Genomic DNA, 123,268 nt, shown 5'->3' with positions numbered 1-123,268 from the left:
AGCTAAGAAGAGTCTGAGGCTACATTTGAAGTCAACTCTTTCTGACTCCATTCCCAGCACTTTATTCCCCTGGGGCACCTAACTGCCTCTATGGTTGAATGATTGTACTCATTTAAACTCTAGTTATCTGCATTACATGTGATACTGACCTAGTTTTATTAAATACTGTAAGTCATGTAAAGGAAATTTTTAAAAAGCCTTTTTTGTGATATTTTTGCTATCCTCTTATTAAAATAGTAATATGTTTATAGTTTTCCTCATTTTGAGTCAACCTTGCATTCCTGATATAAATCCAACCTGATATTATCTTTGACCATACAATCTTTTAGATATATTACTGGAGCCTTTCTGCTAATATTTGATTTTTAAATTTTCTGTCAGTGTTCATTTGGGGACACACTAGCATATTAAGGATATTTGTTTTTGCTTTGTTTCTCCTGTTTTGACTCCCACTGATTTTTAATAGTATCATACAAAGAATTTATAATTCCTTCCCCTCTTTCCCACCTGACACCCATTTTTACCTTAAGTTTGTGACATTGGAATACTTTTTAAAAAATATTTGAGAGAATGATTTATCTATTTTTATTAAAAATAAGTCTACCTTCTAGTTTTAAATATTTTTTGTCTTTTAAATCTTATTAATCTTTTGGAATTTGTTGGCTTTCTAGCTTTTTAGTTACATGCCCAATTCATTAATCTGTTCTTTTATTGATATAACTATTTAGATGGAAATTTTTCCTATAGCACAAGATTTGTAGCATTTTCATGTGATGTGTTCCTTCTTAGAACAATGTTTTTAAATATATAAAATAAAATACATGAATAAACTCCTTAGACTGATATTCCAAAAATCTTGCTATCTTTTTTGTCACTATTTTTCATGGTAATTATAATAAAAAATTTTATATAGCACTTTAAAGATTTGCAAATTATATTACCTATGATTTCTATAATTTGTTCTTTGAATCCATCTGTATTTTAGATTAATTTTTAAACATTTCTTCATTGATCTTTTAATATAATTTTATTGCATTGTAGAATATGTTAAATATTCTTTTCTGCATAAGTTATCCATATTTCTTAACCTTAGTCATCCTTGACTCTCTTCTCCCTCACATGCCACATGTAATGTTACCTTTTCATCAAATTTATCTTCTCAGTAGTTTTTTTTTCAATTCACAATAAATTACTTTTATTTCTTGAATCCATCCCTTTCTCATTATGGCCACCAGTCAACTGGGAACTCAGATTGAAGGCTGGAAAAAAGATCATTATCTATAACAATTGAGTAAGAAAATGGAGATAAAATGACTCTCAGTGAAAAGAGGCAGAAATAGCTGAAAGGGAGAATAGGGATAAAGAATGAGAGACTTAGATTTGTTTGATGGCAGAAGGAATGGAACTAGTAAAGATTGAAAATCAGAGATGACAGAAGAGAGTTCCTAAAAAGGAGAGAGGAGGAACTCAAAGATACAAGTAAATGGGATTAGCCTTGAAGTATCATCTCTGCATTCCAGAAAGACAAATGGTATAGGGTTGGTTGAACGGTTGGATGGACTGATACAAGAGTTTTGAGGTATGAACTCAAAATAAGGAATATGAGGGAGCTCATACTTAGTTCATAACTTCAGACTTAACCTAAGAAATACACAATTGATTTGTCAAAATGCTATTCCAAATGTCAACTATGTATGGAGCATTTTATTAGGCAGTTGTATAATAGAAAATCTAAATGACTTGGGACCACTGAATTGGTGGACGAAAGTGACAAAAAGCAGTAGGCAGCTTTTTTAGAAGAAAATTTGACAAGGTAGTTTATCCTAATAGGAAGATCTAATTCCATTTGTGGGGCTCTAAAGATTAATTTATGAAAGCATAGGAAAAACAATTTAATATAGTATAAACATATATAAGGTAATTTGTTATGTGAAAAAATCTTATCTTCAAAAAAAAGAGAAACAATATAGAAATAATTGCACTATGAGGAATTGTGGAAGCTCTGGATAAAAAAAGGTAAAAATGTCATTGGCCTCAAAAGACTAAAAAAGGGACTATCTTGTTATTTGCAGGCAATAGGTTATAGATTATACAAAAGAATAGCTGCTCCTTTCATACTTAAGACTTGTAAAGGAAAAAAAATGGTTAGGATGAAAGTGAGAAGTAAAAAAGCTTCTAACCTAACCTAGTTAAGTGATAACTTTAGGCATATAAACAAAATTAATTTTAAGCAAGGGGTTCAAAACTGAGTAAAACTAAGATAGTACTTATTATAGTAGCAAGAGTCTTCTAGTCTAAGAAGGGTTTTTTGTTTAAATTGCAATAAAATTTTTAAAAAGATAATACACGTATGATCATGTTAAACTTATTTCCACATTAGTCATGTTGTGAAAGAAAAATCAGAAAAGGTAAAAACCATGAGAAAGAAAAAACAAACAAAAAAAAAGTGAAAATTGTATACTTTGATCTGCTTTCAGACTCCACAGTTCTTACTCTGGATGTGTATGGCATTTTCCATCGAGTCTTTTGAAATTGTCTTCCATCATTGTATTGCTGAAAAGAGCTGTCATAGTGGATCATCACACAATGTTGTCATTGTATATAATACTCTCTTCATTCCTAAGCAATTATTTTTGTATTTTTGAATATTTTAATATAACTTGGTAATAAAGCAAGATGTCTTAACTCTGAATTCTATGAGATGGGAAGAAAAGCCCAACAAACTGTAAATATTTGGAACCCTGAATACTGGATATGGAGGCTGAGAATGTCAATTCAAATTTGCTTGCTATCTATGGATCTTGGGCAAATCACTTCCTTTCTCTGGACATTAGTTTCCTTTTCTGCAAAATGAAGAGAGTAGACTAAGGATAACCAAGGTCCCTTCTAGCTCTCTATCTTAGGTTGTCATTTATAGTATGTAACTCTATTACTGGAATGTTGAGTAATTATATCACATTTCTTGACATAAAATACACTACTAATGTGTGGCTATTTATTACAAACAATGGTTACATTAGTTGTGTTTACGAAAGTGATGGGGAGAATGCAGGGTTTACAATCTCTCAAATCATGTCTCAAAATTGTCATCTAAATGAAAATTGTTATTAAGATTACTATGGGAGATTTGCAGCTCATTGATATATCACTGATATCCTTGAAGTCATTATCGATATATTTGAGCTAATATTACTAGAGCTATTGTTCATAAATTTAAGATTAAATGGCATGAGTATATTATAATTGCTTATCATATAGACTGGTCTATACAAAGGTAGCATGCTGGCTAGTCTTGGAATATGATCTAGAGAATCTATGATTCTAGAACTAGAAAGCCATGTTAATCTCTCTTGAGCCTTAGCTTTTTCAACTATATAAAAATATGAAAAACAAGGCTCAGCTTAGGATTCCATTTCATTTGTAAATGTAAATTGTAAAAACTGGAAGGAATAATGGTCAATTAAATATTAAATTGACCATTATTCCTTCCAGTTTTTAGGATTTGCAAAATGCTTTGCCTAATTTTTTTTTTTTCATTTGAAAGTGTTCTCCAAATTACCTTGTATTTTAACTTATGTGTTTTCCTTCCCAATGAAAACCAAAGGTAAGGTCCTAGAGGATGGAGCCTATTTCATTTTTGTGTTTGTGTATCAAGAATTTAAGAAGTGTTTCATACATGGTAGGCTCTTAATGTTCAGTGACACGGATTGCAAAAGATGACAAAAATAACTTTTAATTATGAATTATGAAGGAGGCAATACAAAGAACTCTTGGAATTTTTTTAAATACATTTGCCACTTTTTTATTTGGATTTTATGGTGTTCAATGTTTTCCTCAGTATTTTCAAAGCATTCTAAAAAATGTAAGTAATATCATTATAATCATGAAAATAAGACTTCTTTCTGAGGACCAGCCCAATTAAGTGTGGATAAATTCCTCACCAATAGATTAGACACATGGTAATGAATTCTTTGGTTATAGCAGCTCCCTTCAGGCCCAGTTGGAAATAACCTAGGATTCAGTCTAGGAATCCAAGAATAGCAGCACCCCATAGACTTCCTGCTCTACTCCTAGCTCATTCCAACAACCATCACCCTGGGAGTCAACTCTGGTTAACGATATGACCTGGCAACACTTCAGCAATCACAATTGCTGGAAACTTAGGAAAGAAAATTTTTTACACCAAAGCTCTTGGCACTGATAAATGGTTCAGATTCAGAAATGCATAGTTTTTATTAGTAGAAAATACATTAAAGAAGTTGGATTAGTCTATTTTGCTGCTATACCTTTAGGACCACGGGGCTTTTCTGGAATGTGAGCTCTTTGAGAGCAGGGAACTATCTATTTGTAACCCTAGTGCTTAAGAATATAGTAAACAGCAATGTGTTTTCTTATATTCATTAAGCAAAGAATACAAAATAACCCAAGAAAGGCAAAGAATGTTAAGAACTAGTTTTAGATTGTTAGACGTTGGTAAACGAAATGTTAGATTCTTGTCCACTGCATGGAAATACAACTGAACTATCAATTTCGATTTTTTCATAATATGGAACTATTGGTCTTAACATTCTCACACTAAAAACAAAATTAGGAAACAGAAAAACATTGTACATGAGTGGAAGGATAGCTTCTAAGTTCTTAGCAGAGAAGCAAATTAAAAGGAGTTGGTTCTATTACATCTCCAAAGGCAACAAGAAAAATCATTTCATAGGACATCTGATTAACTCTGCATTATAGTGCTCATGAGGAATTATTTGCAAAAAGTGAACCACTGAAAATAATTGTCAATTGTTACAAAAACTTGATGCAGAGGATGAAGAGGTAAAGAAATTCTAAGAAGTTCTATGAATAATTTAAGACCAAAAAAATTAACTTAAAAAAATGTGGTTCAAGAGTAAGGAATGGGAAAGACAAAAGACAGCATATACCAAAAACCTCATGTTGCTATTACATAAAATATTTAAAACAAGTGAAAAAGCATTGTACTTGTCAACCACTGAAATACTGGTTTAGATTATGAAATACAGTTGTAGGGATAATCTATTAAGTTCATTTATCAGCACATATGTATATATAAAATATACTGCTGATAGAAAATATTCTTTTATTCATTAATTTTAGATAGACAATGAACATGGCTGAAGAATTGGACCTAAAAAGGAAAAGGAGGAAAGATATGGGCCAGATTACTATTAAGAAGCTGCAATTTCTTTTTATGACCGCAAGCTCTTCCCCATAACAAAAGGTTCACGTTTTTTAATGTTTGTTTATGCCAAGTCATGGAAACTGGAAATCTTCAAAGAATTGAAATTGACAATCACTGGAAGAGCTATTGAGAAATGCAATGTGAGAATGAGCAGTGTGCAACATAATACAAATTAAGGAAATTACAAAGGAAAAGTGACAGTCACTAGCTAAAGGATGTTATATTGGGGGGGGGGGGAATGGGCATGAAAGGAGGGAAGAGAAAAACAATAGGCTAGCTACTTGGCAAGAATATGTAAAAAAGGCCCCCTCGCTATGTTGGATGTCCTGTAGTGAAATTTATGCGATGCTATGGGTAAGAGATGCAAATCACATCACTGGAAGAAAGAGCCAAATCAATGAAATCAGAGATCCAATTGTATGATTATTAATAAACTTATTACAATTTTTTAAAAATTAAGGAAAAATAGTAAGAAATAAACAGGGAATTCTAATAATATAATCACTGGTAAATCCAAATAGTTAAAGCATTGTTAAAAAGTGACTATATATATATATATATATATATATATATATATATATATATATATATATATATATATATATATATATATATATATAATTTTGTTATAGCTGCTTTTTATTTACAAAACATATGCATGGGTAATTTTTCAACATTGACCTTTGCAAAATTTTCTGTTCCAAAATTTCCCCTCCTTCCCCCATCTCCTCCCCTAGATGGCAGGTAGTCCAATACATGTTAAATATGTTAAAACATGTTAAGTCCAATATATATTTATATAGTTATTTTGCTGCACAAGAAAAATCTAGATCTAGAAAGATCTAGAAAGAAAAAAAAATCTGAGAAGGAAAAGAAAAATGCATGCAAACAATAACAGAAAGAGTGAAAATGCTATGTTATGGTCCACACTCAATTCCCATAGTCCTTTCTCTGGGTGTAGATGGCACTCTTCATGAACATGAACTTCATGAACTGAACAACTGGAACTGGTTTGAACCATCTCATTGTTGAGGAGAGTCATGTCCATCAGAATTGATCAAGTGATTATATTTTTAAGGATACTTTTGTCAACATTGAAAGACTTGCCAATGCAAGCATCTAATTATGACATGATGAAACATGCCTGTTGGCAGAAAGATGACAAACTATGACTATAGAGTGAAACACAAATGGCCAATGAGTTGACTTGGTTTTCTTAATTGTACTTATTTGTTTTAAGTAGAAGTTTTAATGGAGTAAGGGGGAAGATAGTCATTAGGAAAAAATAATGGCAAAAAAGAAAAATGTATTGATATTTTTAAAAACCCATATTTTTCTTAAAGTATTCCACAGAAAAAGGCTTTATATGAAAAACAATAATAGTATCTCTATAAATTTAGACGATAGTAAATGATTGTAATTGGTCACCTGAAACACTATTAAAATAACTTCATATAATTTTCATCATTTCTATTATTTAAGCATACACACACACACACACACACACACAGCGCCAAATAGGTATTAATGTATTTTACTTTTAGAATATACTATTTAATTCCTCATAGGCAGAAAGTAGTTACTGTATAAAAATGTTTTATTTTTCTCACTTTGTCCTACATAACACACACACACACACACACACACAGGAATATCTGTGGAGAAATAATGATGAAAAATTAACTATGTGACTAGACTGAGAGAGAAATACTAAGTTTTAAAGTTATGATTAAATCTGGCAATAACTAACAAGTTCTTCAGTTCCAAGTAATGCAAAAGGTTTTAAATAAAATAAATTCAAAATGCCTTTTATTTTAAAAAACTCTTTTATATTCATGGAATTTTTATTAGAAAAAGAATTTGAACAGCAACAGTTGCATTCAAGGAGAACTTTTATTTTCAAGTGTATCCACAAAAACAAGTCAATATTACAATATTTTATAAAAATATTAAGTTTCAGGCTACCATTATTCAGTTTTAAAAAGTGTTTGTGCTAGAAGCTTTTTTTTTTTCTGTCAACTTTCATTTTTGGTTAGGGTAAATTCCACATTAAGATTTTCAAGATGAAAAGTTGTTGGAAAAAAAAAAATCTTTAATGTATAAAGTTGATTTTCTCAACAAGTTTAAAAATACATAACCATTTAAAATGAATACATATTAAGTTAGTGTTTAATTTCTTTACTATACAAATGTTATTACAAGGAACTGTTCCATTCAGTTAAAACCTAATGAATACCAGCCTCATTTTCTGGCTTTTCTTTTTCTTTAACAACATTAGTACATAAACATATAATTGTGTTACCCTTTTTAAATGCTTAGAAAAATTACAATTTCATAGTTTACATAAAAGCCCTTTAAAAATCTGATATCACAGGTTTATATAGAAGATAAGGGAAAATATGATGGCACTATTCTTAGAAAGATTCATTTGGTAGAGGGATTCAATACTAAGTAGGTAATGTAAACATGAAAAATCATAATTTTTAGTACCAGAATTCTACTGCCCATTTGCATTAAGATTTTTTTAATCATTTAAAAAAATTGAAATTTTAGCCAATACCATAGCAAAAAATTAAAATTTTTATGATTTATTCAGGTAACAAAGTTATACACTTTATTCCCAAATTATAGAGACATGATGCTATTGCTTAATTCAAGGTATGGCTGCAAAGAAATTTTTTTTTAATATAACGTAAATGAGGTCCTTCAAAGATATTTCCTTTGAAAAATGCATTTGTTTTACAAGGGGAACTTCTTTTGTGGAATTACCTTCAAAGCTAGCCTGTTAAGTCACACAAGAAAACTAGTTTCATTTACTTAACAGTTAAATCTCTCTTTTAAACCTATGTAACCCTTAAGAGTTGTCATCCAACTTGATCATCTACCATATACACCATACCTAATTCTGAACTTTGAGCTATTTCCAAAAAGAAAATTCATCTAACAAATGACTAAGAATTGTCATCATTGGGAACATTCAAAAGAAAAGATGTTTTGAAGGCAATTCCAAACCAAAGGGTTCCAAAAATGTTTTGGACAATGACAGCATTGTTGTAATAAAGGGTATATATAACTTTCCATAATTTGAAGGGGCCAACACAGAGTTGAGATTTATATTTTAAAAAATAAAGCCACAGAGCCTTATTCCCTTAGTCATATTACCTATCTCTGAAAACACAGAAAAGTTACAATGTGGGATGTTTTGAATGCCAGAAAAGCCATATTGTCACTATTAATAAGCCAACATTAAACACTCTATCCCTCTACCTATAATTTTTCCAAATTTTCTTTTCCCATTTTTCTTCTTAAATACATCTTCCTGTCAAACGTTATATTCAAGAAAAGCAAAAGTGCAATCATTCAAATAAATCCCTGAACTAGTGACATTTTACATTTGTGGCACTCATCACCATGAGTACATAGTTAAATCTCACAGTACCAAATTCATTTTTTAAAAAATGCACTGTCTAAAGATTGGCCTTTTTTTTCTTTCTTCTTACAACTAAAGATTAACAACTCCCCTCAGATCGTAGGGTATGGTTTCAAGTCACAAATTGTCAACTTTTATCATAAACCTTATAAAATATTAGCATATTTCCTAGATACCTCATTATTCTAATTTGAGCTAATCAAAACATAATTAAAAAGAAAAATCTCTCATGCTATTTTTCCAGTTACATTAAAATAAGTATTAACAGTGCATTATGCTTTCCAATTCCATTGCCTGACATCTAACATTTAATCAAGCTATACGCTATTTAGATTAATTTTTCTTCTCTTCCAAAAAAAAAAAAAAAAAAAAAAAAAAAAAAATTAAATCAATGTTTTGAGTTCATCAAAAATGATAAATTTTCTTAAAATTATGAATGGATAAAATTTTCTAGAACTGGAATGGAAGTGTTTGGTCCCATACCAAAAAGTTCCTTGGCTTAAAATTATACTTTAGTGTCATTTTACATTGGTGTTTATCTCCCAGGTTTACACATAATTGCTAAACAGTTTTCCCATAAGGTTGAAATTTTTGAGTTTGAGGGAAATAAAGGAAAGGATTTACAAATAGTAGCCTTGTTGCTATTCATTATCATGCCAACACTCATACTGTCATTAGTATCTTAAACTTCCTTTGGACCCTGAAATAAATTGAAAAATTGCATCATTGGTTCTTTAGAGTTTAACACTTAGAAAGTGGTTTTGTGCAACCATATCTGGAATTCCAGTTTGCCATGAAAAGCATGCAGAGTGGAGATCTTCTTCTTTAGATTCCTTTATATAAGTGAGGAACTCTACACAAGTTCTTTACATTTTGGCAAATTTGTGCATATAAGTATAGGCTTGTGACTTATAAATTGTCACCTGGCTGGTATTGTGGTTCTGTAGCAGTAAAGTAGTCTTCTAAGAAGGACTGAATATATTCAAATGTTGGTCTTTCATCAGGGTCCTTCTTCCAACAAAGGTTCATCAGCTCGTGGAGCGATTCTGGACAGCCTTGAGGACAAGGCATTCTATATCCCCGTTCTACCTGTTCCAGTACTTCACGATTTACCATCCCTGGTACAAAAATATTTAAAGCAGCAAATAGTAGGATTAGGTTTGAGGGACAGATAGAGTGTATAGTCAAATATATTTATTTGAGGGAAAGACTAAGTTTAAAAATCCAACAAAAGTGAAATGGGCAATTTAACATCTTTTAAATAAGAATACTTCAATATTATCAAAATGTACCAAAATGACACATTTTTTTTTTTTAATACTACTAAAATTCACTATGAATTTAATATAAACAGTTTCAAAGATCTGAGGCTATAAGTATCAATTTAGTTTATTTCTTGAGGATAATATTATCTTCAGTTAAGTTAAAAATCTAACACTTACTGGTACCTCAAACTTGAAACAGAGTAGTAGAGACAGTGTGGTATAACAAACAGAGCATTAGGACAAATCATAAAGGTAATTTATATTTCTGGTTCTGCCATTTCTGAATTTTGTGATTTTAGAGAAATTAACTGAGCTCAGTTATTTCCTTATCAGAAACATGATTTAAAAAAAAAAAAAAAAATTTTGTCTACATCATAGATGATTACCATGAAGATAAAAAGAAACAGTAATATATATGAAAATAATTTGAAACTATCATTGATATCCAAAATGTTGCTTATTAATAAGAAAATAAATATAATAAATCATTTTATGAAGAGCCTGATTATTGTTCTGAGAAAAAGCATTTAATATCTTAAGATCCTATGACTTCTTGACAATCATGATATAAGAACAAGTGATTCTAATTCTAGGATCCTACTATGACTGAATGATACTACCACTTGTAAATAAACATGAAAATTAGATATACTTAATGAAATTCTGCAGTATCTCTTAAATAATAAAAGCTTAAGAAATGATTATTAATATCCTAATTTTTGTGCTAACTTAAATTTAAAGCATCACATTAAATTGGAGCTGGTATGAAATTGCTAATTTTTTTAGAAAGACAATCTCAAAGGTTCATACAGGGGCACTTTACAAAGTTTCTTCAGGTAGTATCTTGGATTTAAGGGTATATTTATCTTTTTTTTTTCTTCCCTATTTATTCTATTATTTCTTTTTTAAATTGGGCTAATTAACTCCTCCCCCCCTTGTGGTTTCATTTATGATTTCAAAGCCTGGAAAACCAGGCTTTGACAAAATCTATAAAAAATCAAATGAAGTGATCTGATCAAACCTCAAGTCCAAATCACTACAGCTCTTACTGCTAGGCCAATAATAGGTCCCAGCCCTAACCTCTCACTTGGCCATTGTCTGGGTTCTGATCAGAAACCCCAAGGTTTTCCTCTTAGTTAGATTTGGTTTTGTTTTTTGAGTAGACCGTTTTTAGGGGCAGCTAACTGACGCAGTGGATAGAGCACCAGCCCTGAAGTCAGGAGGACTTGAGTTCAAATCTGGTCTCAGACATGTAACACTTCCTTCCTAGCTGTGTGACCCTGGGCAAGTCACTTAATCCCAATTGCCTCAGCAAAACAAACAAACAAAAAAAAAAAAAACAAACCCAAAACTGTTTTTATATATAATTGAGGAGAAAATAAAATATTAAATTAAAAAATATATACAGAAGGAATTCAAAGGATGTTCAGAGAGACAATGATAGCCTTGAAACTAACATGTTGAATTTATGATTTTTTAAAAGCCAACTATATATATAGCTAGATAATTTATAATTTTATATATGACCCTCTATTTTTGTGCTTTTGTATAGAAATATACATGTTAATTGGTGTTTATGAAATTGAGAATAACAAAAAAATAAAAATTCTTTTACAAAGGTACTAGGGTTCGATAAGCATATGAACCCCGACTTTAAAATATTTTATGGGTATTAAGTTAATGGCTCTTCTTTACATATTTAAAGGATTTCTAGGATGTTAAACCACAAAGAAAAAGTATTTATTCAAGTTTTGTTACTAAAGATAATTTATTACAGTGTAAGTCCTTGAAAACTGGTAACCCATAAAACAGGCATGAATAGTAACTAGCAATTACATTATCTGACTTGGAGCAAATGTCCCAAATGTTTAACCATATTACTTATTATACTCTGTGTGTGTGTGTGTGTGTGTGTGTGTGTGTGTGTGTGTGAGTGTTGAAGGTTTTTAACAGGTACTTCAAAAATTTATGATTTTGCTGATGTTGGTATTCCTTCTACAGAAAAAGATCCCACCCCTTTATAAATTGGTTTATTTATAGCTGTTGTAGTTAAAATTTGCTATTCTAATGACCAACAGATCCAGATTAAAATAAGATTCTATTGCAGTGCAAATGAACCTGCAAAAGTATATCTTTGAGAAACCAGATCATGTTAGGCTGTTTTGAAAAATAACAAATGTTATTTGAAATCTTGGTAAAATTTTATAGTGTTTTTCATTTCATGGAAGGATGTGGTAGATTAGTGAATAGATAAATTTTATATAAATCCAATGATAGAGTGTTGAGAGTAAAGTCACATAGTTGGTGATTTATAAAACCATAGAGTTTATATATGCATGCTTATGCCTTTCTTCCTTCTTTTCCTTTCCTTTTCATCTTGTTAGATGGAGCATAGAAAGTATATCAGTTTAGAAACTTATCTATAAAACATGTAAAATTAAATAAAAGCAATTTTGGGATGGGAGGCATAACTGGGATGATGAATTACAAGTTCTGATGTTGTGTTTGACTAGTGTTGTGAAGGGAACCAATATGTGAAGGAAATATAAATGAAAAAGGGACTGCATTCCAGATACAGAAGACAGTATGATCAAAAGTATGGAGATCGAAGAAAAAATGTTTTGTGTGAATAACAAGGAGGGCAAGTTTGAGTGGATCATAGAGTATGTGAAGGAGAGTAATATATAAGAATGAAAAGGTAGGTTGAGGCCAGATTTTAAAGGGTCTTAACTGTCAAACAGAGGACTTAAAGACTGATTAATCTCATCTAATGTTTTGTTTAGTCCTAGGATTTCACTGATGTGGGAAAATTCTATAAAGGGATATAGCATGTAATAAAAATATAATACCTAAATTTAATATACACACAGCACTAATTGATGAAACAACCAAAACTTTAAAACCATACTTACCTGGATATGGCACTCTACCCTTTGTAACAAGCTCTGTCTGCAGAATTCCAAATGACCAAACATCAGATTTAATTGTAAAACGGCCATATAATGCAGCCTCAGGAGCTGTCCACTTGATTGGAAATTTGGCACCTAAAATGAATGATATATTATTTAAAATCAATAAAAATTTTTAAAATAAATTTGTATAAAACATAGAAATTAATTCAACAATATTAACTACTGTTATATGTAATACAATGTATTATATGCTCAAAAGGATATAATGACAGAATCCTTGCCCTAGATTATAATCTAGCCTGAGAAATAAGAAATGCACACAAATAACTATCATACAAAGTAACATGATCAAACCCATAAGTATGCTTGCCATAAATGCTTCCATAATTTTTTCTTTTCAATAGTTTTTTCTGAATACATGTAAAAAGACACATGTAAATAAATACATGTAAAGTTTTTTGTAAGTTTTTTTGTTCCAAAATTTTCCTCTCCTTCCCTCAACTCCCCACTCCCCAAGACAGCAAGCAATATGATATAGATTAAGTATGTGCAATTCTTTTAAACATATTTTCATATTTGCCTTTTTGTGCAAGAAAAATCAGACCAAAAGGAAAAAAAAATAAAACCACAAGAAAGAAAAGCAAAAAAACAAAGTAAGGTTGGGTAGGCAAATAAAGTGGTTAATTCCATAAATAAAAGAGGTTGGAAGGGTCAAGATTTGTTTTGGGAAATATAAGCGGTGCTGATGCACAAGATACACTGATAGGATTAGGGAAAGAGGAAGCCTAGAAAAACTGTTTGGGACCATGTGGAGCGGCCTCACATGCCACACTAAGGAGTACATAAAAGGTAATAGCCACAAGAAACTTACATTCTAATGAGGAAGATAAAATATGCAAGGAAGCTGAAAAGAAAGGGAAAGAAGGGAATAATGGAGAAATACAGAGAGATTGACTAGTTGTGTACTGTATTTAAAAGAAATTTCTGGAAAGCAATTTGGAACTAAGCCCAGAAGATTATCATATACACCAGACATTAAATACAGAGGAAATGGATCTTAACAACAAAAAATATAATTCTCTTTGTTGTGACAATATAGCTAAATACATTTTAGTATATGAATGAAACATAATAATACTGTTAACGTAAGAAATTATGATTGGTAAATTTTCAGAGGAACTTGGAAACTTATATAAATAGAAAGAATAATTTAGAGTAATAACAATGTAAAGAAAAAATTTAAAAAACATAATGAGCACCAAGATTCCAGAGGATTCAAGATGAAACATGCTACCTATCTCCTGATAAGAGGTGATAGATATGAGAAGCAGATTGAATCACACATATTTTATGAAATACATGTATACAGAAAGACATGGTCATTGCATGAAATGTTTTCTTTGACTAAGCATATTTGTTACAAGGAGTTTGGTTTTTTTTTCAAAGGGAGATAAAACAGACTTCCGTTCATTTTGAAAAATGGAATCAAATGAAAAACATTTTAAAAAAAATTCTGAATATGCAGGGGTTGAGTAGGAGGAGATAGAGAAAATAACCAGCATTATTGCCTGGTTCTCTGAATCAAGTCTGAGCCCCTCCCCCCTGCATTACATGCTTTTAAGAAGTAAGCTTATTTAAAAAAAAAAAAAAAAAAAAAAAATTTTTTTTTCAATACCTCTATATTACCAAGCGAATAAAGTTGAAGACATTTACTTGGACATTTAAGGGCATATACAATCAGTCACCACTTTATTTTTCATTCAGTGGGTCATTTTCTAATTCCAATACACATTCCATGTCATCCTACCTCCAATTTCTTCTGATGTTGCTTCCTAATTCTGGAATGCCTTTCTCTAAAATTACCAGCTGAAATCCCATCAATTCATTACAATCAGTTTCAATGCCATCTCCACTGTACATTCTTTCCTAATTCTCCCTGTCAATAACAATTCCCTTTCTTCCTAAGGAGTCTCCAGTAGCATTTGTTATTAACCTTTCTCCTATGCTTAGTATCAGAAATCCCTCTCCTATTAGATACAAGTTACACGAGGATACCTCCAATAACTAACACTGGGCACTGCAAATGCTAACAATAATAATTCAAACATTTACATAAAGTTTTAAGGATTGAAAAGCACTTAACATTGTCTTGTTTCATTTGGTGCTTCTAAACCTTTGAGGTAAGTACTTATCATCATCCCCATTTTAAATGAGGTGGGGATAAATAAGGAAATAGACGCTAAGATTTACACAGGATCACACATTAGTGACAAAAGCAAGATTCAAACTAGGGTCTACTACTTGATCCATAACACAATTTCCTCTAAGAAATATTATATAATTAAAACAATATGGTAAAAATTAAAAAGCTTATTCTATCCTAACCTTCTCTAACAGACTGCTCCCTCTATCATCATCACTTTCTTACTTATCTTCAATCTTTTCCTGTCTACTGATTCTTTCCTGCTGCCTAAACATATATGTTCTATCCTCAAAAATTTTGGCTTCTGAATTCATTATTCAACCAAAACTGTTCTCTCCAAAGTTACTAATGACTTATTAATTATCACATCTAATGACCTTTTCCTACCTCTCTGAAGCCTCTAATACTCCTAATTCTTTTCTTATTAAGGTTTCTCTTAAGTTTTCCTCCTCACAATACTAATCCCTTCTTCTCAGTCTCCTATGTTGGACTTCATCCAGGTGACATATACCAATAATGGGTATCCTACAGGGTTCTTCTCTCTAGTCTCTTCTTTTATGACAGGCGCCAACAAACTATATAGATTAAGAGCCAAATCTGGTCAGATCTGCCTGGCAAACTAATAATTAATTCTGCATTGAATTAAGTACAATAAAATCTTGTTCAAAAGTATAAAAACCTCTCTCAGCTCTTTGAAGTTTTAAAAACAGTTGGGCCAATGGTCCTCAGGCTATAATCTGCCTGTCATTACTCCATATTATTTTATTCTGTGATTTCATCAGGTCAGATGTATTCAATTTATCGTCTAAATTATGATCTCCAGATTTCCACCTGCCTTTTAGATATTTTCCTTCTGAACCCTACCCTTTTCTGAACTTCCCTATTATTTTTAAATATACTACCAGTCTTCTAGCTACACAGTTTTAAAATCTAGTGTCAATCTTGACCCTTCACTTTCTCTCCCTCCCTCCCTTCCCCATCTAATATCAATGTTCTTTGATTTTATCTCCATAACATCTCTCACACATGACCCTTCCTCTCTTGACACTGCCATCATTAGGGTACAGGCTTTTATCATTTCATGCCTAGACTATTGCAATAGTCTGGAGTTGGGTCTGCCTGCCATGTCTCCCCACTCTAGGCCATTTTTCACTCAGATGCTAGTTATGTACTTCCCCTAATTAACAAATCTGATCAACATAAAACGCAAACACACACACACACACACACACACACACACACACACACACACACACACACACACACACACTTCAATGTCTCCCTATTACCTCCAGAATCAAATATAAATTCCGTTATTTGGCATTGCAACTCCTTCATAAATTCCCTTTCTACCTTCCCCCAAATCATATTACACCTTACACCATCAATGTAGTCTGTGATCCAATGAAACTGACTTCCTTGCTTTCCCTTGAACAACTCAGCTGTCAGCTCCCAGCGTTTTCACTGACTATTCTGCCTGCTTGGAATGCTCTCCCTCATCTTTGCCTCCTGGCTTCCATAGCTTCCTTCAAGTCCTTCCTAAAATCCTATCTTCTAGATGAAGCCTTTCTTAATGATCTTAATGCTAGTGTCTTCCCTCTGCTGATTACTTCCAATTTATGCCATATGGAGCTTGTATAAAAACAATTGTTTAAATGTCATGTGACCCCTTTGAGAGGAGACTGAAATCCTTAAAGAGAAAAAAAATGTCTTTTGCTTCTTTTATTATTCTAGTGCTTAGCACAGTACTTGAAACACAGTAGGTACTTTATGTTGATAAATTGGCAACCTACTGAAACTTGACTAATAAAAGATCAGACACAAATAAAAATCACCTTTGTCAAATTTCATGCGCTACATATATAGTGTTTTACTATAATTATACTTTGCTAAAAGAAATAGTTAGGAAAAATCACTTCATTAATGTACTGTCCCTTAAAAAGAACAAATAATTAGAAGCTGCTTTAGTTATACAAGTTTTTGGAATGGAAGACTAATCGGGAACTTTATCTTGTAAAACATTCCTTTATTCTTCTGGAGTCAGGAACTTTTTGTTTTTGTTTTGCTTGGGATTAGATCAGATTTTAAAGAGGGGAAAGTATAAGGGTCCAAATGTGTGTTTTTTAACAGACAAAATAAACATAAAGAACCCTATTCTTACTACCTCTATTGAAAACATACAATTATATTCTTTCTTAGAAAAACTAGTGAACCAAAGCAAACACTTACAGGGCAGGATTATTTGCTGTATAGAAAAATTTCCATGGCAGATATATAGGCTGCACGGGACACAATAAATAGAGCATTGGCCCTGAAGTCAAGAGGACCTGAGTTCAAATTCAGTTTCATGATAGCTGTGTGGCCTTGGACAAGTCACTGAGCCAACTACCTTACCAAAAAAACCTAAAATATTTTAAAAATCAGACAATTATCTCAATTGATGAATAAAAAGCATACAGCACTTATTTGTGGTAAAAATAAAACAACAACAAAAAGCCCAGCAAAGCATAAGCACAAAGAAACTTTTTTAATGTCATAAAAAATATCTAATCTAAAACCCAAAGCAAGATTATTTGCAATGGAAAATACACTAGAATCTTTGCCAATAAATATAGGAGTGAAACCAAGAATCCCTAGTCTCCTTACTATTCTTTGATATAGTTTTGAAAATACTATTAATAGCAATCAAATTAGTCAAAAATGGATGTTACAAAATTAAAAATGTCAATCACTGAACTAAAGAGATTTATAGGATGATATTCCCATCTTCATACCTTTGTAGAGATGTTTGTTGTGACTTCTGAAATTTACAAATTTTATTGATTTTTTTTTTCTTATCTTTCAAAATTTCATTTTTTAAAATATGGGGTTGCTTTACCATTAAGGGATATTAAAAAAATATTGGTGATGTTTAAAAAAGGCAAATATATACATATATACATATATATTTTTTTTCCTGAAAGAAGAAAAGGAGGAGAAGGAGGAAGTGAAAAATAATGTTGCAAGGTTGCAAAGAGCATGGTCCCAAAAAAAAGATATGAAAAAGGAACCTTGAATATATATTTCTATGTTTTTGTAATGTTTTGATTAGTTTGGGTTACTTTTTTTCTCTTTTTCCCCTTTAAAAAAAATCTTTATGATTTCTGGAAGAGGAAGGAAGAAAAAATATAGGAGAAATTTAAGCAATGTAGAAACAAACAAACAAACAAAAATCTAAAACTTTATTTTAAAAAACCCCCAAAATGAAGAATTTGATAGAGAAAAAAAGTTACAAAACATTTACTAAATATTAGTTTCACCTTGAGGCAGCTGGATGGCTCAGTGAATGAGTGCTGGGCCTGGAGTCAGAAAGACCTGAATCTTTAAACTCAGAAAGACTGAGTTCAAATGTGGCCTTAGACACTTATTTGTGTGAACTTGGGCAAGTCACTTAATCCCATTTATCTCAGTTTCCTCCTCTGTAAAATGAGGAAATGCAGGAAATGGCAAACTATTCCATTATCTTTGTCAAGAAAACTCCATATGGGGTCATGAAGGGTCTGATATGACCAAGTAACAACAGAAATAGTTTTACCTTGCCTTGCAGTGTATTCATTGTCTTCAATTAGCCTTGCTAATCCAAAATCTGCTATTTTACAAACAAGATTATCTCCCACAAGGATGTTAGCTGCTCGAAGATCTCTATGAATATAGTTCATTCTTTCAATATATGCCATACCATCAGCAATCTTGAGAAGAAACCGAAACAGTAACAATTTAGAGACAAGTTTGATGACTGTCAAAATGTGTTTTTAACAAACAATGAGAGAAATGTCAATTTAATGATAATAAAATTAGGTTAAAATTGGGATTTTTAGAAATGGGCTAGATCTGGCACAGTGAGTTCTTGCTCACCTCTCAACTTATATTCATAAGGACACAGATTCTAATACTAGCATTTAGAGTAATCATTTGACTATCCCAGCATTAATCCAAAGAAAGAATGGATAATACAAATTTGAAAGAAGAAGGGTAAGGATACCCATCGTACATTCCAGGCTAAGAACCTGGAAGTAAACTAATATATCTAGTTATTATATACATTCATAAGGACAGCCAATTAAGATAAACTATTACTACCACTATGAATTCATAGAAGGGGCATACCAAGCACATGCTCTAATGTGCCCTGGGAATATGTGTATGAAAAATTGGTTCATACATCTTCCAACTAGTAAGGATTACAAGAGTATTGGAATGACTCCAGAATGCATACAGGCGTGGCTATTATGTCAGAAACCTAACACACCCAGCAATGAATATCAAATTCCTTGAATTATAATACTATATAGTCAGATGAGGGATATAGATGAGGGATATAGAGCTCAATTTTTGTCCATATAAATTAAAAAATCAGAAACATCCCTAAGTGCATATTAGCTACGTAATTCATTTTAACTTAAAAATTATTACTATTGTTCTCTAGAATAAAGCCTTACAAACACAAAGTCATTTTTGTTGAGCCAAAAGACAGGTAAATGAAAATACATGCTAAACTACAGAATAATTCTCTATTATAAAGTTCTGCTCTGTTCCATTATCATGAAGTGACTGTCAATAGATTTTTGAAGGAGTTGTCAATAGAATGCAAGCTTTAACAGGTTCTATACCAAGTTGGAAAAATTTTCAATAAGGATCTAGTAAAATACTGTCTATTTATTATTCAAAGACAAGTCTGGATAAGTTTAGAGGTGCTCAATACTAATTTGGTCACAGGGTGATTTTGGCTACAAGAATTCTCAGGGACCACCTCAGTCTATTTTTGTATCCCTAAAGCTCACCATAGTGCTTAGAGCTTAGTGCTTAGTGCTTAGTGCTTAGTGCTTAGTGTGTGTGTGTGTGTGTGTGTGTGTGTGTGTGTGTGTGTGTGTGTGTGTGTGTGTGTAGCTGGTGTTTAATAACCACTTTCTAATTGATTGAACAGAAAAATTCATACCTGTAAAGGGAAAGGCCACATTGACAAAAATCACAGATCAGTGAAGTATATAAGATGCTACAAATTAGGCTTGTCATATGGCATTATAGTTTGAAATTGCTTTGGAAGCAGTAAAGGAGAACTAAGTTCTAAGTGAAATTTTCTTTCACATGCATAATCTCATCTGAACTTCACAGAAACCCTCAATAGCAGGCACTATCATTTCCATTCTAAATAAGAATCCCAGAATCAAAGAGATTAAGTTTATAAAGTTATTAGATTGCAAAACTTGGCCTTGAACTCAAGTCTTCCAACTTCAAAACCAGTGTTCATTTCCATTATACTACACTGTCATCTTTAATGACTCATTAAATTACTATTTTACACTGGTACTGCAGAGTCAAATGTCCAAATAATTTATATATTGTCTATGATAAATAAGGCAATTACTGATTTCTTACTTTTTATAATTTATCTGATGAAATTATACATTTCAAAATAGGAAAATTTTATGTCCATGGGTTTCATGAATAAGCAAAGAAAGTATATATATATAAAACTACCAACAGGTAAATAAATTCAATATGAAGATGTAATGGGTCTGATAAACTACAATATTAGGACCACATTGACAAAGCTGAAGGGCATGTCTTTTCTTTCTTTTAATAACTGATAATCAAACTATCTTCTCTGGGAATGAATTTTATAAATGTTTGTTGTTTGGGTGTTTGTTAGGAAGTTATATTTCTTGTATCGAAACAAAATGTATCAAAACATTTAGGAATTTTTCTTTACAAGTACAGCGGTGCCCCAAATATAATCCTAAAACTTTCCTTGTTATTTAGTTTAGTTTAATTTTTAAGTAGATAGTGATGTAGTGTAAAGCACAAAAGAATAGGAAAGAGAACACTTAGGATTTCTAATCCCAGTTCTGACATTAGTCAGCTATAAGACCTCAAATAAATCATTTAACCTCTCAAGGCTTTAGTTTTCTCTCTAAAAGGCAAAGGGGAGTTGGATTAAGTGATATCTAGGGTCTCCTTGGCTCAATTCTATGACTAGTCGTCCTCTACACTATATTTTCTTAACTTTTAGATATCTTTTCAAGCCATGGATAGATATATACATAAAGAAGTACCTGTGCAGCCATATCAACCAGCTGTGGTAGCTTCAAATACTTTCCATCTCCTTCTTTAAGGAAATCTAATAAGCTTCCTGTAACAGAAAAATTTTATAAAAGAAAAGCAAAACAAAAATAAATTATAAAACAAGTAACATTTTTGAGCTTTAACATCCTACTTCTTTATACCATTTTAGTCTCAAAAAAATTTTTTTTGGGGCGTAGGGAGGTTGCAGGGCCATTATCTTGAAATATTTCCAAGAAGGTTCCTGAAACCTTCAAGATAAATAGGGTTATCTTTCTCCACTTTCTTTCCTGGTTACCTCCATCTTGTCCCAATTCCTAATTCTCCACCCCTACTTCCCTAAAGTAAAGAAGTCGGAAGAAAGAAGAAACAAATATTACTTAGCAGACTTTCAATCAAAGTCAGTGTTTCCCAGCATTCCTGTAGTAATATCCTAGTTATTACATTATTCCACCCAAACTCCTTCTAAAAGTTCTGATACTTTTAAAACATTTTAAAAAGTAATTTTATTGATATATTTTATTTTTATATCATCTTCATTTACCAATAAACATTTCCCACACTTAAAGAACGTTTTATAACAACCAAAGGAAAGACATTTAGCAAAACTAACATCAACTGGGTCTGAATATATGAAACATTCCACAGTTCTGCAAAGGAGGAAAGGTCTTGGTATTTACTGAAATTAAAATGAATCAAAATTTACTTTAGACAGTCCTATGACAGTCCTTGGGATAACTAAAAACATCTAGGGGCAGAACTATAATCAGGAATTTTGACACTAGAACAAGAAACAGGAAAAACATCTTTGGTTAAGATTAAGAAAAACAGAAACTGCAGGACAGAAAGAAAAGGAATGGAAATAGAAAAAGTTCAGGGATCATATAAGTATTTTATTTGGAAGTTTCCAATTCAATTCAACTCAATATAACAAGGGTTTATTAAGTTACTTGTAAGGCATGCAACTACAAAAGACAAAAACAATCCCTGACCTCAAGGAAGTATATTGGTGAGGCATATAATATATAAACAGTTAAGCAGAGATGATCATGTGAAGAAGGAAAGAACTCTGACAATTCAAGAGATCACGAAAGGCTGGGAAATTTAGGTTTAGAGTTATACATTTTGTAAATACATATGGCTACATCATAGAAGAGGGCAAGCAATAAAAGGCATGCAGCATCCTAGGAAAAAGAAGAGAAGGGGAAGGGCTTAGGATAAGATTGCCCAACTGAAATAAGGATGTCTCAGAGAAAATTATTCATGTTTGGGAGATAGTATCTCATTTCTTCAGAAAACTATAGGAACTCAAAAAAGATGTAGTCGGTGACTTTCATATTTCAATAAATCAATCAATATTTATTAAGCATCTACTTAGTACCTTGCACTGTGTTCACTGGGAATACAAAAAGAGGCAAAAGACAATCCTTGCCCTCAAAGAACTTACAATTTAATAGAGGAGACAAAAAATATACAAGATAGCATTTTAACAAATAGTACCTAATTTGACCTTTACAACAATCGTGCAGGTTAGGTCCAGTTAGGCCCCTTCACAGCTGAGAAAACTAAGGCAAACAAGTTAAAAAACTTGCCCAGAGCCACACAGTTGGTAGGAGTCTCAGACAAAATTTGAACCCTTAAATCTTAACTCTAGACACCCTGTACTCACTGCCTTATAGGTCTTTTCTTGTTTCTAATACAGGATATACCTTTGCTCATTGAGCAAGGTTATGCTCAGCATATAGACTATAAAGCGGTAAAATGAGAAAGCAAATAGTTTTTAGGTTTTTCTGCTATAGAAAGACGAGATCAAACAAAGATCCTGGAATATGCTACCTCTCTGAAAGCTAAGTACACCCAGAAAGAACATGTAGAGGGAAGATGGCCCATAATATAGGACTGAGACAACATAAAGAATCAGAGATAGCATACAGACAAAGAACAATAAGAGAGAGTGAGAAGTAGTCAGTAAGGTGATAAATCAAGAGAAAACAGCATCTCAAAAGCTGAGAATAGCACAGAACTTAAAACTCCTTAAAGGCAGGTTCTACTTTCTAATCTAGCACTCACCCTAGAAGCTGGTATATAATAGAAAGTTATCCCTTCCACACTGCAGGGGTTAAGAGCACAGTGTTCCCTTGATCTGGAAAACTGAAGTAAAATATTTTGGCTCTCTCTTTGTACCAGAGAAGATATCTGAATTTTTCTTTTTCTTTTATAGGGTTTTTACAGTACCTTATTGTAAAATTTAGGTTACATATTTTAATCTCTGTGTTGTCTGTGGCTCTGAAAATCCTCCCCCCTCCCCCCAATTCCATTTAATTTTTGATTCCAGCCTAACTGTGATGGGGAAAATTGCAATGTGGGAAGAAACAAAATTAAATTCTTGTTGAATTAAACTGAATTTAGAAAATATCTACAAATGGATAATTAACAGTATCAAAAAATAAGGTTATCTAGAAAGATGACAATGAAAAAGGTATCAAATTTTGCACTGTTGGTTTTAATAGTACTTAATTATTCTCAAAGGCTTAACTATATTCTAAAGGAGCCTATTCAATAGATGTGCAGTTAGGTAACCCAGTGGATACAGCACCAGATTTGAGCCTTACATACTAGGCATCAGGAAGACTCCTCTCTTTTTTAATTCAAATCTGACACTATACATTAACTGTCACCCTGGTAAAGTCACTTAACTCCATTTGCCTTAGGTTCCTCCATTTCTTAAGTGAGTTGGAAAAGGACATGGCAAATCACCCCAGTATCTTTGCCAAGAAAACCTTAAATAGGGTCACTAAGACTGAAAACACCTAAACATTCATAAGCATTAAAACTTCTCCCTGAAATACTGAGGTAATGATTAGACAAATAAGGAAAAATAATTTGACTAAATTTGGTTAATAGAAGTATCTCTAGAGTTAATGTTTGACCATGTAGAAAGAAGAATACTGAGAAAGGATAATTAGAGAGAATGAATGATTTTTAGGAAAGATGTGTAGGCATTTAAAGGGACTGCACTTTTATTTGATACAGCAAAACATTACCTGAACTTCTCTATGTTTTCTCTTTATTATCTTTATTATCTATTATTTATCATTCTCTTTATTATTTGGAATCAAAATTAAGGTCATTGGGATAATATTTACTGAATTCTAACTCTAGGACATCTCTGTCACCTTCAATGACCTTTCAGAAATCATTTACACTCCATATTACTTCTTTTGTGTTCCTTAGGGTATATTTCAGGTTGGGCAACAAACTCATCACTGGCAGCTAAGTGCTTACCTCCTATCTTGGATCTGCTTATATTGGTATCTGGGTAGGTCAATGTATAGAGTGCTAGGTCTGGCTATAGAAAGACTGGGATTCAAGATATCCCAGAGCTATGGAACCCTGACTTAGTCACCTACTAACTTCTCTCTGCTTCAGTTTCCTCATCTATAAAATGGGGAGTAGTGATAGCACCACTTACTGCCCCCACTAGATAAATAGCCAAAATATAAGATCAGGCAGTTTTCAAAAAAAGAAATCCAATCTATCAACAAGCATATGAAAGATAATCTAAATCACTAAAAAATGCAGAAAAAAATGCAAACAAACAACTTTTGAAATTCTCTCTCATAAAACTGGGAAAAAAAAAAAGACAAAAGAAGAAAACACTGGAGAGACCATGGGGAATCATATGGTCTAGCAATTCTGGAAAGAAATTTGCAACTATGTCCAGAAAGTTATAAACTCTATATATTCTTTCATCCAATATATTCCTATTAGGCCTATATCCCAAAGAAATCAAAGAAAGAGGTCTAAGGATTGATAATACGTAAAAATATTTATAGCAGTTCTTTTCACTGCAACATAACCCTTAATCTTGCTGGCAAAGTGATTTTCCTAAAGCCCAAGTCCAATCCTCCTACTCTACCAAATAAAACTCCAAATCTCCCTATTGCCTCCAAGATCAAATACAAAATGTTCTCGTTGGCACTCAAAGCCCTCTACACTTCCCTGATTTCCCTTCCAGTGTTTTACCTTACTACCCAACCCCCACTCCTAGATTCAGTGATACACTGCCTTCCTGGCTGATCCACGAAGATACTCCACCTCTCAACTCCAGTCATTTTCTCTGGATGTCCCCCATGCCTTAGAATGCTTTTCCTCTTCAATTCTAACTACTCACTGATTTTACTTTTAAGTCCCAATTAAAATCCCACCTCCTACATGAAGTCTTAACCAACCTCTCTTAATTCCAGTGCTTTCTCTCTATTAATTATTTATCCTGGATCTGGTTTGTTGGAGGTCTCAATCATTAGATTGAGAGCTCTTTTAAAGACAGGGGCTATCTTTTGCCTCTTATCACCAGAGCATAGCACAGTGTCTTGTCATATAATAGGTTCTTAACAAATATTTTGATTAACAAATATCAACAATTGGTTGATTCATAGTAATCAATCAGTCAAAACTAAGGAGGGGAGACCTCCTATAAACAAATTATAGTAAAATATTATAAAAATTATAGTAAAAGAATAAAGAAACGTGCCACATACCTGACAGAGATGTGATGAAATTTAAAATGCAAAAACTGCATATTTTTGTACATGGAAATTTGTTTTGCCACACTACATACTGAATTATATATTTTTTGTTTTAATTTGTATAGGAGTGAGGGGGGAAAAGAGGAGCAGGTTGTGGATGGGCAGATTCATTTAAAAAAAATACATATTTGAAAAATAAAAACAAACAACTTAAAAAACCACCATCCACAAAATCAGATTTTGTTTTTCAGTTTTTGTTGATGCATTCCCACTTCTATCTTTACTCCCTCTTCCTTTCCTCCAAAAATCTTAGTTTGGACATCTCATTCACAGAAATCTAGGGCAGTCTAACATAAATTACTCTGGGATTAATGAAGATGTTCTGGGAAGAACAAGAGAGAAAGAGGGTAGTGAATTTACTCAACTTTTTTCTGTAACTATCTGTTCTTCTTATTAAAGACTTTTCTCCAGATTTATGTTATGTCGTCTGAATTAGATATGGGTAGGAGGAAGTGTTGCATATGATGGTGAAATGGGGTTCCAATTGTCATATGGATGAGGTAGTTATTTGTATTTTGAGATGTCTGCAAGTACTTAAATCAGGGACCATCCACATATTTTACCAAAGTTCTTTCCCTGGTTTGTTTGAGATCCAATTTGCATTTGCTTTAGGCTCTAAAGACAAGAGCTTTTTTCCCTTGATGCTTTAGTTTTTCATTCTTATAGTATTATTATTCTAATTACCTTTCTTTTTATCATATTTTTCTATTCATTCCATTTCTATAGTCATATATATCCCTTCACCTTTTCAGTCTGTTTTCCCACTCGAAACTTTTACTTTTCTTCCAAACTTTTCCAAATGACTGGTAAAAATCTCTTTCCCATTAGAAAAACCACCAAATTTCATATGCCTATATAAAAAAAAAATCTGCTTTGTTGAAAACATTTTTTTAGAAACATTAACAGGAAAAAATTTTACATATATAAATAACATAACCCCAAAATAGTTTTTAAAAAACATTTTAAATGTCACAAAAATACCTTCATTTCTACTCATCATGGACACATACCTTTTGACATAAATTCAGTAACAATATAAATTGGCTCCTCAGAAACAACAGCATATAGGGGAACAAGTTTATCATGTCTTAGTTTCTTCATGATCTGAGCTTCCTGAAGAAAAGCTTCTGGCATCATTGTACCAGGCTTCAGTGTTTTGATTGCTACTTTTGTGGTTCCATTCCATGTTCCTAAAGAAACAATAACTTGTTATTTTCTCTCGTATAATGGTGAAAACAGTAGCAAAAGTCAAATTGAGTAGCAGATAAAACAAATAACAGCTACAAATTTTATATGACATGAGTCTTATTGAGAAAAAGATAAGGGGATGTTACTAATTATACAAAAAACAGTTATCACATAACAGACTGATTATCCTAACTTACAGGCTGCTGAAATGGAAAAAAAAAAAAAAAAAAAAAGCCCCTAAACCATATTATTAAAAATATTCCTTCACTTAAATACTGCTCCAATGCCTCATCTTGGATGTTCTGAGAAAGACCTTGGGTTCTTAAAGATCATGATAGCAGAGCACAAACTCTACCAAACTAGAAAAGGCTCAAGAACAATCCCACTAAAGGATGCTTGTTATCTGAGGACACTAAGTTCTCAAAAAATTTTATCATTTAGTTGGCTTTCATATAATAAATCTTGGTCACAGGAATGATTAACGAACATCTACTAAGTTACAGAGGGATGGTAATCTGTGTCAGTGGAAGAGATACACTGACAAAATTATAGCACCCCAACAAACTTGATTCATTTCAAATAACATCTGTATTTTTCACAGGACTCTGAACTTGAAAATGCTGATTCTATGTTGCAATACATTACTATTCCATCAATGTTAGTCTTATTTTCTTCATTAGACAATATTTCATACTAGAGGCTGCTGTTGAAACAGTGGATGAGTAGAGGGCCTAGACTCAGGAAGACCTGAGTTCAAATATAGTTTTATATACTTGCTAACTTTGTGGCCCTGGACTTAACCACTGCTTGCCTCATTTTCTCATCTGTAAAAGGGATGCGCACCTTTTACCTTCCAGGGTTCTTGTTGAAGGTCAAATGAGAATTACCATAAAGCACTTAGTACAGTGCCCAGTATGCTGCTAAGTGCTATACAAATGTTAGCTACTGTTATCAGCTATGACTAGCTAGAGAATTTTATACCTTTTTCTCTCTCTCCTTGTCCTGAGAGAAAATTCTTCTCCTGATGTAAGCAGTGCTGACATTCACTAAAGCTCTTAATTTAGATGTGCCGAATTGCTACAAATCAGTATTTTTAGTTCACTTATTATTTTGCTATGCTATATGTTATATATTGCTAATACATCAGCCAGAAGGGTCAGTTTTCAATATTAATGTTATAATTATCTTTCAATTATAACATTTTAACTCATCTTTAAATATCCCAAATAAAATAAAACAATTGGGTGGTTTACTGTTTAGTGGCAAGAGATTCCATTTGGAGGAATTGCCCTCACCAAGGTTTAAAGCAAAAGATTTTTAAAAAGCCACTGCTTCTTACCCATCCACACTTCACCAAAACATCCTTGGCCCAACTTAACTTCTAGACGTAAAGATTCTCGAGGAATTTCCCAAGCGTCTTTTGCCAAACCTTGTGTCTGAGGTTTCACAGTTGGACACACACTTGTTAACTTATGGCATAAGCCGTCAGCATGTTCTGAAGAATTAAATATAAGTTCATTTGAAATTTCATTACTTAGGAAATTTGAGCTTATACAGTAGATGAATATTCTTTATCAGATAAGGTAATATTTGTAAAGGCAATGAACAGAGTTTAGGACATAGTATTCATGAAAAAAAGCTTATTTCCTCTTTTAATTAAAATTTTAAATGACAAACTTCATATAAACATATAAGCAATACAATACTAACCTTACTCAGAAACATCTATATAAAAATATGGGTCAAATGATCAACAAGTATTAAGTACATGCATAAACTTTGTGCTAGGCATTGAGCATGTTATTGAAAAGAATGAAACAGTATCTACTCATAGTCTATATTCTAAAAAGTAAGACAACTACATAAGAAAACATAAACAACACAACATAAAGTGAATAAAAATAAATCCTCAAAAGTAGTTAAATACCTAAGAGGAAACAAAGGAACTAGCAGTTGAAGAAATCAGGAAAAATTTCACTCAAATAATGTTTGAGCTATACCTTAAGGGAAGAGAGAAAGAATCTATGAGGCTGAAAGTTAAAGAGGTAGTATATTCCCAACATGGGAGATAACCAGTAGTAATTATAGCCAGATGTAGTTGTGTATAAGGAACAGAAAGATGATCAATGTGGCTGATCTCAAAGTGACGAATAGAATAGAGACGAATAGAAAAATCTAATAAAGCTCAAAAAAGGCTGGGGTCAGATTATGCAGCTTTCAAAAGCTAAACAGAGGAGTTTATATTTCTTAGTCTCTTTTGTGTAATGGATACCTTTGGCAAATCTAGCGAAGCTAATAGATCACTTCTCAGAATATTTTTAAATGCATAAAGTACACAAGATTACAAAGGTAAAAAATTACACTGAATATAGTCAGCATAAAAAATATATAGTTAGCAAAGTATTAAAAGAAAAAATCCAACAAAATCTAACTTCATAGATTTTGGGTTAAGAACCCTATCCTAGAGGTAAAACAAAGTAGCTGAAGTTGAATGAGGAGAGTCACATGGTCAGATATGTGATGAAGGCTGCACATGTAAGGAGGAGTTAAATTCAAGAGATGGAGAGGAGTCTATCTGTATCTGTATCTGTATCCAAGATTAAAAATTTGGAAGAGTGGAAGGATACTGATATCTTCAACAGAAATTGTTAAATTTATAAGAGTGAATGCTTTAGAGGAAAAGATGAGTTTGATATTAGACATATAAGTGTCAGATGTACATCTGGGATTCATTTGTAGAGACATGATAAACTAGGAGCTGATGAGGTCATCATGAGAGTAGAAGTCCTAGGACAGAGTTCTAGGGAATATCTACAGTTAAAAGATATGATGTAAATGATGAGGTAGCAAAGGAAAATGAGAAGAAAGTGCCAGACAAATAAGGTAGTGAATCAGCAGAGAGAAGTGAGAAGAGACCATATGTAAAAGAACATAGCACAAACACTGTCAAATGCAGAAGAAAAAGAGTGAAAAAAGACCATTAAACTTGACAATATGAAGACATTGTTAGTAATTGTGAAGAAAACATTTAATTACATGATACTACTGGAAGTGAGACTGTAAAGAGAGAAGAAATGAGTAACAAAATAGGGAAGCAAACCCCCCAAATAGGCAAGTTTTTTCAAGAACATTGCTGAGCAATGAAGAGAGCTAAATGATGAGAGGATTGGTAGGGCTGACTGAGATTTTTTGAGATTGGAGATTTAATGTATGAGATTGCCTGTCATCTAGGAGAGGGAGTAGAGGGAGGGAGGGGAAAATCTGGAAAAATGAATACAAGAGATAATGTTATAAAAAATTACTCATGCATATATACTATCAAAAAATTGTATAATTATAAAATTAATAATAATAATATATATATATATAAAGAGAGATTGGAGGAGATTCAGGCTTGTTTAAAGACAGTAAGAAAGGAACCACTTGATAAGGAGAAGCTGAAGATCTGAAAAGGGATGTAACTGAATATATAATCTGTTGGAATAGACACAAAGGATTAAGTGGCCAAGAGAAGGGTTAGTTCTCTTTTGCAGACATCAGGAAAAAAGGGGAGAGAATGAGAGAATTATGAGATAAAGAGAATGGTAGCTAAGAGCAAATGGCATCGATTTTTTCGGTGAAAAGGAACAGTGATGGAAGAAAAAATTTATAATAGTTTCTGTGGAGAACAAAGTTGGGACTAATAAAAGGACTGCCTTCCTTCAGTGAGGGTCCAGTTGAAGAAGCATAATGAAAGTACATTACTAAGCTTATATTTTAAAATTTAAAGTTAGTTTAAGTATTCGCCTACCTGTGTAGTGTTTGACTAGTTTCTGCAAAGTATCAAACGGTGCTCTGGTTGTGATATAATATCCACCATTGTCAAGTTTCCTAATTTTGTAGTGTTTCACATTGTCACCCCTTATCTCATCCCAATCACGAATAGAAAGGGAAAAAGCACCTTTAAAAAAAAAAAAAAAAAAAGAATCCTTTTATTATATCTTTCTTAAAATGCCATTATATAAAACACTATTTTAACTATGGAAATGTCAATTTAGTGAGGACTATACCTTTGGTGGTTTCACTTTCTCTTACTAAAAAGATACCTCGCTGGTTCCCAGGATTTAAAAGTAGTCTCTCAGCATCTTTTCTGCCCATTTTGCCAAAATACCATCTGAGGAAAAAAATGATGTGTTAGAATATTAAAAATAAGAATCAAAGATAGGAAAATTACAACAAAACAACAGAGGGAAAAAAAAAATCAATGATGGATAGCTACCACTTTATTTTTCAGCCACATTAAGTGGGTTAAGACATTAAGTGTCTGTTTTGGAAAAAAAAAAAAAAAAAAAAAGAATTTCAGGTGACTGAAAATATAAGTAAGGCTAAAACAGTTAAATACAGAAGTTATTTTAAATTTTTTTCATGTTAATTTTTGGCATAGGTGAAAATACTTTAAAATTATCTTAAATACTTTTTTTGACCCCATTTGAGATTTTCCTGGCAAAGTTACTGGGAGTGATTTGCCATTTCCTTCTCTAGTTCATTTGACAGATGAAGAAACTGAGGTAAACAGGGTTCAGTGACTCACTCAGCATTCACACAGCTATTAAGTATGTGTAGCCAAATTTGAATTCAGGTCTTCCTGCCTCCAAACCTGGTACTCTATCTACACTGCCTCACCTAGCTGCTATTGACTCTACATATAGTAATATTTAAAGGATATATTGAAGGGTGGTTAGCAAAGTGTGCTGCAAATTTTGTGGAACTTATACCCCCAAATACAGGTATAGCTCTGACTCTCTCATCAATGCTGTAATTAATGACAGCAAAAAATACTGTATCATGAAGAAAAAAAAAACTTTTGAGATCAATGTCATACAAAAATCTTTAAACAAATAATAACATTATAAGTAGAATTCAATTTATAAAAATATCCATAGTATACCAGTGAACAGTGATGGCAGAGAATGAATAACTTTGGAATCACCTGTGTCAACAGCAACACCAAATGAGAACAGTGAAAATGTGACAGGAGATATTACAATGGCATCAATGGCAGTAACATACATGCTCTATGTCCTAGATACGTATCTAATTATCTAATATGCAATCAGTATCAGTAATATTATATCTAAATTATTGAAAATTTTTTATTAGGAAGGATCTTGATTACTAAGATATTATTCCAACCTACTTATAGACATACGCATTAATGAAATTAATTAACGACAATCATACTATGTAAATAGAAAAATTATATATAAGATAATTTACTCCTGTGAATTTTCCTAAGAGTAAACTGATCATTACTGACAGATACAAATAGCAAAATTTGTCACCCTTCCTGTACTAAGAAGAAATATAAAACTAAAGGAATTTGTGTTCTTTTTTGAAAAACAGATTATATAATGGCTAAAATGAAAAGCATGTCTAAGAGTACAAATATAGTTGAAATTTATACCACATTTCAAAGTTTACAAAGAATTTTATATGCTTGATCTCATTTGCTTTTTACAACAACTCTATGTGATAAGTATTTGGTATATTACTCCCATTTTATAAATGAATAAACTCAGATTCAGGGAAATTATGTAACTGGCCTGTATTCTCATAACTAGTAACATAGGATTAGCTTACAGTCTAGCATTGTATCCACTGCATTGTAATGCCTTCCATAAAATGTACACATTATTTATAAATGTGCATGTGTACACATGAGAAAATGTGTACACACATGTGCATAATGGATATGCACACATATGTTTGCATGTATATGTGTGTGTATAGGTATTTAATTATTTAATAAAATCAGAACTTTAAGAATTATTATAAATGTAGAACTGGAAAGGATCTTTGAGTCCATGCAATGCAATCCTTCTTATTGTACACAGAAAAAAAAAAAAAAAGTGAGAGAGAGAAATTAAATGGTTTGCTAAAATTTCTTTTCTATTATTTTATAAGAAAGAAATCATAAGATACGCAGTTTATGTGATAAGCTCAGTTTAAGTTAATACTGCCAATAACTACCTGGGATATAATGTAAAGTTTTAAATATGATTAAAACTGCAGAACATAAAAATGGCTCCTAAATGTAGGGGAGAGGGATGTGCTACTATTGGATTGTCAAAGGATCCCTGACTTCTTGTAAGTTTTAAAATAAATTTTCACTGAATATCATTTTTTATGATCTTATTTTAAGTGTTTATCACTGAATTATTGAATTTCATATAACATCTTGTATTAATAGGATACATTAGTAGTATTAATATTGGCATAAAATTTTGTGGTCATTACATCATTGTAGAATGCATGTTGAAACACTTTTGAAAAAGTATAAATAAAATATGAGATTGTGTCTTACTCTTCTGCCTGAATGGAGTCGGCAGGAGCTACATAATTGCTAGGGATATATCCAGTCTTTCCTGTAGCTATGGATCTTGCTTCCCACCAGTCTCCTTCCCTGTAACAAACACAACAGCAATTACTACAAAGTAGATATGTTAATAACGAAGTATAATACATCCAATGTTATTTTACATTTCAAGTTTTAGGAAGAGGTACATTTCAATTTTTGCTGTTCTTCTGTTAACCTGATTAGTATTCATACTTAGATATACTAAAATAACTTCCACAAATCAAAGGAATTCAGACATAAAAGGGATCTTTATATTCTAGCAATATTATTATAAACTAGCAATATTATTTTTTATTTCAGTTGTAGTGTAATAAAATAATCAAGGTTCAGATCAGGAGCCAGCTTCTCTGATTACTTCAGTTGTTATTATTTATTATCTTGTATTTTTTTCCTTCTTTGCATATTCTCTTTCTTAAAAAGAATATAAACTTCACCAAGTCAAGACATGACTTATTAATTTGACAGCTACTGTGATGTCCTAAAGAATTGGTTAATAAAGGCTGAATGAACTGATTTGACTTCTAAAAAGGAATTGTAAAAATAGTTTTTAGGATTCCTTGAGAGATCAAATCAGTTCATTCAGCCAACTTCTCAATAAAAAAAAAAATAGTGAAGACAATTAATACATCCTTTCCTGAAAATTTTTTTTGGTTGTTATGCTTGAATCACGTTTATGACTTACAGCATTCACTATGAAAAACTTTCATTAACTTAAAAAAAAAAAAAGTCAGGTAACTGAAAAGAAGAGAGAACAAATAAAGGCCACCCTCAGGAAAACCATTTAGATGGTATTGAATATTTGATTTTAAGGAAAATTAAACTTTTTAAAATAAGTATTTTAAAATATATTTCAAATGTATATTATGGCTTAATGGTAAGAAAGAGAAGAAGAATTAAGGAATGAGAGGGTGAAAGAAAAAAAAACAAGCACATCTAAAATTTACATGATGAATTTTATTTAAAGTAAAACAAATACAAATCATACAAAGGAGGTTTGACCAGAGGCTATCAGTATGAAATACTAGGGTAATTGGGGATATGACCTGTTCGCATCAAACCTTATAGTGTCCTGGAGCTATAGACTTTAATATTATTAGCCATATTACTTCTGAAATTATCATCTTATTAACTAACTAATATTAAAGGATTTATACTATTACTTTATCCTTAAATATTTTGAGTGATTACAGGTCCCTTACCACTATAAGTACAATTGATACTGATTATCAGAAGCTGACTTTATAGTATTTCCCAGCAAAACATTATAATACTCACGTATTGTTAATTATTTGAAATCTTTCACCCTTCTTAAAAGAAAGATCTTCTGTAGTTCTAGCTTCATAATCATATAAGGCCACAAATATAGTAACACCACCTAAAAGAGAAAAAAAATGATACATAGGCAAATTGTGTAGGGAAGCAGAATATTCTCAACAACAACAAAAAAAGTTCAAAGTTTGATTCTTGCCCCAATCTATTTTTTGAAAATGAGATTGTATGTTTATTTTTGGTTGATTAAGAGCAAGCAAACAAACAAAAACATTTAAGTTTGGCAAAAAACACAGGCTTGCCTTTATAAGTATTTACCAGAAGTATTTTAACATCATACAAAATTATTTGAGATAGTTTTGTTCAATGATTATTTCAGTGAACATTATTATTATTATTATTTTTTTGCTGAGACAGTTGGGATTAAGTGACTTGCCCAGAGTCACACAGCTAGGAAATGTCTGAGGCTGGATTTGAACTCAGGTCCTCTTGACTTCAGGGCCAGCACTCTATCCATTGAACCATCTAGCTGCCCCTTTAGTCAATATTAAATGGACAAAACCAGGTAAATGTTCTTAAGAGCTTGAAGAATCCTTAGAACAATGTCTAGCTCAATCTCCTCATTTTACAGATGAGGGAACTAAGACCAATAGAAGTTAAATGTAATATAGATAGATCAGGTTCTTTATCTAAATCAATTTTTACTTTAAACAGAACCAAAGTGAACCTCATGTCCTACAATAGTGTAAATAGAAAAGGGATTCTCTATATAAATTCTGAAGTTTTCTATATGTTTGTTAAAGTCTTCAATTAAAATGCTAGTGCTCTTTTCTGGTAGGGATAATTTCATTCTTTGTATTTCTATCCCCAGTACTTAGCCTATCACACCATCCATTCCAATTAGATTGATGGCCCACAGTATACAACATTCTATTTTCTACCCCTGAAAATGATCCCCCTCCCCCAGTCTGAAAAGTATTTCTTCCCCAATTTCCCATTTTGGAACTTTTAGCTTCTTCAGGATGCTCAAAAGCTCCTTCCCAGTAGAAGTCAGAAACAGGGCAGATTGGTCTTAAATTAAGGAAAAATTGAGTTCAAATACAGCTTCATATTTATTAGATATCTGGAGCTATCAAATTCTCAGACCACTGTAAATGAGGCCCCTTCCAGCTTTCAATCTATGATCCTATGGCTTTCCTGAAACCATTATTTGTTAATGCTCAAAATTAGTTTGTATTTATTATATATATTTTAAATTTTTACTTAATCACATACCTAAGTATATTAAGAGTAGGGAATGCTTTGTTTTTGTTTCAAGCACCTAGTATAGCATCTAGCAAAGAGCAGACTCTTAAGAAATGCTTGCTGAAGTCTACTGTTAAACTAAGAGCTTAAAAAAATACTATCCAGATTATAAATTGCAGTTTCATTAGTATGTATATTTTAGACCTATGGATCCAGAATTGAATTGGAGGAAGAGCATAGCCTAAGATGTTTGTGGGAAACTATATATAATATTTTCAATAATCCCAGGCTGTTCCCATTTTAAAATATCAATATTCTCCTATTGAATCTATATAGATGCCTACCACTGTAAATACCATGATTTCCAAAAAAATAAAAATTACAGGGAACTCAAAGGGCAATGGAGAGATGCATAATGATGGTAAATAATTGATCTTCAGTGTATTATTAAATGTTGACTAAGAATTGACTACATATGAAAGATATTATCCAGGAAATAGATGGTTATAAAAGGATGTGGAATAGTCATATAAAGGGAAGGAGAGAGAAGGAAGGGCCCAGGAGAAAAGCTGGAAAGTCTGAGTGCTGCAATAATACCCAAGACCTATATAACTTCCAGTATTTTGGGGAGATCTTAATAGAACAAGGATCAATCTCACCAAGATAAGGATGTTGAGGGTTGCAGTTTGCACAAGGGCTAAGAGTACTCATAATGATTTATCAGATTCAACAAAGCTAAGGTTATAGGGGGAATAAAAGGAGTATTCTGTAAAACTACAGGAATTAAATCCTATGAAATCAGAAAACCAGATTAAAAACTGATAGAGGTCACTAGTCAATATAAAATTTCAATCTTGAGAAGAGGGCAAGTTTTCCTCCAAATACTATGGACATGAAAACCCAATCAGGAATTTTATTTACCAATGATGCTTTATCTTCCTATTTTTGTAACTTTATTTTTATTTTCATAAATTCCACGGCTTGATGTTTTCGTACCAAGAATTCTTATTTTAGCAACACATGTAATTAATAAGATTATTTAAGGCATACCATTTACCTATGAGAAGATATGATATGCTTAAAAAATAAAATGAATACATTTTAATATGCAAGTTAACAATTTATGATTATAAAATAAAATTTCATTTTAGCATTCTGTCTTTAAAAATTAACTGTCACAAATGAATTAAGAAGGGGCAGCTAGGTAGCACAGTAGATAGAGCACCAACCTTGAATTCAGGAGGACTCGAGTTCAAATCTGATCTCAGACACTTAACACTTCCTAGCTGTGTGACCCTGGGCAAGTCACTTAACCCCAGACTCAGGGGGAAAAAAATGAATTAAGAAAACATTAAAACAATGGAGAAATAGAACACATTTATACAAGAGATAAACTACTTCTATGTCAAAACATTAATTGAAGACAGGAATTCTGAAGCTTTCAGACAAGGCTACCTAAATAAGATGATCTCCCTCCTAGATACCTAATTCTAGCAAAAATCTGAAGTTTGAACATTTCTTGAATGATCAAGAAATCCAATGAGAAACTACTGAAATAAAAGCATAAGAATCAAGGAAAACCTAAAATTTAGGCAAATTTGAGCAATTGGAAGGAGCTAAAACATAACATTATAATAGAGGGAGAAGAAACATGTATCTTTTCAGAATTTTAATGTCTTCAAAGGGAGTGAAAAGAATTAACTCAAAAAACGAAACAAAACAAAACAAAAAAACACACAAGGATGTGGGGGATGACGACATATAAGACTGGCTCTATTAAAATCTCTGTTTTGAGATTTGAAGCATAAAAATGAAGCGTATATAGTAGGGCAGAAAGTATGACGGAGGTAGATAGAGCCTGCTATTTTTCCTAACAAGTACATGATAAAAAGAATATATAATCATGAAGAAAAGGGGAGGGAATGAGATCAATTATTCTTATTTAAAATGACAAAGGAGGGTTGAACACACACACACACACACACACACAGAGTACAGAAATGTAGAAATACATCAGACTCTACATGGGGGAAAAAAAGGGAAATGGAAGAGAGAGTGATTAAAAGGAAGGATAATCCTGTAAATAGAAGTTACCAGCAAAACAAAGCTTCTGTTTACAAAGAGGGGATTAAAAAGACAAACAAACAAACAAACAAACAAAAAAAAAAAAAAAAAAAAAAAGGAAAGATATAGAGACAGAAAAGAACAATTAGAAACTAATTATCCACAAACTGTAGGAATGGTTGAACAACACAAGTCAATTTCACAGAATCCAAGAGAACATGACCTGATGCAAAATGAAGTGAGTAAAACCAAGAAAATAATTTATACAAATTCAACACATTGTAAAGAAAAACAAACTCTGAAAGACTTAAGAATTCTAATTAACTGAATGATCAACCATGTCCATAGAAAACTTAAGATAAAAGCAAGTTTTATCTACCTTCTATCCCAGAGGGGATGAATTCTAGATGTAGAAACATTCATTTTTGGGCATGGCTACTATGTGAGATTTTTCTTAAATATGCTTATTTTTCCCCCTTTTCCTTCTTTTGGCTTTTAATTGGGAAGTGCAATTGGAAAGTATAATCAGCAATAGTGACAGCAACTCAATGAAATATATATAAATTTTTTTAATACACAGAAAAGGAAGAAGTTCACAAGAAAGCACAGAAAAAGCAAAACAGTTTTTAAAGTAACCTGCAGAATTTTTAATACACTTTTTTTAAAGGCAAGGAAACTTTGGTACTATGCTCAAAAGGCTACAAAAACCATGCATAACCCTTCTGACACAGCAATACTACTACTACTAGGTCTGCATTCCAAAGAGATAAAAAAAAAAAAAGAACTATATTTTCAAAAATATTTATAGCAGCTCTTTTCTGATAGCAATGAGATGCCTATCAATTGGGGAATAGCTGAACAAGCTGTGGTATATGATTGTGAAAGAAAATTATTTTGCTATAAGAAATGACAAGTAGAATGATTTTGGAAATACATGAAATGATGCAAAGTGAAATGAATTAGGAGAACGTTGTATATAGTAACAGCCAATTGTGACTTAGTTATTCTTAGCAATACAATAATAATCCTAGGCAATTCTGAAGGAATTATGTTGAAAAATGCTAGCTATGATGAAAATGTCAGAGAAAGAACTGATGAAAGAATGTAGATCAAAATTTTCTTTATTGTTCTTGGGATTTTTTTTTTTTTTTTGGTTTGTTTTTTTCACTTGTCTAATGTGAAAATACTTATTTTACAGGAATATACATGCGCAACCTATATATAACTGTTTGCCTTTTAAATGAAAGGGGAGGGATGGGAGGGAGAATTTAGAACTCAAATATTTTTTTAAATGCCAAAAATTGTTTTTACATGTAATTGGAGAATAAAAAACTATTTTTTTTTAAAAGGCAAGGAAAATGAAATAGGGATACAACATTTCATTCAGAACCCTTTTTTGTTTTTTTTCTAAATATTATGGAAAAGTTATATGTTGAATGTTTTAAGTACAAAATAAAACTTTTATTTAAATCTGGAATTTTCAATCTATCAAATATTTATTATTTTTTACTATGCTTTAATAAGCATGCTAATAGTTTAATTAGTTTGCTGGTATTCTACTGTATATTTTTAAAAATATAAAAAGCAATGGTTGCAACATAGAAGAAAGAATAACTATCAGTTCATAAAAATACTATAAAAGATAAAAACAAGACTTTAGAAGCAGAATGAGTTTCAAGTACACTTTTGCTTTTCTCTTCCTATTTGGTTCCTGCTCCCTGTTCCTAAAACAAAAATGTGCAAAGTTGAGATAGAAAAATAAATATCCAGCAATACATTTATCTTTCAATATAAGGGAATCGTATGTTCCACTTAAAGTGAATTTTTCCAGCCCAAAAGATTCTCAGCCTATTAGATTGTCATTGTCTTTATTTTTCTGTGAGTATGGCATGATCAGAGCCAAATTTTATTATAAAACAATTGTTGTGTCCTGTTTTCTAGAGCCCCCCAAGTTGGGGTGACAAAATGTACTGTGCTTTCTAAAGCCCCCAAACCAGGGGGGAAAAACATACTCTCTTAGTGGAAGAGTGATGAGGTGAGACTCCCGAGGATGGTGGAAATATGGAGTCTGTTTATTCCAAATTCTCTCACCTTTATATACCCTCATACCCTTATATAACCAAAGCAACACCTGTGCATGTGCTAAGTATATACTGTGCACATAAACAACTTGCTATTGTATGTAGATTGCCACCTGGTATCACTCTCTTTCAATCACAACACTGGTTGTCAAAGCCCCCTGACTTCTCAGGAAGGCTGAGAGCCCATAAGGGAGATGGATAGCTGAACCAGACATTGTTAGCAGGTTCCCTCTGGGCTGAAGGATCTTATACCTCACCCAGAGTTCCCCCACTGTCTGTGGTCCTCTACATACTCCTTATTTGAGATTTCCAGTAATACAAAGAAAGAATGAAATTATTCCAACTTTCCCATATATCACTCTTATTAAATGAAAATAGGAGGTTCTCTTTATTCGCCTGTTTTCCCCAAGAAAAGCAACCTATACTAAGTAAAGTGTTAGGAAACAGTTTATATGGTACCATCTAGAGATGTAACTCAAAAATGCCACAAGTCTATTCTGAGTATATTTTCCTTCTGGCTTCTCCAATTTTTAAGCTCAAAAGTCTATAAGGACACTAATGACAAACTGAAGGACAAATAATGATATGGCTATACATTTTTTAAAGATCAAAATTATCATACATATTCTCACTATTGTGTTCTGACTTCCTATATATCTCATAACTAAAGTATTCTTAATTATAAGGTACTCTAAAATTCTGTGGGTTCAGGTTTTGTTAAAGGAGTTTAAAGTTATAAAAAGCTCTTTTAGCTGAGAAAATTCTGAACTGTATTTCATCATCACTCATAGTCTTCATATATGCATATAGACAAGAGGACTGACTTACTGAAATGAATTAATTCATTTCACATTAACAAAATATACTTAAAAAGGCAAATTATCTAGATTCAATAGTTTGCCTAAATTTCACGTCTAATGAACCATTTAAGCCATCAAACCATTTTTTAATAATCAAATATATCTGGCACATCAAATTAGGCAAACATTTACTTATGACAATTCAGGGCTATATCACTTATATAATGCTATAAAATAGGTTTTATTTAGTAAAGAGTTAATGCAAAGCAACAATTTGAAAAATATGTACACATATTAACACTGACAAACCTCTACAAATGTAGAAATAAATGAGAATATAGTGCTATTATTTCTTAAAAGACAGGGTCAAAAAAGTGAAAAATGAAGAGTTCATTTACAACTTACCTGTTAAACCAGCAGAATGTGAAGTTGGCATAGATGTAAAGGCAGAAGTAGCACCTCCAAAAGGAGTCATCCCTGCTGAACCTCCAAATGGTGTCACGGAATGACTGGTAAAATTAACAGTTGATCCCTTTACTGAAGATGACTGGCACACTGGGGTAAGTTCTGATCCAAAATGACTGACATTTATACTAATAGGCTCTGGACTGCTTTCAGTTCCATATTTCATAGTTGGACCTTTGTTCTTACTTTTAATGCACCCCATTGTTGATTCTACAAAGACGAAGAAAAAAAAAAGCAATTATACATGGATGCTAGCTTTGGAGTCAGGACACTTATTAGACGTATGACGACTTTGGGCAAATCATTTTACTAGTGTGACCTCAGTTTCCTCATTTATAATACAAAAAGAATACTAGTACCTACTTTACATCATTATAATGAAGATCAAATGAGAATGTATATAATTCTCTCTGCAAACTTTAAAATGCTAAAAGAAAGTTATGATCACTCAAAAAAGATATTTAATATATAATTCCACTTCAATGAATAAACTGAAGCTAAAAAATAAAAAGAATTAAATCAATAGCATTTCCATATAATCACTAATAAAACTCACAAGCAGATTCTTAATTTGCATTTCTGTGATCAGTAATGATTTGGAACACTCTTTCAAATGAGTGGATATAGTTTCAATTTCATCATCTGAAAATTGTTCAATTGGAGAATGGTTTGATTTCTTATAAATTAGAGTCAGTTCTCTATATATTTTGGAAATGAGGCCTTTATCAGAACCTTTAACTATAAAAAATATTTTCTCAATTTGTTACTTCCATTATAATCTTGTTTGCATTAGTTTTGTTTGTACAAAAGCTTTTTAATTTGATGTAATCAAAATCTTCTATTTTGTGATCAATTATGATCTCTAGTTCTCCTTTGGTCATAAATTCCTTCTTCCTCCACAGGTCTGAGAGGTAGACTATCCTCTGTTCCTCTAATCTATTTATGATCTCATTCTTTATGCCTAAATCATAGACCCATCTCAATCTTATCTTGGTATATGGTGTTAAGTGTGGATCCATATCTAATTTCTGCCATAAGAATTTCCAGATTTCCCAACAGTTTTTTAAAATAATGAATTCTTATCCCAAATGTTAGTATCTTTGGGTTTGTCAAACACTAGATTGCTGTAGTTGTACCCTATTTTGTCCTGTGTACCTAATCTGTTCCACTGATCCACTATGTCTATTTTTTAGCCAATACCAAATGGTTTTGGTGATTGCTGCTTTATAAGATAGCTTTAGATCAGGTACACCTAGACCACCTTCATCTGACTTTTTTTTCATAATTCCCTTGAAATTCTCGACCTTTTATTCTTCCATATGAATTTTGTTGTTATTTTTTCTACGTCATTAAAATAGTTTTTGGGGAGTCTGATTGGTAGAGCACTAAATAAATAGATTAGTTTGGGGAGTATTGTTATCTTTATAATACTCGCTTGGGCTATCCAAGAGCACTTAATATCTTTCCAATTATTTAAATCTGACTATTTTTGTGGAAAGTGTTTTGTAATTTTGCTCATATAATTCCTGACTTTTCTTTGGTAGATGGATTCCCAAATATTTTATCCTCTCGACAGTTGTTTTAAATGGAATTTCTCTTTGTATCTGTTGCATTTTGTTGGTGATGTATAAAAATGCTGAGGATTTATGTGGATTTATTTTGTATCCAGCAACTTTGCTAAAGTTGTGAATTATTTCTAATAACTTTTTATTAGAATCTCTGGGGTTCTCTAAGTATACCATCATATCATCTGCAAAGAGCGATAGTTTGATTTCCTCCTTACCTACTCTTATTTCTTTAATCTCTTTCTCGACTCTTTATTTCCGAGGCTAGCATTTCTAATACAATATTGAATAGTAATGGTGAATGTGGGCAACCTTGTTTCACTCCTGATCTTACCTTTTTCCAGTTTATCTCCATTACATATTATGCTTACTGACGGTTTTAAATATATGCTCCTTATTATTTTAAGGAATAGTCCATTTATTCCTATACTCTCAAACGTTTTTAGTAGGAATGGATATTGGATTTTATCAAATGCTTTTTCTGCACCTATTGAGATGATCATATAGTTTTCATTAATCTGATTATTAATATGGTCAATTATACTAATAGTTTTCCTAATATTGAACCAGCCCTGCATTCCTGGTATAAATCCCACTTGGTCATAGTGTATTATCCTGGGGATGATTTTCTGAAGTCTATTTGCTAATATCTTATTTAAGATTTTAGCATCAATATTCATTAAGGAACTTGGTCTATAGTTTTCTTTCTCAGTTTTTGATTTACCTGGTTTAGGTATCAATACCATGTCTGTGTCATAAAAGGAATTTTGTAGGACTCCTTCAATCCCTATTTTTTCAAATAGTTTATATAACATTGGGGCTAATTGTTCTTTAAATGTTTGGTAGAATTCACATGTAAATCCATTTGGTCCTGGGGATTTTTTCCTGGGGAGTTGATCAATAGCCTGTTCTATTTCTTTTTCTAAAATGGGACTATTTAAGCAGTTTACCTCCTCCTCTGTTAATCTAGGAAGCCTTTATTTTTGGAGGTAGTCATCCATTTGACTTAAGCTATCAAATTTATTGGCATAATGTTGGGCAAAGTTAACTCATTATTTCTCTAATTTCCTCTTCATTTGTTGAAAGATCCCCCTTTTCATTTTTAAGACTAACAATTTGATTTTCCTCTTTCCTTTTTCTGATCAGATTTACCAAAGGTTTATCTATTATATTGGCTTTTTCACACAACCAACTCTTGGTTTTATTTATTAATTCAAGAGTTTTTTTACTTTCAAATATAAAATTTCCCCTTATTACCGCTTTAGCTGCATCCCACAAATTTTGGTATGATGTCTCATTGTTGTCATTATCTTGGGTGAAATTATTGTTTTTCTAATTTGCTGTTTCACCTAGTCATTCTTTAAGATGAGATTATTCAGTTTCCAATTACTTTTTGGTCTATTTACCCCTAACTTCTTATTGAATGTAGTTTTTATTGCATTGTGATCTGAGAAAAGGCATTTACTATTTCTGCCTTCTTGCATTTAATTTTGAGATCTTTATGTGCTAATATATGGTCAATTTTTGTATTGGTTCCATGAACTGCTGAAAAGAAAGTATACTCCTTTCTATCACCATTCAGTTTCTCCAAAGATCTATTATACCTAGTTTTTCTAATGTTCTATTTACCTCTTTAATTTCTTTCTTATTTGTTTTGTGGTTTGATTTATCTAATTCTGAGAGTGCAAGGTTAAGATCTCCCACTATTATAGTTTTGCTGTCTATTTCTTCTTGCAACTCTCTTAACTTCTCCTTTAGGAAGTTAGATGCTATACCATTTGGTGCATATATGCTTAGTGTTGATATGGCTTCATTGTCTAAGCTACCTTTTAGCAGGATATAGTTTCCTTCCTTATCTCTTTTAATTAGATCAATTTCTGCTTTTGCTTGATCCTGATAACGATGGCTACCCCTGCTTTTTTGGCTTCACCTGAAGCATAATAGATTCTGCTCTAACCTTTTACCTTTACTCAATATGTATCTCTCTGCTTTAAATGTATTTCCTATAAACAACATATTGTAGGGTTCTGACTTTTGGTCCAGTCTGCTATCCGCCTCTGTTTAATGGGAGAGTTCATCCCATTCACATTTACAGTTAAAATTACTAGTTCTGTATTTCCTGCCATCATATTATCCCCTGATTATGCTTATTTTCCCTTGTACCCCTGAACCCCTTCCCCGGTATTTAATTTACGAACCCCACTTGTGATGTGCAGCCCTCCCTTTTTAGTATCCCCCCTCCTTTTAAGTCCCTTCCCCTTTCTTGTACCCTTCTGTTATTCCCCTTTTCCTTTTCCTCTCCCCCCTTATAATGAGGTGAGAGAGAATTCTCTGAAAAATAAATATGTCAATTATTTGCTCTTTGAGCCTACTCTGATGAGAGTAAGATTCACACAATATTTCTCCCCCTCTCTAAATTCCCTCACATGTGATAAATATTCTATGCCTCTTCCTGGGATGTAATTTTCCTCTTTTTATCTCTCCTTTCCCGTTTTCTGATACTATTGCCTTCCCTTTACTACTTCCCTTTTTTTCATGTTATATCAGTAAAATCAAATCATCCATGTGGACTTTCTGTATATCCACAACACAGATACAGTTCTCCAGAGTTCTTTTTACCTTTTTCTGATTCTCTTGAGTCTTGTAGATGTAGATCAAATTTTTTGTTTAAGTCTGGTTTTTTTCTTAGAAACAAATGGAATTCTTCTGTTTCATTAAATGTCCATCTTCTTCCATGGAAGAAAATGTTAAACTTAGCTGGGTAGTGTATTCTTGGTTGCAATCCTAGTTCTTTTGCCTTTCGGAATATTAGGTTCCAGGCGCGTTTGATCCTTTAATGTGGAGGCAGCCAGATCTTGAGTGACCCTTATTGTGGCACCTTTATATTTGAATTGTTTTTTCCTAGATGCTTGTAATATTTTTTCCTTAGTTTGGTAGTTCTGCAGCTTAGCCACAATGTTCCGTGGAGTTTTTTTTTTTTTTTTAGGGTCTTTTTCAGAAGACGTTCAATGAATTCTTTCAATGCCTATTTTCCTTTCTATTTCTATTATCTCTGGACAGTTCTCTTTGATGATTTCCTGTAAAATAGAATCTAGGCTCTTTTTTCATCATAATTTTTGGGAAGTCCAATGATCCTCAGATTATCTCTCCTAGATCTATTTTCCAGGTCTATAGATTTTCCCAGTAAATATTTGACATTATTCTCCAGCTTTTCATTTTTTTGGTTTTGTTTTGACTGATTCTTGGTTTCTCAATGAATCATTCATTTCTCTTTGTTCAGTCCTGATTTTTAATGAGTTATTTTCTTCATTCACATTTTTTAGTTCTTTTTATTGAGTTTTTAAATGAATATTTTGCTCTGTTGAATTTTTTTCCATTTCACTATTTTTTTTTTTTTTTTTTAGTGAGTTATTTTCTTTTTCCAAATCATAAATTCTACTTTCTTGGGAATTTTTTATCTTTTTCAATTTAGAAATCCTACTTTCCTGTGATTTTTCTAATTGACAAATTTTGTTTCCCTGTACCTCCTGTGAATTCTTTATTTTTTCCAACTCAAATTTCAGGACATTGTTATTCTCTAGCATAGCTTCTCTTTCCTTTCCCCATTTTCCTTCAAACTCTCTTAATTTTTTAATAGTCTCTTCTGGGAAAGAGTTATGTGATATGGGGCAGTTATCATTCCCCTTTAGGGTATTATCTGGATACTTTCTGCTGTTAGCCTCTTCGGGGTTGGATACCCGCTTTTTCTCTGTATAGAAGGTGTCAATCATTCTCTTCAGTTTCTTACTCATTGTTAAAACTCTGTGGAGGGTCTGGGCTTGCGTAGGAAATTTACTGGCTTCCTCCTAGACCGGGGAAAGGATGCAGCAATCCTGTGACTGGGCTAAGAGAGAGCTCTGGGATAGAGTTCCCCTCCCCCCTCCAAAAATGACTCAGAGGTGGTTAGCACAGCTCTTGCGAGGAGTGCCCAGTAAAGGACTCTTGCTGTGTGGCCTAGCAACTGCCCTGAGGCTAGAGGCTGAACAGTGAAAGCATCACAAACCCCCGCCAAAGCCTCCTGTAGGGCCATGGATATTAGCAGCTGACACAAAAAGCCCCTGTGCTCAAACTGGAAGTTTCTGCCCAGGAAGCACCGTACCTACTGTGGGGGTTCTGCTGCTGCTGGAGTTTCATTACTGTGAGAATTTCACTGCCTCAGGCCGAGCCCCACACTATGTGGATTAGAGGCTGCCCTGGGTTGTGTCCCCCGCTGTTTAGGTTCTTAACTGCCCCTAGGAAAAGCCCCAGACAGCAGAAGGCAGCTGCACAGAGCCAAGATTGGTGTTAGGTCACTTCCAGTTTGGGGTGGTTATATATATATATATATATATATATATATATATATTTTATTTTAAAATGGCTTTGATTTCTCTTCTGATCTGCTGTTTTACAAGCAAAGTAGAGCTATCAGCCTATGCCAGATTCCTCTATCTCAGTGGCTTCTCTGATCCCAGAGTTCTCCCCAGCCCGTTTGGCACAATGTGCCAGCCCTTAGTCCAACCCTCTCTGTGCTGGTCTTTTTTTTCTTCCCCTCAGAACCGACCTTTTCTGTCGAAATTCCAGATTCTCTTCGGCTGGTAAGTTGTGCTTCTAATCCTTGTGGTTTTTATCAGTCCAGCGTTATTTCTGAGGCTGATTTAACTACTTGGTACTGCGGGTAGAAAGGAGCTTAGAAATGTGTGTGTATCTTCTCCGCCATCTTGGCTCCGCCCCCAAAACTTTTATAGTAAAGAAGCACTTTTATATATATTATATATATTTAAAAAAAAAAAAAAAAAAAAAAAAGCCCTTTTACAGAGTGGATAATAAAAGAGAAATTGGCCATTACTTTAGCTGGCATTACAGAAAAAAAATTTTCAGTAACAGTGATTTAATTATTTTACAACAATACAAATATACTTCCTTTTCTTAAAGGAACTGAATAAAATCGTGGACAAGCATTTATCAATAGTGATAAGAAATTATATTCCAACTCACAAAAAACAATTGATTTGAAAAGGAAAGTCCTGATCTGGGAATAAAGCTTAATATCTCACATGATCATAAAAAATTTTATTTGACATTAGACTACTTCAGGTGTTACCACATGATCATTACTCTATTGTGAGCAGAAAATATTTTTGTCTATTAGAGAAATGAAGGACTGGATGGTTTTTTTAGCCCAAAGGAAAATGGAGTAGAAATTTTGATCTCAGAAAAACAACAGTAATAAGAAGTTGAAAGATAAGAATATGACATATATTAAACTAAAAGCACCATAATTAAATATCAGCATTATATATAGATATATGCACCAAATTGCTTACCAACTAAGTACCTTAAAGAAAGTAATTAAATTAAAGGAAAATCTAAACTATAGTCATACAGTATACCTCCTCAGACTTAGACAAAAACAAGAAAAAATAAAGAAAATGAAAAAAAAAATTAGAAGTGAGAGGCCTGTAAAAAACTTCTGAATAGCAATCTTGAAAACCCATTTTTTCAGGATTGCATGGCACATGCACAAAAACTAGGGCATAAAGAACTTCTAAAGAAATGTACAAAAGCAGAAGAGAAATTTTTTTTAACAGACTATAATACAATAAAAATATAAACATATAAGAGCTTCCAACAAAATAGAATCAGACTAGAATAGTACATAAAGAGGCCCCACCTCAAAGTCAAGTGGATTTGAGTTAAATTTTGCTTCATACATATTGACTTTGTTTCCCTAGGGATACATCATGTAACCTTTCAGTGACTATAAAAACAAAGAATTAAAACTTAACTGGAAATTAAATAATGACCTACTAAGAAATGAAGTTTTAAAGAACCATAAAAACAACAAAAAACATGTCAAAAATTAAAATAAGACACACACTAAAATGTATGGTTGCAACTATATAGTAATCCTTTTTGAACAAATTTTTTTGGTTGTTATTTTAAATTCCTTCCCTCCTCACCTCACATAAGACATGGTCATCATTTGACATAGATGTATAGAAAAAAAAAACTTTCATACTGTGCAGTTCTTTTTATCAGTTTTCTCTGGAGGTAGGTGTCATCTTCCTCCACAGGACCTTTGCAATTGATTTATTTTACAATACTTAGAAGAACTTGGTTATTCCTAGCTGTTCTTTGAACTATACTGCTGTTACTGTATAATATTATGTTCTCTTGGTTTTGCTCATTTCGCTCTTCACTGTTTCATGCCAGTCTTTCCATATTTTTCTAAAATCAACCAGCTCTTTAAAAAACAAAAACAAAGAAAAACACAATAGTATTCCATCACAATAACACACCACATTTGTTTAGCCATTCTCCAATTGATGGACATTCCTATATATTCAACCTGATTCAGGTTGAACTTAGAGAAAAGTATGTGGCTGGTATTAGCCAAACTAATTTTTGGCTTCATTTAAATTGTTGTCAGCAATGGCCATGAAATCTGTCAATTAACCAAATAGAAGAAACCAAATTATGCCAATTAAGAAACAAAATTATGGCCATGAAATCTATCAATTAACCAAATAGAAGAAACCAAATAGAAGAAAACACTTGATTCTTCTATCTTTAAAAGTTAAAGACATCAAGTCTTTAATCTTTTTTGGACCGTGCATAAATACTTTAATAATCTTCACTTATTAGAACTATACTGTGGGCTCCATGTATCTGTAAAAGCATGAAATTTACTATTTTTACTATGACAAATCCTTTAAAGTTGTAAATTTTGTAGATTACACAGGGCTTAAATCTTGGCCATAATAGCATTAAGCTTTAATCAATTCTACACTTCCCTTCCTTCCAGCCTTGTTTTTGGGCTTCTTATCAGATCTATTGTTATCAAGTATCTACCTATGTACACAGCTGAAAAAAGAAAAGAAAAAAAAAAAAAAAAAAAGGGAAGGCCATCCAGGGAAAATTTATCAGCTAACTAGACAAAATTCATTTCCCCTGAATAACTCACAAAGGACCAACTTTCTTTTTCATTCTCTGAAGACATCATGAATGAGGAAAGAATATGGAAGGAGAAAAAAACAAAACAAAACAAAACAAAAAAAAAACCACCTAAAGGTTTCATAAGAGATGAAAGAGAAAAAGTAAAACTAGGCAGAGGTATCTTGTATATAATGAGTTCCACATACTTTGCTAAATTACCACATCCAGTAGCTATGAATGTCTATAGGTGCTGTTGATACAACTGAAATATTTTGTAAACCACAAAATTTATCTTAAGTTAATCATGACAGATCCAATACTGCACTATTTGAGGAAAGTAGAGTCTCTTCAAGCTGAAAAATATAATTCAGAATATATCCATTCTCTTTTTTTCCTTATTGTTTTATCGTTGTGTACCTTGGCAATCTCCTCCATTCTCTAGGAATATTATTCCTAAATCTCTATGATTTCTTATTTTCCATTAATGACACCTCTATTCTCCCAATCAACTAGATTAGAAACTTCTAAATTGTCTCTGACTTCTTCCTTGTATGATTTTCTAAAGTCCAATCTTAGGAGCTATTGATTCTACCTTTTGCAATTTCTCTGCCCTTTTCTCCATGGTTATCACCATGTCAAAAAAGTCAAAAAAAAAAAATTTTATGAAGTATTTGCTTTATGTACTATGCTAAGGCAAAAGCAGTCCCTGTTCTCATTACTACTCATTGCTCTTCTAAATGCTACTCTTAAGCATTCACATAGTATTTTAACAATTGTAAAGCATTTTACATATCTAATTTGGTCCTCACAACAACTCAGTGAGTTAGAGATTATCCCCTTTTTGCACATGAGGAAATTGAATAAAAGAAGTGAATCGATTTGCATAGGGTCACAAAGCTAGGAAAGGTCTGAGACAGAATATGAACCCAGGACTTCCAGAAGCCAAGTCCAGGACTTCATTTGTGACAAATACATGATCACATATGATACATACAAAGTAGAAGAAAACTTCTAAGAGTAAGGCTATAGCAGCTATAGGGGTAGTGCAAAAAGTCTTTTTATATAAAATGGCTTTTGAGCTAAATCTTAAAGGAAGAAAAAGGAGATTCTAAAAAGGCAAAGGAGAGAAAAGGGAACATTCCAGGAACTGAAGAGAACCAAGGGAAAGATTCTACAATGATAGGATGGAGTATCCTGTATGAGGAACAACAAGGCAGACAAGTATGGTTATACTGTAAAAATGGGGGTTATGAAAAAAACTTAAATGTTGAATGAGACCATAAGACCATATAGTTGATCTGGAAGGCAACAGACACTGAGGAATTTGTGAATTGAGAGTAATATGGGTAGACCTTCAATTTAGGAAAACAGCTCTGGGAATCATGTAGAGGACAAAATGGAGTCTGGAGAGATTTAAAGAAGGATGCCCAATTTGAAAGTAAGAACAATAATTCAGGAGGAGGAGATGAAAGCCTGAACCAATGTAGTAATCATAATGAGTGGAGGAAGACATATATAAAAGATGTTAAGTAGGAATAATAAGATTTAAATAGATTAGATGTGAGTCAACTAGAAAGGAACATTTAAGAAAAACACTGCAAAATAACACTAGCTTGAATAAGCTTTTCTGTGCTATTTGGGTATATAATCATAATCTATAATATTGCAATTCATGAGACTCTTTCCAGTAGAAACAATCTATATACAGAAAAATGTTAGAACAAAACTCATTCGTAATTTGGGGATTACCTGTTCAATGTTAGAATTTAAAGAACACGTCTTAAATTGAACTGTCAAGAAAATTTCCTGAAGAAAACTGAAAGGAAGCAATATGGTGGTGTGACAAACACTTAACTACAAGTTAAAATGAGAGGGAGAGGGAAAAGAAGATAAATAGTTTAAGCAAGTTATACAATTAGAATACTCTATGTAATCTTAATGAAAAATTTTGAAACAATTTCTACCTTAGATTTTAAATTAAAGCTGCTATGGGGTCTTAAAAAAAGGAGAGAAAGCTTAGGAAAGAAACCATCTAGAAATTCACCTTGAAGGTATTTATAAATAGGTTATTCTTATTAAATTTTCATTATTCATATTTTGAAACAAAAATCAATGAACATGGGTATTTCCACATAAAAATCACAGAAAAAAAGACTGCATAAGGAACTCCTTATTTCTATTATGTACAGCTTGAATTTCTTTCCAAAATTATATGATAAATTCTACCTGTTACTTTCAAAGAGGTTTTATTTATCGATGTCTGGTTACCTTCTATTCTAATATATATTTAACGGCTACAATATTTCCTTTTATTGCATCACTATGGTCATTACTATTTCTTTCTCTCCAAAATCCTCAGATAAAAAATAAATAAAAAACCTTTGAAACAAACATAGTCAAACAAAAAATTAAAAAACCACATACTGGCCATCTAACTTTGTACCCTGAGTTCTCCATATTTCTCTCAGACAATAGGTAGGGGGATTCTTCATCAATTCTCCATGGCTGGTCACTGCATAGACCAGTTGTCAAGTCTTTCAAACTTACTTTTCCTCATTATAATGTTTTAGTTACTGTATAAGTTGTTCTCCCGGTTCTGTTTACTTCAGTTAATGTAACTATTCCTATTCTTTGAAGCAAACTCTTTATTGACAAAGGGTTATTCAAGCATATATAGTCTCTTAAATCACTAAGGAATATTTGAAAAAAAAAAAAAAAAAAAAAAAAAAAAATGACCAGACACATAGAGTGTGTGAAGGGTTTTCCAATGACTCTTACGTATATATATATATATATATATATATATATATATATATATATATATATATATATATATATAGAGAGAGAGAGAGAGAGAGAGAGAGAGAGAGAGAGAGAGAGAGAGAGAGAGAGAGAGAGAGAGAGAGACAGACACCCTGAACTGGGTTTGTAACAAGATCTTTATTAGCAACCACAAAATTTCATTTCTTTGGTATATTTTTACCTCTAGTAGTTGACATATAGTACACTTAAAAATGTTGTTGACTATAAAAATTTTTTTCATTTCTGGCACATGTCACTATTGATATCGTTATCTCAGTTGGGGTTTTCTTGGCAAAGATACTGGAGTGATTTGCTATTTCCTCGTCTAACTCATTTTACAAATGAGGAAATTGAAAGAAACAGGATTAAGTGACTTATCCAGGGTCACACTCTTAGTATGTGTGTCCAAAGGCCAGATCTGAACTCAGGAAGATGAGTCTTCTTGACTCTAGGCTGGTATTCCCTCCACTATGACCCAATTGTCAGAATGTATGTTTTCTCTACTCCATCTTCTTTATTGTCCCTTGGGTCACTATAATTTTGATTCTTCAGAGACTGTGGTATTCCAAGAATAATATAGCACCATTGCTAGAATGTTTATAAAAAGATGACATTTTGTTTCAGGGAGAAGCGTGAGATGGTTGAAAGTGTTCTACTTCTCAGTTTGGAGTCCAAGCTCTATAATAATAACCTTTAAAGGCTTCTCAAGATATGAAATAATAGACCAATTCAAAAGGCTGTCCATCAAATTGCATTTTTTTTTTTTCCCAGTGTGGATCATTAGTTCAGAATCTTTTAAAAGGATCACTGTTAGGATTATTAGTAGGTGCTAAGTCGGTTTGTCCGTGAGTCAGTGGGAGAGTTAAAGTCTGGAGTGAGTCAAGGGGAAAACTTCAGGGAAGCTTGAGGAGATTCAGAGAGCCAGATTTCAGTGGATTCGCAAGTCCAGGAGATTCACAAGTCTAAAGGAAAAGCCTGCTCATGGACTTCCGGGAGATTTACAACTAGGATTGAATTCTGGGAAGCCCACAATCCCACACTCTTGGAGGCAGAGTCTGATTCATTCCCACATCTACCTTCATGCTGGCTGAAGACTTTGGATTCCAAGGGAGCTGGAGAGAAGATTTGGAAAGAGACAGTAAAGGACTTTTAACTCCTGGCTGTATTTTGGGATTACTGAAATGAACTGAAACTAAGGCTTCCTCCAGAGGCTCCCCAAGAGATCTGCTCCCAGAGAATGATTGCAATTTAGAGACAATAGGACTTTACATTTTGGCGCCCAACATGGGGCGAGGACTTTTGCTTATCCTGACTCTGGCTGATTCTGAGCCCTTCAGGGAGTTAGCCCGGACTTTACAGATCACTGAACTCACTGCAGAGGCTCTGTAAGAATTAATTCAATCAGCAGGAGCATTTGGAAGGCTTCATGATATAGAGAGAATTCAATCTCTCAGAACTTTCAATGGACAGTCTTTTTAACAGTGGCAAACACCTACGTCCCACATTTGATACTGATAAAACTTCAATGCAAATACCACCCTGAATATGAAGCTGATTTACTCCCAGTGCAGTGTAGCTATGGCATTCAAATATAAAATTATTGAAACTCTCAGATCCTACTGGAAATTCTTTGCTTAAAAAATGACAGTGGTTAATTCCTAGAAAGTGTATTTCTTGGTTTTTAAAACCATATGGAAGCCCAGATGGTATCAATTTATAAAATATAGTAATTAGTATGGCTGAAAAGTCTGTTAGCCACCTACAAATAAATTAAGCTATATTCTAAATGCTAGGGGGAATTCACTATTAAAAGAAAATAGGCAGTCAATGTTTTAAAAATAGAAAATTATCATGTATCATGATAATCATCCAGTGATTTATGTTTGTTAAAAACAAATGTAGATTTTGTACAACAGTATTTAATATGTGGCACATCTGCAGATGTACAGAATAAATATATATCAAAAAAATTTGCTGGGAAAAGAAATTCTGAAAAGCAAAGCCATTTCTCCATGATGAACACCAAGTGGATGAATTCCATCCAAGCTACCTACTAAATTTTGTCAAAAAGGGAAAAAAGTCTTGATAAGGGATACTTGTTTGAATCCTTAACTATGTCCAAGTTACTTGCTTATATTGACTGACCTCATAATAATTTTCATAGCTAGGAAAAAAGCACGATGCTATAAAAAAGAAAATACTGTAACTGAGGCAAGTAGATAAAGATTCTACTTAAGAAATACAAATCTGTAGTTGCAGCTAACCCAGAAAAAAAAAGTATGACCAAAAAAAAAAAAAAAGTTAATCTTAAAGAATTGATAAAACAGGAAACTCAAAATTATTTAAGTCTCTAAAGACAAAGATGTCCCTTTCTCTCCTCTTTTCCAAAATTAAGCCCTCTAATTGTAGTTTCAATCATGCACCTAGCCTGAGCAATCTTGGTTTCTACAATTACCCCTTCTTTCTCTAGGTATCTCTAGTTTTTCCTTCACTACTAGATTTGGATTCTCTTACAGTAAAAACAACAAAGCTTTTACCTGACCTTCCTGTTTCTCCTGATTATGACCCAATGACTCCTCAATATGGCTGTTAAATTGCTTGAATGAGTCCTTTCCCTTTTACTTCTACTTCAATTCCTTTCATTCTTTTAAATCAGTCTGGCTTTTTTCACAAGATTTTCTAGGGTCACTAATGACTTTCTTCTTGACAAATCCAAAAGGAATTTTTTTTTTGTTTGTTGTTAAAACTCTCTTTCCTCAAGTTCCATTAACTGTAATATACATACTTAGTTCCCCTTTTCATTCCCTATGTATTATGCCATTTCCCCACCTCTATACTTAAGAGTTCATTCTCTCACATGATTCCAGTCAATACCTTAACTCACTATAAACATATAGAATCTATATGTTTTATCTCTTAACTTTGGAGCTTATAAGCTCCAAAATTTTTTACTTGGAAAATCTATTATTTCAAATTCAATAAGCCCACATCGGCAAACATCTGATCATATCTCTGAATTAGGTTCCTTTCTCAATTTCATTTTCATTTTAAATTTACAATTATAGACTAAGCATTAGACGAACAAAAAGTTTGCAATTGCTAATATTAAGTAAATTAATTTCTACATGTGAAATGTCTCCATACAATGTCAGTCATTTTAAGTCTCCATTACCTTTTTTGCTTATTTATTCCCATTCACTTAGTATTTGATACAGTCAGTGAGCAGCCTGTTCTTCTGGTTCAGTTCTTATTCCTCTTCACTCCCACGCCCACCCTCCATTTTTATTTTTAAAAAAAAATTAAAAAAAAAAAATATATATATATATATATATTTATATATGACAATGCAACCATTATCAAAGTAATGCAGAGTAAGAAGAACCTTCAAATCACCTTTTGTCTCTTCATAAATGGGGAACAGAACACCCAGCAGTTGCAGGCCTTTCCTATTGCTTTGACTATTTAATGTTTTTCCTTTCACAATCAAACTAGAAAAGTTATTCATTCTCCTCTTTGCCCTCATTTCCCCTTTTCTTATTACTTCTCAACCCCTTGAAATTTGATTTTTGATACTGTTCAACTGAAATCCTCTCTCCAAAGTTACCAATAAACTTTTGATCATCAAAATTCATTTCCTTAGTTCTCATCATTCTAGAGAACTCCTTGCAACATGACACTGCTGATCTTCCTCCTCTCCTGCATACTCTTTGCCCTAAGACCCTTAGACTCTGTGCTCTCCCTATTATTTTCTCTTGATGACCTCATCAAGTCCCAAGGATTCAATTATTATCACTTTTCAGTTGATTCCTAGATTTATATATCCAGCTCAAGTTTTTCCTGAGTTCTAGTCCCACTGATCTCCAACTGTCTAGTCATCATTTCACAGTGGGTTATCTCTTAAAAATATCTCAAACTCAGCATGGCCAAAATAAACTCATCCTCACAAATTCATCTTTCTCCCAAATTTCTCTTTTTGTTATGATCCCGTTTTCCCTTGCTTCATAAATTGAATCAGTTGCCAAGTCCTACTGATTTTCCTTCTATGTTTCTCCCATCTAAATTCCTCTTCATTCATACTTTACAGAGGCACTATTATAAAAGTTTCCTAATTGGTTTCCCAACCTCAAGATTCTCTTCCCTTCTCCAGTCTACCATCTATAAAGTTATAAAAGTTAGATTTTCCTCAAACACAGGTCTTACTACACTACTGTCCCGATCAAGAAAATCTTGTGGTTCCTGATTACTTCTACAATCAATTACAGATTCCTCCGTGACATTTAAAGTCCTCACAACCTTAAGTGCAACTCCCCCCTCCCCCTCCTCCCCACACTTCCCCCCCCTGCAAATACACATTATTTGTTTTTAACAAATTCTGCAATTCAAAAAAGTGACTTTTTTTTTTTTTTTGGCTATTTCTCACACATATTCCTTTTCCCATCTCCATTCTCTTACACAGGTGGTTCACCATGCTTCAGTCTCTTTTCATTTCAACTCTTTTGAATCCCAGTTTTCCGAAACTCAACTTTTTCGAAAGGGCATTCCTCATCTTCTAAGCTATCTCCCCCAAAACTAATTTAGACAAGGGTATGCAGATTACCTGAAACAAGGAATATTTTTAATATGATTCCGTAGCTGATAGAAATATCTCATTGTTCTAAATTCTTTCCAATCTGGCTTCCAACCTTATCATTTTCAACTGAAACTACTCCCTCCAAATTTACCCAAACTAATGGGCCTTTTCTCAGTCCTCAAACTTTTTGATCTTTCTGCTTTTTCTAACCACCTATTGCTTTGTAGATTTTCATGACTCCGTTCTCTCTTGCTACCTGTCTGATTTCCCTTTTCTTTGCTTCTCTGAGTTCTCCTTTCAGTCATGTTCTAGTGCTTCTTTTTTCTATGATCTCTCAATGGATTTATTTATCATCTCTATGCAAAGATTCACAAATCTGCTTATCTTGACCTAATCTCTCAGGTGACCTTCCATGATGTTGTTTCTCTAGATTGTAACTGTTTTCTGGGAGGAGGTCTTTTGGGGAGCTTCTGGAGATAGTCTTGGCTTTCAGTTCCAGTTTAGTAATTCCAAAATGCAGCCAGGAGTTAAAGTCTTTTCCTGTCTCTTTCCAAATCTTGTCTTCAGATCCTTTATTTTCTCCTTCAAGTCTTGTCTCCTTCACTTGGGTCTCAGCTAGCTTTCTGGAGGCCTTCCTCTCTCTTTGGTTCCCGAGAGCTCTTGTCCAAATGTCTCCAGCCTCTTGTCTTCTCCAATGTCTCCAGCCAGCTCGAAAGTAGACATGGGAATGAAATCTTGACTCTGACTCCAAGAGTGTGGGATTGTGGGTTTCCCAGAATTCAATCCTAGTTGTAAATCTCCCGGAAGTCCATGAGCAGGCTATTCCTTTAGACTTGTGAATCTGCTGGACTTGCGAATCCACTGAATCCTGCCTCTCAATCTCCTCAAGCTTCCCTGAAGTTCTCCGGGGAAGTCCTCTCCTTGACCAATCCACACTCAGACTCTTTTCCCACTGAATCTTGGCTCCTTATATCCTTCCAGAGAATGGGCTTGTGGGTACTCCCTGGGAGCTCCTTAAAGGACCAATGAGGGAGCCCCTTTTAAAGTGTAAACTAATCACAATCCTTGTCTCAAATTCTGGTCCATAACATCTGCAAGAATCCTAACAATCTTCACTCTTTAACTGTAACTGACAATTAGATATCTCAAAAAATTTCCAGTAGAGCCATCTTAAACATGTACAAAATTGAACTCATCAAATTTCTCCTGAAAATCTCATTTCCTAACTTCCCCATTACTGTTGAGGTTACCCCCATTTCCAAGTCACCCAGACTTGCAACTTAGGTGTAAGCCTCAACTTCTCACTCTTAGCTTCTATACCCAATCAGTTGCTATAGTATGCTGATTTTACCTCCATAACTTTTCTTCAATATGCCTCCTTCTATCCTTTAATACTGTAACCACCCTGGTACAAGAACTCATCATCATGCTTGGACTATTGATAAACTATTAAAAAAGTGAATCAATTTAGCTTGTATTGAGAGACAGAGAGACAAAGACAGATAGAGAAAATGAATGAGAATATGTAAACAGGTAGCTCACCACTTAACTGCAACCAATTCATATTTACCCACAATAACCCCCTCATCTCCTTTCCCTCCTTACTGGCACAAAAGAACACTGTTGACCACTTAACCACATCTTTTTTTGTTTGTTTGTTTGTTTATTTAATTTTTATTTTATAATTATAACTTTTTTTTTTGACAGTACATATGCATGGGAAATTTTTTTACAACATTATCCCTTGCACTTACTTCTGTTCAGATTTTTTCCCTTTCTTCCCCAACCCCCTCCCCCAGATGGCAGGCAGTCTTATACATGTTAAATATATTACACTATATTCTAGATACAATATATGTGTGTAGAACCGAATTTCTTGTTGCACAGGAAGAATTGGATTCAGAAGGTAAAAATAACAGTTTACACTCATTTCCCAGTGTTCCTTTTCTGGATGTAGCTGATTCTGTCCATCATTAATCAATTGGAATTGGATTAGCTCTTCTCTATGTTGAAGATATCCACTTCCATCAGAATACATCCTCATACAGTATCATTGTTGAAGTGTATAATGATCTCCTGGTTCTGCTCGTTTCACTTAGCATCAGTTGATGTAAGTCTCTCCAAGCCTCTCTGTATTTCTCCTGTTGGTCATTTCTTACAGAACAATAATATTCCATAACATTCATATACCATAATTTACCCAACCATTCTCCAATTGATAGACATCCATTCATCTTCCAGCTTCTAGCCACTATGAAAAGGGCTGCCACAAACATTTTGGCACATATAGGTCCCTTTCCCTTCTTTAGTATTTCCTTGGGATATAAGCCCAGTAGTAGTATGGCTGGGTCAAAGGGTATGCACATTTTGATAACTTTTTGGGCATAATTCCAGATTGCTCTCCAGAATGGTTGGATTCTTTCACAACTCCACCAACAATGCATCAGTGTCCCAGTTTTCCCACAGCCCCTCCAACATTCATCGTTATTTGTTCCTGTCATCTTAGCCAATCTGACAGGTGTGTAATGACATCTCAGAGTTGTCTTAATTTGCATTTCTCTGATCAATAGTGATTTGGAACATTCTTTCATATGAGTGGAAATAGTTTTAATTTCATCATCTGAAAATTGTCTGTTCATATCCTTTGACCATTTATCAATTGGAGAATGGCTTGATTTCTTATAAATTAAAGTCAATTCTCTGTATATTTTGGAAATGAGGCCTTTATCAGAACCTTTAACTGTAAAAATGTTTTCCCAATTTGTGACTTCCCTTCTAATCTTATTTGCATTAGTTTTGTTTGTGCAGAAACTTTTTAATTTGGTGTAATCAAAATTTTCTATTTTGTGATCAATAATGGTCTCTAGTTCTCCCTTGGACACAAACTCCTTCCTCCTCCACAAGTCTGAGAGGTAAACCATCCCATGTTCCTCCAATTTATTTATGATTTCGTTCTTTATGCCTAAATCTTGGACCCATTTTGATCTAATCTTAGTATGTGGTGTTAAATGTGGGTCCATGCCTAGTTTCTGCCATACTAATTTCCAGTTTTCCCAGAAGTTTTTGTCAAATAATGAATTCTTATCGGTTTGTCAAACACTAGATTGCTATTTTTATTCACTATCTTGCCCTGTGAACCTAACCTATGCCACTGATCAACTAGTCTATTTCTTAGCCAATACCAAATGGTTTTGGTGACTGTTGCTTTATAATACAGTTCTAGATCAGGTACAGCTAGACCACCTTCACTTAATTTTTTTTTCATTACTTCCCTTGAAATTCTCGACCTTTTGTTGTTCCATATGAATTCTGTTGTTATTTTTTCTAGGTTATTAAAATAGTTTCTTGGAAGTCTGATTGGTATAGCACTAAATAAATAGATTAGTCTAGGGAGTATTGTCATCTTAATTATATTCGCTGGGCCTATCCAAGGGCACTGAATGTCTTTCCAATTACTTAAATCTGACTTTATTTTTGTGGCAAGTGTTTTGTAATTTTGCTCATATAATTCCTGACTCTTCTTTGGTAGATATATTCCCAAATATTTTATACTATCGATCATTATTTTGAATGGAATTTCTCTTTGTATCTCTTGCTGTTGGATTGTGTTGGTAATGTATAAAAATGCTGAGGATTTATGTGGATTTATTTTGTATCCTGCAACTTTGCTAAAATTCTGAATTATTTCTAACACTTAACCACATCTTGATATTTTTTCCTTTTTATCTTTCCAGACACTCCAGAGAGCACTCTTCTAATTCTTTTCCTGTAACAATCCACACTGTCTCTCATTGATTCCCACCATCATCTTAATTTGTAAATATGGGTGTCTTTGAATGCTCTGTCCTAAGTAGACTTCTCTGCAATTTCTCCACTGACAACTTAACTGTAATCCAAGTCTTCAATGATTCATAATGACTTACAAATTTCTACATTCAGCTGTAATTCCTTCCCCAAATTTTGTCCCATGTTTCCAACTACCTTACTTGCTGAAACAACACCTGAATGTCCTACCAATAACTGAAAAGCAACAGGTTCAGGATGAACCCGAACTCAATATTTTTTCCTAAAATTTGCTGATCTTGTTGATTTCTCAGTTTCTATTGATACCATTATCTTTCTACATCTAATCTGTTGCTACATTCGTTGATTCTACTTCAATAGTACTTTAAAAAATATTTTCTCTGTCCCATTTCTCAAGTTTGCAGTTTTTCAGGCTTTAGAACTGAGGTAGAAAAATCTTTGCTCACTAACCAGCAGAAAACAGATGCTTCCTTAAAAAGAAAATCAAGGGGATTATAAAGAATGGCATCAATTATTCAACAAGTATTTATTTAGGCACTTTCTAATTACTAGGTACTCTTCTGAGTAGCAAGAATGAAACAACTTCTAATCAAAATAAATTTAAAATTTATAAGAGGGGGAAAAAACACCAAGTAAATGAGAATATGTGCAGTATAAATTTAAAGTTACTAAGTCAAGGCAAGTGAAGCCAACAGAATTTACTAAAAGATTATTGGTTATGGAGATATATAGTTAAAATGATGGTACATATTACAACCTATATCAGATTACTTGCTGTCTTGGAGAGGAAGGAAGAAAAGTTTGGAACTCAAAATCTTACAAAAATGAATGTTGAAAACTACTTCTACGTGTAATTGGAAAAATAAAATACAATTGAGAAAAAAATAAAAGACTATTGGTGTTCCAGGTATTGTGAAAAGATACAAATAAAAGCTAATAATAGCCTCTACTCTTAAGGACCGTTTAATGGGGGAGATGAAACACAAAAACTTAAGTAGATGTAGAAAATGAATGGAACTGAATGCAATTCACATTCACCCATGATCATCCCTCATCTCCTTTCTCTCCTTACTGGCACAAAACATAACTTTTTAATCTATCAAGCTATATAAAGGTTAAATCAGAGACTATTTCAGAAGGAACACAACTGCATTTGGGAGATTACAAGACTCTTGCAGGAAGTGGGATTTTAGCTGAGATTTAAAGAAAGTCAGGAGGCAAACATGAGGAGGGAAGAGTTCCAAGGTATACTAGGTATGTTCATGGGAACATCAATAAATATGCTCAGGAGGTGAAGTATCGGGCAAGAAACAGCAAGATGGTTGATGTCACTGGATCAGAGCACGTGAAGGTATAAGGAGGAGCAAAAGTATAAGTATAAGTAAAAGTATAAGGCCACTGGAAATATGAGGAGGGGTGAGGGCAACTTATGGAAGAAAGCAAGATAAGAGAATGTTACAATTCAACAAAAAAGATATTGCTATATTTGGGAAGATCAATTTGACAGCTGGGTGGAGGATTGGACTGGAATAGGGAGAAACTTGAGACAAATAGACAGCCTGTATGCTACTGCAATAACCCAAGTATGAAATAACGAGTGCCTGCAACAAGATAGTTTCAATTCCAAGAAGAGAGAAAGAGGCATATATAAGAGACATTAAAAATGGCAGATTATGGCAAAAGACTGGCTATAGAGGATGAGAGTAAGGAGTGAATAATGACAACTAGGTTGTGAGCCCGAGTTTTGGGAAGATAATGGTGCCCTTGACATTACCAGAGGAATTAGAAAAAAAAGGGAAAATTTCAGAGAAAAGATAGAGTTCTGTTTTCAGCATGCTGCGTTTAAGATGTTCTGTAAGACATCCAATTAGAGATGTCTAATAAGCACCTGGAGATTTGTCAGGAGAAAAGCTGGGTTGGGATAAGTTGGAATCTGAGAATTATCTCCATAGAGTTGAAGATTGAAACCTTAGGAGTTGATAAAAACATTAAGCAAAAAGTGGGGAAGAGGGAGTCCAGCATAGTTTTGGCAGACACTCATGGTGAGCAAGAACAATCTGGATGATGAGTCAGTAAAGGGGATTAAAATGTAGTCTGCCACTACACAGAGGAAAAACAGGACAAAGTGTCACAAAAACCTGGGGGTAAAAGAGTATACAAAAGAGAAAGGAATAACCCAAGGCTGCAAGGGAAATTAAAATGGAATCATTAGAGTATGTAATTAAAAATCTGTAGCACCTTTGGAGACAGCATATTCAATTGAATAATGAAGTTAAAAGCCAGACTGAGAGCTAAGAAAAGAGGAGAGGAAGTAGATGACCTTTTCAAGGAGTTCAGCTTCAGAAGTAAGCAGAGAGGGAGGATGACGTCTACCAGGGATGGACAGACTAAGTGAGAGTGTTTTTGATAATGGGGGAAACATGGGCACATTTGTAAGCAACAAGGACCAGAGTAGACAAGAAGAAATAAAGATTAGTGAGGAGAAAATCTGCAGAAAAAAGAGGGATGGAATGAGTTTACTTGTGCAAGGACAAGAAGGGCTACCAAGGAAGATTCTTAGCTGAGTAGATGAGGTTATAGGGAGCAATAGGAGATTTGAGAAGGGATGAAAAGGTCTGGAAAAATCACTTGGTGAAAAGGACAATGAAGTCCATTAGAATGGCATAAAATGATCTCCTTCCCAAAAAGAGGACCCTATTAAATTATGTAACAATTTTGTAATGGTCAGCACAATTTGGTGATTTTTCTCAACCCATCACACTAGAAGAGAATTAGGGCAGTGGATAATGAATAATCCAAGGGTAGGTCTAGGGAGGTCAGGATTGGCAGTAAAATAAGGGGACATAGAACTAGACAGAAGAGGAGAGTAGTTTACCAAGGGTTAAAATGAGGAAAGGGAGAAAATGCAGTCACTACAAGGGTGTTAGCTTGGGAAAAAATTAAGTAGAGGAATTGGAAATCATGGTAAGGAGAAAGAATGAGGTTATGGATTGCAGGGGAAAGAACTGAATGACGGGATGACATAAAGGAAATTCAGAGATCAGGTACAGAGAAGTAGAACACTTACGGATGATGACAAGATAAAGGGCATAACTATCTCTGTGTGCAGCTAAAATGGAATGGAGGAATAAATCCAAGAGAAATGACTGAAGTTGAGGAAGTGTTTGAGGGAGTAACCGTATATATGTTCAAGTCCCCTAGTAGAGAAGCTGGAATTAATTAGGGCAGGAGTTAACAAGACTGTGAGTTAAGCCCAGAACTCACTGCCTTGAATTGGTTTAAACCTTTGATGAAGTATGTATTCTCAGTGACTGAGGATATTCCTCTCTAAACAGAATCAAAAAAAGAAATGATTATTTTTCTTTTGTATTAATAGCTAATTATTTAATTTTATACTTAGCCAGGATCAGATCTAATCAAAGACAATAAAAAAAAAATTCTAAGTTTAGGCAAATGGGTAGATTGTAATTCACAGTGTTTACTCTGGGAAAATGTGGATTATCCTTTTTGTCAGACCAGTGATATGGAAAACGATTAAATCTCTTTGACCAAGACTTGAGTGATCCCAGTCACATACTCTCAGACCCTGATTAGAATAAAGACCACATAATATTCATTTTCTCATTGTTTGTTAACCAATCAGAGTCAATTGCCACATCCACCTTTCTAAGGGCATATAAGTTTTGAGTGGGTCCTAATGAAGGATAGTTTTTGAGAGTGTCACTGCTTTTATTTTCTTTACATGTTTAAAAAAATTTGTTATGCATGTGCATTCATTTTATATATTTCCACATGAATCATTTGTATAGAACAAAACAGAAAAAAATACAAGAAAAAAACTAGAAAAAAAATCAATGATTTCTTTTATTAACAACAAACATTATGAATAAAATGACTATACCCAGAACCTTTGTTCCAAACTTTTTTAATGTCATAGAACTGTTTCAAATCTATGATAGCCATTCCCCAACTGATAAATGATCAAAGAATATGAAGTTTTCTGATGAAAAAATCAAAACTGAAAAAATTCTCCAAGTTATTATGGACTAGAAAAATGCAAATAAAAAGAAACTTGAGATACCATTTACACCTATCAAAAGGCTAAAATGATTGGAAAGGAACAACGAATGTTGGAGAGGGTATACAAAAACTGGGACACTAAATCACTATTGGTGGAACTGTGAACTGATACATCCATTTTGGAGAACAATATGTAATTATGTCTAAAGAGTTATTAAACTGTCTCTACCCTTTGATCCAGAAATACCACTACTAGGTTTTTCCCCAAGATGTTTAAGAAAAAAGGAAGAGAACCTATATGTTCAAAAATACTTATAGTAGCTCTTTGTTGTGGTGGAACTGGAAATTGTGGGGATAAACTGGGGAATGGTTCAATAAGTTGTGATACATGATTATGATGGAACACTACAATGTTTATGATAATTATTTATTATAATGAAGAAAATGAGCAGAGCCAAGAAAATGTATATAGTAAGAGCAATATTTTACTTACACTTACACACACACACACACACACACACACACACACACACACACACACACACACACAAACTCCTAATGGTGACCATCTTTAGGGAGAGAAAAAAGGAAAAAAGAGAAGTTATATGCTAACTTTAATAGATTTTCAGTTTCATGTGCAATCGCCTATTTTTCTATTCTAGTATGTTATGGAAAGGTTTATTTCTTCAATTTAGAATAAACAGATAAAATTTTAAAAACATTATTAAGTATCTACTATGTATAAGGCACTATGCTAAGCACTGGAAATACAAATATCCTTAAGAGGGTTATGGTGTAATGGGGATGATAGGCAAATGAATATGTACAAGCAAGCTATATACAGGATAATACTAAAATTAAGGTAGGTTGGGAAAGGCTTTCTGTAGAAGATGGTATTTTAGATAGGATTTAAAGAAAACCATGAAGGGATAGCTAGATGGCACAGTGGATAGAGCACTGGAACAGAAGTCAGGAAGACCTGAATTCAAATTTGACCTCAGACACTTAACATTTACTAGCTGTGTGACCCTGGGTAGGTCACTTAAACCCAATTGCCTCAGCAAAATGAAGTTATGAGGCAGAGATAAGGGAGAAACAACATTCTTGGCATGGGGACAGCCATAGAAAAAGTACAGAGCTAAAAGATGGAGTGTCTTATTTGTGGAACAGGCAGGTGAATCAGTGCAAGAAGGGAAGAAAAGAAAGGAGAAGAGTAGGTTATGAAGACCTCTGAATGTCAAAAACAATTACCCATCTTTGTATTTGATTTTGAAAGATATGGGAAGTCACAGGAGTTTAGAGTGGGAGGCTGACATGGCTGGACCTTCGTTTTAGGAAAACTTTGGTAACTGAATGGAGGATGAATTGGAGTAGGGAGAGACTTGCAAGGGTCAATGTTGAAAAATTACTTATGCATATGTTTTGTCAATAAAAAGTTGTAATAAAAAAAGAAAAAATTTGAATAAATAATGAAACATTGTAGATGAGGAAATAATACAACTGGTTAAAGAACTGGTGACATGGAGTTAAAAATGTGGGGTGAGACAAGGGGAACAAATAAATGATCGGTTAGAAGTTGGGAATGAGGGGCTAGCAACAAACACTTTCTTTCTGTGACTAAGAAAAGTTAACTTCTTGAGTCTCTTTAGAAGGTTAGAGATAGTGGTCTAGATTTCTTTGGATGGTAACCTTGAAGGATTGTTTGATGTCAAGACCAGATTCCCTGGTCCACCTGCATTCTCCAAAGATAGCAGAGTTCCTTGAAGCAAGAATAGAAAAGTTATTAGAAGAACTGAGTTTCTAAAATGAACTTTACAGGTGAGCTGAATTTCTGAATTGAGTTGAGAGACAAGGAACCATAACTTAAGCAGTTACTGGATAACATCCACTAACTGTAAATAGGATCAGTAAAAGATTATACAGAGTCAATTTAACCTTTTCTTGATTCCTCCCCGCATTTTTTCCTCTCATCTCTTCTAGAAAGCCATCCCTCATAAAAAAAGAATTTAAAACAAAAACTCAAAATTCTTCCAAGGATTATATGAATTTTAGCAGATTATATGAATTCTTAGTAGATTCAACAATATACTAGAGAAACATAAATTGTTCATGGGCATATATAATTGATATATAAAAATATATATATATAAAATGGTCAAGCCAACATAATAAAAATGTCATAATTACCTAAATCACTTTATTTAGGAATATAGTAATCAATTCCCTAAAGAATAAATTACAGTAAAAGTTAAGAATCTCAAGGATAATAATGGAAGAAAAGTATAAAGGAAAGGGATCTGATCTATAAGTACCAGATCTCAAACAGTATAACAGAATAGTAATCCCCAAAATGACTTGTATTGGTCCAAAGAAGGGGAAAGTAGATCAATGGAACAAATCAGGTACACAACACAATATAAACAGTGAAAAGTGTTTCATAAAGCTATAGACTCCAGAATTTCTGGGAAAATTGAACAGCAGTATGGCAGAAATTTGCCAATATTTTCCCAAAGGCTATATGATGAACAGATATAGTTTCTGGTTTTGTTTATATAGATTTCAAAAAATATATCAAATCCTCCCCTCTTAACTTTCCTGTATCAAAACTTATCACCCTAAACTATTCTCTCACACTCTCATATTTAATCTGTTGCCATGGTCTGTCATTTATATTCTTAAAATTTCTCATATATGCCATCTCTTTGGACACTGTAACCACATGATGCAAGCATCTACATACACAGTAAGTGGCAGAATCCAAACTCTACTTCAGGTCTTTTGATTTCAAGATCATCACACTATAATTAAGTTTTCTTTTCTTAATAAGCTGAAGCACCTTAAGGATAATCTTATTTTTATCTCTACTCCCATTTTCAAAAGGAAAAGACAAAGAAAATAAAATGTACAATTGCATAGATGGGTGCCAATATAAAAGAAGGTATATAGTTTGACTTTTTTTTTTTTCTCTTCAAAGGAGAAAAATGCTGATTGCATGGCAGAAAGGGTAAGCAATGTTTCTTTAGCAATGTGTAAAAGAACAACATTTTCAATTTAAAAAAAAAAACACAATTTATGAAACTGAATACTTCTAAACTCTACTAAAACAATAAGAAATAAAATCTTTTAACTTTTTGCAGAAAAAATTACATTTATCAATATTTATTCTAAAATGAGTTAACTAACCATAGTTACTTTGCTCTGCTTGCTATATTTTCCAATACTTAAGTCTAATAGAATTAGACTTAAATTGCACTTAATTTGATAAATATTACACATGTTTAATAATAACAATATGTAGGTGACACTTAAGTCTTTTGCATTTGTAATTTAAAAATAACTTCATTTTGGAGACAAAAATTTTAAAGATGTCATCATTATATAATGGTTTTTATATTCTAGATTTTTTGTAATGATCAATTAAGTTTATTTCAAAATTTGGCAAAGATTTTCTTTAAGAAACAAGAATTTTAGCTTTCTTTAGGAAAAGCTTCTTAATAGCTATACTTTTTATAACTGTAGATAAGTAGGAGTTCACTAAAGAAAGGGTGATAATTGATTCTTCCATCTTATTTATTTTTATGTCCACATGAAATTATTTGGAAATGAAAAACAATTTTCACCAAAAAATGAAGCAACAGAATAAACATTCATTATTATTTTGTTATTTTGAATGTATTAGTTCGTCGTCGAGACACAGAATTTTGACTGTTTATCCTTCACTTCTAGAAAACAAGAACTTATTTTTTATGTATCCTTTGATATTAATAAGATGGCAACAAAATAAATTGGTTCTCTTTAAAAAAAAAAAAAACTATCTAAAATAATAACAAAAGTATTGCTATTTAGATGAACTGAAAAAATTACAGCCAGCCACAATCAACAGTCTTCTCCCTTTTAAAGCTAAAATGTTTGATGCAGCTAAGTGGCCCAATAGATAGAGCATCAGTTGTGAAGTCAGAACACTTATTAGCTGTGTGTCGGGGGCAAGTCACTTATCCCTAATTGCCTCAGAACAAAAAATATCAAAAAAATAAAAATACAGCTAAAATGTTTAAATTTTTTTTTTTCAAATAAACTGATCTATTGTCAGAATTTTAATGTAGTTTGCTTTCTGTAATTATTTATCTTGGGAATTGAATGAATAAATGAAAAAATATTTTAAAAGCATTTACTACTGCCAAATACTGCTAAGCACTTAAGACATAAAGAGAAAAAAACAAGATACTCTCCTGCTTATAAGGAGCTCACAGTCCAATTGGGGATAATGACATAGAAAACAAAGTTCAGCTTCAAGGTAAGTGGAAAGGCCCAGAATCTTAAAAAATACAGAAGTGAGATGAACATGTCTTGAGATGGGAGTGTTCCTTGTTCCAGGAACAAGCAAGGCAGCCAATGTTACTGAAATGAAGGGAGAAATAAGGACAAGTAGGTTTAGAAAGGTTTTGAATGCCAAAAGATTTTAGATTTCATCCTGAAAAGTAATAAGAAGCCAAAGAAGTGGATTGAATAGGGCAAGAGGATAAGTTCAATCTTGTGCTTTAGGAAGTTCAATTTGAAAGCTAAGCTGAAGATGGGCTGGAGCAGGGAGAGACATGGCAGTGAGCTTAACCAGTAGGCTATACATATATAATAATATAATAAAATATATAAATTATCATAATTTATTATAATAGTGTCTCAGACAAAATAATTTATTACTAAACATTTGGCATTCTAACCACAATTACAGTAACATCCTAGATCCCACCCTGGTACTTCAATTATCAAATGAGGTAATATCAGTAAAAACTGAGTATTTGAAACAGACTAGGCACCATATAAATTATATTTATTTCCTTCCTTCCTTTTAGTGAAGAAAGGAGTGAGGAGATGAAGAGAGAGAGAGAGAGAGAGAGAGAGAGAGAGAGAGAGAGAGAGAGAGAGAGAGAGAGAGAGAGAGAGAGAGAGAGAGAGAGAGAGAGAGAGAGAGAGGAGAGAGGGAAAGGGAGAGGGAGAGGGAGAGGGAGGGAGGGAGGGAGAGAGGGAAAGGGAGAGGGAGAGGGAGAGGGAGAGGGAGAGGGAGAGGGAGGGAGGGAGGGAGAGAGAGAGAGAGAGAGAGAGAGAGAGAGAGAGAGAGAGAGAGAGAGAGAAGGGGGAATTGAAGAAAAGGGAAAGGGAGGAAAAAAGAAAGGGAAGAAAAGGTGGGGGAGGGGGAAGAAGGGGAAAAGAGTACAACAAGCAATGAAAACTCTGCCATTGAACCAGGCAGGCTGGAAAATTGTGTACATAGTTGTCCTCCAAAATCAATTCTGCCACCAGGAGGGTGAATTACTTGAAATTCCCCTGACTGGAAAATATCTAAATATATGTAGTAAATCTCTATAAAAGGAAAGCTAAATTCTTAGGGTTATAAAAAGTCAATAAACTTAGTAATAGTTTTATGCTGTTGGCAAAATATATAGAAAGAAAAGTCTATGACATACAAATCCAAACATAAATTGATGGCAACAAAATGGTTCAGGGAAAAAAAAACATTGCATTAGAGTCTGATTCAACTTTCACTACCTGTAGAACTACCCTACCTGTAGAACTACCCTACACTGGGCAATTTGCTTCACACCTCACTGAGCCTCAACCTCATTTCTCAAAACAAGGGGCTAAAATTAGATGGATCTCTTCAGTTCCTTCCAACTCTAAATCTAGAACACTATTTGAATCAATAATTCAAATTAACAAACTATTAAATTTCTACTGCCAGAAAAGCTCTGTGTTAGGAATAGTAGCTAAACAAAAGTAAATCAGAAAAGTTACCTGATTCTGAAGTTTATAATTTGTAAAATTTACTTATTTCCCCAGAGAACACAATTAAAACCCTACCTTGAATTCATCTTAAAGAAAGTGCACACCAAAATATCTTCCAATGAAACTACACTATTAGTTGATTCCCTAAACTCAAAATTTTATCTCCTCTTATAGTGAATTCCTTAGGTGTGGAATGTGCTCCTTTCTCAAATGGATCTATCAAATACATCTCCTTAGTAAAAGTTCAGTTTAAATTTCATCTCTTCCATGAAGTATTCCCAGCTGTCAACTAACTGCTCATATTACAGCTCAGATTATACTTATCAGTAGGCATGCTCTATGTGTCACCTCACCCATGAAATGTAAGCTCCCTAAGGACAAGTATTCTTTGTGTGTGTGTATGTATGTGTCTTTAAATAATCTATACAAAGTAATCCACCTTGCAAAGAGTAACTGTTTACAAATGTTTCTTATAATTTCCTTTAGATAGGGGAGGATTTGGATTCCAATTCACTTTACTTTCCATTTGAAGCTCTGGTTGGTTTCAGCTTCACTAATAAAATGCCTCTGTGAGGGGATCCTAGCTAGTGTCCCTGAATCCCCGGCAGCCCCCTTAGCTTCCCTTTGTGTGTTGGTCTTTTCCAGTAAGTTCCTAAAAGGCAGAAATTGTCTTTTTTTAATTTATATTACTAGGGCTTGGCACAGTATCTTACATACAGTAAAATGGTTTAAAAGTACTTATTGAAGGAGAGGATTCTGGGAATATGCGGAATAGGTCAGTAAATTTCAAGCTTTCCAGACTTCCCCCACAAATAAAACAAATTTGTGCCTCAGGAGAAACAGACTGGTGAAAAATTAGACTTGGGACAAAACGGGTCTGGTACAACCCAAAAAGAGCCAAAGAGCCTAAGCCGGAGATACTGTAAAGTGCAAAAACCTCCAGGCTAGCTCCATAGAAACACCAAGTGAGGAGTTCTGGAGCTGGCTGGGCTTGAGAGGAACCTCAGCAAGAACCAGAGATTTTCATCTCCTGGACAGTGCATCGAGTCTGGATTCTGAGTTTGGGAAGAGTGGGTGAACCTCAACTGAATAGGAACACCACATGGAGTGAATGCAGAGGAGCAGAGGAGCAGAGGAGCAGAGGTAGTGAGGCATGCTGGCTGTGGGAAGCTCTTGGTTTCGAGTTCCAAGTCAGAGTGCAGAGCTAAAGTTAGAGGTTACACACACACACACACACACACACACACACACACACACACACACACACACACACACACACACACGATTAGAGGTACTTACACTAATACTTCTCTAATTCTTCATTAAAAAAAGAAATAAAGAAATGTATTAGCAAAGAAGAACACAACCATAGAAACTTACCAAGGGAAAAAGAGAATTTATAGAAGAACTCAAAAAAAGAATTTAAAAACCAAATGAGAGACATTGAGGAAAATCTAAAACTAAAACTAAAAATCATACAAGAAAAACAAGATGATGAAAAAGTTATCCAACTAGACAAGGAGATACAGAATCTTAAGAGACAAAAATAAACTCTCTGAAAATTAGAACTGGAAAAGGGGAAGCCAGTGAAGCTGTAAAAGGCCAAGAAATAACAAAACAGAATATAAAGAATGGAAAATAGAATAGAATATGAAACATGTTTATTTTTTATCTTAAGTGACTTGCCCAGGGTCACATAGCTAGAAAGTGTTAAATGAGGCTGCGTTTGAACTGGAATCTACCACTATGCCTTCTAGCTGTTCTACGTGACATCTAAGAAAAATGAACAGATCTGGAGAGACAATATAAGAATAATTGGACTACTTGAAAGAACCTTGACACAATAATGCAAGAAATAATACAAGAAAAATGCCCTGGATTGATAGAACATGTGAGGAAAGTAGAAAACAAATACACACATCAAAGAGATCCTTTGTGGAAAACACACAGGAATATTATTTACAAACTTCAAAACCCCCAGATCAAAGAGAAAAATTTGCAAGAAACAAGAAAAAAAAATTCAAATATGCTGGATGGAAGCTACGATTAGAATTATACAGGATTTATCATACCAGCCACAATTAAAAAAAAAAAAAAAAACCCACAGAACCTAGAATTATATATAGTGTCAATCAAAAGAACTAGGTCCGCAGAAAAAAAATATCATGTCTAGCAAAATTGTCTATAATATTGAATGAAAAAAAAAGAACATTCAATGAATTTGCCTAATTTTAGAACTTTCAATCAAACCTGAACTCAATAGAAAATATAATATTTAAGAGCCAATATCAAAGATCACTTTCATAGAATTTAACATGGAATTTTAAATTGTTTATATGTTTCTTACATGGCAATGTATACTATAGGCTTAAAATGACATCAGCAATTGGGTAACTCAACAAAAAGATTGGGGCAGAATAAAGAAAAATAATAATGTTATACAAATAATGTGCAGAGAAAAATTAAGACACAGACATTAAAGGAAAGAGGAGGGCCCATAGTTCTGAAAACCCTAATGGGCTATTGGGCACATGACAACGTTCTCTTTTGTTTTGCTTTTCTTTTTTTTTTTTTTTTTAATTCTTTTTTTTTCCCAGTAAAATATAAAATGTGTAAAGTGTTTATTGAATTGAACTTAAGCTTCCTAACTTATTCAGCACATACCTAAAAGTGTTTTGTGCATAGAAGATACCTAGAAGAATTCAAGAAATTCTTGAATTATTTGAATAATTTACTAGGTAAATTAAAATACTTCACCCACGGACCTGATAAAAATAATAAAAATAGTGATGTCAAAACTCAAATAGAAACCAGGCCACTAAATAGTACATAAGGATCCCTATAGGCTGAATATTGACTTAGAAAATATTAACATTGTTTCCCCATACTTTTACTTGTAAAACATTTCCCAATTATAACCTGATTCAGGCCCCAGAATATTGCAGATTATGTTCGATAACTCAGTTTTAAACAATTAAAGCTTACAAAACTTCTAATAATTTAAGAAAGCCAGGCATAGAATTTAAGCACTGGGGATAAAAAAATACAAAAGTACTGGCTCTCAAGGATTTTACCTTCTCATGGAAAAACAACATGTAAACTATGTAGATGTGAATTACCTAAGAATAAATAAAAGACACACTGAAAAGGGAAGATATTAATAGTTTGAGGGAATGAGGGAAGAGGGAAATATGGGAACAAGAACTGCCTAACCTTGCCTTTCTTCATTCCAGCCCTGCTCTCTCCCCCCCCCCACCTCTAGTTGGGATCTCAGCAAAGTCTTGAAGGAAGCTTGGGTGATTAAGAGAAGAATGTATATCCCAAAAAGATCATAAAAAAGGGAAAAGGACCCACATGTGCAAAAAAATGTTTATGGCAGTCCTTTTTACAGTGGCAAGATACTGGAAACTGAGTGGATGCCACCAGTTGGGGAATGGTTGAATAAGCTATTATATGAATGTTATGGAATTATCTAAGAAACGATCAGCAGGATGATTTTACAGAAGACTGGGTGCTAAGTGAAGTGAGTAGAACCAGGATCATTGTCCATGGCAGCAGCAAGATTATACGAAGATAAATTCTGATGAATGTAGCTCTTTTCAACAGATGATTCAAGATCAGTTCCAATGATCTTATGATGAAGAGAGACATCTATACCCAGAGAGAGGATTGTGGATACTGAGTGTGGATCATAACATAATATTTTGCTTTCTTTCTAATTTTTTTTTCTTTTTTGATCTGATATTTCTTGTGCAGCACGATAATTGTAGAAATATGAATTGAAGAATTGTACATATTTATCATATATTGAATTACTTGCCATCTAGGGGACAAGGTTGGGAGAAGGAAGAGAAAAAATTTGGAACACAAGATTTTGCAAGGGTGAATGTTGAAAATTATCTATGCATATGTTTCAAAAATAAAAAGCTTAAATAAATAAATAAAAGAATAAGGATATTATACCCAAAATACTTTTCTTAAAAATGTTGAACATCTGGAAAATCTAACCTTCTGTAAATTCATGTAAAAATTCTGACATTTGTCAGGAAACATTTGTCATTCAATAAATATTTACCAAGCAGCAGATGTTAGCCTGTTCTCAAGGAGCTTACAGATTACAGGGGAGACAACATGCAAACAACTCTACACAGACAAGACATACACAAGATAATTAGAGATAATCAATAGAAGGAAGGCACTAGAATTAAAGAGGATTGAGAAAGGCTTCTAGAAAAGTGTGAACTTTGGCCCTTGAAGGAAACTATGAGGTAAATAAAAGGAAGAACATGGAGGCATTGAGGACAACCAATGAAAATGCTCAGTCACAAGATGACAAGAATATTTTGTGTGGTGAACAACAAGGAAACCAGCTGACACTAGATGACAAGCAGGGGGAAGTAAGGTGTAAGAAAACTGGAAAAGTTGCAAAGGTTCAGGTTGAAGCTCTCTAAGAATTCACTCTACTTTATTTTTATGTTTTATAGGGCTTTATTAATTTTATAAAAGATGTTATCTATAATAGATATTGAATACCTACCTGAATTAAAAGACCCAAGGCATATTGGGCAAAACTTTTTGAATGTCCAGAGAAAGAAAAACATAAAGGTCAAGAGTCTTGAATTCATGATGTGAAGATTGGTCGGAAGAACGAAGGATAGTAATAAGATCAGAAGATTCAGGCAAAACATATTTATCTTCAAGAATCTGAAAGGCTGTCAGCAGAGAGAAAGGATCAGACCCCAAAGGGTAGAAAACAAGCAGCAATGAGTGAGAGTTGCAAAGAATTAAATTTAGGCTTTATGATTAAAAAAAAAAAATCCTAATTAGACCAGTCAAAAATGGAATGGAATATCTAAGGAGGTAATGAGTTTCCCCTTCTTCCTAGAGGTCTTCAAGGAGAGTAGAAATGATCACTTGTCAAGCATGACACAGTGGAGATTTCTTTCTTGTAAGAGATAAACTAGAATGCCTTGAGGATCCTTTCCAACTCTCAGATTCTACAATTGGTCATTTTATTTTATACTTTATAGTCCTGCTTTGATGATGCCTTATAGCATAGTATGGAAATGGCTTGGGTTCACAAAGACTATGTCAATGAAACATGCTTTGATACTACTGAAAAAGGTTTCAAATACAAGCCTGGCAATGGAGTATGTGGTGCCTATTATAAAAGTGCCAGGCTAGTCAAGTTTTAAAAAACTTTTAAAGAGTCAAAAGGCTAGTTATCAGATGTCATTTTTGAGATCTACAAAATCTTATAAAACTATCTAAGGCTTAGGAAAATCATAATCTGAATTAGTGAGAGTACACAATATTTTTGATTGAAATATTAAATAGGTATCTGGCTCTAGCATCTCATTTTTTATTTTACTGCCTGTCAATAAGTTATAATCATGAAGTTTGATTGCTTCTTCTGGGCATTTGTTCAAGCACCTATGGATACTATAGAATACACAGATTCTTATACTTTCTATAATTCCTACAGCACCTACCATAATACTGGGTACATAGGAAAAAGGAAAAAAATATTCACAATTCCATGACCAGTTCCAATTTCTGACCTTAAGAGGCAAACTCTCTCAGGAAAATATCTCGAGTCCAATGGGTATTACACACATTTTTTCTTCACCATAATTTTCCTAAAATGAAGTAAATGAAGCTCTTCTAATATCTGTGGGCAATTCTTATGTAAAAGGATTTTAGAACATCTCAGTAGTGTTTGGAAATGCATATTAATTTGACAGTATTTGTAAATATTTAGGTCCTCTGCTCCGCCCCCACAAAATAATCTGCAGAGTAGAAATGCTTCCATACACTAAAGCTCACTTCTCATTTTGCTGAGGGAGAAAAAAGGAAATAGCTTTAATGTTTATTGAAATATATACAGATTTTATAATAATCCCTCAGAATTGAATATAAACAAATTTATTAATTTTTCCAAACTTTTGAAATTTTTTTTACCTTTTTTATTCTTACTTTCTATTGTACTGCCTTTCAAAGAGCCATTTCTTATTTAATAGATTTTTTTTTAAAGGAAGTAAAAATTCAGCATAGCAAAACTACCTATCAAAAACAAAACAAAAAAATCCTGACTAAAATATAGTGTTCTATGCCCATCATTCTGTTTCTTTTCAAAGAAATGAATTAGGTGCTTCCTCAAATCTCTTGTGACCAAACTTTGTAATTATAAATTCAAAGCATCATTTTATGCTTTTCATTTGCATTTTTGGAGTCATTATGTATAGCTTAACAGCATTTACTTCAAATTGTGTTTGTATAAATTCTCATGTTTCTCTATATTCATCATAATTCATAATTTCTTACAGCATTGTATTCCATATTATATTTAGGAATCACAATTTGTTTAGCAATTCCATAAGCGACATGTATCTAAATTTGTTTCTAGTCTTTTGCTGGTACAAAATGTTTTGGCATATGAGAATAAGGTTCGTAAATTATTTTGTTCTTACCATATATTCATGGTAATGGAATTTCTTTGTCTAATTATAAACTGCTTTCTAGAAAAGCTGAAACCAATATACAACTCCACCAAAAATTGTTACCTTTCCATTATACCATATAAACTATTGATACTTACCAAAACATTTATTTAATCTACAGAATTTAGTCTAGCCCCCGCAAAACTTAAGTCCAGCCTAAAAAAGTTCAGTGCCAAGTTTCTGGATCAACGTTCTTAATTATAATTCTGACTCATTTGAAATCTAATTTTTAGATCTGATAAGACAATGAGTATTTTCTGGCTAATTTAGACAGAATCTGAAATTTCTGAAGATCTTCCCTAACTACACATTAGTATGATTCAGGAAAAAATGACAGAAAACTACAGAATTTCAAAGATGGAAGGAACCTGTGAATATTTTACAAAGTGAGGCCAGCTGGAGTTACAAAGCTGAGCCCAAGTCTCACCTCTATTTACATCAATATTGCTTCTTTCTACTTTTAAATATTTCTATTTATAACAGATGATCATGAGGGGAAAAATATTAAAATTTTAGTTTCTCTTCAAAAATACTATGTCATTCCTGAGAAAGTCAGAAATCAGTAATGTTCCTTTAAGACATTTATAAGAATCTATTTTCATAGTAAAGCATCCTTACCCAATAAAAATTACTGATGCTTATGATGAAAGTAATACTAGTTTTTTTGTTTGTTTTTCCTAAAAACTGATCTCCATAGTGCAGCTTTAAAAACAGCAGATATTTAAAACAAATTGTTATGTATATTAGTAGAAAATGCATCTTATGAGGTTTCTGTCAACAATCCATTCTCCCAGGACTTTGTTTTTACCTACTCCATTCCACTCCCCTTTAATCTTCCCACTAGACAGATCCTGTGAATAATTACATGCTACTTCAACAAGAAAATCAGAAAAACTTTCTTCTCCCATCTTAAAAACATTTCTTTTCATAAAAGATATGGGTCTTTATTATTATTAATGTACTGGCAAACTTTAATATTATCAAATAAAGTTTATATTCCAATGCTTTTGCTTTTATACTTTTTACCAGGACAAAGAAGAAAAAAAAAAAAAAAAAAAAAAAAAAAAAAAACTAAGGGGAGAGAAGAAGCAAAAGGAGTCCTGAGTAAAGATTCCCTTCACTTGAACCACACTGATTTTTAAGGTTGGATTTCCATATACCAATAAAATGGTTCCTAGATTCACAACTCCCCAAAGTCTCAAAATGTTTTGCCAATTCATTCTATACAAACCTAGATAATCTTTCATATTTACATAGTCCATAAAAACAATACTTGTCTATCCTAAAATTTAAATATCATGCTTAGTCTAAAAAGTCATTATCATAAAAGGCATACATAAAACATGCCTATGAGGCATCAATATCAACGCACTTGTATTGATGTCAATGTACCACACCAACAAGTGTGACATATCTATCATCTATTTCCACTCTTCTTTTCGAGTCTAACAGAATCAATATCACTCCCCTCTCAACACTACTAGCTCTAGCTTCAAACTTAAATGGTCACTCTCTTTGGATAGATTTAACCAAAAGAGTTGTGATATGTATAGAAGATTACAGTAGGAAAAAGTTTTAAGAAGAAAAACAAGTTGAACTGATAATAATTAAGTTGACTTAGTACATTCACACACACCAAGGATGCTACAGTTAAAATATTAATACTAGTATCATCTCAGAAGTATCAGTTTTTCAATGGCAGAGTCTGGAATTGGTCAAATAGTATCACTCCATAAGGATATGATGACCATTTCCTCTAATCCCAGTTTTAACTGAAGAGTATTTATTAAGCCCTTAAAAGGGCTTAATAAGGAATTTAGAATGCATATTTTCAGTGCCTAGCAAGAATGCAAAAACTCCAAAATTACTGTTCTAAAGAAGCTTACATTCTATTAGCTGAATTATAATTATCTTTACTATATATTGGTATACAAGTTTTTCTCTTCTGACAATATGTAAAATTTAACAATGTTGTCAAAATTAAGAACATTGGAAAAGATACTACTATCATTACTTCATTATTTACAATAAATTAGTAAAAGTCTTTACTGCTCCTTGGGAGTGTGTGAGAGTAAAGAGAAGGGAAAGGCTATGGTCAGAGAGTTTGAACATTTGGATATAGGAGAGCTGGAATTTATATTAGGATGGGCAATGGAACTATCTGTTGGAGAATTCCAATTTTCGGATGAGGTTGGGAAAAATTATCTATTAGAATTCTGATCTCTGAACTTTGTGGAGTCCATATAGCAAAGCAACAAGTTACCAGACTCCAAATTTAATTCAAGCACTGCAATAAAAAAATTTACAAGTACACGCCTGATACACATTCATGTATTTATAAATTATATAAATATACTAGTATACAATCAATTGTACTGTATTACTAACAATTATATATAAATTAGTCATGAAACTTACACAAAGAAAATTAACAAAGAATGGACTAAAAGTCCATTTTAAAACTTTTTTTACAGTAAGGCAAATATTTGTCTTAATTTTTATTTTCATTCCAATAGGCACATATATTTTAGTGAAAGCAATTATGATTAAATATTTGATTTTTTTAAATCTTGGTTTATGATACAGAATTCAAAAGTCTGATTCTAAGTTCAGTTTGTTTTTTGTCAGTTTACAAACTGTGTTCAGTCATTCTGCAAGATTATCAAAAAGTTTCAAAAAATACTTATTCAACATCTATAGTTCCAAATTTAAGAATCCCAAATTTATCCATCAATCCTGCAAAGGTTTGTTTCAATTTGGCCTGTGTGTTGTTACAGTTCTTGAAGTCAATCAATTGTAGTATTTGCAAACTACAAGTGGAAGATGTATATTTATATTTTTAGCAAAGGAGTTCAAAAGACACTTAAACTGTTCACCTGGAAGATTTTCATATAGATTAGAAAGTTCTTTTTACATTTAAAAAAAAAAAAAAGTGTACAGATTTTTTTTGGGGGGAGGAAGGGGGTGAAGAACCTGTGACTTCTACTGGGGAGCTTCTATATAAGGAACTTGCTCTACCAATGCACCTAGATTAGAACATGCTCTACCAATGCAGAAAGTATCCTTCTTTCCAATTTATAGTCTTAGAGAAATGGTTAAAGCACTGGGAGGCTAGCTAAAGGACTGGTCTAGGGTCACACAGCCATTTTATGTTAGATATGGAACCTGGAACTAAAATACCTTCCTAAGTTACTGGCCAACTCAAGAGAAAAGATATGAGCTTTTATTGGTAACATGAAAAATTTAGTTTTTAAATATTTTAAACTTTTTTGGCTGCTTTCTTGCCAGATTTTTTTTTAACCTCATGATTAATATTATCCTTAATCCACAACTTCTTTGTACTTATCTTTTTAGGCCATGTATACATTTTTTTCAGCATTAATCATGTTAAAATTTAAGAACATAACCCACAAATTTCCTTGCTAGGCACGTGCAAATTGCAATACTTTAAAGTGCTGAAAGAGACTGAAAAGGAGGAGTGTCAATCTGTATATTAAAAATAAACAGAAATAGACATTCTAATATTTTTCTGTATTCCAATAACTCTGCATTCCACAGAGTCTTCAAAAAGAAGACCTACTTCAAATCTGGCCTCAAGACACTTAATACTTACTAGCTATGTGACCCTGGACAAATCACTTAACCCCAATTGCCTCACCAAAAAGACCATCACTAACAAGAAGGAAACCTAAAAACTAGTCATTTCAGTAAGAAGGGAGTGTGTTCCCAAGAATGGGAGTCAGAAAACAAAGAAATTATAGTTAAAAATCTAACTTGAAGCATACATTTTAACCAGAAAGAAATAAGAATGTTTGAATAGGAGGTTGAGGGGAAGGGGAGAAAAAGAGTATTAGGAATGATCCATGAGTCATTTTACAACTAAGCCTCAATATTCAATTTACTTGTGCATCCCATGCATCCCACAGGCATCTTTCTCACCCTATAATCCAAAAGTTTAATTATTTTTCTAAATCATTGATAAGGGAAATGCTAATTAAAAATGACCTTGAGGTCCTATAGCTCTTACCCATGTTGGGCAAAAATAACAAAAGAAAAGGGCAATAGCTCCAAGTCTAGTGGAAGGAGAGATACACTACGGATAGAATTATTGAATTCCAATCATTTTGGAAAGTAATTTGGTAACTAATCCAAAGAAGTAACTTGTGGCTAATCCTTGACCCAAGAATACCATTACAAGGTATGTATTTCAAAAAGTCAAAACCATTAGGGTTTTTTGGGGAAAAAAGAAGTCCATAAGCACAAAAATACTTTTGCAAGCAGCAACACCTTTTATGTTACAAAGCCCTGGAAAAAGTGGATGCCCATCAAGTGGGAAATAGAAGAATAAATTATGGTAAATGAATGTAATCGAATATTGTTCTATTAAAAAAAAAAATGGATTCAGAGAAACCATTGAAGACTTGTATGCAAAGAGAAGTGAACAGAACAATGAGATCCATTCATACCATTACTACAAATTTAATGTAACTTCTTAACACAAGTTTGGTTTTCATATAGAATCTTACTTTCTAGTCTTTGTATGGTGAAATGTTCTTGTTTGTTAGATTATAAAAAATTAATCTAAAAAATAAATTTGATATCCTAACGCAGCAGCACTGACTTTGTAACTAAAGTTTTCTGGCATACAAAAATTAAAACAATACTAGCTCCAACACTAGTTATTTTCTTTTCCTTTCTGCTTCTTTTAAAGCTTCTTTGGTTAACTCTCCCTTTGAGCTATATCAGAAGGTAGATAATGTCACAGTCACCCAGCAGCTGCAGTTGAAACGCAGACCTCCAATCCTAGAGCAGCTGACAGGGAAAAAGGGGTAAATAATACATGCTTCAAATTTGATACACAATGCAAAAATGACACAGACAAATTAACTGAAAGTCAAAGACTAAAAAAAAAGCAAAAAAGCAAAAAAACCTTCCAAAGAAGAAAAGAAATAGGGAAGGGATGGAAGCATAGGATCATTTGCTCAGCCCCTTAAATTCAAGTGAATCTAGGAGGGAGAGAGGCAAATGGCCCTTACAGCAATGGAATTCTATAGTTCAGCTACAATTTATTTATGACGCTATTTATAAATTCTGCAAACTCAAAATTTCAAATCTACATGAATGAAGGATAAGTATAATGCTAAAGACCAACATTCCAAAGAAAATGGTGTTGTGCACTATACAAATGAAATAAAATATACATGGTCTCTCCATGCTAAGAAGGATAAAATACATTACATATGAGGGGGCAAATACTAGGTATATATACAAAACAAATTAATTTGGTTATTTTAAAGATTTGAATTATGTCCAAATTATGAATAGATTGATTTTTTCAAGTATGAATTGATATGAAATCAATAAAGTAATATAAATATAGTTAAGAGTACTAGATTTACAATTCCAATTGTTCAATAATGAAGAGAACCAGCTACACCCAGCACTGGGAAATGAGTGTGGACCACAACATAGCATTTCCATTCCTTCTGTTATTGATTGCTTGCATTTTTGTTTTCCTTCTCAGGTTATTTTTACCTTATTTCTAAATCCGATTTTTCTCGTGCAGCAAGATAACTGTATAAATATGTATACATATATTGCATTTAACATATACTTTAACATATTTAACATGTATTGGTCTACCTGTCATCTAGTGGAGGGGTGGGGGGAAGGAGGGGAAAAGTTGGAACAGAAGGTTTTGCAAAGGTCAATGCTGAAAAAATTACCCATGCATATGGCTTGTAAATAAAAAGATATAATAATAATAATAATAATAATAATAATAATAATAAAAAGAGTACTAGATTTAGTAAACCATTTATTTACATTTTCTATTATAAGAAGTCATTAAATAAGTCCCAAACAGCAACCTTGCTCACATGAAATAATCTCATTTGGAAGACATGAGAATTTGACAACCATACCACCCATATAGCTCTCATATATTCCCATTCTTTTCTGTTGAGAATTATGTATGTCACACATATATATATATATATATATATATATATATATATATATATATATATATATATATATATATATGCAAAATTTGATAATTTCCTAGAAGCAGCCTAGATATCAATAGCCAAATGGAATTTCTCTCAAATTTTCTGGAGTTGCCACATTCTACAGTTGTTTGCTTTTGTGATATAACCCACCGTTTTAAAAATTAGTATAAGACCTATGTTAATATATACATAAACATTTAAAATTAGTACTAAAGGAAAACAGATAATAGTTATGCTTGCTTTTTGAAAAGCAAAAAAAGCTATTAAAAGAGAAAAATGGAAAAAGGAAAATTCCTTAACTCCAATAGTTTATTAAACATCAAGAAAAATTTCATTCAAAAAATGACAGTATTCTGTGAAAATGAAAGTTTAACAATTAGAAACTATGGTTAAGATATTTTTCATTAAACAAATACTGATTAAGTACTTCTTATGTATATGATATTGTTATGGCTACAATGAAGAGATACAAAAATAAGACAATAAAACACCATCTCTGTTCTCAAAAACATGTTGTAGAGGCATAAATACTTTTATTTACAGAAAATTAAACATACAAGTAACTTGAACAGTATTAGGTACATAAGACAAAATTTTGAGAACTTGCCTTTACTTTCATGATCATTTAAAAGAACACTAGATTTGGAATCAGAGGATCCTAGAATGTAATCTTGACTCTTCTCCCTTATAAAACAATTTGACTTTGGTACAGTTTTCTTGGGATGGTGGAAAGGTTGAATTAGATACTCTGAACAGCTTTAAATCTATAAGGAAGAATTTCATTTTTTTTTTTAGCTTAATCAGTTTATTTTTTCTCTTTTCAACTAGTTCATAACTTTTTGTTGTTGTTGTTGAGCTTTTTCTTTTAAATAACTATAAATGAATTGAATAGCTATAGAAAAGGGTTGAGTAACTGATCATAGCTAATTCCAGCAGCTCAAAATTGCATTACAGGATCTTAGAATTGAAAAAGACCTCCTTATTTCTGTCAAGGGAACACCTGTGTTAATCTGGTTCATGTCCTTGGAGTATCCTTGAAAGAATTCCTTTTTAAAGAAAACTACACTGGTCAACCTGTCATCTGGGGGAAAGAGAGGAAAAGTTGGAACAAAAGGTTTTGCAATTGTCAATGCTGAAAAATTGCCCATGCACATATCTTGTAAATAAAATGCTACAATAAAAAAATAAATAAATAAAAAAGAAAACTACTAGATTTTAAAGCCCTGTCGTCTCTTAATTGTAATCCTTCTCTGGGAGGAGTTTTTTTGTAGATCTTTTCCTCTGTGAGCAGGTTTCTTGGGAGGCTTCTGGAGCCTCCAGCCAGAGCGAAGGTAGAATCTGGAATCCTCTTCTTCATGAATCCTGGCTCTGAATCTCCTCGAGCTTCCCTGAAGTTCTCTAGGGAAGTCTTGTTCTTCTCCCAATCTAGACCATCTCCTTCTCAACTGCCCTTCTCTTTTATCCTCCCAGAGAATGGGCTTGTGGGAACTCCTTCAACCAATGAACTTGCTTTTTTAAAAGTGTAAACTCCTTTAAAAGTGTAAACTCTGAGCTAGAGAATTGTTTAGACAACCTGAGTTAGCACCTTGTAATCCTAACACTTTCCAATCTTAATTACATATTTCACATGTGTGTGGATACAAAAATATGCGTAGATGGTCCTTCTTTTCCATAGAGATATCAACCAACTTTTCCCCTCACCATTAGGAGTACCAACATGTGTACAAATCACTGAAACAGATGTCAGTATGAGTTCTAAATTAACTTTTTTGTATTATGTAATAAGTCACATATATTAATGAAATACTAGTGTTTAAAATTACTCATACTTTGAAAGACTAAACAATCAAATTTCCCCCCAAAGGTGAGGTGTTAATGTTGCAGTTAAAACATACTAGTTTTAGATTATTTCAGCATAAATCCTTTAAAATATTACAGATATGAAGGAGTTCATTCTGCTAGATAACTAATAAACTCCTTTCAATCTTATACTAGTATAGATTTCAGCTATAAGACCTATCCCCAAAAGAGAAGCCAAAGCTGTAATTTCACTTCAGGAATTGTCTACTTTTGAGCAGAAAGGAGTCAATTTGTGGTTTATGAAGTCAGCAAAAACACTGTGCAAAGTAAAAGTTGTGTTATAATATCATGGTAATTGTGGCCAAAGATCTACTTTTGTTATAGGTCCAACTTCTCTTTTTCCCTGGGGGAAAGTGGGCTAAAATTTCACAGGTGTAGAATCAATCCAAAGAAAACCTTTTTCCAGGTTGTTGATTGGTTTAGAAATTAGAAATTCCTTTTGTAATGGTCAAAAACAAAATTTAGTAAACTTTACAAACATTTCTTTTTCTTGAATCTTTTAACACGACAGGTGTCTGAACTTTCTTTACCAATCTGGCTTATAAATAAGAAAATCTTAGTACGGGAATATTATAGATGATCTAGGAAGCATTCCTAATGCTTAAGAAATCAGACTAAAATACTTATTCTCGCTCTAACTTCAGTTAATATCCAGAGAGATGCATTAATGTAACATATTTCAATGCCGACAGAAATATCAGCCATCATACTACCTATCATTACTATCATAATACCTATGAGTGTCTATGACTATACATTCATTCAACGAACATTAAGCCGGGCTATGCATAAGGTGAGATAGAAACCCGTTCCAGTTCCAGTCCTCCTGAATGCCACCTAAACCATGGCATTCAGCCAAAGCAATGCATAAAGCAAAAGGGCTTGGAATTACATTTACGGTTAGAAACCTATCTTCTCATATCCTGAATTCATTAATTCAAAAATAGTGTTCAAGTGGAGTTTTATTTTTTGCATTAATTATTCATAAATGATCATTCAACAGAGAACCAAGCTGCGCTATATTCCGATCTCTATACAACCAAATCAATTAGAACATAAAAGGGCCAAAACTTTAAAAAGAGAATGGGGGGGGGGGGGGAGAAGCCCACAATCTCTAAATATCGTCTTAAAACATCACCCGCCCCCACTCCCATAAAGCACACCCTGGATACAATGAACAAAAAGAAAACAAAACATATGAAGTTTTCACCTCCCCCTGGGAAATGAAAATATAACTGTGAACACTAAGAAGTGGCCACAACACGGTGAAAACTGGTTCCTGAATGACAACCCCCAGCCCAAAACAAAGGAAAACTTTTGCATGTTGCGGTTTTCAATCAACCCCAGTAAAGGGAGAGGCTCGCCCCAAGCCCGGCGCAGTTGTCACCAGGCATCAGCCAACAGACAGGTCCCCGATCGCACTAAGTCAGGCAGGAGCGCGGCTTCCCTCGCTGGCCGGACCTCGCTTGGGGACCTAAGTTGGGAAGGGGCGCCTCGTAAATGCCCTCCCCTCCCAGCAAGGTTGGCGGCACCGGACCCCGGGGAAGACTGAAGAGTTACATCGCTCCGAGGGCATTAACAGCCAGAGACCAGGCTCTCAGCCCCAACCTGGCGGGCGCCGCGGAGGGAGGGGGACCCGGTCTACCTGGAAGGAAGCGAGACACACCCGCTGGGGGAGGGGAGAGCGGCGGGGGAGCGGCCAGAGAGCAGAGCGGCCCCTCCCCCCAAGCCCGGACCCGGGAAGGGGTACTACCGGGAGAGATAAGTTTCTCCCCAACTTCCAGACGCGAAGCCCGAAGCGAGAAAGGGGGAGCTTCCAAGGGGAGGGGGAAGGAGGCGGCCTCCGAGAGCTGTTGGGGCCTAGCGCTCTCTGGGCTCGGGCGACTTCTTTCCTGGGGAGCTCAGCAAGGAGGGGGGAGGTGGGGAGGGAGGGACTGCCAGGTCTTACCTGCTTTCGGCCCGCTCACATGAGTGTCGGTTGCGGTGGGAGCAGCTTCGGTTGGAAGGTGGAGGGGAGGGAAAACGGAGGCAGGCGAAAGCCGCGGGATCCGGGCGGGCAGCGGGACCTCCCTCTCCCTCCGCCGCCCTCACCGCCTCCTCCACCTCCGTGAGCGCCTGTCGACGGCAGCAGCAACCAGCCCTAGACTCCTTACTTCTCGGAGGAGGGAATTCCCGGGCTCCCCCCACCCCTGACTCTCACTCTCCACCTCTTCTCTCCTCCCCTCTCGCTCGGCTCCGCCTCTCTTACTCTCCTCCCGCCCCTCTTCCTCCTCCTCCTCCTCCTCCTCTTTCTCCTCCTCCTCGGCCGTTGCGGCTACCTGCGCGGGCGAGGGAGGGAGGGAGGGAGGGAGTAAGTCCCGAGGACACCGGAACTCGCACCTCCCCACCCTGCTCTCGTATCCCCCACCTTCCGGCCCCCTGCGGCGGCGCGGGGACACCCCCCCCACTAGTGCCCTCTCTTCGGCCGGGGTCACGCGCCTCTCTCTTCCCTCCCCGGGGGTAGGGGCTGTTGGGCAGCCCCACCCTGCAATCCCCCAGGCTCGGCCTCGGCCAAAACCGTGTCACACATCCTGATCAAACATGGCGGCGTGGTCCCGGGCGGATTCCCGGGGGATGAATAGAGAGCCTAGGCAAAGGAGGCGCTTCTCCGGCCCCCCCCCTTTCCCCGCCCCTCACTAGTGCACCCACAGAGACGGACCGAACTACTTAAGCAGCCGCGGGGAAATTAAGGAGGCGACTAAATTAGCCCCTCCCTTGCCCTAAGAGGGCGACTTCGTGGTTCGGGGCCGGAGGTTTGCGTCGCGGCGGGGTGGGTGGAGGGAGTTTGTTTATGGAAGTCAGTGCATCCAGAACATCCTGCGCTTCAGCCCAAAGCTTTTCCATCCTTTGTCCACGAGACTAAAATTCTCAGCCCAGCCGGATGAGGCAGATGGGCGTTATCGTCGGCGTTCTCGGCCTGCGTTTCCCCTGAGCTCGTCTGCCCTCCCGCAGCGCGCAAATCAGTCCAGAGAGAATGCCTCCCCCCCCCCCCCCCTCCAAGACCGACCCGCCCGGCCTTTCCCGGGGTTTCGCGCTCGCGCGAGGTTCCCTCCATGGCGTGTCCGCGTGCCGCCTGCCCGGGAAGTTCTAAATTCTCCCCAGGCGCTCCCGGAAAGTGCAGGCTCCTGGAGATGTCCTGAAAACCCCCAAGGTCATCCAAGGTTATAGTACAGGTCGCAGGGATTCCCGCTATAAGGGGCCGGAGCAGAGATCTGCCCATTTCACAGTCGAAGAGTGCAAGGGCTTGAGCCCAAGGTTACTCCATTCTCTCTTTACTTCTCTGGGACATATTTAAGCTTTCGTAGTCCGGAGAAATTGGCTAGAAATTGGGAGTTAGAAGAACTGAGTTCTAATATTGATGTACGCATTTACTATAACTGTGTGTCCCTGGTCAAGTCACTGAAACTGCCTCCGTTTCCTCCCTGTTGAATGAGGGAGATGGAATCCGTGAAACTCTAAAGCTGGAACTCGGAGTTTGTGAGCTTGTTGTTAATATATGCACTTTTAAAACTTTTCATTATCATTGGTTTCCTTTGTAGTCCTGTGTATTTTATACATTTGAAAATATTCTGAGAAAGGATTCACAGGCGTCTCCAGACCGTCAAAGTGGTCCGTGACACACACAAAAAGCTGACAAACACATGCTGGGTCTCTTCCAGCTCCGACCTTCTATGAATATTGTGTCTTGTTCTGGTGAAATTATTCCGGTCTTGTCCAGCTCTCAGATTGACTTCCTCTTTGTATTTCCTCTTGGACAGAGTTATCAAGAATCATTCGGGATGGCTGGTTTCCTTTGTGTGTACTGGTGAAAAGTGAAGTTAAGAATATTCAGTAACTTTACTAAATATCAGTGGTATTGTGACTGTATTCTAGGAACTTTGACAGAAAGTTCAAAGATTTAAAAAGAAATCAGTTCAACTGATTTATGGAATGCAATAGATGTTAGGGACACACAGAAAAGAAATGAAGACAAATGCTAAAAATAAAATACCTGAATTTTACATTTATGATTTAAAGGCTCCACCCACCCTTTTTTCGATTTTATTTGTGTGATTTCTTGTTTTTAGTTTTTCTTTAAAAGACTGTATTTGGTCGAGTTGAATATTATTTATCTTAGAAGATAAATTCCAGGAGAGCAGTGGCTTTTTTGACTTAAATTTCTAATGTGATGAGAGCAAAAAATCCTGTGTAGAAAAGCATAATTTTATTTTTTGTTCATGGGAATTTCTATTCTTTCCATCTTCTGAAGGCTTAAAAATTATTCTGAAGCATAACAATTTAAAAATAATGACTTCCTGATTTAACAAGGTGTTGGAAAATGGAGAGTTTCACTTTAGAGTTCCAAAAGTTTTTTTTAATCAATATTTATTAGTGTCTCTTCCGGCTTCTTTTATCCCCTCACCTTGACTCCCACAATCCTCCCCTCCCTTTTGTCTTTCCATCACCTTTGTACAACAGTATCCTAATTCTAAGTAAAAAACAGATCAAATTCTACTACAACAAAAATAACAAAATATAAATACATTTTTTTTTCAAGCCTCAATAAACAACACTTCTTTAGGTAGTCTAAGACTATTAAATTGCTGAGAAAATGATATCCCCATTGATTGATACTCCCCAGCTAGGACTTCCAGATACCAACAAAACTACTGGTTGAGACCCTCTCCCTATTCAATACAAAAGAATTCTAGTGTAACAATAACTTAGAAAATTTCTTTTGAGTTTGATATAAGAAGCCTTGGCAGATCAGTTTACAAAGACTAAACAAAGAGATAGGTTCCTATCTCTTTCCCTTTTTATAGTAACATTAAAATGATATGCTTGTGTTTGTGTATATTCTATACACTAGGGAGTAAGAAAGTGCAAGATATTTTAATTTAGTTAAAAACTGTAATTCTTGACTTCCTAAAAGTAAAAAATGTTTTGGAGTTAGCTAGACTAATAATTCTCTCTAGACTAATAATTCTTAGAAATTCACTAGAAGACTTCTAACAAGAAGGGATTATATTAAAAATCATCATCATCACCATCATAATCGCCACCATTTATGCAGCACTTTAACTTTTGCAAAGTTATTTACAAATTATCTCATTCTCTGATCCTTGCAACAACCCTGTGGGATAAGAACTAGTATGATTCCCATTTACAGATGAGAAAACTGAGGCAGACAGGTTAAGTGACTTGTCCAAGATTACATAGCTGGTAAGTATCTGAGGCTGGGATTTTATTTCAAGTTTTCCCCAACTCCAAAACTGGCACTCTTAACCACTATGCCATATAGTTGTAGCTGAAACTTTTTTTTTCCCCCTGAGGCTGGGGTTAAGTGACTTGTCCAGGGTCACACAGTTAGGAAGTGCTAAGTGTCTGAGTCCAGATTTGCACTCGGGTCCTCCTGAATTCAAGGCTGGTGCCCTATCTACTGCACCACCTAGCTGCCCCCTGTAGTTGAAACTTTAACCCATGATAGTAAAAAACTTGTATTTACATCTTAAAAAACATTTTTTGATCTAGTATCCCATTTGAATTTCACAACAGCCTTTTGAGGATAGCAAGATTTGTGACAGAACATCACATTTTACAGATGGGAAAGTTGGGGTCCACCAAAGTTAAGTAACTGGACCTATAGTTATATAGCTAATAATAATAATGGTTTTGTATAATAATAATAATAATAATAACAATAATAATTATTATTATCACAGAATCATAGATTTAGAAGCATGTGTTTCCACATTCTTTTTTGGATAAGAAAATTAAGACCTAGAGAAATTAAATGATAGGTTGGGGCATATATAGGTAACAAGTGGCAAAAGTGGCATGTAATCTCAGGTATTCTGACAACAATCCATGATTCTTCACAGGGACAGGGTGCTCTAAAATCGTCAAAGTACCATGTGTATATTATTTCATTTGAGCCTCACAATACAACTGTGTGGTGCTTATTATAGGTGGTAAAATCCTCATTTTATGGAAAAGGAAACTAAGAATCAGAGGTAACTTGCCCATGGTTACTCAGAGTATAAACTAAAATTCCTTTTCTGATACTTAGTCTAGCACTCTTTCAAGGGTGTACAGATGATAATTTTGTTCAGTCATATTTCAGTCATGTCCAACACTTTGTGAATCCATTTGGGATTTTCTTTGCAAGGAAACTGGAGTGGTTTGCCATTTTCTTCTTCAGCTCATTTTGCTGATGAGGAAACTGAGGCAAATGGGATTAGATTTGAGCTGGTTGTTGATATCAGGAAGACCTGTCTGATCATGGAAATCATTGTAAGTGTCCATGGCAACTCTCTAAATAGGTCCAACCTCCCCTCTTCTTCCCCCCAACTCTGCAACTACCCAAGAATTTTTTGGGTAGTTCCTACTTGGAAGTGGAGTTACATTTCTGAAAGGTAATAAATAGTCTTTGTCCAAAGAAAAGTAGGAAATGAAAAAAAAATCCTAATGAAAGATAAGGGGAAAATAACGTTCTACTAATTGGTAACTTTTTTTAAAAATTTATTTCATATTTATTTTAAAACACTTAATTCAATTTAACAAATATTAAAATAGTACCATGAACAATGATAATCAGTAATAAAATTTAATCACCATTTTAGCCAGGTTTTAGTTTCTCTTTTTATGCTTTACTTAGCTCATTTATTACCCTTCCTTTACAATCAATGAATAATTAACCCTGAATCAGATTCTTGCAATATGAAACTAAAATATGACCACTGCCTCTGGCTTACAACCTTTGTGACCTTGGATTTTCTACTTCCCTGAGTGGAGAATCTTCTCCACTTCCTTGAGTGAAAATCTTTCCTCATCTGTAAATTAAGAGGGTTAGATTAGATGTATTCTGAGGTTCCTTCCAACTTTAAGTCTAAGACTGAATGAAAACAAAACTCAACATAGCAAAATTATTTTAAATAATGGCCTTTTCATAAGGAAACAAAACAAAATACAGAATCAGCAATTAAGTTGTAATGAAAAGAGCCATGGCTTTGGAGTTAAAATATCATAATTCTAAATAATAAAGTATCATATTCCTACCAGTATGACTTTGGGTACTTAACTGTGTAAAACAAAAAAGTTGGACTAAGTGATGATCTCTAGGATCTCTTCAAACTCCAAATGCACAATTATATGGTACAGACTCAAGTGCAAAATAATATAATTAGCATTTATATAGTGCTTTGACATTTACAAAACATTTCATAAATATTTTATCCTCACAACCCTAGGAAATAATTGCTATTAATCACACCATTGTAAAGGTGAAGAAACTGAGGCAGTCAGAGATTAAGCCAGATTTGCTTAAGATCACACAGTAACTGTCTGAGAAAGCATTTTTCACTTGGGTCTTCCCAAATTCAAATCCAGCAGGATATTTACTACCCTACTTAGCTCCAAAAAATGAGTTTATAGAAAGGAGAAGTCAGGCATAACTGAAGTAGTAGAGAAAGCATCATGAAGAGAAGTTAAGATATGAGCAGAGCTTTGAAAGACCCAGGGTTTAAAAAAGATGAAAGAGGAGAGAGCATTGCAGAAAAGTGAAAAGCAAAGCAAATGACAAAAGCATGAATTAAGCATGGCATATATAGAGACAAATTGCTGGACTGGAGTAAAAGATGCATTTTAGAGAGCAGAAAAAAATAATTTTGACCAAGTAGAATAGAACCAGATTATGAAAGATCATAGAAGCTAATCAGAGAAATTTAGATATCATTTTAACCTCTTAAATAAGGGAAATGACCAGATGAAAGCAATGTTTTAGGAAGATTTACATGGTATTGTCATGCAAAAGTATGGGAGATGGGAGAAGAATCTAAGAATCTAAGATAAAACTACAAAACTTGGTGTTTACCAAGGCCTATACAAATAGGGTTAGCAGTCTAATGGATGATAGAGACTCCAAATTATATTCAGTGAAAGAAAAAAGGGTTAAGTAATAGGGATCAAGGAGAATCAGTGTTTGTGTGTGTGTGTGTGTGTGTGTGTGTGTGTGTGTGTATGTGTGTGTGTGTGTGTGTGTGTGTTGTTGTTGTTATTGTTGTTTAACTTGGGAGACTGACCACTGACATAAATGATATAGTTTGGTAAATTATGATAGGTTCCATTTGGAATCTTTTGAGGTGATTGTATGAAAATATAGATCAGGAAACACTATTTCTTAAAATTATATGTTATGTTATATAAATGTATATAAAACTATAGTTGAAATAGACCCATTTTTTTCCCTGAGGCAATTGGGGTTAAGTGACTTGCCCAGAGTCACACAGCTAAGAAGTATTAAGTGTCTAAAACCAAATTTGAATTAAGGTCCTCCTGATTTCAGGGCCAGCATTCTATCCACTGCACCATCTAGCTGCCTCAAATATGTATAGTTTTAAAAATTATTTGTATAACCCAGAGAGAGTACTGTGGGATAAACACAGCATTTTTACTCTTTTTGTTTTTGTTTGCTTACCTTTTATTTTCGTTCTTTTTTTCATTTGATTTTTCTTGTGCAGCAAGATAATTGTATGAATATGTTTACATATATTGGATTTAACCATGTATATTTTTATATTTTTACCATGTATAACATATATTGGATTACTTGCTATCTAGGGGAAAGGATGAGGGTAAGAAGGGGAAAATTGAACACAAGGTTTTGAAAGGGTTAATATTGAAAAATTATCCATGCATATCTTTTGAAATGTAAAAAGCTTTAATAAAAAGTTAAAATTAAAATAAGTCATTTGTATAGACTTGATAGGTGAAGCTATGAGTAAAGAATCTCTTGAAGTTTGGTATTTTTTAAATAAATAAATATATGGCAGCAAAAAAAGAAAAGAGATTCAGTAAAGGAAATAGAAGATCTATCAGTGAAGCAGAAGACTAGGTAAAGTACAAATTCAAAGAAGCAAAAGGAAAAGAAGATTTCAAGAGAGGAATATTATTTAAAAGTAAATTTAGAGAAGGGGAGAAACCATGCATAAGGAAGTTTGTGGAGGGGGCAATAAACTTTTCTAAAAATTCCAGAAATCATACTTTTTTCACCAATTACTTAAAATTTTAAAATAGATAAAAATTGTCATAATTGTGGAATTTCTGTAAAACAACATACAAATCTAATATAATTTTTTTGCAGCTGAATTTGCAAAATAGTATTCATTAGTGTTCACTTTAAATATTTAAATTATATAAAGAGTTGTGATATGTTAAAAGATAATTTAGTATATAAAATTAATATACTATTATTCTATGTTAAAATAAAATCATACTGTTCTAAGATTGAAGTAGAATAGAAGTCTGAGAAAGTAGAATAGAAATTCTATATATATTTAATTGATATATACAACCTAACTAGGTTAGGCACTTTAGTTAGGAACTAGGCAATTTCATGAGTAGAATTTCAAATCTAATCAATACAATTTTACATTATCAAGTTACCAAGGAAATAAGCTTTCTTTCTTTCTTTCTTTCTTTCTTTCTTTCTTTCTTTCTTTCTTTCTTTCTTTCTTTCTTTCTTTCTTTCTTTCTTTCTTTCTTTCTTTCTTTCTTTCTTTCTTTCTTTCTTTCTTTCTTTCTTTCTTTCTTTCTTTTTTTTTTTAGCACAGAATAAATAACCACCACTTTTTTTTTTTTTTTTTTTTTAAATTTGAGGTGAAATGGAGGTATCTAGGTGGTTCTGTGGTTAGAACCCAGTCAAGGAGACCTGAGTTCAAATTCATCCTCAGAGACTTTTGTAGTGTCTGTAATATGCACTGCTGTGGAAGTCATTTTACCTCTGTTTGCCTTAATCCATTGGAGAAGGAAATATGGAATCACTCCAATAAATGTGCCAAGAAAACCTCATGGACAGCATTGTCATGCTGTGATCCATGGATTACAAAAGTTGGACACAGCTGCATAACAACAATAAAAGCTCCTAAAGAAAGTAACAACTTGGCTATATTTCTTTAATGACTCCTTTCAATATAATAGATATCTTCTCAGAGAATATTCCAAAATTGTAGAATCATAGATTTAGAACTCTAAGGTCCTTAGAGGCCATCCATTCCAAACTTTTTGTTTTATAGATGAAGAAACTGAGGTTCAGATAGATCTGTAAAAGTTTGTAATAATAAAAAGGAATTTTTAAAATTAGCACTTACATAAGCTTTGAAGTTTACAAAGCATTGTACATATATCATCTGGTCCTCAAAAACAATCCTAGAAAATATATACTATTTCCATTCTCTTTTAATAGATAAGGAAACTGAGGCTGAGGTAAGAAATAAGTTTTCTTGAATTCAAATTCAGAACTCAATCCCGATGGCACTTAGATCAGATACTGTAGAGTACAAAAATATAGGTAATCTCCAAATACTGATAAATCCAGAGCTATTCTAACCTGCCTTCAATAAAGGCAACAACTGAGGAGATGATTATGGTTTTAACTAAATGCTCACCATTAACTCTCTATTTTTGCCTTTATTTTCTCAAGATGCCAATCCAAGCACAGTTGTTTCTAATAGTTTGAAGAATCTGGTTCCTGCTAATCCCTAAACTTTTGCTTTCCCTTCCACCAACCACCTTTATTGTGAAATCCTAAGGATGTTTTCTATGCATTTTCACCGCTGGCAAATGCCTGAATATAATGTAAACTCTATATCTGCTTAAGAACTTTAATTTTTTTTCCTTTCTGGACAATTTTTTACTTATCTATTTGTTGTTTTCATGTAACTGCCACATCTGCTTACAAGGGATAGAGTGTTAAATCTTTCACTTATTTGTTTACAATTTCAGCTAGAGAGGTGTTAATGGCTCTCTTAACTTCTCCTCTGGGAATTTCTTTTGCTGTTTCAATTCCTGTGTGTCCATTTACACAAAAAAAGAAAATGTCTAACCCTCACAATTCCACAGTATAGCAGGCTCATTATGTTCCTGGTTGGTTGCAAACTGTGTTTAAAAAACAAAAAACCTTAATCAAACAAAAAACCAATAACACTATCAATTAGTGTGCTATCTATGCAATCAGAAAAAAAATTTCCCCGGCTACTTAAGTAACTGCAGTGTACCTAAAAGTATCTCTAATAAAGTTTCTTGAAAAATTTTGCATTTAATTGCTTACTTTCACCTGTAAACTTGAATAGCAAGCTTTCAGTTCCCTCCAGTTATCTTAAAAGATCTCTGAGTGTGTTGGACTTTCCAGAGCTGATAGATAGTTATATTTTACATCTCCGAAATAGGCAAAAGCCACAGATCAGGACCTGATTTTTTGTTTTGTTGATTGTTTATGGAGTTTAAAAAGAAAGTAGTGGAAAATATTTTAATATTGCAGATTAAATTTAAGAGTATGTGTTGCATATGTTTCCCTTTTACCAGCCAGTGGTCAAATTTTTATCTGCACACCCTTGCTATAAACATAGATGAATTGAATGGATGGTTGAATTATTTTTTTGTTTTGTTTTGTTTATTTGTTGTTTGTATTTGGGGAATAAGTTTTTGTAGTAGTAGTAACTAGTAAGTAATTAGTGTAGCAGCTATTTAAAACTGCTGATCAGATTGGGGCTTTATCCTCCTTTTCTGACTTGGATGAGTTTGCCCTTTCTTGATCTCCCCTCCTGAGCTCACCTTGATGGTTCCAGGCTTAGTTCAAGTAAAGGTCCTGTCATCTCTAAGTTATGATCCTTCTCTGGGAGTTGATCTTTTTTCTGTAAAGTCTTTTCCTCTGCCGTCCCAACTCTGTCCCAGACTAGACTCTTCTCCAGGCTTAATGTTGCTTCTTTTATCCTCTCAGAGAATGAGCATGTGAGAACTCAACGGGGCCTGGGGAAATACTTCAACCAATGAACTTTCTCCTCTTAAAGGTACAAACTTCTCAGAAGTCCAAAGGTGTAAACTCCCCCTAAAGGCTGGAACTAAAGGTGTGAATTCTGAGTTGGAGAATTGCCCAGACAACCTGAGTTCTCACCTTGTAATCCTAACAAGTTCAGATACTCAAATTATCCAAACCCTCTGCAACTCAGAACCCACAAGCTCAAGTGGTACACAAGTCTCATCCTCCTCAGTAGCAGGGATGATGGGCATACCTCACCACACAGAGCCAGAATGGTTTATAAAACATCCAAAGACAAAATATTAAATCATATGGTCAATCAAGCTTCTCTAAATTTCCAAATGAAAAAACGTATACTCAGAGGTAAAGTAATCTACCCAAGGTCTCTTAGCTAATTATAATCAAGCCAGAACCAATAGTCTCTTTCTCTTACCAAGTTGCCTTCTTTTTTGCCTCATAATACTGCAGGAGACAGACAGTTGTTGAAGCCATTCCTCTTTCTCTGCCTCTCCTTTAAAGTCACCTTTGGGATCTATGCTATTGATTCTTTGGGGACCAAATTGTTTCTTCTTATCATGTGTACTGCATAAGATATGCAAAGATAAAGAATACAGCTGATGGGTAATAGGTCCATGGTATTAGCTTTCTCTTTCTGCTTCCTTTTAAAATCTTAAAAACTTCAAAAAGCATGACATTGAATTTTTCTTGATTTTAATACATGGCATTTAAGAAAACCATTGCATATAGCTTTCATTACTCACATGTACCTCATAATTATGAGTCTTCATCCTTCCTTTAGTCTTAATAGCAACCTAATAACTCCTGCCTTTGGAAACAATTTCTCTTTTTGAATGGCTAGTTTATGTTACCATTATTATTTATGATAAATATTGATTCCCTTTTCATAAAAAGTGAAGGATACGTAATAATTTGTGCTATTGGAGGGTGATCCACACTAGTAAGATCATGTCTTCTCTGGTATATTAAATAAAAATAATTATTCTCATCATTGATCACATCATTTATTGAATGTGAAATAAGGCACTGTATTTGAGACAATTTAAATATTCTTATTCCTGAAATCACTAGATAGCTAAACAATTCTTCATAATATCATGAGCAGATCAAATACCTTGCATTTATGTAATCTTTCATGGAATATTAGATTGAAAATTAAGCAGCTTTGGGTTGCTAAATGGATAACAAAGCTTTAGGAGAGTAGAGAGGGGGAAGAATGGATATAGGATACACTTTAAAGTTTAATCTGAATCATTAATTTTTTTTATCACTTTCTTAAGTCTAATCAGCAAAACAATAAATCAAGCTCTAATTTATCATACTTGCCAATTTCTGAGGCATAAATGTTCTCACTAACATGGTTAACAGGTTCAGAACAACCTGTGTCAATTGCATTCTCGTGCTCACTCTCCTTCTTTCTGAGAAAATCATTTATCATCTCTGTGCTTTAATTTCCTTATCTGTAAAATGAAGGAATTAGATGTAATCAAAGCTTCTTAAACTGTGGGTCACAATCTCATATGGAATCACACAACTAAATGTGGGAGTTGCAAAATATCAAAATACCAATCAACTCTGAAAAAATATTGAAGATGCTTTAGATCTTACAGTATCAAATATGTGGCTAAGATTTAGTTCTCTATGTAAAAAAAAAAATCACATCCATCTCATTAGTATACAGATTTGTTTTCATCTTTACTAAATGGTAAAATTGTATGTATACCAAAGAATTGTTGTAAGGTAAATTTCTTTATGATTTATTATTAGTAAATGCTTGATTTATATACTTAATTTACATACCTATATACTTGGGGTCATGTAAAAACTTCTTGGGTGAAAAAGAGTCATCATTAAATCTTTCAAATTGTCATCATAAAACACATACTATTCATTAAGTAACTAAAAAGTACTTCATTATTCTTTTTGGAAGTTTTAATATCGAATATTGTGAAATAGTACTTTGCTGTCATCAAATCAAACAGCATTCCTTATTTATACTCTTTGCTGCTAAATAAATGAACTGCCTATTATTCCCTTAAATTGGTAATATTATAGCTTGTCTTTTAATCCAAGTTCCTTGAATAGGGACTATGTTTAACTTTATGTCAAAGCTAGATAATCTGTAAATTGGAAATAACATGATTCACCCACACTATGACTTTCTTTTTCCTTCCTTTCTTTTCTTATCCCCTCTTTATTTTCTTTCTTTTCCTTTCAGAATTTCTACTGCATTTTCCCACATGTGCCTTCAACATGTGTAAGTGTGCATACGTCCATTAAGTTCTTCTCTGATGGCACAGCATATCTGTAGGTTACACTTTATTTTAAAAAATTTTACAAGCTCTGGAAGAAGCTAACCAAGTTGGTAAAACTTTGAGTCTGAATCCAGTTTTGGATTGTATATCAAGTATATCTAATAAGGACCAACCTGGATAGTTTAGGAAAAGTTTATCATCCAGAAAAGTTAAAGATCCTTGATTTTGGGGTGAAAGGAACTCTGAAAGCTCTTTTCTTTTCTGCAAGCCTTAAAGTACTATAAAAATACTGTGATTAGTATTACTGCTATTGTTGTTGTTATTGGTCTTCATGACCCCAGATGGGTTTTTCTTGGCAAAGAAACTGGAGCAGTTTGCCATTTGCTTCTCCAGCTCATTTTACAATGAGGAACTGAAACAAATAGGTAATGGACTTACTCAGGGTCACACAGCTGATATCTGACATCACATTTGAACTCAGATCTTCCAAGTCCACTAAGCTACTTAGCTATCCCAGTTTCCTACAGTACAGTACAGTGAAGGGAAAAGCATCCATAATGAGGAAAAATTAAGATTCTAAGAAATCCATGTTCTCAAGTCCTGATTTAACCTTATTTTTCAGAAAAACCCACCATCTTACATTTTTTGCTACAAAGGTTATTATTATTCATGTTGGTATCATATTCTGTTAAAAATCATTTACTAAATTTGGTAATATAATGCAAGTCATTTAATGCCCTCTACTTTTCATCTCTTTGTATTTAATCGATCTCCTTTGTGTATAAACTGTCAGTTGATTTTAACTAGAAGAATAATCTTTGTTCCAAGGTCAGTAAATATTTTTGACAAATTCTTGATACTATGACTATGATCTATGGTAAGAATTGTACTCTGACCATGTTGATATAATTAAAATACAGTAGGTCAGAAATTAAGCTTGTTACATTTGGAACTGTGTTAACTAGTGAATCATAGTTCAAATGATATCATGGTCACATGATTGTTAAATTAGGAGGAAAAAAATGATATTTTTTTCAGTCCCCATTTATAAATGTAGCTTATTTTTCTTTCACTCCAGAATAGTTTAAACGGAGGAATAGCCTGTATAGGCAAATTCTGTTAAAGTTTCATAAATCAGTAATATGAAATTCTACACAACTCAAACTCTTTCAGATCAGTTTCATATTCTTAAGAAAGGATGAAAAACATTCATAGAAAAAAGTGAAATGCTGCCTCCCACTTCTCCCTCAAAAAGAAAACACAATGGAGAAAAACACCTAGCTTATATTAAAGTAAACTTTCTGGAATTTTCAGTTTCCCACATATCCAGATTCCTATTTATATGATTTTACATACATTATCTTTATACAAAAGAACTGAGATGTCTGAGCAATTGCCTCACACACAGCATAAATAATCATTTTACTAAATACAAAACAAACTAGGTTAATTCAATGTTAAGGTTCACCTTTTAATCCTCAAAAGCCAGAGAGTTTATAGTTGAGCTTTCCATGGTAACCACAGTTTTTAGAAGGTTCATGATGACAAAACAAGAGCAGTATCATATACTATTTGGAAAAAAGAACAATTCTAAATTCAACAACATCAAACTCAAAACAACAAAAACTCTATGACCCCTACAAAATGTATTTTTAAAATACATTAATATAGAGAAACAGGATATGTTTTTCAATGCAAATGTAAAATAGATTCTTAATGTCCATTGATGCTTAGGAACAAGCAAGACATACCAAACTTTTGGATTTCTCATTTTTTTAAGGAGAAGATTTCTAACTAATTAGATATTGAATCTTACCAAATGTCCCATAATAGATTTTTTTCCTTTTTAACTTTTATGATAAAATTGTTCAAATAGTTTAAATAAACTAGATATTTTTCGGAAAACAATACATCATTGTTTTGTTGCCTTTGGAATTTATGAACATTATTATTTGAGTTTCATTCTAGAATAGGGATTCTTTACCTGGAGTCCATGGACTCCTTAAGTATAGATTTTAGGTAGCCTATACATATTTTTTTTGAAAAACATTTTTTAAACTATATTTCAATATAATTATGTTTTTTGGTAATACTGTGTATTTTATTTTGTGCATTAAAAACATTATTCTGAGAAGGGTTCCATGGGCTTCACTAACTGTCAAAAGGATCCATGATTAAAAGAAAATTAAGGACCCTTGTTGAGACTGCATGATGTGCCACCACTTCAGATTTATTTGAGCAGCAAATCTTTTTTATGTACCTAGAAAAAGTTTATTGAATAAAGCAGTCAACCTTCATAGGTTTTATACTACCTGTTTTTTACACTTTACTTCCCTTCCCACATTCTGTGGTCCTGCCTAATTGGTCTTCATGCTATTTTCCACACACAACCTTAGATGACCTGTCTTCATATCTTTTATAATCTACCCTCACATCTAAAACAATCTCTTTTCATCTTCAACTCCAACTCGGAGCACCTCCAAACCTTGTCTGTCTTGATCTCTTCACCTGCTAGTGCTTCTCTCTTTCCTACAGTTACTTTGTATATATTTTGGGTATAATTACACAAACACACGGGTAGTTGATAATTATACCTACGTCCCCACCCAGATTCACACACACACACACACACACACACACACACACATACACACACACACACACACACACACACACACACACACACACACACACCCCTACCTCCCAAAATAATCCCCTCGAGGGCAGGGATCATTTTACTTTTGTCTTTGTATTCCTAGCACTTAGCAGAGAGCCAGGCCCAAGGTGACCCTTGATTAATGCTTGGTTGAACAACCCTGCAAAAAATATATGACTCAGGCAGGATATATACTATATGATCTGTGAAGTCTCCTGTTATAATTTAGTTGATCCAAAAGAGAACTAACTAAAGAAAATGGAAGAAAACCAGGAGGAAATCAGGTGTGGATTTCTTTTTTTTTTAAAAGACATGGACTTAAAGATATGGTTTATATTAGTTGTATATTCAGCAGCCTAGCACAATGCTTTGTACATAGCTATCTATTATTGATTGACTGTTAATATTAAGTTGCTTTTTTTTTTTTTTTTTTTTTTTTTTAACTTAAGGAGCCATTGTTTGGACAGAGATTTTATTTGAAAACTTTGAAACTGACAATACTTTGTTTACAATAGCTAATTTCTTTAAGTTATTCTAAAGACTAGTATTCTGTTAAATTTTACTGTACTTTCTTTGAAGTGATGTTAGTCAGTTAAAAAATACTTATTAGGGGCAGCTAGGTGGCGCAGTGGATAGAGCACCAGCCCTGAAGTCAGGAGGACCTGAGTTCAAATCTGGTCTCAGACACTTAACACTTCCTAGCTGTGTGACCCTGGGCAAGTCACTTAACCCCAGCCTCAGGGGGGGAAAAAAAAACTTATTAAATCTTTACTATGTGCCAAGTGCCATGTGCTATTCAACTAAGAGACAAGGTATTCCCCGAGTCTATTTAGTTAAATTGCCTAGTATTTATTTGCAATGTGAATTGCTTGACTTGATTGGTCTAGGGACAAAAAGGAGAGCCCCAGGTTGAGTTTAAAGTTCTGCCAGATGGGAGGCTTATCAAATTATTAGTAAATAATTACAAAACTCTGTAGCTCCCACTTTAGGGAAAGATTCCTTAAAGACTGGACAGATACTGGGTTGATTGCCTTATCATTAATCCTGTGTAAACTTTAATTATTTCAGGGAGTGAGAGGAAATAAACCTTTAAATAGTATCGCTTTGTGCCAGGCACTGTGCTAATCACTTTATATATATTATCTCATTAGAGTCTTACAAATAGCCCTAAAAGTATGCTTATTAATTTGCTCTTTATGTTGTCAATGTACAAAAACACAATATACAACTTTCATAGTACATCACTTTTTTTTCTGTTAGGGAAAACAAAATCAGAATAAAGGAACAACATAAAACATAGGACAAATCATAAATGGAACCCAGCCAGTCATAGAAATGGCAAGGCTGCAAAAAGAAAATTTTTTTCTAGAGTTTCTTTAATTCTTAAATGCTTGTATCCAATGTCTTCACTCTTGGGACTTCCCAGGAAGCATTTATGTTGCCTCAGGTCTGGACCACTCTTCAAAGGCCTCTGTGTTCCTGCCAGGACTTCTCAGGAAGTCCTTCATTAGTCAGAGATCTAGGCAGTCACTTATCTTCCAGGATGCCCTGTGTTATTTTCAGATCCAGACCTTTGGTTGGACATTGAAGGAAGGTCTTGAATACTCTAATCACCTACATCACTCAATGGATTTCTCATCAGTCACTATAATCTTCTTAATCTCATTGCTCAATAGTGTGCTCCACAGATAGCAAACTTGCTTTCATCTTAAAGTTTTTTCCTTTCTTATTCCTTCTATCTTCTGAAATCTGGTTTCTTCCTGATAACATAGAGTACTTGGCCACACTTTATAGTACTAGTTGAACTTTCACTTGCAATCTCCCTCTATACATCCTAATTCACTGGTCATGATAGGAAACTTACCTTTATACCATCTCTTGTATATATTCCTTTGCTCTTTTGATTCTTCTGCCACGCTAGTACAGACCCTTAACACTTCAAACTTGGATTATTGAAATACTCTCCAGATTGGTCTCCCTCTCTCAAATATCTTCCACTCTGATCAAGTCCATCCTCCCTCCAGCTGTGATCTTTATATGCAGTAAAGTGAGACCCTTACTCAATAAACTGTGACAGTTCCTCTTCTGTCCCATTTTCATACCAGCTATCTTAGTCTAGTAAGGATGACTCTGCCCTTAGGCCTACTTGCTATTAGTGAATCTCTGTCTGGGATTGCCAAATTTTGAAGAGCCATAACCACTTTTGTTGTTTTCCTTTGTTCTCAGAGGACCAGTGACATCATAAAGGTGGTGTCTTAGCTTACACATGGATTGTATTTAAGTGAAGCTGATGACTTTGTATGGCTCTGAATCACTTAAATCCAGAACCATGCAAAGTCATCAGCCTCACTGTCTCCTCCAGTCATCAGAGTCCAGGAGCAAGGCAAAATCAAGATAAGTGATGATGGACTAGTGCCACAGTTATGCTGCTTATTTCAGTTCTCACTCAGTCTCCAGTCTGCCAAAAGTTAGAGCCTTGTCTCTGAGATTTTCTCCAATTTACCCTTTGTTCAATATGTAGATAACATAGTCTTTCCCCCATTAAATGTGAACTCTATGAAGGTAAAAGCCATTTTTGCCTTTATTTCCCCAGTTCTTAGTACAGAGTCTGGGTTACAATTAAGTGTTTAGTAAATGATTCTCTATTTGCTTTGACTTGGAAGCTAGCCTATCATCCAGCTGAGCTGTTATGTTAGCCCACTGTCTCAGGACACATACCACAAACCTGCAGGGACCCAATGTCTGTTCCTGTCTCTTGCTCTGTCCTTCTCAATCTCTTCATATCTCTCTTACCAGTCCAATAAAAATATTTTTCTATGCCAGCTTAACTCCATCTGGTTTATTCCAAATGTTGTGATGTCTTGTCTCTTTCCAGACTAGGGAAAAACGTACTGAAACACTGCATTACAAATTCTAGGATCCTTAGTCCTTGGATGCCTCTTTCATCCTAAAAATTAATCAGACCCATTCTCAGCTGGGCCTATGCTTAAGTTTATTGCAATGTGATTTCAGGGTTGTCAAGAAAATTCTATTGACACTATAATATTGGATGTGTTGATGGAAAATATTAGAAAAGTAATAAATGATAGAAAGGAGAAATGATAGAAGGTAATCCTCAACAGGGCTTTTCTCCCATTCTTCTGGATCACAAATTATAAACAACATCCTCCTCTTCCCCACTGCTATATTAGATTGCAAAGATCAGGTGAGGTTCAACTATTTCTTATATAATCCAAGGCTTAGCAAATAGCAAATAAATCCAATTTTCCAAGCTGAAAGCAAAGAAAAATAGGAGAATTTATGCAGGTTAGATTTTGCCAGAAGATACAGATAGTGAATGAACTATCTCACTAAAAGTGAGAGAATTAAGAGTTCTAGTTCTCACAGGAGGGGAAATTATCTTGTGGGTTAAGCTGGGAATAAGATCATGCTAGAAGTACCAGTTCCTCTACATGTTAGCTTCTTCATGGAATATTTTTTTCACTGAAGAGAATCTGGAGTCATTTACCTCCTCTCTCGAAACCATGAACTAAAAAAAAAAGTAAGATTTCTTCTCCAAGTACTCAATAACTACTCTTTCAACATAGAGGAGTATCAAAGTAATTGATCTCTACCAATGAAATCTTATTTAAATACACTTGAGTTTGGGCTAAATTTACAACAACAACAAAAAAATGTAGGAATTCATGTGTTAAAGTGTCATTCACTCACCATTACCCTACTATTCATCATTTTGGTCAACTAAAACTTATTCTAAGACAGCATCGTACAGAAGTTAGAATTTGGAATGAAAGAACATAGAGATTCAAGTGTCAGCTCTTTATCAGATGGGTACATTGGGCAAATTACTTTGTGTCTCTGATGCTTAACTGAAAAAGTAGGAAATCCTATATCTCTAAGTCTCTTTCAGTCCTTATTCTGAGAGTCCAACCTCAGATGAGCCTAAATTTGGCTAAAGAATGCCTAACAGTTTTTACTGAATTTTATCATTTTCCTAGATATCATAGAATTGTGAAAAGGAATTTTAAAATAAAGAGTGAACCCTAGGATGATAAAAATAACAACAAAAGGCTTCCTCCTTGGTGTCTGTCCTTTTCTTTCTGATGTTAACTTTGCTTTATGTAATACAGTTATACATCTTGTAGGTACGACTTTAGTATACTTACAGATAGAAAGGAGACTTCACCCCCTATAAGTTTGTGCAAAGGATAGCAGGTCTGAACATGCCCTAGCACCAACTCTAATTGGAAGAAAGCTGTTATAGGGAATGTGAGAGATTGGCTGAATGTTTTGAGAGAGAGGGGAGACAAGGACATTCAAATGAAAGGAATGACATTAAATGAAGAAAAGAAAATGATAGTTATGATCTAGAAGCCAGGCTTGAATAGTAAAAGGAAAGTAGGTTTTGGAGTCATTTCACCTGGGTTCAAATTCCACTTCTGATCCTTTTGACTTTTGTAATCTTGGACATGTCAGTTAAATTTCCTGGACCTCAGTTTTCAAAATGTGATTTATATTGGGAGATTGGATTATGTAACCTCTGAGATCCCTTCCAGGTTTATGTCTGTTATGTCTAGCATTTTGTATGGATTGTGATGACAACAGTGAGAGGTTGCATTCTCAATATGTGCCTAAAGTTTCTGAGATCATCTGGTTGCTGTTGTGCCAGGAAGCCAGGATACTTAGGTTGATATGGTTCACATAAGCTAACATATCCCAGGCTTTCTAGGTTGATGTTGTGCTGAAGTGACTAAGCAGAGATTGCTCTGGAGTCTTATTTTTAACACCCAATAGTCAGTGGCTTGTATGCAGCTCCTGCAGTGTGCGGTGGGAGGAGGTAGTTTTGAGAAATGGGTGGTGACTGTTTGCTATTGATTGTAATTTTCTAGTTATTTGCCTTGCTTTTTTATTTTAAGTTAATGTCTTTTTGTATTATTCTGAAGTCACGTGGCTAACTCTGGCTACTCTAGATTTAGAAAGAAATGGGGTTTTGGAGCAGCTAGGTGGTGCAGTAGATAGAGCACCAGCCCTGAAGTCAGGAACACCTGAGTCTGGTCTCAGACACTTAACACTTCCTATCTGTGTGACTCTGGGCAAGTCACTTAACCCCAATTGTCTCAGCAAAAAGCAAAAAAAAAAAAAGGGGGGGGTGTTCATGACTAATAGAATATAGATCCAAACAATGTCAGATATCTAGGGATGCTATAGATAAAATGAGTATATTGGCCAAAACCATATGTTTCTAACTCTTCATTATTTAGACCAGCAAAACTGCAGAACTTATGCTATTCAGAACTGGAACTAAGAATGTGAAAGACTGAGCACACTTTGTGTGTGAATATGTGTGTATATGCAATGGTATTACCAAATACTTTACTATTTCTAATGCCAGAAAATTCTGGTTTTGATGGTACACTGGCATTTTATTTTGAGAGAGGTCCAATAACTAGCATTTATGTAGTACTTTAAAGTTTGCTTTACATATTATTTCATTAAATCCTCACAACAACCTTGTGAAATAGGTTAAAGCAATAGTAATAATGATAATAATATATATGTGCTAGTAACTGTGCTAAGCACTTTAAAATATTATCTCATTTGATCCTCACAAGAACTATTATTTTTCTGATTTACAGATGAAGAAACTGATACAAATGGAAGTTAAATGAGTTGCCCAGTATCACAAAGCTATCTCAGGACAGATTTGAATCAGTTCTTCCTAAATTCAGATCTAGCACTCTATCTACTGTGTCCTATTTTTTTTTTTTATCTCATGGATGTGTTATGTGAGAGCTCAAAAGCCCAAATTTCAAGTACAAAGTAGTAAAGGAAAATAGATTTATTGAGAATATTTTTTGTTCTATGAAATGCCACCTATTTAAGGATGGAGTGCCAATTGAATCAGTCATTCCACTTAAAGGTTGTTTTTTTTTTTAATCATCTCTACAGATTCAGTCATCCTGCTTCCATCCTGAATCAAGCAGGTGAGAAGACTTCTTTTGAATTAATCAATGAAGGTCTTAGGCTAGGTGCAAGAAGTGCTTGTTGAACTTTGATGAAGTAAGGTGATGTTACACATTAGTGCAATGCTTTGGTAATAGCTGAGGAGTCCAAGGCTCTTCTGAAAAATAAAAGGAAAATTTGGACACTAGGTATTTGAGTTTGTAAAAACTTAAAGAAGAGAACAAACAGTTCCCTCGGATTCTGTATGTGCTGATAAGAGAACATGCTGCAGAATTATTGTTTTTTTGGGGGGGTGAGCTTGGAGCAGGGTGGGATGAGAGAATATTATGTACTCATCATTATTACATAAAACCTTAGTAAAATATTCCAGTCTAAAAGTTAATTGAATCTGCTGACTGTTAAAAACCGATAATCATCGAAGAGAAGTACATTGATGGGGACTTATGATCTATAACATTAAAAATATATATCCTGACCTCTCAAGGTCCCTTAAAACCCAAATTAAGGAAGTAACAACTTTTCTCTGCTCCCCATCCCCAATCCAAATCTGCCATTGAAATGGTAGGTTGGAAGATTAATTCTAGACTATATGCTGTACACTTAGTTTGGATGAAATGATACATTTTTTTTCTGAACTATACTTTGTTATGATATATTTTGTGTGTAAAGAACTTCAGAGTTAATTGGAATATCATGTTAATGGACCACAAATCTGCTATTGAATTTACCACATCATCTTTATTAAAGAGAAAGTACTTTATCATTTCTGTCTACTCAGATATTATTTTCTTTCCTTGTTAGTGCTAAATGTCTTTGAGTATCATATATTAAAATTGGTAAATACCATTTTAGATATTTAGCACTACTAATTGTACACTACCACTACTTTGATAATTAAATCTGTGATCTCACTGATGTGGTACATCCTGCAATGATGGATCCAAATGTTTTCTAATACAGTGTGACTAGTCTCCGCTGATGCTGAGATCTTCCACAGGTGATCCATTTAACATGCAAAGAGCCTTTTTTCATTTTTCTTAGTGTTAAGATACTGAAGGAACACAGGAACATTAAACAACTTTTCTTCACTCTTCTTATGTGACTCATCCACCTTCTTAAGTGTCATACATCTCTCTGATAATATTTTTAATATTTTTTCCTTCAAGTAATTCTTCCTTGGTTTTGTGTTGCAACCTAATCATATTTACTTTGAGTTATCATTAAGTTTAATGCTTCACAAATTGACATACCACATGACATAACCATAATGTACCATCAGAAGAATATTGATATTAAAATATGCCTTTTTTTCCCCAGAGAGAAATTTGGACATTTACCCAAAGACAATTGATTCTCATTTTTCTGTCTAGTTCTCTTTTTGTCTCTGTCTCTGTCTCACTCTCTCATACTCCCCACTTCCCCACACAAATGGAGTAGCCCTTTAGGTTTATCTAAGGCACATTGTAATCCAGACAATAAGGCATATATAAAATCATGTTTTAGAATTGCAAAGAGCCCCTTAAGGCCATTTATTTCACTCCTTTCTTTTTGTAGATGAGGAAATTGAGGTTAAGTGATTTATCCTAATTCACACAGGTTATAGTAGAGGCAGGATATGACCTTAAATTCTTTGGCTAGTACCTTTGGTACTCCACTGTATCATCCTTGATTCACTTGATTTTTAACACCTGAGTAGTTAGGCCAAACAATTTAAATGCTTATGGATTGTATTTAGGAAGTTCTACAGAGTTCCCATTTTTGATCCAGGAAGTACAAATGTCGTTAACAAATAGAAGTATCTGGAAGACCTTGCCATATGGCTTGGTCTTGGACTTTGTACTAAATCTCCACCAGAATAGCAGCAAATATCTTAGGCAAACACACACCTTTCTGTTTCAAGCTTTGCTTGATATATTTAATTAAAGGGACACCAAAGTTGTCAGCTGTTATACCTTCAGAGAATTTTACATAATTTTGACTTATTTAGGGGAGCTATCTCACTGGAAGAGAATCTTAAAGGGAGGGTTAATGTACTGAATCAAATTTCGTTATCTATTTTAACAAACAAGCATAGTGGGATCTTATATTTTTCCATCATCTGTGTGACTAGAAAGATGTAGTTTATGACCGAATTTCTCTTTCTCCTGCCAAACAAAAATCTGTGATTTTGTTATCATGAAGAGGACTTCTTCATCAATTTTTTTCCATCAATGCACATCAACTTGTCTATAATTTATAGCATAGGACACAGAAAGGAGTTATAGAGAATCTATCTTTTAGTATATCCTGGAAGCCAAATTTGAACCCAGGCCTTTCGACTTTTAAGAGAGTCCTCAATTTACTACTATATCTTGATTCTCATATTGTAGAATACCATTTGCAAAAACCTTCCAATTCTCTTTTCATATACTATCTGTATGACTTTCTGGTCATCTAAGAATATAAAAAAGCTAATCATATGGACTCTGGATCCTTTAACGTGGGCAGATATGTCAAGATGAAGTGAATCACCACAATTTGCCCTGATGACCATATGCATTTTCGTAAGGAGAAAAAGGGGTATAAACTAATATCAAAGCTAAGTGCTAATGTGCTAAGTGCTATTTATTGAATATCCTTTCTGTGTTTTCTAAGTAAATATTCTTTTGTTAATATCAAGTGACTCTTATGTTTCTCATTACATTCCAAAACCAAAAAGTCTTTCCTGATGCCTCCGAATTATTAGTGCTTTTTCTTTTCTATAATTATCTTATATTAACAAGCTATATACTTTTAGACACCAAAGAATAATAATAATTAAATTTTATATTTACAAGGTAATTTACAGTTTTAAGAACAGTTTCTCATCTGACTTTCACAATAAAGCTGTGAAGTATTATTACTCTCCTTAACAGATGACAACCAAACAGACTAAGAAATTTGCTGAGATTGGGCTATCTATAAAATATTATAATCTAGATCACAAATTCAGTTCTGAATAGTACCTTTTTTTCCACTGTTTCTATACACTGCTCTAAATCTATATCTAAGATTTATATATGTTGTATTTAAAATCATTTTCTTAGGTTTTCTTTGGCTAGCTCTTATCAGCCAGTCAAAAGCTTTTATTAAATAAATATCTACCTAAGTGTGTCAAGTACTGTGCTAAGTGTTAGGAATTCAAAGAAAGCCACAAGTTATTCTTTGCCCTTAAGAAGTATACAACTTAATCCCCATTAAACTGCATGGGACCAACATTCAAAAAATAAACAAGATATATATACATATATGACTTCATGATCCCATTTATGGTTTTCTTGGCAAACATACTGAAGTGGTTTGCTATTTCCTTCTCAAATTCATATTATAGATGAGGAAACAGAGGCAAACAGGATGAAGTGACTTGCTTAGGGTCACACAGCTAGTAAGTATCTGAAGCCCAATTTGAACTTTGGTCTTCCTGATTACAGGCTAGGCACTCTATCCACCAAGCTGCAAAATAGGGAGCTAGGTGGTTGATAGAGCACTAGGCCTGGAATCAGGAAGAGTCCTCTTTCTGAATTCAAATCTGCCTTCAAACACTTAATAGCAATATAAAATGAGCTGGAGAAGGATATTGTAAACCACTCTAGTGTCCTTGCCAAGAACCCAAATGGGGTCATGAAGAGTCAGGTATAACTGTAGGACTTAGCAACAATTCTGGGAGAAAATTATTAATTCTTATTCACATCTTACAGATAAGAACAGAGGCTTAGAGAAGGTACTTGAATGGATCTTAGTTATATAGCTAGAAATATTTCCAATCCACAATGAGGTGATCTCCCCCCACATCCTTTTTTAAAGGATTATCTTAGTGTCTGGCTTAATTTGTAAAAATAAACTTGTCTGTCTTTCCTGCGTTTTTCCAGTCTTTGTTTGTACCTGCTGGTATGGCAGAATTTCCTTTGCATGCTTTATAAGTGTTAGCAACTTTCAGAGACAAGAAGTCTTATGAATCCCCACCCCTCCAATTGCTTTTGAAAGTTTTAGTTTTGTTTAAAAGGAATGTGTTAATTAATGTAAATAATAATAGTTTTGTGACTTTTCCAGTAATGTCAAAATAGATAGAAAATGGAAATTTTTAGTTGTTTACAATCCACATTAGATTAAGTAGATAGAATTATAGTTATAATTGATGTAAAACAGTACCATCATGAGATATTTACATAAAGTACTTTATAAACCTTAAAGTGATTTATAAATGCCAGCTATTGTTATTATCATTCTAAGGTTATTTTGAATTGTTTTCCATTTTCCTCCCTTTTTAAAGATTAATCTTGACTGTTTTCTTATCAAGTTTTTTTTTTTTCAGAACAAAACCATAACTCTTTGAAGAGAATAGCTGTTTTTTGAATTATATTTGGATAATCAATGTCTAGTTTAGTGCCATATATACAGGAGGCCTTTAATAATGCTCATTTAATTTAATTTTATATAGCTTATAAAGAAGTTGTTTAATACATGCTCAATGAATGAATAAATGACTTAATAAACCAACAAGATTGATTTCAAAGAGAATGAAATCAGCTTGATATACCAGAATAGGAAGACTCCCTATTTAGAATTCAAGGGAAATAGATACTGAATGAGTGGAAGCCCAAGACTTGTCAAATCTTGGTAGAACTCACTGAAAAGAATTAGGAAGCAAAAGAAAAACAATTTAAACTGGGGGTGGTAGTGGTAGAGTCACTTTGCATTAACTATGGCAATCCCTAAAAATGAGTCAATTTTTATTATGAGGCAGAAGATAGGGGAGGAGGGAGGAGAAGAGGACTGAATGGAATGATGTCATCTGCACAACAATAGAGGAAGATGGTTTTGGCACAGCTTTTTGAATAGTTTCTGAAGAAAAAAAAATTAGAGAGAGGGGAAAAAGGAAATGGGAAAGGGAAGCCTGCTCAGGACTCAGCTTGACATTTTGAGTGGGTGGGGAGCTTCCTGTTATAGACTGATACTTAAAACATCTGGTCATCTTTTAGAATTCGAGATCTTAAAAACCTCATCTTTCTCTGATGATCAGAATTTAGGATATGAATCCTGCAGCTTTATGTTATTCCTGACAAATGAAAGTATTTATTAATAATGATAGTAACAAATAGCATGTGTATAGTCCCTACTATTGGCCAAGCACTGTACTTAACTTAAGGCTTTATAAATATTATCTCAATAACTTTGGAATGTAGATACTATTATTATCCTCATTTTATAGTTGAGGAAACTGAGGCAAGCAAACAGGGTAACTGATTTACTTAAAGTCATATAAATAGTCTGAGACTTGATTTGAACTCAGATCTTCCTGTATCTAAACTTAGTACTATATCCACTATATCACTGAGTTGTTATAGTACTTAACTATATTAAAATAGAAATATGGTAAGAAGAATATTTGGTAATACAAATATATGTATGTCTGTGCAACTTTATATATGTATATATATATATGGGATGCACATATGAGTGCATATCTCCAGATTTATTATTTCATTGGTGAAAGAAACTCCTGGTTAGGTAAACTTCCTTTACAAATAAGCACTGTTCTCTAACTTATAGATTTAGAATTGCCTATAAGAATTTGGAGATTAAATGACTAGCCTAGGGTCATATAGTCAGCATGTGTCAGAGGAAGGAGTTAATATACATAAAAGGAAGAATTAGGTTGCAAGGAAATGGACGCTAAATGATTGGAAGCCAGGGACATGGCAAATCTTGGTACTTTTTGGTGAAAAGAAATGGATAATAAAAGAAAAATAAATGTTTGTATATGCAAGTAATCTTTAAGAATATTTTTCATAATTTGGCCAACCTGGAGGAGATCTTCAGAGAAAGCTGAAGCTTTTAAGGTTTCATGTTCTAAAAGGTGACCAGAAGTTATATATTTTTTCCTCTTTCCCAGTGTCACCTATCTTTCTGGTTTCTCCTAAGCAATTTTCTTATGTATATATATTTTATATATTTGTATATATGTATGTATACATATATGTGGGTGGGTGTGTGTATGTGTCTATGTATGTATCACATATCCCACTAAATTGTAAAGGAGGCAGAGACTTTTCTTCCTCTAATCTTTAAAATCTTTAAAAAATGTTTGCTGAATTAAATTGAGCTGTGAGATACACTTAAAGAATATATTTATGTACTGTGTGAACCTCCCTCCACTGAACCCCTGATGTCTCCCAATAAGAGACTGAGACTGGGAACTATGTCTTTCTTAATACTGGCATTTCTGTCAACAGCCAAGATAGTGTTATGCATATTAGTAGAGACTTTGATGAATATTTGTTGAACTGGTTAAGTTGAAAGCATCATTCTGGAAATGGAAAGAAGTATTATATTGGAATCAGAGGAGCTAGGTTCAAATCCAGTCCTTGTCGTTACTATTTGTGAAGTTTTGGCAATCAGTTCTATTTTCCTGTCCCTCACTTTCCACATCTGAAAATAGAGGGAGTGAGACTAGATTGTGTTTTTTCCTAATTCTAAATCGATGGTATCAATGAAAGAGGAAATCTCTTCCCTGAAAAAAAAAATGAAACAAAGCAAAACAAAACAAAACACAAAAAACCTTTTTATATTCAATCAGAGAAATGTCCCATACTGACATTTTGTCAATACATTTAAAAATGAAATTCAATTCTTTTTTAAGGCTAAAAATTTTGTTTTCATTTTTGCTTTTTTTTTTTTTTTTTTTTTTTTTTTTTGTGATGGTTTGATGCTCACAGTAACCTAGTTAATTGATTTATGCAATTCAGCTAAAAAAGAAAAAAAAATTAAAAACTCAACACTGCCCTCTAGTGTCTCTTAGTATTTAATGTCAAGATACTATATTACCAATAAAAAGTAATAGTTCAAAAATTTTTGGTATATAGAAAAATTTAAACACATAGCTCAGCAAAAGTGATTTTAAAAAAATTAATATTTTTTGGAAAATGACTATAAGAGAAAAATGACTAGGAATATCTCTGGGCCTTTGTCCAGGATGTTCCCTCATTCCTGGAAGGTATTTTCCTTCCTATCTAAAGGCTCATAGATTTAGAGTAGAGAGAGGGATATAAATTAGCTCCTCACTAGTTGGAGAGGTCCTGTTTGTTAAAACATTTTACCAGCATGCCTGGACTGGAAAGGAAATTTTAGAGGGCAACAACCTGATTCTTTTTTTCAGATAAAGAAATTGAAGCCTAGAGATAAAGTGTCCCCCTTGCTCAAAGTTGATTATATCTTCAGTGGTAGAATCAGGATTTAAACTTAGATATTCTGATTTTTTTAAAAAAACAACAACAATAGGGTTTCATTCCATTACACCCCACTACTTCTTTTTTAAAAAATTTAATTTCTAATTTATGAAATATAAGAAAAACATTTCTATAATAATATAAGATAATTGCACATGGAACTGCAAAATATAATGTACAACTTGTTTATTCCTTTTACATATTTAATAAAATTTATCATGTAAAATGTCCACCCTTTTTCACCATGCCTGGCATGAGACCATAAATAAGTATGCATATATGTTATGTAGGTGTATGTGGTGTATATATATATATTATATATATAGATAGATATAAATAATGTAAAAGTCATTCTATACATATTTTGTAATTATCAGTTATTTTCTCTACATGTGGATAACATCTTCATATGTCCTTTGTATTTGGTACGTTGTAATTTGGTACTTATCATAGTTATATATTTATTTTTTTCCTATGTGTGTGTGTGTGTGTGTAATTATTCTTATACAACTTCGAAAAACAGTCCTTCATAGAATTAGCTTATTTCAAAGCAAAAAAAAAAAAAAATTATGCCTTTACTGGTGCCCTTAATTGTTATTGCCTTCTTTCTCCTGAAATTACTTTGTATTTACCTACCAGAGTACATGTTACATTTCTTGTAGTATATAAAGTCTTGATGGTAGTTACTGTTTCTTGTTTGTTTCTTTTGACCTATGATTTTATTGGTGAGGAATTCCCTGGAGAGGAAATTCTATCTTCCAGTATTTCTACAACAGCTCTACATTTTATAGTTTTAGTGTAAAATTGATTATTGATTAATAGCTGAGCTTTAGTTAATCACTGAAGCTAATGTCTATGGATCATATTTTAATTAAATGATGTAGGCCTTAGTAATAAAGTAAAAAATAATAAACTAATAACTTATATACCCAAATCTTAAGGCTATAACTCGTTTCTGTCTCTTGAAGGAGATAAGGAAAATGAGTGGTGGATGAGTCAATCTACTTTTGTTCAACAGAGAGTCTCTTTGATGCAACATAATATTTGTCATGTGATTTCCAGAGGATGTTTCTCAATTCTATATTTTCCTGGCTTTATGAATTCTAGAGACCTTTCTTGCCACTCAGTGTTCTGCATAGCCACCCTTTGCTTTTCTTATTGATCAATCACAATTTTAGTTTAGTTAGAATCACAGCACCTTGTAAGTAATGTCTTTGGTCACTGAAGGACCATTGACCTATTATTGGCCACTGCTACCCTTGCTAATAAATAAATTAGGCTTGGATCTTTCTGCCTAATATTTTCCTCAATGCACATTTTTATCATGACATTAGAGAATTGCTTGGAGTTGTTACTGTTCAGTTGTGTCCAACTCTCCATGATTCCATTTGGGGTTTTCTTTACAAAGATATTAAAGTAATTTGCCATTTCCTTCTCCAGCTCATTTTATAGATGAGGAAAATGAGGCAAACAGGGCTCAATGATTTGCCCAGGGTCACTCAGTTAGTAAGTGTCTGAGGCCAGAATTGAACTTAGAAAGGGGACTCTTCCTCACTTTGGGTCCAGTGCTCTATCGATTTTGTCACCTTGCTTGAAATTATTGAGATATTAAATGATTCATCCAGGGATGTAGTCTGTCAATGTGTCAGAAGCTGAATGTAAAATCAGGTTTTCTTAATTATATCACCAGATTCTCAGAAAACTAAATTGCTAATACTTAGCACAGACTCTTGAACTCAGTAGGTTATTAATAAATATTCATTGCATCGCAATGTTGAAGATGCATTATATCTTTGCCTTTACTTGCCATTGGAAATATTGCAAAGGATTTAATGTTCCAAGTAAAGAATAGATTAAATAATATCTACAATCCTTTTCATCTTTAGAACTTTATGATTTCAGAAAGCATACTTGAAATATGCTGATTTACATCACCTGGATCTTTTAATATTCCATAAGGACTGGGGTAGCATTCAGACTGTATCTATCTGTCACTCTTACTATATATTTGGCTCATCTACTTTCTGATCATCATTTCCTAGATAATATCTCTTCTGCCTTGTATTAAGATAAGACACTATTTCTTACTAAATGTAATCACAGAGATTACTACATCAAAGAATGTTTTCATTATTAATGTCATGTGCAGTATAAAACAAGAAAATATAAGTTTTTCAAAAACTTATACACATCCTTGTTTTGTAAAGGATATAAAATTGAAGAGGGGTTCTTAGTAGATAATATGGTCCTCCAAATGATCTTGTGCATGAGAGTCACTGCTAATTGTACCAAATCCTCCAAAAAACTATGGGGTTTCCTCATAAGATCTGTGATTATTCAACATAATATGCTTAAATCTATAAAGAAAAATCAGATGGATGAAAAATGCCTATTGTCCACATTATAGTATGTTGTTGGTTGGTCCTTCTAGTGAACTATTATATTATTATATTGATCTAGGACAGGTGATATAATTGGACAATGAGCTAGATTCAGAATTTTATAGGATAAAGAAATTAGACTAGAATGTATTGAAAATTATTTTTAATAATCTCAACCTTACGTTGTTTAGTAATTTCAGTGAGGTTTGACTCTTTGTGACCCAATTTGGGGTTTGTCAAGAGGCAAAGATATTGGCATGGTTTTCCATTTCTTTTTCCAATCTTAAGCTTATACCATGTTGTCATTCCTGCAAGGCAATCCTTTTATATCTTCCTAATTAACTCAAGATCCCACTCATCACAAAAACTTTTCTAAAACTTTTCATCTCTTCTCAAATTTTCCATGGCTTCTCCTTTTTCTCACTGTCGAAGTTGAGTGCCTTGTACTCAATTTTACTGGAAAAAAAAATTGAGACCATTCCCAAGAGTATCCTTTTCCTCCCTTTGTTCTCATCTCTTATTGTCTAGATGCCTTCTACCACTATCTCTTCCTTCATCTTTCATCTTACTAAGGCAAACCTCTCTACAGGTGCAAGTGATCTCACTCCATACCTTCTTCAGCAGATTACCAACTCTGGTGGTAATCATCCCCATGCTTGAACTGTTTCTATAGTAAAATAATTCTATCTTGAAAGGAAAGAGAAATTTTTTTTATTAAGTTGAATAACTGGGTAAAATTGTAGGCATAGTCCTGTGAAAAAACAACTTTGCTTTCAGCTCCTGTGATCTCAGAGAGTCTTTGGGTTTACTTGGGCAATACCCAGAAAAACCCAACTGTGTCCACCATAATTGTGAGTTACAAGAATGAACCTTCAAATTGAAAATAATTTTGAAATAAATTTATTTGGTCATTTCGTAGAGTAGAGCTGGAAGAAATTTTCTTCTCTGTGAAGTTTACATTATATAGAGTTAAACACAGGCATAAGGACTTTTGCCTGATTGTTCTCATGAAAAGCAACAACTACATCCCTGTGTTTAAACATTCTCAGAGGTATACACATCAAGTCATCTAAATTCTCACAAAAAAAGAAATAAAACTTGAAGGTAATTTCCTTGAGTGCAGCAATTTTTATTTTTATTTTTTTGCTTCTGTATTCCTGAGATCCAACACAGTTTCTTGTTTGATTTTTGTTGAATTCCACAGGTGATTTTCTTTACTAGTTTCCAAGGATTATTTCTACAGAGCAGTGCAAACTATTCTGGTGGTTGGCAGGAGACACCTTGTGGCAAAATGTAGTATTATAATTAATATTCTACTGAGGTCTTTGCAAGGAATGAGAAACTCTTTAAGGCTCTTTTGTAGATGATACTAAGCCTAGGGGGATAAAGACTTATCCAACCTCACACAGTTAGTAAATATCAGAGCTCAGCTCTTCTGGTGGCTAGACTAATTCCAGACTCTTAGAATAGAAAGGTACCTCCATAGGTAACCTCTAGTTGGCAACCTGCTTTTGATAGTGAATTTCCTCTATCATAATTCTGACTAGTGATAATCCACAGTCTCTACCAGCTTGCTTACAGTTTACCATTTTTTAATAGAAGCACTGACCTTGTAAATACTTACCCATGTGTTCTTCCCCATTTTGCTGGTTTCTCAGCATTCATTAAACGAGGTTTAATTTGTATTTATCACATAGAGGGGGAAATTAGTCATATCACAATGAATGACAAATTGAAGTTTTACATTTTTTTTCTTTAGAAGATAGGATAATGACCACGAAGTTCCAGATGTAGAGTTTGCCAGGATACGTGAACAAAAGCTATTGCAAATGGCCTTGAATCACAGACAGAGAGGCTATCTAGAACAAAGAAAATATTGAAATAAATATAATAACAAAGAACTTTGGACACCATATTTCTTGTGAATGTTCATGTGAATCCTTAAACTCATGTGAAAAATAGCCCCACGTCTTCTTAAGTCAACCTACTTTGTAGATTCTTGTGCAGCATAGATATTTTAATATTACTTTTCTTCCCAACATTTAAAATGCCTCAATTGTAGTACTTCTCTTAGGTACACTGAAAATCAGGCATTTCATTTACAGTAATGCCAGCATGAAGCAGCTACATTTCTCCCTGAGGACTTTTGTGGAAACCCCTGAAGAACTAGTGGTTTCCTTCTCTAATGCTACAGGCTTAATCCTCCATTCCAGTGTGTTCCTCATAATAGTTAGCCATCAGTGATAACAGTTTCAGTTTCATCTAATCCATTAATAGCGACTAACTTCCATAAAGAGACATTTATTTAAACAATACAGCAAGAACAAAGGTATAAACATCTCTCCCTAATATACTCTGTCTTATACCACCACAATCTCAGGGGATGGTGGGTCCAGATTTAACATCAATCCCATCAATTTCTGTCCAACTCCAAAATATCTGCTGAATGAGTTGTTTCAGGTATAGCTTGGGTAGGTCCCTAAGGTTCTTTCTTGGGTCTCAGTCCTGAGCTGGCTGGAAGAAAGGAAAGAAAGATATTTATTAAGTTCCCAATAACCCTGGGAGGTAGGTCCCTATTTTATAATTGGAGAAACTGAGGCAAACATATGTTTAGTGGCTTTGGAAAAATCACACAGTAAGTGTCTGAAGCAGGATTTGAACTCAGATTTTCCTGATTCCGGGCTAAGCACTCTTAAGACTCGAATCTTAAGAGTCCTGGTAGCTTTCTCAATTGATTTTTTTGAAGATTTTTTGAAGAAATTTCTATATTTTTTTTCATCTGGAAACTGGAAAGAATAGACAGTTGGAAAGAATAGAGACAGAAACAGCAACAGAGGTACATACTTTGGTTCTATCTAACTAGTGCCTCTGAATACACCTCAGGTTTGTATATGCAGCCAATTACAGTCTGACTCAATAATGTGTTTGGTCTACCAGAACCAATTAGAGAATATGCTCCAAAGTCCATACTGATTACACGAGTGAGGTAGTGTATGTATGTTCATAAGGATTGCTCTCATTGGCTAATTTCCCCTTATATTTTCTAGGGGCCATTTTGTTGTTGTCATTGAATTGGGCAGAGGAGTCAAATAACCTAACTTCCCATGTCCTAATATGCTTTAAATTGATTATTATGGGATATGCCTTTTGCATAAGTAAGAAGGAAATTGACTAAGGGTGATTCTGATCAACTTATTAAGTTCCCCAACCTTTCTTTGTATCCTCAGCCATTCACATAGTAGAAATTGGCACATAGCAAGTGCTCAATGAATGCTTATTGATTACCTGGAAGTATGTTTAATGATATTATAGGACACGGCCCTCAGTTTTTATGCATCTGGAAGGCACCTCACATGTACTTTCACCTTACAAACCAGATATAGAAAATGCCTTTGAATAATTATCAGTGATAGATTACCTCAGGGATGACTGATGAATGAGAAAACAAACAGTTAGCTGGAAAATTCTCTTTTAATGGGTGGCTTCATGAAGTGGCATTCAAAATGAGTCTTAAAGGGAGAAAAGGATTTTGACAAGAGGAGAAGAGAAGGGAATGCATTCTAAATATAGGAGCCATCATGCAGAAGTTCATCAAAATGGGAACATAGTGAATTTGGAGAACAGCTCAATGAAATTTGGCTGAAATATATTATGCCACAAAGGAAGGACTATGAAATACAATTATAAAGATGAGTTGGAATGAGATTATGGAAAGTTGACTAAGCACTTTGCATTTTATTCCATTGGCCATAGAGTCACTGAAAGTTTTCAAGAAGAAATGATATGATTAGATCTGTGCATGAGGAAGACTACTTTGGCAAATGTATAAAGGAAGAATTAGGGAGAGGAAAGAATGAAGTCATAGAACCCAATGAATACCTCAAGATAGTATCTGTAAGAGATGGTGAGACTTATTTGGGATAGAGGCAGCATCAGTGGTGAAAAGGGGTCAGATATTGGAGATGTTTTGGAGGCAAAATTGCTAAGACTTGGCAACTAATGGGATATTGGAATGACAGAGAAGAGTTATAAATTATTCCAGAGCTTAGGTGGACGAATAAATGGTGACTCCATTAACAAAAATAGGTAAATTGGGAAGAGGAACATATTTAGAAGATAAGATGAAGGCAATTTTGAATATACTGCATCTGCTAATAGGACATATAAGTGAAACTAGTAGGCAGTTAAAGACGTGGCTAGAATTCTGGGGAGATATTAGAACTGTGTAGGTATAGATTTGAGAATCATTTACATAGAAAGGATAATTGGAAATTATGGGCACCGATTAGATTATCAAGGAAGAATAGAAATGAGAAGAAAGAAAAGGATTTGGAACAGAGTTTTGTGTGATACTCCCACTTAGGACTTTGATGATTAAGTAATGAAGATGATTAAGATCGAAGAAGAATGTCAGTGTTAAGAATGCTAAGGGAATAAAGGCAACAAAGTAGTCAATAGAGTGGATTACTGCTTAAAGGAGGAAAATGAGGACAGATAAGAAGTCATAAATGTTACTTATTAAAAGATAATTAGGAAAGAATAAAAAACAATATATATTTTAATAACTGGAGAATGGCTCAACAAATTATGATTTATTAATATAACGGAATGTGAACCCATGCCCTCACCTCTGTCATGATGCATGCAAAGGAATACAGGAAATAGAAAAATCTGCTTTATGTAGATGAAGAATTCAACATATTCTTCAATTGGAACCTTTAGTGGTTTAGTCTTATGAAAGCAGAGGGCTTGTCTTCTAGTTAAGTAGAAATGGTATAAATAGATTTCAGTAAAACATTTATTTCTCATGCTATTTTTATGGACAAAATAAAGAGACAGTCAATGATAAAGTTAAGTGGGCTCATAATTATTTGAAGTTACCACAAGGATAAATCTTTGGTCTTTTTTTTATTAGTGGCTCAAATAAAGACCAAATGTCATACTTGTCACAGTTGCAAATGACACAAATCAGAGAGGAATATTTAACTCTTTGGATGACAAATCTCAGATTAGAAAGATTATTTATATTTAATTTATTTAATTATAGTAAGTATAAGTTTAATTTAAGTATAGTAATTATAGTAAGGTAAAATTTAATAGGGATAGGTTAAAATATGAAAAGCATAACAACACTATGGAAAAAACCTATGACTTCAGAGGAAGGCAATCAAGATAGTGAGGAGACTTGCACTCATGTTATGTCTTCATTGGTTAAATGATTTGATGATGTTTAACCTAAAAAAGAGAAGACTTGGAAGAGACCAAGAAGAACACAAAAAGGAAGACTTAGATGTCATTAAGCATTTGAAGGGTAGGCATATGGAAAAAGTTTTAGACTATTCTGCTTGACTTCAGAGTGTAGAACCAGGAACAATGCATAGAAGATGCTGAGCCAGATTTTGGGTCATCCTAAGAATGAATATTTAAAGAAATCCAAGCCATTAATAGTCATATGAAAAATGTGCCAAATCTCTAACAATTACAGAAATGCAAATTAAAATAACTCTGAGGTTCTACCTCAAACTCATCTAGCTGATGGGGGAAAATGGCATATTTTAAGGGCTGTGGACAAATTGGAATACTCTTCTGTTGGAATTATGAATTGGTTAAGCCATTCTGCAAAGCAGTTCAGAGGCATACCCTGCTTAACCTTGTGACTCCTTTGACCTAACAATAGCACTTCTAGGCCTATTTACCCCAAAGACATCAAAGAAAGAAAATCATGACTATAAGCTAAAACTAACATATTTACCAAAATATTTATAGGAGCATTTTTTTTTTTTTTTTTTTTTTTTTTTTTACTGAGGCAATTGGGGTTAAGTGCCTTGCCCAGG

General features: G+C 33.7%; 1 protein-coding gene across 1 annotated transcript; it reads right to left on the bottom strand.

Annotated features, from left to right (window-relative positions):
* Positions 1–7,080: 7,080 nt before the first annotated feature.
* On the bottom strand, positions 7,081–87,283 carry YES1 (YES proto-oncogene 1, Src family tyrosine kinase). The gene is made up of 12 exons (XM_074276160.1): positions 87,032–87,283; positions 41,154–41,423; positions 34,565–34,664; positions 33,236–33,334; positions 30,942–31,045; positions 30,683–30,832; positions 28,232–28,387; positions 26,715–26,894; positions 21,109–21,185; positions 18,591–18,744; positions 12,814–12,945; positions 7,081–9,754 (listed from the first exon to the last, which is right to left on the bottom strand). The coding sequence occupies exons 2-12, from the start codon at positions 41,413–41,415 to the stop codon at positions 9,546–9,548; spliced, it is 1,623 nt and encodes a 540-aa protein (XP_074132261.1). The 5' UTR covers positions 41,416–41,423; positions 87,032–87,283; the 3' UTR covers positions 7,081–9,545.
* Positions 87,284–123,268: the final 35,985 nt, after the last annotated feature.

This window comes from Sminthopsis crassicaudata, chromosome 1, assembly GCF_048593235.1.
Source record: "Sminthopsis crassicaudata isolate SCR6 chromosome 1, ASM4859323v1, whole genome shotgun sequence".
NCBI lineage: Eukaryota > Metazoa > Chordata > Mammalia > Dasyuromorphia > Dasyuridae > Sminthopsis > Sminthopsis crassicaudata.
The sequence above is the reverse complement of the archived record's forward strand: the minus strand, read 5'-3'. Positions and strand labels throughout refer to the sequence as shown.

Bases quoted from the DNA above. Each gene is read 5' to 3' on its own strand.
- YES1 (XM_074276160.1), bottom strand. From the start codon at position 41,415: ATGGGGTGCATTAAAAGTAAGAACAAAGGTCCAACTATGAAATATGGA. The intron at 34,665-41,153 runs GTAAGTTGTAAA...TTTCTCTTTTAG, and splicing joins ACATTCTGCTGGTTTAACAG to GTGGTGTTACTATATTTGTG. The intron at 33,335-34,564 runs GTGAGTATTATA...TGTTTGTTACAG, and splicing joins TTTCAAATAATTAACAATAC to GGAAGGAGACTGGTGGGAAG.